Consider the following 135,187-nt stretch of genomic DNA (forward strand, 5'->3'; position numbering starts at 1 on the left):
ACACATTAGCATTTTCACAGTGTGGTCAGTAGACAGGCGGGTTGGATTTTCAATAAGCCAGGCCGAACAGAATTGCTTAACGCAGATATTTCTTGCTTGCAGATACAGGTTACCAGCTGACATATTGAGTTAGTCACATTGTTGTGACTGGCTCCCTGCTCTACAATACGCTAAGAGAGGTACACGTCTTTCTCCTGCTCAGCAGATTCACGCAATCTGTACACACGATTTGAGTCAAGTTAAAAGTCCTACTTCAGAGAGCTGCTTCAGCACAAAACAAACTGTGATTTTTACCGGAAATAGGTTACCAGCCAAAATACCACATCTTATGTACCGTTTTAAACTGGTTTCACGCTTATCTTTGCTCAGCAAAAAAGCGTTAGGGTCGACAGCCCATATGTGTTCAAATGCGCTTAATTGGCTCGCAAAGAATTATGGGTGAAAACAAGCAACACCAGCAACTAGCATGGCGGCGCTGATTTTGAAGCAATGTGCACAGCTATAAAACCCGGGGCCCTCTCAAACCCTCGCTTGGGCTCTGAATTCAGGCTCTATCTGACAATAGACCGATCCATTAAGCCCCGCTCCATTGCGTATCGACCAGTCGCAATGCAACGAAGGTCCGAAAAAAGGTCCGACCTGCGTGCACGTATGCTTGGCGCGTGCGGCAGATTGTGCAGAAAGGCATTTGAGAGGCTCACGTGTTCTTGCTCACACGTGCGTCGTGGGCAGAACCTAATGGATCGGTCTATTGAAACCACCGTGTACATGTAGGACATCCAGCCCATGCATAGTTACATATAAACAGCATGGCGTCCATCTTGCCAGCTTGCTGTGTTTCTTGAACTGTACTCGGTTTCCCAAGATGTATTGTGTATATTTAAGATGGCGCTTGAGCATATGGGCTATTGTATGAGGAGTGCGTTTTGGCCACCCCAACCAAAGCCCAACCGATACAACAAGTCGGTTACCTGTTGGTCTGAACCGCATTGTCACCGCGCTCAACCGAACATGCAAAATCGTGCAATCAACAATGTTCTTGGTTGGGGTCGCCAAAACGCACTCCAGGTGTCTTTGTCTTTGGTTTTACCCGACATACAAAAAACAGTTTGAAACAATTCAATGCAATGCCTGAAGGTTTCTCAATATTTGAAAGATAGCAACTTGACAACCTTTTTACTGACTAAGCTGGTAACATTGAAAAACCATACAGAGCGCCCTCTACAGACCATACTTTGAAAAGCTTATTGCTGGCATCTTTTCCCTTTAATAACAAAACAAATGGACTAGTCCAAGTCTAATTTACAGAAACTAGAAACACATGATTTTCAATCTTGTTTCTGATCTCAAGTTAAAACTCTCTGAAAATTCTACCAAAATACACAAATTACTTGTGAGAGATATTTGTTGGGGATAAACTGCCAGTCTGAACTGTTTTGGGTGTCTTTATTTGACTACACTAGAAATAATTCTCCACCTAAATTTGGACAAAGTTGGCACCTGAAAATTATTTTAAATGTGATTTTTTGTTCACATCGTAAGGTATAAGTAACATAAATCACATGACGGAAACAAACACTCACCACGCTAGGGCTAAAAATTACTCGCAAACAGATATTAACAAATTTCTGAAGAACTTCAACCAATGGTCAGCTATTTCTACAATTCTGTCCACAACGTAATATTTTTGTCTGTTTTGTTTTCTGATTTGTCACAAAAAGTCTTAAAGACATTTGAAAAAAACAAAAAACTACATTTTCAAGAAAGATTTTCTTAGCTTCTGAGAAAGAAGTTGTTTCTCAGTAAAATATTTGAATCTGAGAAAGACCTACATTTTTAGGAAGGATTTTCTTATCATACTAAAGCACTTTAAGTTTGTAAACCATTTTAGGCTGACAAAAGTTGTACTTCTGCATGTGAAGTTATAAATTTCTAAAGATATTATATATATATGTGAGGGAACAAAATGTAACAAAACGACAATAGTCATCTTTACGGGCAAAATGTGAGTCTACCATCAGTGCAAAACAATTACAAAAAACACATTAACTGATCGTTATTATTACAATTAAAAAAATCTCAACAATTCAAACAGTTGAAGATGAGTACACTTTACTTACACATTACGATTCATTAAATTATAAATTACATTTTTGAGTTGTATGGGATAGTATAAATATATTTTATAATCAATAATTTTGTTTTCCTTTGAGGATTATGTGTTGGTAAGTTAGTCATTTGTGGGCGTCAGGTTTTTGGTTAAAATCTATCTCAGGCACTGGGTATCAGTTATTGTCATTTTATTTATTTATTGGTTGGTTGGAGTGGATTGGAGACTTTAAAAGCACTGGACACCTTTGGTATTTACCAAATCGTCAGGCCATGAACTAATTTTGGCATTAATACCATCGGTCCTTTTGGTTGGTTGCTACAGCTAATTCTATTTTCTCAAAACATTTGTTAGTTTAAAAACTTACGTGATAACAAGCAACAGAGGGTAGGTTTTGAGAAAGAGGTAATTTCTCAGTAAAATATTGAATCTGAGGAAAGACTTTAGGCCTGAAGCTTTTCTCAGACATCTGAAAGCACACAAATTTGTGCAACGAGGGTGTTTTTCGTATATGTGTATATTATGTTGGGATACACCAAGTGAAAATACCGGTCTTTGACACCAAGGGTGTCCAGTGCCTATAAGTAGAAGCTTTGAGGCAGGCTTCAAACTACTCCAAGAAGTCTTGACTTTTAAAAAAAGTTTTCACAGGCTTTCCCTCTCGAAAGTTTTCTTTTCTATTAGTAACTGCTTGCTGAACAAAAGGAACACGTTGCCTTGGATCGGTCGAGTTGGTCTTTGAAAAGCGTCTGAAGCTGTTTGTTATGAAATGCAAATGGTTAGTTAAAATAGATAATTGAAATGTAGAATATAATGATCCACACAAACATGCCTCAAAATTGCACGGTTTTCCTTTTATGCCACAAAGTGAAGGCAACGTGCCCCTTTAAGCAAATATATGAAACGTGGCCCAGTTATGATGAACAGAATAAATTATCTAGAGACCTTTATACTCCTGAACTGTTACACTTGTTTCAGAAATTGATTTTGTATTAGTTTTAATGGATGAATTTTATGACTAATGCAAAGCTTTTAATTAGGAGTCTTTCAATTAACTGCAACTAAGATCTCGCAAAAGAGTCTTCAGAGTTTGGATTTGGAAAGAAACTAAAAGATTTGCCAGTGTAGTATGACTAAAAATAATACTGTTTTAGTCTCCAAAAGAGAGTCTCAAGATCACCTGACCAAAAATGAACGAGCTCTTAACCCTGAAGCTTTTACAAAATATTAGAACCAATTTAACATGAAATGTTCATCAATAGAACTTCTCGATCGCTTAATGTATTTAGTAGTTTTTGGTTACCATGACGACCAAATGAAGTGTGCTTGCGGGGTATGGATCATACTTAAAATGGACGTATCAAAAAGTTAGGAATTCTCTTTAAGTTATGTAAGAATTTTTCTAAAAGTGCAAGGCACGGTAGTGTGATCAGCTCTCTTATAAGTTCAACTTGCTGTGTTTATAATATCAGCTAAGCACAGATTGTTCAAAGGAATTTCTAATCAACGGTTACCAGGAGCCAATTTCGAAAATGCTGTTAAGCAAAAAAACGATGCTTAGCAAATTTTGTCTAGCAGGGGACCAGTCAGTGTACATTACATGCCAAATTGACTGGTAACATGTTTCTGCTAAGTAAGATTTCCCTTTGCTAAACAGCTTTTTGTACTTAACTGCCGTCATGAAATTAGGCCCAGCACACATACACGTTTACATCATCACTGTTATCTTTTTGTTTAACCCCGGACAAAACCGGTAAGATCTGGTTACATCCAGATATGACTAAAATAAAACAAAACTAAACCACAAACAAAATTAAAGAAACTGGTCCGAACCAGATACCAAAACTTAAAAGATCAAATTACCCACGATCATCTAAATTGTCGACATCAATATATAATCCACATCTATGTACACACTCCCCCACCCTTATCGTTCGTAAACTCATTTTGTACACTATACAGTGTCATAATCCTAGCCATAAAACCAGATATCCAATTAAAAATCAACCCAAAGTTGGCACAATCTACAATGTTATTATTATTATTATATATCATTATTTAACAAACAATTTGTACATCTTGTTATTATTAAAGGAAACACAATCAACATAGACTTGGATAAGTTTGAGTAGAATGATCAAGTAGAATCCACCTGAAAAAAAAACACCAAATGATAAAATAAATATTTACATGTTTTCGCAAAATACATCTCAACCAGATAACAACTTGGCGATAACCTTCTGATCAGAAGCTTGGTGCACACCGACACTTAAGCCGCGTCTGAATTGGTGGCTACGGCTGTGGCTACGACTGTTGCCGGGGGTGTTGCTAATGGCGTCCTATACTTCAATGCATGATGATTCAGCGATCCGGCCGTAGCCGTAGCCGCCAATTCGGATCCGGCCTTAGGCGATGGCTTGACGGGACAACAACATGAGGATTTTATTTTTTTGGGTTTGCTCTTAGCCTGTTTACAGTCTCCAGTGCGACAGCAGAAATCTAAAAAACAGAAATCCAGTCCTCATGCGTTCTAAAATGCGGCGCAATTAGATGCAGAACCCCTCCTACAACCCCCCCCCCCCAAAGACGACATTTTTAAAAAAAATCTTGAAAAAATAAAAAAAAAGTGTCATTTAAAACATTGAATGTAAATTTGCCACGAACTTGTGATTATGGACTATAAAACTCCCTACCGTTTGTGAGCAAACCAAAAATTTTTCGACCATACGAAATCTTCGTAGATGAATTGTTGTTTCTGTTTTGTGTCCCGTTCGTGATGATCCTTGCTTTTAAAATCATTCTAGGAGGAGTTTCTGCAAAAGACTGTTATTGGATTTACCATCACCGTCCATTCCATCCTGCTGTAGAAAAAGAGAAAGAAAAACAGCCCAAAACATTTTAGAAGATCTTACAACTCAATTGAGCATTTTCCCCCACATGTGCACATGGCTCACCCTTAACACTAGCCCGGCGTACATTTACTAGTAAACACTGCTGCCAGCTAGTTAAAACAACCTCTCAACTTGCCATGTGGGCTACTACTGTGCCATCCACTTTATCAGAGCCGTTCTAAACACTAGCCCAGCATACATTTACTAGTAAACACTGCTGCCAGCTAGTTAACACAACCTCTCAACTTGCCATGTGGGTTACTATAAACTGTGCCATCCACTTTATCAGAGCCGCTCTAAACACTAGCCCTGCATACATTTACTAGTAAACACTGCTGCCAGCTAGTTAAAACAACCTCTCAACTTGCCATGTGGGCTACTATAAACTGTGCCATCCACTTTATCAGAGCCGCTCTAAACACTAGCCCAGCATACATTTACTAGTAAACACTGCTGCCAGCTAGTTAAAACAACCTCTCAACTTGCCATGTGGGCTACTATAAACTGTGCCATCCACTTTATCAGAGCCGCTCTAAACACTAGCCCAGCATACATTTACTAGTAAACACTGCTGCCAGCTAGTTAACACAACCTCTCAACTTGCCATGTGGGCTACTAAAACCGGTGCAACCTACTTGTTTAAATGCTCGATATATCTTCTATTCAGATGTGAATTAATTTTGATTAATATATGTATGTGTCAATTTATTTGTGAGTGTTTAATTAAATATACAATTGTAGAACAAAGTAGACAAATTGACCGAAGATATACAATCTCATATATCAATTTGTCAGATTAGTGTAACCACAACAATAGATAGATAAGTAATGGCTATCAAATACAAGTATTTTAAAGACAGTGGACACTATTGGTAATTGTCAAAGACTAGTCTTCACAGTTGGTGTATCTCAACATATGCATCAAATAACAATCCTGTGAAGATTGGAGCTCAAACAGTCGCAGAAGTTGTGAGATATAAACGAAAGCAAATACACCCTTGTCACACAAAGTTGTGTGCTTTCAGATGCTTGATTGTGAGACCTCAAATTCAAAGCTTGAGGTCTTGAAATCAAATTCGTGGAATATTACTTTTTTCTCGAAAACTACATCACTTCAGAGGGAGCTGTTTCTCTCAATGTTTTATACGATCAACCTCTCCCCATTACTCGTTACAAAGAAAGTTTTTTATACTAATAATTATTTTGAGTAGTTACCAATAGTGTCCACTGCCTTTAACACACGTGTCAGATAAAACTGGTTATTAACCCGCTTTCAGGCATGAGCACTTGGAAAAAAAAAGTAGGAAAGCAAGAGTACAGTGGCTGCATGTATTTAATCAAAATTTTTCAAATTTTCCCCCAAGGTCAAAACAAAATCAGAAATCTGATTTCGAGACCTCAGAATTAGATTTTGAGGTCAAGCATCTCAAAGCACACAACTTTGTGTGACAAGTTTTTTTTTCTTCTTTCATTATGTATCTCGCAACACCGACGACCAATTGAGCTCAAATTGTCACAGGTTTGTTATTTTATGCGTTTGTTGAGATACACCAAGTGAGAAGACTGGTCTTTGACCATTACCAATAGTGTCCACTGTCTTTAACGGTGCTCTTTATAATAAGAGCAGACTGAACAAGAAAACTGTTAAGAACATTAAGGCTCACCTGCTCATCATTGCCAAACTGTTGCTGGTTGTGTTGTTGCTGCTGCGGTACCATCCCCCCATTACCGACTCCGCCCCCCTGCATCCCGGGTCCTCCCATACCAGGGGCGTTCCCCATACCTTGTGGCCCACCAACCCCTCGCCCGTTACCCTGTCCGGGTAGAGGCTGACCGGTCAGTTGGTTCCGAAAGAGATTAGTGACTCTGGTGCAGGCGTCTGGTGCTGTCTGGGCCCCCGATATCTTATAAAATTCCTGAGGAGGAATAAAAAGATATTACTCTACCTGAAACAAAATGATAATTTAATGTTGCATGGACGTCGGGCTCCAAGGTCGAGCGAAGACCACCGCAGGATCTACATTTAAATTTTCTGTTAGGTTTCCTCTTTCCTTTCGTCGATTCTGACATCGTAAAGGAGTTGTTGGGAACTGGTCTGCTTGCCTTTATAGTGTGTAACGCTATGTTGTTTTCAGAGAGCTTGGGAAAAAAAACTAACTGACACTATGGGTGCTGTAAAAAGAAAGGGGTTATTTGTGTGTACACACGGGACCTGCAGTGCACGGAGGGGTGCTTTGTTTTTGTCCAGCGGAGTGGCTTGCGCTTGCGCTTGCGCTTGCGCATTGTAAATGCTTTGTTTTTCTAGCTTATCTTATTTTGTAACTTATATAGTTTTTATATTGATTGTGTATACTTGTAATTTGGCCAGTGGATGTCAAGTTTCTATGTTTTTTAACGTGGACAATAAAATCATTCTATTCTATTCTATTCTAAATGCATTTGTAGGTATCGGAGGTGATGGATTTTCTGCAGTAGAATACTCTACCTGAATCAAAACGATAAATAATAACTAGTTCTTATATTACAGGTGTGGTAGTGAATCTTTATAACAAGAGCTGAAACACTACATGAAGTAAGAATGATTTAGTAACGTCAAGTGAGCGCCCGTCACGCATTTCTGCTGGTCAAATTTGGGCACCCAGTTAATCCAGTAACTAGGCTTATCTTACATTATTGTAGTTGTAAAATGTTGTTGCCGAGCTTATTCAAGGCATGGCAAGCTTATATAAGGGAATAAAAATAAGAAACAAAAATAAATTTTTGAGACAAAAAAATTGTCCTGATGAAAGACAAAATCTGCATTAAAGCAGAGATTTCACAGGCCTCTCTGTAGCAAATTTCACAATAACATCTCAATGTGCTTTACATCAGTGCCCTTGTCATTGGGCCAATAACATTCATGCATTCGAATCAGTTAAAAATAAAAAATAAAAAAATTCCGGGTAAAAACAGAGAAATCACATCCCCTGATCAACTCACGTCTGGTACCTGATATCGTAGTTTAGCCTCTTCATTGGATTGCATTTCAGCGTAGGGTTTGAGAGGATCGACACCAGGGCCGGGCCGGGATGGACCTGCGCTGGTACTGTCTGGTTGACTGGTGGGATTGGTGGTGGAGCTGGCGATTGGATTCTGACCATCGGACTTCGGAAACTCTGTTCAGAAGAAAAAAAAAGAATTAAAGCAGGAGAAATTATCTATCAGAAGAATATTTAACTCAATTCAATAAGCCACTTCGGAATGTCAGTGGCGCATGTCTGTTACTGCTGACAACGTATTTTGTCTATCTCCCGTAACCTTTTGACAATACTAAAAGGTTATTGGAGATAGACAAAATGCGTTGTCAGCAGTAACAGACGTGCGCAGCCGACATTCCGAAGTGGCTTATTCAATTCAATTCAATTCAACATTAATTTCCATATTGGTCGAAAAAGGAGAATAATAAACAAATTAAATGCAATTATTTAAGTCAAAGATAGTCAAGAACAGATCAAGAAAATACATAATGAAAATAAAATGAACAACTTTTTTTGTTTTTTTATATTTAACATTTAATTTCTTGGGCAAGATTTTAGGATGTTTAAAGGCAATGTGCTCCTCGGACCTCTAAAGTAGCCCATGAAAGTAGTCAAGAACAAGGTTGATTATAATAAGAAGAGAGACCCTTTATTCCTATAAATACCAAAGCGGCTACAAATGGCTAGTGCCAAAATGCCTAGAAGAGTAGCCGAGTTTGGGCATACTGTGAAATGAAGGTATAAATGTTCCCCATACCTGGTTCAAACATCTCCATGGACATACTGAGCATGTCCAAATTGGAGGGGCTGGTCCCAGGGACGGGGCACCTGTTCTTGCCGCTGTTATTGCTAGCGCTAGTACCGAGGTAGGAGTTACTCGGGTTTGGTACTTCCCCCGAGGGTTGCTGACCTAGATTCATGGAGTTCTGTCCAGTCAGATTGGGCGGGACGGCGATGGAGGGGTTGACAGCCCCCTGGAGGGAGTACTTCGGTGGGTTCTGAAATGAGTAAAATAGTTAAATATTTATCAGGGATAGGATCGAAGAGATCACCATGAGAGGAAAATAAGTTTCTTACTATGACTGGTGATGTTTACAATAAAACTAAAGTTTCATTTTAAATCAATAAAAATCTTTTCACAAAATCACACTTATGAAATGGTTCTCAAAGCTGCTGTAGGCTCCCAACCAAAAATTGTTTTGCCATTAATTTTAAAAGTGACTACCAAACGTTTAAACAAGGTTTTTCTAACTTTTCCCCAAGGGCTAAAAAAAAAAAAAAAAAAAGAAATAAAACAACCATCTGAAGTAAGAACATCCTTAAATACATTTATAAATTGAAAATGATATTTACCGTTGGTTTTGTTGCTTTTCTGACCTGCATCATGTTAGGATTAGCAGGAAGGCTATCCCCTCTCTTCAGCCTCCTGTTCATCATATTCTGTAACTCTTGGGTTCCGCCTCCCCCTCCTCCAGAGTTGGCCATTCCTCTTAGCATCTCGCTGGATTGCGGCCCTCCCCCGGGCCCTCCTCCAGGCCCTCCTCCTGGCCCAGGAAACATCTGTCCTTGGTGGGGTTGTTGTCCTCTGGTCATACCTCCATTGGGTCCGCTCCATCTCATCTGGGAAGTCGTTGCCGGTGAGGAGAACATGGGGGCCGTGGTGTTACTCATCTGACCGGGCTGCATTCCCATGGAGTTGCCTGGAAAGTGAGGCTGCATCCCCCCGGTCTGATTACCACGGAACCCGGCAGCAGGAAAGCCAGGCTGTTGTTGTTGTTGTTGTTGTTGATGCTGCGGCATGTGGTACTGGTTAACGCGGTTTGGAGGGTTGCCGCCAGGATTGTTACCAGAGATCATGTTTGTTGTAGGAAGGCTCATCGATCTGGTGAGAGTCGGCGCCTGCTGTCGAGGGTTGCCACCGGCGGCGAGATTCGGACGTTGGATGTTTGGGTTGATGCCAATGTTATGCTGTCCCGGCATACTTGGGTTTACCCCCATGCCCGGCTGGTGCTGCGAGGGTCCCATCATGCCTGAATTAGGCATCATGTGTTGGGGTTTACCCCCCGGCATGTTCCCTCCGGTCATCCCGCCGGGAACCCCGCCAGACATCCCGCCGGGAATCCCGCCAGGGTTGTTGAACTCCTGGAAGTTGAAGACGTTCGGGGCGCTGGTACTGTGCCCCATCCCGCCTTGATAACCGGGGCCACTGAGTTGAGTCCCTCGCCCCTGGGACATCATCTGGCTGTTGAACATGAAGTCTCCACCCGCGGTGCCCGCACCCCCACGATTGGCTCCAGCCTGCCCCGGGAATGGTTGATTCATTGCCATCTGTTGCCGACTGTCTCCGCCCATCATCTGATTCCCTGGCCCCATGGGACGGTTTCCCATCGAGGACATTTGCGGTCCGTAAGGACCGGGAGATTTCTGCAAAGAGAAAATAAAAAGAGTTTGGCCAATCCATTTGAAAAAATCCACGCTCTATAAGTGTTTTGGTTCCTTTTAGGTAAATCAAGTTTTCTGGCCAGGACATGAAAACATATTCACTGTGGATGAAGATGTATGTAATACCTGAAGTTTCAGCTTCATTAGTTGCCAACATTTTGAAGAAAAAAAGGTGAAATTTACAGAGCAATGTTTTCAGAAGAGTCGCGTTAATCTGTTTTACATGCTAAAATAATTGTTGTCTCACTGAGACAAAAACTATTTTCATGACATTTGTTTAACTCATTTTCCCCAAACTACAGCTTTCCACCATGATTATCTTTAAACACTGTTAATGTAAGTCTGTGGACGTTTGTGTTTGAAGAAAAAAAAACAGAACCCAAAACAAACAAAAAGGGTGAAGTGAAAAACATGGAGAACTGCTCATATTTCTGACTTACATTAGTGATAACATTCTTCCTGTATTGGTTAGTTTGTGTCTTCAAAAGAAGTTTAAAGAGAAGTTTTTAAAGCCACTGAACGCGTTTGGTATTTATCAATGACCAGTATTCTCACTTGGTGTATCCCAACATATATGCATAAAATAACAAATCTGTGAAAATTGTGACTCAATTGGTAATCAAAGTTGCAAGACAACAATGGGAAAAAAAAAAACTTGTTGCAAGAATTAGTGTGGTTTCAAATACCTGAGAAAGGCTTCAGACATGGAGTCTCTCAGATTCAAATGTATTAGTGAGAAATCACCTCTTTCTCAAAAACTATGTTATCTCAGAGGGAGCCGTTTCTCACAATGTTTTGTACTATCAACAGCTCTCCATTGCACATAATACCAAGTATGTTTTTATGCAATTATTTTGAGTAATTACCAATAGTGTCCAGTGCCTTTAGAGTCTCGTGTGCAGTCGAGTGGTTTACCAACCAATCATGCAAGAAATTTGATCAAACTATGGTGCCGCAAGTGCAGTTGTTCATTCATGTAAATGGTGTTGTGTCAAGGTGGGACCATCTTAAGGACCACCATCGTTGATGATAAACTGATAAACAATGGAAAAGTGCACGCGTGTTCGCGCGCTGCCCAAGACTCTCAACCAGCAACATGACATACGTAACAATCAAAATTTATAAGGCGCTATTCCATCAAGATCATAGCGCACTAGAAAGAAATTATTTTGGAAAAAGGTCGAGTCTAAAGGACTTTATGAAAAGCAGATAGAGTATTAGATTCCCTTATGACAGTTGGGAGATTGTTCCAAACCATGGGCCCAGCCACACTGAAAGCCTTTTGACCTAGAACTTCGTTTGCTCGGGGAGCATTCAAGCGAGTGATGTCAAAGTGTGGACTGAAGAAATCGTGGAGGAGTGTAAAGTGACAGCCAATAAAGCCCCCTCACCCATGCAATTTTCATCAACGGTAGCGACCAATGCAAGTGCTCTTTAGTGACTAAGTGTGTTTGCAGAGAATCTCTGGCTTCAGAGGAGGGTAGAGGACAGTGGCCAATGCAAGTGCTATTTAGTGACTAAGCGTGTTTGCAGAGAATCAGTGGCTTCAGAGGAGGTATAGAGGATAGTGGCCAATGCAAGTGCTCTTTAGTGACTAAGCGTGTTTGCAGAGAATCAGTGGCTTCAGAGGAGGTATAGAGGATAGTGGCCAATGCAAGTGCTCTTTAGTGACTAAGCGTGTTTGCAGAGAATCAGTGGCTTCAGAGGAGGTATAGAGGATAGTGGCCAATGCAAGTGCTCTTTAGTGACTAAGCGTGTTTGCAGAGAATCAGTGGCTTCAGAGGAGGTATAGAGGATAGTGGCCAATGCAAGTGCTCTTTAGGGGCTAAGCATGTATGCAGAGAATCAGTGGCTTTACAACCAGAAAATAAACGTAAGTCGATCGACTCGTTTGTGCATGCCTAGTTTGGCCTACGCATGCATTCCACATGACGTCTAGTGGGAGGATATGCGTCATGTAGTCTGTGGTTTCTTCCCTACCTGTATACTAACATTAGGGGCCAGTGCCCCGGCTGTAGGGTTCAAGACGTCACTCAGTTTCTCCTGGAAAGCTTGCGTATCCATCGGGGGGAATACACCACCCTCAACCTGAGTTGGAATAAATAGAAGAAATACAATAATAGTGTTAAGGTGAATTGATTGTTATTTGTCTTGTCATTGTCAATTCAAAATTCAAAATTTTGTATAACCATTTTTAAAGGGAAGGTACACAGTTGGTAATTATTTTAAACAAATACTAACTTAAAAACTGACTTGGTAACAACTAATGGGCAGAGGTTGGTAGTATAAAACAATGTTAGAAACGGCTCCCTCTAAGTGGAGTAGGTTTCGAGAAAGAAGTTATTTTCCACGAGTTTGTTGATTTCGAGACCTCAGATTTAGAATTTGAGGTCTCGAAATCAAGCATCTGAAAGCACACAACTTCGTGTGACGAGGGTGTTTTTTACCAACAGCGTCCAGTGTCTTTGATTAGATTGTTTGAAGCTTTGCATGGTGTCAAGAAATAGGAAGAAACTATAAATGAGTTGTTAATTTGTGGGCACAACCATGTGTAAATCTCTTTTGTTGCGAGTGTTGGCTCTGAGAAGAGCCGGTTCGGTCTCAATTTTGAACAGTACACTCCACTCTATTTAGTTAGGAGAGCAAACTGCTTTTTTCAGCACCGACACTCAGACAAAAGAGATTTACACATGGTTGTACCCGCAAGTTATGCTGTGCTTGGCTACTTTTTGTGCTTAAGCAGCTCTATAAAATTGGGCCAAGACTTTCTTGAATTCACCACTCACCTGCGGCCCAGTAAACGTCTGCTGTTGCTGCTGCTGCTGCAGCATCATCAAGTTCTTCTGCTGCTGCATCAGACGTTGATTCTGCTGCAAAGGGTTCATGGGGTTGTTGGCGACCTGCTGCGGCAAGATGGGCCCTGAACCCATCTGCTGCTGTTGCTGGTTGCCGCTCATCTGCTGTTGGTTTGCAGCGACGGCCGCAGCGTTAATCTGCTGCTGGCGCATCAGTTGCTGCTGCCGTTGCTGTTGGATTTGCCATTGTCTAAAAGGTTGCAAAATTGAAAACAAGTTTAAATTGTTTTTAATTTCAGTTTTTAATAATCTATGGACTTAATTACTTAAAATAATTGTTAGCAGAAAACTTACTTCATAACGAGCAATGGAGAGCTGTTGATAGATAGTATAAAACATTGTGGGAAACAGCTCCTTCTGAAGTGACATAGTTTTTGAGAAAGAGGTAATTTCTCACAAAAATATTTTGATCTAAGAAAGACTTCAGGCCTGCAGCCTATCTTAGTCATCTAAAAGCACATGCAATTTTGCAACAAGTACATGGATGTTCTTTTTTTTTACTATTTTCTTGCATCTTCAATGACCAATTGAGCCTAAGTTTCACACATTCATTATTTTATGCAGGATATACCAAGTGAGAATACTGGTCTTTGACAATTACTAATTGAATTGGTCTGGTGCCCTCACCTTGAAGTAGCCAGAAGGGCTTGAGATGTATGCAATATTTAAAACAAATCTAAAATCAAATAAAACTCTGCGTACCAATGGCAATAAAATCGCTAGTGCTTTAGGATGCCCTTCAGGAGTGATAAAATGTTATCTAAGAACTGCATACTATTATCAATAACTCTTCCATACCTATGCTGCTGTTGCTGTTGCTGCTGCTGTTGCTGCTGAGCCTGTTGCTGGAGTTGTTGCTGCTGCTGTTGCTGCTGCAGTTGCTGCTGCTGCTGCTGTTGTTGTTGTTGTTGTTGTTGCTCCTTCATTCGGGATCTCATCAGTATTGTGTGGCGCAGCTGTTTGGTGGAGTGCGGCCGGACAAAACTTCCCGGGGCGCTGCTCATAGGTGGTTGGGGCTGCTTCGCAACAGGCGACATCTGCTGCTGCGGCATGGAATGGGGAGGAGTCGGACCATGCTGCTGCTGTTGAAGCTGGTGCTGCAGTTGTTGCTGCATTGAGTTCATTTGATTGAACTGCTGTTTGGTTTTTGATAAGAAATATTAATATATTAAATATTAAAGACAGTGGACACTATTGGTAATTGTCACAGACCAGTCTTCTCACTTGGTGTATCTCAACATATGCATGAAATAACTAACCTGTGAAAGTTTGAGCTCAATTGGTAGCAGAAGTTGTGAGATAATAATGAAAGAAAAAACACCCTTGTAACACGAAGTTGTGTGCATTTAGATGGTTGATTTCGAGACCTCAAGTTCTAAACTTGAGGTCTTGAAATCAAGTTCATGGAAGATTACTTCTTTCTCGAAAACTACGCACTTCAGAGGAAGCCGTTTCTCACAATGTTTTATACTATTAACCTCTCCCCATTACTCGTTACCAAGTAAGGTTTTATGCTAATCATTATTTTGTGTAATTACCAACAGTGTCCACTGCCTTTAAATGTAAAAAAAAAAAAAAAAAAAAAAAATACCAGACAAACTGACCGGGTAAAGTTTATAAATAGGTTGAACAAAGGTTAACAAAAATGACTGGAGTGTGACTTTGTTCTTACCCAAAACTATAATAATATATAATTATATATTGAATACGAGGAGTACATGTACATGGTCAACAGGACAATTTTCAATGGTTTAACATCTTAGAGGTATTCTTTAGGTAAGTGAAGAGAAATGTTTGTGATGAATCTGAAAACTGATGTCACCACAGGGACAGCTCTGCAGTGGTTCCATTCATATCTACACTGTCGTAGCCAGATGATTGTTGTTAACAGTTCTGTTTTTCCAGAACCTTCCAACTTACTCATGGAGTGCCGCAAGGCTCAGTCATGGGCAGTTGTTTTGTCAATCTGGTTATAGCGCTTAGAAACTTACGTATTTAGCGCTCTATAAATGTTGTAATATTTTATTTTTTATTATATTAAAACTGGTTATATAATAACCATTCCTGTAACCAGAATTCGTAAATAAATAAAATAGGTAAGTACCATTGGTTGTGATGCAGTTTGCTGTGGTTGCTGCTGCTGTGATGGATGTCCCTGCTGCGGAAATCGTGGCTGACCCGTAGGTGCAGCCATTCCAGGTCCCATCATTGCTGACATATCAGGCATCGGACCTTGTCCCATCCGAGACCCGCCTGTAGGCCTACCCATACCCATCATAGGATGCTGTTGCTGCTGCTGTGGGGGCTTCGGCTGTGGTTGTGCCTGCTGCCGACCTCTCTGCTGCTGCGGTTGTGGTGCCTGCTGCTGCTGCTGCTGCTGCTGCTGCATCCCCATACCACCTCCTGATGAGGTTGGATAGTTATTGGCATGCTGTGCTTGCGTCGTCTGCGGCTGACTGTTCAGCATGCTCTGCAGCATGTTGCTGTCATGCTGCATGTCCATGCTGCTCACCGGGGGGCGGTCTGCGGCGAAGTTGTTTTCTAACTCTGGAAGGGGGAACGTTCCGCTGTTCAGGACCTGTTCTAGTTGCTGCAGTAAGGTGACATCCTCTTCGGATAAACCTTGCTCTTCACTGGTGTTACCAGGTAAGCTGACATCCTGCTGAGTGAAATCATAAAGTCAATAGTAAAGAAAAAATTGTCAAACAAAAAGTAACACAGACTGACAGCTTGCAGGCGATTACCTACTCCAAGCCCCCCCCCCCCCCTCCGGTCATTGCCTTGGTGCCCTTGATATGCTTTAGTAGAAAATTTACAATTTCCTCATTGCTGCCCCTTACCAAGAAATAAATGTTTCGGTGCCCTTGCCTTTTTTAAGACCCAGCTGGCCAACCGATCATAAACCTAGGTTTGTTAGTTGATGGATTATGGTGGGTTACGGAAAATGCTTACACTGCCAGCAATTGTTCAAAAAACCAATTCTGTAATGCTCCTTAAAAAAAAATAAAAAAAAAATAGATTACTGTACCTGCATCGGATCCAACTCGAATGGATTCTGCTGCTGGCCACCTCCAGATAGATGCAACTGGGACATTGACTTCTGCATGGGTGCTGTCTGGTTAGGTGGCATCACATTCTGCATACCATCCATACTGAAACTCTCCTGCTGCTGAGAACCAAACCGACCAAAGTTGTTGCTGTTCTGGTGCATCCCACCACTGCCACCGGTAAAAGAATCCCTGGAGTTGGTCCTGGAAACGGGAGGCCGGTGCTGCGAGTTCATACCAGAAGGCATCCCGTGGTGCATGGTACTACTGGAGTCATGCCCGACCCCTTGGCCTAGCAGGGAAGGATTGTTCATGTTGCCACTACTGTCGGGTCTCTGGTGGGGCCCAGGTCCTGGAAGAGATTCAGGACCCATGGGCACCTTGTACTGATTGTTCTGGGACGGGACCCCAACAGAGGAACTATTTGGTGGGTATCTGTTTTGAGCTGGGCCACTGCTCTCAGACGGGTTCAACAGGTGGTGCATGAGGGCAGAGTCTTGGGTTGGGTCGGGGACATTCTCAAGCTCCTTTAAGAAGTCCATGATCATGTTTGGCTGACTGGTGTCCACCTCATCGGGTAGACTACCATGCAGGAGATGCTGTACCACAGAATCGTCATCATTGCCGAAACTATCCACGCTATTGTCTTCAATGTTTGATGGTTGTCCGCCCGACATGCCTGGTTTGGTGGTTGTGACTGTTGGGGAGGTTGTGCTTTCCTGGCACGTAGTCTCATTCGGGACCTTGTCTAAAGGTGGTACGTCCTCCATCAGGAGTTTCTGCAAGAGTACATTCTTCCGTTTCTTAGGTCCATTGCTGCCACCTGCGGCACCAACACCTTCCATATTCTTATCACTCTTGCAGGAGGGATTCTTCTCCATTTCCTGCTCTGATTTTTGCAGCGCTGTAGTTGTCGACACAACGTTACTACAAACAAAACCTGGCTGCTCATTCGGCAGCTTCCCGCTACCAAACATCGACTGCGTGTCACCGTCCAGCAGTTTACTTAAGATTGTATTCTCCCGCTCGATTGATTTTCTGCGTACTCTACTTGTCCCATCTCCTTCCTTGGGCGATTCGGCGCTCGAATCCATCTCGTCTTCGCTCTTGTCGGCTTTCGCAGATTTGTCGCCGGTTCCTTCCGATTTTAAGAGTTTGCTGAATGCCTTCTCATCCATCTTGACCTCTTCCTCCAAGGTGTTCTTGTGCTCAGCGCACATTGGTGAGTTGCCTTTGCTGCTTTCGCCATCTTCTTCGGTCTTGTCTGAGGAGAGTAACATTGGGAAATCTTTAAAGGCGAAATATAGTTTTTGGAACCTTTCTATTGTATTATTGCTGTCGAAAAACAATGTATCTTGACACATACTTGTTTTGTGTGTTAATACAGGCCATTTTAACCCTTTAGTGACCACATCGGCCAGAAACGGCTTGTAATGACATGCCCAAAACTTACGCAATTGGCTGCAAAATCTGACCAACTTCCATTCAACAAAATAGATAAAAGTAAAGGTTTTGACCTGAATTGACACTTCCCAATGGTTCCCATGTTTAATACATACATCCACTACTATGTTTCTGACACAAAGCAACATTTCTCTTTTATAAATATTTTCTAGAGACAATTTTACAAGAAAACATCGTTGAAAAATATCATCAATAAAATCATGTATTTGTGCATGGTGATTGTCTCTAAAGTGTTAAGGGAGATAATTTCAAACTCGCATAAGCATTTTTCTACGGGGAATACAATGTGTGCTTTTTTGGCACTGACATAACAACTTGGCGTACATACCTTCTTCGCCGTCATCCTGAAGTAGCTTTTGAAGGAGTGTGTTCTTACTCAGTGTACTGTCCTTCTCCTCTTCGTTGGTATCGGGACTGAGATTGGGGCTAGTCCCGTCGGCCTGGCCACTCCCTGACCCCTCGCCACCTCCAGTAGGTCGACCCTTCTCCTGGTACCGCCCTTTTTTGTGATTGGAGTGTTCTGGGAGGAAGACGTCACCGTCATCGCCCTTGTCACCATGCATCCTATCGTTGCGTTCAGTCGAGGATGCTATGTTCGAGTCCGAGGGACTGCGATCCAATCGTTGGATCTTCTCGGGTACGGGGTGGCGATCCCCAGTGTTGCTGTAAGCGACGGGGTAAACGCTCGACGTCTCCATGGCGCCGTTACGGTTCCGGACATCAGTGACCTGCAGCATGTTCGACAGAGAGGATCTCTTTAGGGAGTCCAAAACATCCTGAGCGTTGTTTGGGTTGGTCGGGTTAGGGTTACCCATCCCGCTGGTGCTGGCTTTGTTGCTGTTCAATCCCATGCCTTGCTGCTGTTGTTGCTGCATGTGCTGCTGTTGCTGTTGCATGTGCTGCTGCTGCTGACGTTTCATCATTAAGGTTTTGAGAGTGTTAAGATTTAAGCCACCGAGGTTCCCAGACAGGGATTTGTTACCGCTGCTGTTGCTGATGCTGGACAGTGCTTCCAGGATGCGGTTGGTTTTTTCATTTGTACTGGTGGAGGCGATCGCTGACATGTTATTAGCAGACATACTGGCTGGCTTGATCTGACTGGGACCGAACTGAGCTTCATCCCTGTCAACAGATCAAGAGAATGATATTTAAATCAGGGATGAGATAGGCTGTTGGAAAAAAACCTGAACTACACTGTATGAGCGCACAAGGCTTTAAAGTTTGCGAGCGCGAAAGCTTGCAAGTACATAGCCTTCTTACATGTATTTGTTTCTGATTTTGAAAGCATTTCTCGACCATCTGAGTTGTTCCATATGGTTTTAACATAATTTTCAAAAGGGGGGGTTAAAAAAAAAAATTATTTCCGGTTAAAAATAGGAGAAATCACATCCCTGTTGAATGACCTTGACACATTTGGCAATAGTCAGAAGACCAGTACTCTCAACCAAAACAAGCGTTTACATAAGTTTTGTGATCAGATTTGGGAACAAATTCTTATTTTTTGCAAGGAACTGAAAGCGGAGGTCCATTTTAAGTATCAGGTTTTTTCTTCAATGAAATGTCAAATTTATTTTACTTTCATTTTGTTTATCACTTAGTATCACATTCACAACACTAATATTCTTTTCATGGTCACAAACCAAGTTAAACCTAAATAATGGATGAAACAAAATCAAGGCGAGACTTGCACAGTCTAGCACACAAGCAATATTAAAGCCATTATACACTTTCAGAACAGAAAAAAAATCCAAAAGAAATCACAGATTTACAAATAACTTACAGGGTTTACAGAAGGTAATAGTAAAAGACTTCTCTTGAAATAGTATTCCATGAAATGCTTTACTTTTTGAGAAAACATTACAACAATTATCAATTCTCGACATCAAGAATTACGGATTAATAGTAAACACATGTCATGACACGGCGAAACGCGCGGAAACAAGAGTGGGTTTTCCCGCTACTTTCTCCAGACTCTGATGACCAATTGAGCCTAAATTTCCACAGGTTTGTTATTTTATATATAAATTGTGATACACGAAGTGTGGGCCTTTGGACAATACTGTTTACCGAAAGTGTCCAATGGCTTTAAACAAAGCGTCAATCACTCCTCACTGCATCAATCCATTTCCTGCTGTACCTAGAAATCAACTCCCTAAAGTTGGGGCAATCATTATATGATTTTTATGTTCATGTTGTTCTTATATTTGTAACAATTTTTTTTTTTTTTTTTGGGAGGGGGGGTTTGTTTTGTTTTTGTTGTTGTTGGGGGAGGGGGATGGTTTAGTTACCTTATGACGGTATGTACAGCGACCAAACACTCTGGTTTGCCACTGTGATGGTTTCGATACACTCGACTGGTAGTCTGCACGCGCACCCAGGTATCCGTGTAAATCTGGAAGCGGTACATCGAACTTGAACTGGTTCCCTTCTCCAAAGCTGTATCAAGAAGAAATATTACATTATTATAATGATTTTTTTTGGTAAGACACTGCTCCAGAATCGCAATGGTCGTAGGTTCGAACCCCACCCAAGTAATAAGCCTATGATATTTGTTCACAGGTCTCGGGGAAAGTGTGAGACTTGCACTTTTTTGGGGGGGAAGGAAGGTACTCTGGGCTAAGACATGCCAAAATGAGAATGTCACAAATAATAATAATAATAGCGGCCATTTATAGTGCACCATGTCTGTCTAAAAAAACACTCCTGGCGCAAGAGAGATGCAGAAACAAGTACCTTCGTCAAAGTGTTTCTTCAGCTCCGCTCTGTCACTGCCGTGACAGAACTTATAGATGATCTGCCCAACAAGCTCCTCCTTGCTGTAGTGGGGTGGCTTCAGGTGGGTTAGATCAACGGTTGTGATGGTCGCCGTCAGGTCTAGGCTCGTGGTAAACTCCTCTCCGTTCCCTAACATCATGTTACTGCAGTCGTCCACCATGGCGCGACTTGCGATACAGACAAGATGGGCGGGTGTATCTATGCAGGGGAGGTTAACAAGAAAGAACAATCAGTTTTATACACAAGCTAAGTGGAATACAGAAAAATATAGCACTTCTGTGTCCCATACATCTACATTATACGTGGTTATGGGACGCAGACGTGCTATTTTTCCGTCATTCCACGAGCACGCGTGTGATAACAAATTTATCTTCAAGCAAACTTAAAGCAACACATGTGAGGATCAGCATATGACGCAAACACGCCACTTCTTCATTGGGAGACTTTGGGACGCTATGTGGCAGCAGACTTACCAGGTAACTTTCCATTGTTTGCGTAGTTCTGAGCAGTCGCGCATGACCGAGAACAATGAATTTTACCTGGTAAGTCTGCTGCCACCAAGCGTCCCAAAAGTCTCCAATTAACATGAACTGCTTACATACGATGTACGTTTTTCCACAAGCTTTTTTAGGCGTCTGAAAGCACCCAAAGTAATGCAACAATGGTGTTTTTTTTTTTCATTATTCTTGTGCAAATTCTATGACTAATCGAGTCAAAATTATCACAGATTTGTTATTTTATGCATACATTGTATGTTGGGATACACCAAGTGAGAATATTGGTCTTTGACAATTACCAGACGAGTCTATTTCCTTTAACTACTCACCACTTTCCGCCGAGTTGGAAGACTGACCGTCTTCTTTAGGTTTCAAGATGGCGGAACACCTCAAATTCTCGTAGTGCTGTTCTTGCGTATTGTCTTCTTCGTCAACTGACTTGGTAAGCATGCGGCAGGTGAAAGAGCGGTTACGACTGTTCTGTGAGCTGGAATCTTGAGACCAAATACCAGCTGCTGGTGGCAAAATATAAAATAATAATAACAATAATAATAACAATAATAAGTTTGTAATGCGCCAAATCAAGCTGAACAGATGTTCAAGGGGCTGGAGCCTAAGTCGGGGGCTGGAGCCTGAGTCGGGGGCTGGAGCCCAAGTCGGGGGCTGGAGCCCAAGTCGGGGGCTGGAGCCCAAGTCGGGGGTTGGAGCCTAAGTCGGGGGCTGGAGCCTAAGTCAGGGGCTGGAGCCCAAGTCGGGGGCTGGAGCCCAAGTCGGGGGCTGCAGCCCAAGTCGGGGGCTGGAGCCCAAGTCGGGGGCTGGAGCCCAAGTCGGGGGCTGGAGCCTAAGTCGGGGGCTGCAGCCCAAGTCAGGGGCTGGAGCCCAAGTCAGGGGCTGGAGCCCAAGTCGGGGGCTGGAGCCCAAGACGGGGGCTGGAGCCCAAGTCGGGGGCTGGAGCCCAAGCCATTTACCAAAGCCAGAGATGCCAACATTGAATTTTAAAAAAGAGTAGCATCTCCCAAATGTTAAGGGCGAGCGCAGCTTGGGCTCCCTAAACCGATCTTTCTATTACTCTCTACAATGCTAATTAGCTCATTTTCAGGCATTGTTGTGAAATAACAATTACCTGTATGCATCGACAGAACAGCTACAAATGTTTATAATGGCCAGTGAAAAAAAACTTGAAAAAAAACCTGATTTCCTTCATTTTCTGACTATGTTTCAAAAATAAATGTAACATAAAAAAGGGTGGCCTTACTTAAATGTAACATAAAAAAGGGTGGCCTTACTTAAATGTTTTTGTTTTAATGATCAGAAATGCAACAACAAGCTATTACATGTATTAGGAGAGAGAGAGAGAGAAAAAAAGAAGAAAAAAAAAAAAAATTGTGTTCGGATTTTGGGCAAAAAATACGTGTCCGTATTTTGGGCATTGTCTGGACATCGGCGCTACAATTACTGGTAGGAAAACATGGAAACTGTCTAGCTTAGACCTCACAGGCCACTCAGTTGAAGGTATTTTTGTTCAGAAGGTCTCCTTTTTTTGTCGCCATTATTTCGTACTTTTTTTGCCAAGCTTGGATGAAGTACATGTACAGCCAGCATGGGCACAATAATAGTGGATACATGAGGAATGAGGTTACTGTGACACGTTAGCTCACACACAACCTCATTCCCCACGCACGTGTGCACTATTCCCCATCGTGTAATAGAGATCAATGGGTACAATCTTGCAGAAATGCCCTACCGAAAAAAATGCACACTCAGCCGGCCAGACAGCGGGGGAGGGCACGCAACAATCATTACGTCGAGACACGTACATTGTTCGAGTGAATTCGCCGCTATTATTCAACACTGCGTTCTAAAATTAAAAGTGTTTTTTTCTTTTCTGTTACAATTGTTTTGATATTTTTCTTAATTTTTATTTCCACTTAATAGTTCATTCCTTGTTTGCATGTATTGTACGATTTAATAAAATTATATTGGGCGGGTTGTTTAGCGTGTTTTATTGAGTATTATCGTAGCGTCGTAGTCACGGCTCGAAATCGTATTTGCTACGCCCAAATCGTGTATGTTGGTATCTCTGCAAAGCCCAAGTCTGAGATAGAGCCCAGGCCTAGGTTTGAAAAGGTCCTCACTTTCCAAACTATAATCTTCTTACATGCAAAGATTGAAACGGTACTTACAAGTCGCTGTTGGATGGAGACAGCTGGTAAACTGACTATGATCCCCAACATGGATGAAACTATAGATGGTGGAGCCAATAAGATCTTCCTGTAAAGAACAAACAAATCATACAACACACAAGGGTGTTAAGCCTGGTTCATACTTCCTGCAAATGCGAAGCAAACTCTGGTGGCGCAATAATCGGTATGCACTGTTTTTCCTTTTGTGAGACAAGAAACAGGCTTCATGGCCGAGTGATTTGGAGGATCGAATTCAAGTTCTGGTGGTAAAGTCATCGGAGTGTGGGTTCGGATCCCGGTCATGACACTTGTGTCCTTGGGCAAGATGCTTTACTCTAATTGCTTCCCTTCACCCAGGGGCATAAATGGGTACCTGCGAGGGTAGAGGTTGGTATTATGTATGAAAAAGCAACTGCAGCGCCATGGCAGCTCAGGGCTGTAAATTCCCCAGGGAGCTGAGAAAGATTAAAAAGGGAATGTTATTGGCCCAATGACCAGGGCACTCAGTGTCCAGTGCCTTTAAGTATACTCTGATAGTGAAACTCAGACCAATAATATTAGGCCAAATAAAAAAAAATACCAGTTAATAGTCCAGATTTTTCAAGAACCTCCCCAGAGCCCCTAAAATAAAAATCAAACATTTTATTTTATGGTCGCGTTTTTGAGATTTCGCCCAAAATATAGAGCGATTATCTCCATGCAGGCAGAATAATTCGTAATTTGGGATACGATCTGTCTGAACAGCGTTTCATCAGTTCATGCAAATACGTTTCTCAGGTCCATATTTTTCAAATTCCTTTCTCTTTACATCCACAATTTTGAAGAAAGTCATCATAATATGCCTATACATTTTATGCATTATCAACAGCTGTAGATTTGTAGCGAATCTACATTTAAGTAGAAATAATCTACACTTTCATCAACAGAGTGACGTCACAGAAATATCTTAACTAAGGTATAACCTTCCTTTAAAGACACTGGACACTATTGGTAATTGTCAAAGACTAGTCTTCACAGTTTGTGTATCTCAACATATGCATGAAATAACAAACCTGTGAAAATTTGAGCTCAATCGGTCATCGAATTTGCGAGATAATAATGAAAGAGAAAAACAACCTTGTCACAAGAAGTTGTGTGCTTTCTGATGCTTGATTTCGAGACCTCAAATTCTAAACTTGAGGTCTCGAAATCAAATTCGTGGAAAAATACTTCTTTCTCGAAAACTACGTCACTTCAGAGGGAGCCGTTTTTCACAATGATTTATACCATCAACCTCTCCCCATTACTAGTAATCAAGAAAGGTTTTATGATGATAATTATTTTGAGTAATTACCAATAGTGTCCACTGCCTTTAAGGAAGTCGTTATATAAATCCTAAAAATTGGGGGGGGGGGATTATAAAAGTTTGAACAAATTAAATTACCTGCTTGAAGTTGAGGTACATCTTAACATTCTCTGTCACAAACTCAATTTCTCCCAAGCTGTTTACCACAAATAAAAATCCATCCATGGCCTTTAAGACAAAAAAAGGAACAAAAACATTAAATAATTTTCACAAAACAGAGAACTTAAAAAGGTGTTACACAGAATTATATAGGATAAAAAACATCATTGTCTTATTTTAGAAAACAGAATTAGCTGTTGCAAACAACTTACCAACCAAATGGACCGAGGGTATAAATGCAAAAATAGTTAATGGCCTGACGTTTTTCTCGAAGGCTAAAGAGAAAGACTCTGCTAGGGTCGAAACGAACGTCAGGCCATTAATAATTTGTTTTCTTATTTTAGGCCGAATGCTTACTGATTATGAATTTTCCCTCTGAAATGAAGTCATACAAGGTTATGTAAGAAAACTACGTTACACTAACGGATGTATCTGAAAACCTAAACAAAACAAAAAAACTGATTTCAGTTGTTACATAAAACCAAACTGAAGGACGATGTGTTTACATGCTGAAAATAGTGCCTGGTTTTCCACGATTTTTTCCTCACTCACACAACGGATGAAGCCCAAATTTTCACAGGCTAGCATGGTTAGTTATGTCCACCAATATAGAGACAGTCCATACTTCAATGTACAGTACATGTATACACTACTACATTACATCATATGTATGTGCACGTAATAATAAAGACTTGCAATGCACACATGTCCACCTTGCTGGGCGTTCAAGACGTAGTGAAAACCAAAAAAATAAAACAGACACAACAAAATTAGTCCTTGAAAACCTGTAACATACACGTAATATAAGTTATGAAAAGAGATTTGAATGTTGTGGTTCTAAGACAAGATTTAAGATTAAGTGGTAGAGAGTTCCAGATGCATGGCGCAAATAGAAAAAAGACCTGGTGCTGGTTTATGGTGCTGCCAACGCAGCAAGTGCGTAACGGCATTGTGTGGGACGCAGCAAGTGCGTAACGGCATTGTGTGGGGGGGGGGGGGGCTCTTAAACAGTCACCGCCCACCTCTTCCGAGATGACTTGTTGTTCTAGAGGCCACGTCCAAACTTAGCTTCTCTTTTTAACCAGTGCTCTTCCCATGACTGGCCCCAGCCAGTGGGCTCCTGGTTTCAAGATATCGCTGCTGTTTTTATCTTGTTTACCTCAATAACTTTTGCAAACTCTCTGATAAACTGGAAAGTAATACAATCTTGACGAGAGAGTCAGCTATGGGGTCCTTATTAGCGATGCAATGATTCCCGCTTCCACAAACATAGGATCAGGTGCCAACTTTACAAAGATCTAAGGTTGATCATAACTGCAAATCAATAGTAGTTGCTTAGTTAAGTGTGATGTCACAATACAAATCACTATGGTGATATTGAAAATTTGTCTTGCGTTGAATTTTATTTCTTTGTGAAACCGACCCCAGAGCAACAAACACCCACTCAAGAATGAAATGACGTTCTACAGGTAACTGGAACTCTCTACCCCTTAATCTTAGATCTTGTCCTTGTTCCACAAAATTCAAATCTCTTCTCAAAACTTATCTTATGTCACAGGTTTCAAGGACTAACTTTGTTGTGTCTGTTTTTGTTTTGGGGGGTTTTACTGCATCTTGAACATCCAGCAGGCTACAAGTCTTTATAATTATTTTTAAAGGCAGTGGACACTATTGGGAATTGTCAAAGACTAGCCTTCACAGTTGGTGTATCTCAACATATGCGTAAAATAACAAACCTGTGAAAATTTGAGCTCAATCGGTCATCGAACTTGCGAGATAATAATGAAAGAAAAAAACCACCCTTATCACACAAAGTTGTGTGCGTTTAGATGGTTGATTTCAAGACCTCAAGTTCTAAATCTGAGGTCTCAAAATCAAATTCGTGGAAAAATACTTCTTTCTCGAAAAACTATGGCACTTCAGAGGGTGTCGTTTCTCACAATGTTTTATACCATCAACCTCTCCCCATTACTCATCACCAAGAAAGGTTTTATGCTAATAATTATTTTGAGTAATTACCAATAGTTTCCACTGCTTTTAAGTCAAACTTGATATTGCCAATACCCCAGTGCCCTCCGACCATCCCTAACAATAATAATATTTGAGTTTATATAGTGCTTTTTCACTCCCGAATGGGTGTCTCAAAGCGCTTCAAATTATTACCCCTGGTCACTGAGATTGACTTTACCATAGGTGACACCATCAAGTGAATGGGAGACTTTCTGGGACGATAGAGGGCAGCAGACTTACCGGGTAAATCCATTGTTCTCAGAATTATGCGCATGTTCAGAACTATGTAAACAATGGGAATTTACCCGGTATGTCTGCTGCCGCCTAGCGTTGGAAAGTCTCCTATTGGATCAATAGCCTATACATCCTAAAGTGGCGTTTCTTGGTTGAGCTGATAAGAACACCAAACTTGAGCTGTGGTATTTTCAATCAGTAGACTGTGGGTTTGAGTCCCAGTCGAGGCACCCTTGTTCTTAAACTGGACACTATTGGTAATTGTAAAAGACCAGTCTTCTCACTTGGTGAACCTCAACATATGCATAAAATAATAAACCTGTGAAAATTTGAGCTCAATTGGTCGTCGAAGTTGCGAGATAATAATGAAAGAAAAAACACCCATGCCCATGGCCATGTTATCAGAATGCCAGCCGACAGTCTGCCCAACCTGGTCTACTACAATGACTTCAACACTTAGGGCCACTGATTTTCCGTTTCAGAAAAGTGCAAATTCCGTTTGACAAAAACATAATTCCGTTTCAGGCACAACAAATTCTGTTTCATGTTTTTTAATTGGATAAAAGGTTGTTTATACCCAGGGAGTCACTTACAAACTTAACTTTTGAATAAGTTGCACATGCAGACTTCTTAAATGTTAATTTTGAACTGAATTTCTGAAAAATACTGTTACATTACTTGTTGATTAATTTGTAAATGAAAACATACAACGGTTCCCCTTATCAGCAAAAAACAGTGATGATGATTAAAATCAACGGCTGATTCAGTTTCGGAGTAACGAGTTGGAAATTTTAATTCTGAAGTTTAATGCAGTGCTCACTGACTGATCAGAGATCGCTGCAACAGAAACATGTAACAGCCGTAGCACTGTGACTGCAGTATCAACACACATGACGTGATAAACTTGATTTCAAGTCTTACATCGCGGTTATTTCTCTGCAATAGCCACGCAGAATTCCCTCACATTATGTGCTATCACACGCTCTTACTCACAAGAGGGCGCTGTTTCAGCCAATACGCACAATCACAGACTTGGAACCAAAATAACCTGACCGTTCTCCCTCACAAACAAAATGTCACCCATTTTGTTTTCGCTTCGGCGACAAAAGTTGACAGTTTACGGTTTTATTTTAGACCTTTCCGAAATGAAAAATCATTGTGTGTGTTAATATAGAGCATAGGTAAGCTGGTTTGTGTATATTGTTGATAAGGGGTAGGAAAAAAAATGTGATTTGGGTGAAAAAAAAAATGTAAAAAACGTGCCGTAAAACAACGTGCTGTAAAACAACGTGTATTCAGAACGGGATGCCGCACTCGCACGGCACTCGCTGGATATCTCGCTACTACGTATACGGTGACGATCTAGTAGTACATTTTTTTTTACAACCTGATTTTTGATGCTTTTTTTTTTTTAACAAAAAGAAGATTAAATAAAGAATGCAATTACAATAGGTTTGGCCTGAAAAAAACTGGAAAAAAATTTAAATTTTCTTCGATTTTTATTTTATTTTTTCAAAAACTGAAAACCCCGTTTTCCGTTTCAAAAGGCTGATTCAGCGATTTCCGTCCGTCTTCCGCGATCGCGGAAAATCAGTGGCCCTAAACACTCCACGCCAACGAGGACGCCCACCATTATGCTTGAAGGTGCAAATTCAGGATGATGCAGAGCCTTTAGCTACAAATAGACCTGAATGGGGACTATTTTTCAAGGAGGCCAGGGGACACCCAGTGCTAAGCAGCTAAGTAAGTAGTAAGCATAAGAACAAACCTCCAATAAGTTGGTACTCAGTGAATCTCCAGACAGCATTCCTGGCTTGCTGGATGAAACATGGCTGTGTTGAACTTCACTACCTTGCTCCAGGTCTGTACGGTAGAGGTCAAAGATCAATTAGAGGTCAAAGATCAATTAAAGGTCTTTATCTTCAAGCAGGCTTGAATTCTTGATTCTGATTGGCCGATCGAAGTTTCCATTGGTGTGTCTGGGTCCCCACTCAATTTTTGCTTAGCAAAGAAATTTGTCAAGCAGTATTATTGGCTTAACCATTAAATTGGACCCTGATCAGCTGAAAGGTTGCATACCTGGGCCCGATTTCAAAAAGCTGGTTAAACACAACGAGTAGCTAAGCGACCAAGAATATGCTTGTAGACCGAATAAGGTTACCAGCCAAACTACCATGTAACATGGACAATTTGGGACTGGTACCCCACTCATTCCTGCTTAGAACACAATTGATAAAGGCAGTGGACACTATTGGTAATTACTCAAAATAATTATCAGCATAAAACCTCACTTGTTTACGAGTAATAATGGGGAGAGGTTGATAGTATATAAAACATTGTGAGAAACGGCTTCATCTGAAGTGACGTAGTTAACATTTTCACAGGTTTGTTATTTTATGCATATGTTGAGATACACCAAGCGGGAAGACTGGTGTTTGACAATAACCAATAGTGTCCAGTGTCTTTAACCAACATTTTCTGATGGAGCAGCTCTATCAAATTGAGCCCTGTGGCCTTTCACAAAGCAATAAAATCCATCGCAAGACAAATTGTCAGTATTACAAGAGTGATTTGTATTGTGACATCACACTAACCTACATCAGACATGTTCCACTGATTTGCAGTTAACTGTTTAAGATCAATCTGAGCTCTTTGTGAAATCGGCCCCTGTTCACTTTCTGAACAGACGTTCAAGTGTTTTGGGGCCAAGAATGATAGCCTTTAATACATACATAACACCAGGTTAAAATGGTGTTTCATTACAAAACATCACTTTAGAAACAAAGGCATTGAAATGATAATTTCAGGACATTTCCAGACGAATCAGGTTAATGATCGACTTGATCACTTCCTTATGATAAAACAGCCTGGAATTTCATCTTTGAGAGGGCCAGGTTGTTTTCGTTTTGCAAAGTGGCACTTCAATTGGGAAAAATTACAACTGTGCAGACCAATTAAAACTATGCAAGACGAATTACATATATCATTGAGAGTGCCCTCACGCGGTCAAAAATACGGCGTATTCTAGAGCCGTATTCTAGAGCAGTGTCTTATGTACCAACTAACATGACTTAAGCCCGGTTCATACTTCCTGCAAATGCGATGCGAACTTGACATGATTGTGACGTCACAATTTTCCTTTCGCACACGATATTCGCAAGTGAGTTGAGCAGAGTTGAACTGCTGCGAATTATTCGTTGCAAATTTGTGACGTCAACATTTGCTTCGCATTCTCAGGAAGTGTGAACCGGGCTTAAGGGTAAAACCCAAACTAATATTCTTTATCCCCGATGCAACTTTAAGGTCTCATGAAAAATCAGACAGAGAAGGATGCGTTTTGCTGGACACCAGTGGACGAACCAGTATCCAATATTGTTCTGTGTATCCCTAAGCATGGGAGGAGGCAACCTCGTAGACCTGTACTTAACGTACACTGACATTCTTAAAATGGACACGGGTCTGGAATCGGAAGATTTCAAGTCGGCAATGGGGGACAGAAAGGCACGGGGAACCATCGTGATTCGAGGACATCACTCGACTTAAAGCAAGCAATTACCTTGCTGTTGTTGCAGGCGTATCCGCTTGATCTTATTGACAGAGTCTAGAAGGAAGGCCCGTTTATCTGGAAGCATGTTCAGAGACTCCGGGTTGTTCAAGTTAGCCGTTATCAGCTCAGCGAGCTCCTCCAGGTACGATGTCTCCTGCTCACGACGTCGTTTCTCTCCGAGAAACTTGGAACTGCAGATGGATAAAAAGACAGTAGGGAAATATTAATGAATAGAATTTGATGGATCATGTTGCCTTGGATCGGTAGAGTTGGTCTTAGATACACATTTGAAACTGTTTGCGTTGTTGTTGCCAGGAATATATTAAGCTTAAAAAAATAATATAAAAAAAATTAAAAATTTGTTTTGTTTAGGCTGAGTAGTACGAGCCAACAGGTAAAAAGCTTGCAAAGGTGTTTTACGAAACACTACCATGAATGTGTCTAGACTTCATTGTATTAAACATGACTATTTTAGGATACCCTGGATAAACAAAAAAAGAGTATTTTATCGTTTGTTGCAAGATTCTTTCTTCTTGATTTTGTTTTGTTCTGTTGTATTTTGGGGGTTTAATTTGCGAGGTGATCGCGAAGTCGAAATGCTGTGATGAAGACGAAATGTTTTTTTCTCTTTCAAGGTTGTAGTGAAGATTTTTTTTATACTCATTTTTGTTTTATGATACGTACGGCAGTTACACGTGTAACCGACCGTTTCAGAAACGGTTACACGTTTACTAAAAGTTACCTTAAGCAGCCACAGGCTTAATGCAGTCTTACATCTTAAAGATACAGGAATGAGGACACTGAGATTCGGAAAGAAACTGAAGGACCTAAGGTCTGCTCTATGAGGACAAGAAGCAGTGGATATAAAAAGTGAAGAAGGACTGATGGTAACTGTAGGATGTTTCTTCTACAGTGCGGCCCAAAAACAGATTACTGTACTATACAAGATAATGAATGTCATTCCATACCTTTAAGGGGGGCCATGTGTACTTTATGTAATGGAACATCGCCTGAATTCAAGTGTACAATGCACTTTTGCGAACTCGCACAAAAACTGTACTTGAAAAAGGTACAGCACGGCTTTGATGCAACCTACTACCAGTCAGGAAATGCCCACAGCGCTGTTTGGCCTTTACCATTCCCCTGAGTACTCAGTTACAGAACCTCACTTCCTATGCCTCTGTACATAGGATCTCACCTGTGTGAAGCAAGCATCCCCCCCCCCCCTCGGATCAAAGCACACCGGATGATTTTCACTGTAGCGGGGAACCATGCTACACCAGTAACCAGTGTCGCCAGATCAATCCTGCATGGATAGCATGGCATGTCGAGGATGTGACACAAGGGGGGGGGGGGGTCAGTTGAAGTGAAGGAGGAGGGGGGGGGGGCAGAAGGCCAGGGACCGCTTTTAAGTTGTCCTCTTGCATGATTGGCTAGCCAGGGTAGATAGTGATAATACCCAGATACAGGATGACAGTTTATATGTGGTGAATCATGAATGGAACAGTTGCCGCCGGATTGCAGGATATACAGTGGAATATAAGTGCAGATACAACAGCCACATGGATGACATAATCAGATTACTGCAAAAATCCTGACCCCTCCCCCCCCCTCTCAAAGAAAAAACAAACAGGACTCAAACCCTCACTCTGCTGATCAAACACCAGAGCTTGAATCCGTGCTCTTTCCCGCTCGGCCATGCCCCTGCCCATAATGCAATGCTGAAGCCAACCACCTAACGCACAAATAATTGCAACTTTTTTATTTATTATTTTTTTTATGAGAGGATGTCACCATTAGATTCTTACTCCAAGTGAATCAACGGAAACCAGAGCTTATGGATAAGTCTCTGCACATGTTCCAGATTAATGGTCCTCCAGTCTCATGTACACCCATGACTTGCCTCTAAATCTCAGCCTTTTGCTGGGAGAGGATTTGGGTACCATCCGTTACTCACCTAAGTGGCTCATTGCAGGGGAGGAAATGGGAGTATGAGGGTGAGTCTCAGCTGTTAAATGGTTTCAGGATTCTTAAAGCCACTGGACATGTTTGGTATTCTCACTTGGTGTGTCCCAACTTATGCATCAAATAACGAACCTGTGACAATTTGGACTCAATTGGTCATCTAAGTTGGGGGGAAAAAAAATGACAAACAAAAAAACACCCTTGGTGCATAATTGTGTGTGCTTTCAGATGCCTAATAACAGGCTTTATTTGAGTGAGAAATTACCTCCTTCTCAAAAACTCTGTTACTTCAGAGGGAGCCATTTCTCACAATGTTTTATGTACAAGTACGCTAAACAGCTCTCTATTGCTCATTTTTACCAAGTCAGTCAATTATTTTGAGTAATTACCAATAGTGTCCACACGTTTGGTAACAACTCCAACTTTAGCATAAAAACTTACTTGGTTATGAGCAATGGAGAGCTGTTGATAGTGTAAAACATTGTGAGAAACGGCTTCTTCTGAAGAAAAAAAGTTCTGAAAGCATACCAGTTCATGCAATAAGAAAGTTTTTCCTTGCATCTTCTATGACCAGTGAGCCCAAATATTCACAGATTTGTTATTTTATGCGTATATTGGTACTGATATAAAGTCACGTGAAAATAGGTCAATGCAAAAAATAGTTGATGGTCTGACGTTTCGACCCTTGCAGAGTTCTTCTCCAAGGCTACAAGGTTGATAAAGAAACTGCTAGGGTCGAATCGCCTGGCCATTAACTACTTTTTTAACATCTAAACCATGGGGCTTTTTGGTTGGTAAGCAGTTTGCAACAGTTAATTCTATTTTCTGAAAAAGGTACTCTGTTAGACTTACCCAGGTCCCTTCTCAGGCCTTTTCCGTCGTCGAGGATTCTGGTTATTCATAGCGCCCCCTGCACTCATGCTTCACAGTGACGAAAAAGCGTAGCTCCTACATGTACATATGGAGGTGTAGACAACAACGTGTAGACAAAACCTGCACATCAGAAAAAACAATAAGGCAAGAAACGTTAATTGCTTGTTTATTAATGGTTTGTTCATTAGAATAAATAAAAAAATAAAAAAAAGGCTGACACCATTCAAACTTTTAAAGTTAAGAAACTAGAAGAACGCTTTTGAATCAATCGTTCTGATCATATGCACAATATACACGAACATTGTACTCGCAATCAATTTTACGCGCAAACTTAATCAGTCGTTTGCGATTTGCATGAGTTTCATTACAGCAAACGCCGAAAACAATTAATGAAATATACCAACAAAACGACAGACTAAACAACAACAATAACAGAACTATTAGGTGACAATTACCGCAGTCACTGTTGTTACGTAATTTACTGCGACAACAGAAAGTGCATCCTATGTAACCAAAAAAAATCTGGAAAAAATAGAAGAGGGATCGGATGTCTAGCAGCAGGAAAAAATAACTGCACGCATAGGCTGGCTACATTAGGTGAAAAGGCTGAACCAGCGTGTTATAAGCGGTGGTTTAGAGCGCAAGAAATAGCCGACAATAAACAAATAATTAAATGCAGCTCAATTCTGACAGTCACATCTAAGCCTTTGATACAATTAGTAGAATTGGCAATACAGGGATACGACTTTCACTTGATAACTGCAAAATATTTTTTCTATTGCACAGTCCCGATAAAAAACCTTGTTGAGGACAGATCAAAGAGCTACCAAATTATTTGTTACAATTTGTGACGTCAAAATTTGACGGGAGGGATTTACATTGTCATAGTATTGTGTCCACCATATCACAAAATGACCTACGGCAAAATCATAGGCCCTTTACGGAACCACGGCTGCGGCTTTGGATTCGGCTTCAAGCTCCATCCTTGCGTCTGCCTATGCAAAACACGCGCATTTTTGTCAAAACAACCGCGGGGGCCAGGCTAGCCTAAACCGAATCCAAAGCTGAAGCCGTGGTTTCGAAAAGTGACATAGTCTGCTAAGCATAATTGTTTTATGCTTTGCTACTTTTTTTGTAGCTCTATGAAATTGGGACCATTATACAGAGCAAGACAATTTTGGCTCACCAGCCAAAACCTAAATGAATACTTGATTTCAAACTGGTTATTTTGCGATAGAAACCAATTGTTTTGCAAGCAACATGGAAAAACCCCACAACCCAAACATAATTGTTAACACAGAATCATAGGCCTAGAATGTGTATGTAAATATGTCAAATATTGCTGCCATACATTGTATAGTACACAGTAATGATGCTGCCATACAGCAATGAATAAAATATTTGTTAACATAAACACATTCCACGGTAACGTCTGATTATTTTTCCACAGTGGTACCCTTTCACCTTTTTCCCTACTCCTGCACTATCCATCGTTATTAATTTCATCCTCAACCGGGGCGTCAATTTAAAGGGTTTCTCAGCTTAGAAGATTTGAATCACTTTCTCTTTAAAAGCCATACATGTAATACCCTTTCGGTACAGGGAAAAAAAAAAAAAGTTCACAGATTTACAAATGGTTTACAGGGTTTACAGAAGGTAATGGTGAAAGACTTCTCTTGAAATATTGTTCCAAGAAATGCTTTACTTTTTGAGAAAACATTAAAACAATATAAATTCTTGTTAGCGAGAATTACGGATTTATTTTAAACACATGTCAGGACATGGCAAAACGCGCGGAAACAAGAATGGGTTTTCCCGTTGTTTTCTCCTGACTCCGATGACCGATTGAACCTAAATTCTCACAGGTTTGTTATTTTATATTAGTTGTGATACACTAAGTGTGGGACTTGGACCATACTGTTTACCGAAAGTGTATAATGGCTTTAAAGTCACCTGGAAATAGAATTTTTTTTCTTTCAAACATAAGAGTATATGCTTACGAACAATAAAACAATTTCTTTAGTAATTGTTTGTCACGATTTATATGTTTAAAAAATATATAAAGTTGCTTGGGGGGCTGACTCCGCCTACCCCTTTTGTGACGTCAATCGAGGCAGACTTTGCCTGCAATGCGTATAGTCAACACACGTGCAAAGTACATGTACGTCCAAGTCGTGAGTTGGTACATTTCAAAAAGTGTTTTTCTGCGTTCAGCAGCAATACACCCGGGCGGCATTGCCGGAAAAAACAATTTTATTTTTTTTTAAACGTACAAACTCACGATTTGGTCCGTACATGTACTTTGCAATTATGTTTACTCTACGCATTACAGGCAAAGTTTGCCTCGATTGACGTCACGAACAGCGCCCTCTCGGGTCGGGTCTACTCTTAAATTTGTAAATAAAAAACCTTAGCTAACTGTTTATTCACATTCCACTCATCAAAACACATATTAGTGACAAAAGCTTTATTTTGAAAAAATACCACTTCCAGGTGACTTTAAACATCATTGAAGGGGTATCATTTAAACAAAATTTCAGCTGAAGCCTAAAATTCAATTCAAATATTTGAGTAAGACATTTCTTCTTTCGCAAAAACCTACGTTGCTTCAGAGGGAGCCGTTTCTCACAATTTTTGTAAACTTTCAAATCACAGGCATACTGCTCGGGTGGGATTCAAACCCCCGACCTTCTGCAACTCTAGAGCAGTGTCATTACCAACTAGACCACCGAGATTGCCTGGTGGCCGTAGCTAGAGGCAGTTCGAATCCTACGTTTTAGCAGGATGTACATGCAATGATCACCAGAGTAATATGCCTGTGATTTTTTTTCCACAGAACTCAGGAAAGTAAGGAGTATACATTACACACATTCGTGTAATATATGGGTAAAACCAAACTGAATATACTCTATTCTTCATCACTGATAATAACATTATAATAATTGTGGCTTCTTATATAGCGCACATGTCCGTCACTCAATGATGCTCCTGGCGGTGAAACAAAAAGTATATCCCACAAGATGTCCCAAGACAGCACCATGTAATGTTTTACAAGGTGCTGTGGCGCAATTTGCTGTCAATCAGACCAGGAACACCGGGGCGAACCCTACTCTTTTCGATAAGTGCACTGGGTTCTGTTACATGCGTTACACATTACATGGGACCAACGGCTTTACGTCCCATCAGAAGGACGAAGCAGTTGTTAAGTGTCTTGCTAAAGAACACAAGTGTCATGGCTGGGGGATTTGAACCCACACTCTGCTGATCAGAAACACCAGGCTTTGAATTTGGTGTTCTTAACTGCTCGGCCACGACACTTCCACAAATCTAACAACTATTATCGCATACATGTAGTTAGTACCTACCATAGAGTTATATTTATAAGAACTAGAGGGTGCACAGGTGATGCTTCTTGCACAAACGCGATGGGACCCCAAGGAGATTCTGAACGCACATTGAATAAGATCGAACACACATTGGAGTTTGTGTTTACTGAAAGCTAGACGATGCTGTTTTTTTAACTTACAAAACGGCCGCACAAACACACGCTAAGCAATGCCTGTTTGTTCAACTTACAAAATGGCCAATTGCGCGCATGCCGGGTCGCGTGTAACGGCCAGTGCGCCCTCTAGTTCTTATATATAACCATAGAGTAAGGACAGAGAATATAACTCTATGGTACCTACCTGAAACGCCCAGTAATGATGGCACATGATCATGATGGCCCCTGTGTGGGTGCTTCTATAACAACTACCCATTCTTGGAAACACACCCTGCACAAGTACGACTGTCAGTGTGTAACTGCCTTTTACAATACACAACAAAATACACTGAAGTTCAACATTCAAGGTCCATAATTGCCAGACTTTGCCACAGCTGCTAGTAACTACAACATAAATCACCACAATCCTTGGCTGTGTGCACTGAGGAATGCATAGTTTGTGTAACAGAACACATGTGTACACTCACTAAACCAATGGAGGTGGCCTAGCTATGACCTTAAACCAGTACACAGACAGTCTTTAGAAATGCAACTGCCATCTATGTACATGCAAAATGGGTGGGTACCAATTCCCTGCTTGGTGATAGTGCCAGCTCTTGTGTTGTGGGGAAAAACAACTCACTCAATAGTACATTGTAGTAGCTGGTGGCTGACTAGCCCATTTTCATAGAGCTGCTTAATAAAGCACCAAAAATGGCTAAGCACAACAAAATTATACCTGTGACGGAAATGCTATCCCACATTATGATATCCTGCTAATTTCTGCTTAGCAGACAAATGTTACGCATTCTGCTTAAAGGGTAATGTACTTTTTCCTAACAAAAAAACCCAATGTCCACAGATTTACATTAAACTTACACAGTTTGAAGATTATGATAGTAGAAAGCTTCCCTTGAAATTTTACTCACTGAGAAATGAGTAAAAGTAATAATTTTTCGTCTCAGTTTTAGCATGCAAAAACATATTAACCAGTTATGCTATGGTTTTGGTAAAATATCATAACTGGTTAAGGGGATTTTACATGCTAAAATAATTTTGGTCTCATGAGACCAAAACTATTTTGTGACTTGTTTTACTCATTTCTCAAAAAAACTACACAACCTTAGTTTAGTATTATTTGAAGGGAAGCTTTCCACTATCATTCTCAGCAAACCCTGTAAGTTTAATGTAAATCTGTGGACATTTTGAAAAAGTACCCAAATCCTTTAAGCAGCTCTATGGAATTGGACCCCGATCATACAATTTACACATGTGCAGGCCTTCATGGTTGTTGGAGAATTTCCCAGGAAATGGTTTCTCGCATTCCTACCAGCCGTTTTGGGTTATGTGACAAACAAATTACAACATTTCACTTTCCATGATTATGAAATGAACTTTTAGAAGGGGAAGTGCAGCAGTCTCCTGATGACAAACACAGCGCACTGTGCCAAACGCCAAGTAAATTCTTCCAAGAAAAACACAATCGCTAAAGAGATTCAAAACACAGTCACTACTAAGCCTGGGCAACTAGTGCGACAATGTCATAGTCCCAACTATTGACTGCTTAGTCCAGTTGCAACTACTATTTTTCAGCTACTCGGTTAATTGTGCTGCTACGACTACTACACAAAATAGTCGCGACCTGTTTGGCGAACCAATTGTGTCGCTCAGGACTATTTACAACAACATAATTTACTTGCAAAACACAATCAGATGCAGTGACACAATCAGATGCAGTGACACAATCCTTCAATTCTTTTAGTGTGAATTTTACTGCCGCAAACATTATGCCACAACAATGCATTTTGGTAATTAAAAACTAGTCAAGACTAGAGTCGAAGTCCTGACTATTTGAGGTGCGACTGTTCAAGTAGTAAATTTCACTAGTGGCCCTAAATTACAAAAATCTTCGCTGATGTTTACTAAAAACAAGAACAGCTTTTGACAAATTACAAAACACAAAATTTCTTTTTGGGCGTACCATTGAAAGGGATTTCAATTCTAGCCACATGCACACCATTAAGTCCTGCTTTTTGAAAAAAAGAGGAGGGCCCATATTGTTTTTTTATTGGCCAGCCGACACATTTTCGAAGATAACGGCTGGGCTATTTTTCCCAATAATTTTATTCTCTCTTGAGTTCAACAATAAGTGGATAAAGCCCCCCCCCCCCTTACCCAAACGATGTTAGCGTCCAGACAAAAGGACCTTTTTTTTTTACTATTAAAAATGCTGGTCCAAACAATTTCAAAGAAAATGCCTGGTTTTTTTTCTTCTTCAAATAAGTATTTTTCAAAGATTAGTTAAATGTACCTTTTTTTTAAATAGCCTTCAAGAAAGACTCTGCTAGGGTCGAAATGTTAGGCCATTAACTATTTTTTGCTTTTTAAAAATAAACAAAGAAAAGGGGGCCTCTAAAAAGGAAGCGGGAGGTGACGCTAAACATGTTTTTATTTTATTTGGCCAGGCCTAATAGAAGCTCTAGCTCCTTATTTACAATCTCTCTCTCTTTCAGTCGCTGACATTTCACTGTGACATTTAAAAAACCAATACTTTTTTCCCTTTCAAAAGTGCGAATTTACATAAATGGAGATGGCAGCGTACAAAGCCACGTTATTGCCAATCTGCCGCACAGTGAAGTATTGCGGTGAGATAATGCCATAATAGGATGGTCGGTCCTCCATCACCGAGCCTACATTACATACGTCCCTGGTCAAAAGTACATGCCTATATGATATGAAGTCAAAGTACATGTAGCGGGATTCAAGTTTGAGGACAAAATTTAAAGATCCAGGAATTCTTCTGGGAACTTAGGGTGTTTTTTTTTTTAAGGCAAAGTATTATCTTTGGTTTTTGGAACCGTTGGATTGTTTTTTAACAGATGGGAAGACAATGAATGCTCTAGAATTGCAAGGGTCTTGGGTTTGAATCCCACTCGAGTAGTGTAGCTTGTAATTTTTTTCACAGAGCTCGCGAAAGTACAGAGTACTACGCTTGGGCGATACCACGATATTATCGAATATCGCGATACTAATTTAGAAACAATTTTGATATCGGATCGATTTGATTTTAATGAAATATCGCTATATCGCGATGTGTAAGTTTTTGTGGTCAAGAGGAATTACCAAAGGTAATACCCTCCCTTTAAATCACCATTGATCAGCACTGACTTTAAAGGGGCAAACTGCCTAAAAAATCTCTCAAAATATTTGGAATTACTCCTTATACTTTTCAAGACTTGTTTACGCACAAAAAAAACCTGTAGTGCTTTCTAATTATACGAATTGATTAAACCAATTTACATATTGTGGAGTCGAAAGAACTTCTACCCAAATAGCAAACATGGTCTGTCATGAAATGAAACGATATAAAAACAGTAAGGGCTAAATGAATTATGAATAATTTTATTCTACATTTAAAATAACTTTACAACCATTATTAATGTCAAAACAAATGCTTCTTATAGAACAAAATGCAAAATCCAAAGGCAATTTATCCCTTTAAGAAACCTTAATCATGAACAGTCGGGATGTCATAGAAACGTGTTATGAACAAACAATTTTATTTGTGAAGTTTTGTTCGGAGGACAGCAAATAGCTCTCCTCGTTAATTTAAGGAGAGCAATTGATAAATTCTGTAATGAACAAACTTAGGGTTGGGTCCTTTATTTTTAAAGGTCGTTGGTTGGGTGGAGCCCGATGGGCATATGAACCATTTAAGGTTCGCAAACCCAATGGGGAATAAATGTCATTTTCTTGTGACATTGAATAACACTAAATCGGAAGAAAAAAATGTTGAACTTGGCAAGCATCATGAATAAGGAAACAGCCCATAACAAGCTATTTATGAGTTCAGGATCCTGATGCAAAATATACATGCATCGGCAAAACAATGTACAAGAAGCTTGTTATGGATCAATCTTAGAAACCTAGATAACTAGCATAACATTACAGGCATGTATGCTTCACTTTTGAAAGGGGCAAGCGCACCAATATTTCTCCTTGGTAAAGGGCACCCTAAGAGGAAGTTGTCCATTTCTACTGGAGCATTCTAAGGGCACCAAGGCAATGACCAGGGTAACTGAGGATACGGCCCCCCTAAACAGACCTGGACAAACCTTAAATACACACAAATTCACAAATACCTAGGACAGTTTCGCTATTCCTATTGGTGGAGAGCGCGTCACGTGGGTGTGTATAAACCTTTGTTTATGACCAGTAAAAAGTGTAAAAACATGGGCGTGACACGCGAGCTTGCACCTGTTGTTATAAGACAGTTTCTTCATTCCTATTGGTCAAGAGCAACGGCTGAAACAGTTGTACCACATCACGTGATACACACGACGCGCACAGCATTCCCTTATAAGGAGTTGTTCACCCGAGGTCTGCGGAGGGCTTTACCATTTCATAGCTGGAGGGGTGTTGTGTTGAAAGAAATCATTGAACAATTATAATTTTTGCATTTACATGTATCTTACTTTTTGACCGAAAAGTGTGGATGTTTTTGACCGAAAAGGTTATGAATGGAAATCAAAGTGTGTTGAATCGGTTTTCAACTAGTCGCTTAAACCCGCCGGGGCCTGGTTCTTGATAATTTACCTCAACTTCGTCTCGGTAAAATTATCAAGAACCAGGCCTCATTGGGATTAAACCACTAGTTGAAAACCTCTTCACCACACATTGATTCCCTTCTTATAACTTTCAGTTGTATAATATTATTTATGAATAAATAATTGGAACGTGAAACTCTGTCCAAGATTAACAATAATATTTTACACAATCCTGAATGTACAAGTGAGTGTGGTACCAATTGCAACAATGTAAACTGTATGGAATGTTGGCTGGCAACCTGTATTTGCTAAGTAAACTTTTCCTGTGCTTAGCAGGTTTCGGTGCATACAGGCTTTATGAAAGTGGGCCATGGCCAGTAACCATTGACAGGGAACCAGTGCTTTGCACAGCTAAGTCAGTCCTTTGTAATTTCACTGGTAATTCTTTTCAACTATAAGTGCATAAAACCATTCTGCACAGTAACTACATGTGAAACTATTAGTAATGGGGACCCTGGTTGTATCAGAGTTTGTTGACCTATAGACACCTCACAATGCAGTTGCAGGTAGGTCCTGATAGAGACACAATGGCTGTTTATACCAGGCCACTATAGGCAGGTCAGAGGTCAACAATGGCTATTTACCAGACCACTACACAGCAGATAGGCAGGGCAGAGGTCAAAAGCCCTGACCAGTCTTACAAAAACAACCACACAGTGAGTAGGATTTGAAACTTTGCACAGTGGAAATACATAGAAAGGTTAAATACCATTTAACGATCATCTCTCAATGAGTTGGGGTGGTTCTGAAAAAAAACCAGTGGTTTCAACTCGAAGTTTTGATCGGTATGCACTGGTCGTCTTCTTGAGAAAAGCACACAGTGAGTTATCTTTCAAGACTTGATTGTGGGAACAACATTCATTAAAACACATGTACAGGCCTGATGGTTCAATTTTTAAAAAGAGGCAGTAGCACCAAGGCGCTTGCTCCTAAGGCCAAATAAAAAAATAAAAATACAAAAATTGTTGTTTGTTTAATCTATCTTTTCAAATGGACTGGCCTAGGAGCTTTTCCTGAATCTAACGTGATGCTCTCGAACACGTGTAACCGTCTGTTTCATAACACAATATTAGTGAATGCCTACCAGCAAATCTTAGTGTAATCCGACCCTGTTAATGTGTTAACACAGGTCCTCATGCAACAAATAGGTATAAAATAAGTTTGCAATGGGTTCAAAATAAAGAATTGGTGGCCTGTTTGATTTAAAATACGAAGTTGCCATCTTGAAAAAAAATAATAAATAATAAATATAAAGGCCCTTAGCATCCTCCTCTTTTTTGAAAAATCTGGACGATCAACTGGTATTATTATTTTTTTGCCTAATAGGACATGTAAATTTCTATTGGAACATCTTAAAGCGAGACAGTGCCTTGGATCGGGTGACTGGGTGTAAGAGAAGCATTGGTGACCACTTGATATGAAATGCATGGTTAGAAAGATGTTAAAAGTAGAATTTGCACGAAGTTGCACGGTTTTCCTATATATCAACACTCCAATTTGAGAAAATGGCCGACCGTGTTAGTTTGCAAAGTAAAAGGAAAACCATGCTGCAACTTCTACCCATGTTAAAGCGAAACAGAAAAGTAGTAATAGTATTAACAATTTACTCGAAGGCTTGAAAAATAATCACAAAAACAGGACAACATTTAGGCATAGGGTGAAGCAAAAGATTTTGCTTCCGTTCCTACCGACAGACACTTCAATAAACTAACACATTAACGGACTAACAACACTGACTAAAATGTCCATGTACATCAGGAACTAAGACAAGACATCATCTAGAAATAAGTCTATAGATTAATTTTGGTTTTTACCCATGTGTGTTAATAGCACTGTATACTCAGTACTTTCCCCAAGTCCTGTGAAAAAATATCACAGGCATGTTACTCGGGTGGGATTCAAACCCGCGACCCTTGCAATTCTAGAGCAGTGTCTTACCAACTAGACTACCGAGGTTGCCCGGCAGCTAGAGGCAGTTCGAATCCTATGTTTTGGCAGTGGGTACCGCACTGATATATAATAGATGTTAAATTTGCATCGGGGATAAAGAATATTAATTCTGGTTTGTACCCATACACCGAGTACTCAGTACTAGAAATAAGTCACTACTTTACAACTGGTTCAAAAGGTAATTAATAACATGTGAAAAGGTAGAAAGTGAAGTTTTCCTGACCAAAAAAGGTTCTAAATTCCAGAGCAGGTCAGGAAATTAAGGGAGTTGATGACAAGCCAAAGTCCCTTTAAAGGCACTGGACACGTTTGATGTCAAAGACTTGTATTCTCATTTGGTGTAACAGCGTACATGTACATGTAAGCATTTTACATAACAATAAAATATTGACTCAATTGGTCATCAAAGTTGCAAGAAAGCAATGAATGGAAAAAAAAAACCATGTTGCACAAATGTGTATGCTTTCAGCCAGATGCATAATTAAAGGCTTCAGAACTTTTAATAGTTGAGTGAGAAATTAACTCTTTCTCAAAACAAAAAAACTACATTACTTCAGAGGGAGCCATTTTTCACAATGTTTTATAATACCAACCGCTCTCCATTGCTCCTCACTAAGTAAGTTTTTATGCTAACAATTATTTTGAGTAATTACCAATAGTGTGCAGTGCCTTTAAGCTCTCTACCAATGACCTGACAGTCACATGCCAGACATGCTTGCTTGGTAGTGTAATACCATAACTGTGTATAAATAATGCCCTTACTGTCTATTGCCTCTGGCTGGAAGAGAAGGGGACATTAAGGGGTCTGTCCATGTTTGTGATGACTCTGAAAAATAATGGCAATAAAACACTTTGCCCTGAAACTTCATGGAGGCAATGAAGGCAATTGCCTCCATGCCCCCTGGTCATTGCCTCGGTGCCCTTGAAATGCTACATGTAGGTACATTTACAACGTCCTCATAGGGTGCCGTTTACCATGCATTCATGCCCCTGCCCTTTCAAAAACGAAGCATACATGCCTGAAAACTTATGTGGTAAGAAGTACACCAGCTTTGGATAATGAATTTTGATTGAGAAACTTTTCACTTCCAAGTACAATACAGTTTTATATGGAAAAATATATCAGTTTTTATCGCCAAATATTTGAAATAAGAATTGTGTATTCTTATAGGGATTTCGGAGAGTTTTGGCGATATCTCACCTTTTGAAATGTAATTTCCACAGGTAAAATTTTGTTTGTATTAACTACATCCTAGGCCTAGGATTTTTTTTTTAAAGTCAACCGGTCCCTAAAACCAAAGGTATACATTGCCATCAAACTTGTCTGGTACCTTGACTTCCTGAAATAAATTCTCAGTTTTATCCCCAAAATTATGAATATGTGTGTATTGTATTTTCTTATAGGGATTATTATTCCTCCGTGGACATATTCAATCTCAAAAATTGATATCTAAAATACACGAACACCTTTTGAAAATAAATTTTTGCCGGTTAATTTATTTGCTAAATTTATAAGAAAAAAAAAGAAAAAATAATCAAACAGTTCCAAAAACCAAAGGTCTATTATGGCCATTAAACATGTCTGGTACCTTGACTTCCTGAAATAAATTATTATTTTTAAAGTCACTGCTGCGATTGGGCCCGACAAACATGATAAAAGCCAAAAGAATATTCTGCATCCGAGATACAAATTACAAAAAAAACTTGCCCTATTTTGCACTATTTCGCAATAGAGAGGAGTCAATGAAGGAACTTATAAGTTTAGATGTATACAAAACAGTAGAAGAAAAACTCCACAGATTTATTCCAGGGGAAACCCATGCAGTCAGGTAGGGGCTGAGCAGTCACACAGTGCCCCTGGTGGGACTCGAACTGGGGTCCTAGAGGTGACTGGAAGGTGAGGAAAGATACAGGCCTGATACTTCACGGAGGCAAGGAAGGTCAAAATTCCAGTTGAACCTAGTTAAACTGGGTTTAACTGGAACTAGTTGAAAACCAGTTGATAAACTAGTTAAACACAGTTAATACCAGTTGGTTTAATACGGAAAATGGACAGAAACCTAATGGTTTATAGTTTCAACCTAGTTGAACTCAGTTAAACCTAGTCCAAACCAGTTGGTTAATATGGAAAATGGACGAGTTTGGTCACTATCCAGTTGAACCAGTTGACACCAGTTAACTAGGTTCAACTGGAATTTTGACCTGGGCAAGGAAGGCGATAGCCTCCATGCCCCCTGGTCATTGCCTTGGTGCCCTTGAAATTAACAATTTCATAGGGTGCTCTTGCCCTTTCAAGAACGCAGGCATTAAAATATTATACTTTTTTACAAGGGCAATTCTACAAATAGACTGCCAAAACAACTATGTCGGTTCAACATCACACACCAACATGATGTACTGAACATGAGGTCAGTAGGTGAATTGTGCAGAGCATCAGAATACAGAGTTCCCAGAAACACAGTGACATTATCCCGAGCCTCAAGCAAAGTAAGCTGAATTGAGTCACAGGATCAATCAATATACCACAGGGGGGTTGAGTTTGTGGAAATCCCAGGCCATTTATGGATCCCTGACAGAATCGTTATCACTGATGAATTATACGCTGAAATGAGAAGAGATTGAACCAAAATACCAAGGGGAATGGGGTAGGGGGTACAACCCCATTCCCAGTGGTGTGGGAGCGTGCAGCGCCATTTATATCCCAGGCCATTTATAGATTCCCTGACAGAATCGTTATCACTAATGAACTATACGCTGAAATGAGAAGAGATTGAACAAATATACTAAGGGGAATGGGGTAGGGGGTACAACCCCACTCCCAGTGGTGTGTGAACTTGCAGCGCCATTTATAAATCCCAGGCCATTTATGGATTTCCTGACAGAATGTTATCACCGATGAACTATATGCTGAAATGAGAAGAGCTTGAACGAATCTGTGAAATTAGAGGAATAGGGTAGGGGGTACAACCCCATTCCCAGTTGTGTGTGAACTTGCAGCGCCATTTATAAATCGCAGGCCATGTACAAACATGTACACGGATTCCCTGATTTAACGCTGAAATGAGAAGAGAATGAACAAATACGGGGAATGATTTCGTCCAGCAACTGTGCTTGGCAAAATATATCGACTGGAAAGTATGTATGCTAATGTGAGTTAGCAAAATGATGATTTTTTATTAACTTCTGAAACAATTTGCGGAGCATTTTGCTCAGCTACAAATGTACAATTAAGGGAAATTGTTCACTGAAATATACTGTGAAATTGGAGAAATAGGGGTAGGTACAACCTCATTCTCAGTGATGTACATGTATGATCTGGGTGAGCCATTTATTTCTTTTCTCAGCATCCTTGAATGCAAACCCAAGACCCGAGCTGATGACAACGTTGAAAGAAAACCGTACAATATGGAACCGTACAATATGGTTTATAACTTTGTGTGACAAGGGTGTTTTTTTCTGTCATTGTTATCTCGCAACTTCGATGACCGATTAAGCTCAAATATTCACAGGTTTGTTATTTAATGCATTTAATGTTGAGATACAGCAAGTGGGAAGACTGGTCTTTGACAATTACCAATAGTGTCCAGTGTCTTTAAAGCAGTTTGCAACAGGCAATTCCATTTTCTCTCATTTTTACACACAGTGTACCAAACTGTGGTGTTCATCGTAACCCCCCCCCCCCCCCAAAAAAAAAAAAATGACCCTGGCCTCTGTTGCCCTGGTCTTGGTCCTAATTGCAAAGGTTTATACTTTTTATCCAACAGAAGTGCGATGCCCATGCATTGCAAAATATAAATGACCTTGCCCTCTCAAAGATAAAAATTCCAGTTCTTGTCAGTATAGGGAGTACAGATAAACAAACATGCCTGCACATTTGTACCTGTCACCCAACCATAATGCATAGGGCAAGGAGTGCTTTGCACATGTATGTACTCCACAATAGACAGGCATTGTACATCAAAACATAATTTGTACAGAAAGGCTGCTGCATATACTAACCCTTGAGTTTCATTCATATGTTTGTACAGCTTTAGTTATAAAAACTCAACTGCAAAGTACATTTTTATCAGTTAAACAGTTAAAATTCTACTACTACATTACTATGCATGATGTGTACATACTTTAGTGTACACATAAACGCATACAGGCCCCCCATACACTGAACCATAAAACATGTACGTTTCTCAACTGCAAAGTACATTTTTATCAGTTAAAAACAGTTAAAATTCCACTACTACATTACTATGCATGATGTGTACATACTTTAGTGTACACATAAACGCATACAGGCCCCCCCCCCCATACACTGAACCATAATACGTGTACTTTTCTGTATGATTCACAATTGCTATTTACCTGTTCACCACCCACTACCATCATGTAGGTACACCGATGACCCTGTCCCATGTATGAAATAAGACTCAAAAGTCGACCATTTAGTATAAATCTACAACAACAAAACACCAGCAATGTGCAAGGAAATAAAAGTGTACACATACTCACACTAACATGCCCAACAGCATCAACCCACAGCGCAATAATGGCACACAATCTATATCCAGAGTGCATGTAATTCCAGTACACAGAGTACAGCCCTGAGAGGCTAGACGAAGGCAGTGGATTCACTCCACCTTGCACAATACCCATTCCATATTGCTGTAAACACTATACAGATCCTGTATTAGGGTATAGAATACGTACTGGTACGTACACAGGGTTCTATACGCTGCTGCTGTATGGAGTGTGTATGGTTTCACCCCAGTATGCGTACAGTGTTTATCATACCTCAGCATAGCATCCATGCAGAACCATCCAAATGCATTATGAGATTTAGCAGAGTGCATGGGTTAGTACAGGGTATTCACTATGTCCTTTGCACTGTACAAACGTAGGCTACTCTGTGGTGGTGCAGTCATATGTACAGTACTCAGTACTTGTAGGTCTCTGCGTTCGTAAACATGTTCTAATTCAGAGAACACAACAAGTCTGCATACAGTACAGTGCATTTCAGTGCGTACAGTGTAGGCCGATGTAAACAAGAACAATACTGTTTCATTATACTAGTGTACAACAGTTCTATGGTACACTATGTTCAGTTGCAGCACAGTGGTATAGGCCTATTAGTGTACATAATCAACTATGCACACATTTTAAGAACGTGAGAATGATATTGTACGTATACTACCCATTCCTCCATGTACACAGCATTTACATGAGGAGGGAACATGCTATTTTCGAAAATACCACAAGAGTGACCTTGTACTTTTCAGGTACTTTTCAGGGAACTTCTGGAAAGCAAAATACTACATTATTATTGTCAGGCCCGGAGTGGACCCTTACAAAAAGAGCTTAAAAAAACTACATTATGTGAGAATGATCGTGAAACGTCAAGTGAGCGCGCGTCACGCATTTACATGTATGCTGTTCCAATTGGGACACCCCATAAATCCAGTAACTAGGTTTATCTCACATTATTGTTATTGTTAAAGTACATTATTGTTGCTATAAGCTTATATAAGGCATGCCAAGCTTCTATATAAGGAAATAACACACACACAAAAAGACAACAACAAAATTGGAAGAAAAAAAATGAAGAAAAAAAAAACAAAGGAAAAAAAGGGACAAGTAAGTTTTTACCTGATTACTAAAAAAGCAGATTTAAAGGGGAGATATCACAGGTCTGTATTGTACACTGGTACTATAGGGGTAAGGGCATGTTCACACAAGTAGCTAACTTGGCTGAAAAGGCATGGTGGTAGGTAGCTGTTCTTGGCACTGTGTCATCAGCCTAGTAAATGTAGTACTTGATTACGGAATTTTGGTTTGTAACCTTTCAGCAGCAAGCAGAGTCGGTCAACGAAGTTGCAAGATTTTTTGAGTTCGCAAAAGTAAAAGGTTAAGACCACGCAATTTTGAGGCATATTTGTGTGGATAAATATTCTACTTTTAAAAATCTTTCTAACCATGCATCTTATACTAAATCGTTTCAAACGTTTTTCATTGACCAACTCGCTCGTCGCAAGGCAACATGTCGCTTTAATGACAGGTCTTCACTAAAGCCCCTTTTACACGAGAGCAATTAAGCAAAGGTCCCTCGCTTAATTGTAGCATGGTTGTAAAAATGTACAAAATGTTTCTCAGGTGAAAGGGCGACAATTTTAGTACTGTCCAAGGTCCCGTGTATAAAATCTAGTCAAATATTGCTCCATTTCACAACCTTGCTAAAATTAAAAGCAAGGGACCCCTGTTGAATTGCTGTCGTGTGAATAGGGCTTTAAGTAGCAACCCATCTCCCTAGTATCTAGGTCTACTGGTATTAACATCTTACACAACCAAACAGTCCAGGAAGTACATGTCGAAGACAGATTCCATGGCCTACTTCTCCTCTATGGATGTGGGTCGTGCTCAGGTCATTCGATACTAGCACCTTAATCCAATCTATGTTTAGTAATGGCTTGGGTTTGAACCATCTGACAGGCCTGACCCCATTACACAGTACAGATGATCACATTCACAAAGCCTGCCGCCCGCCATCGCCCGCCGCTGCGCGACCGTGTTAGCGGGAGTACATCGTGTACCATATAGGTTAATTAGTATGATGTGAAAGTCTTCGCTCCAAATCAGGGCATGCGTAGGCACATGACTTCTTCAGAGAACTCCAGCGCCCAATTTCATAGAGCTGCTTATAATATAAGCACAACAAAGGCCTACCTGGTCATTATTGCCTTGGTGCTTTCGAAGTGCTCCAGTAGAAATTTACAACTTCCTCATAGGGTGCCCTTTACCAAGGAGAAAATGCCTTGGTGTCCTTGCCCTTACAAAAACAAAGCATACAGGCCTGATTGAGCTTACCAGAAAGGGTTACCAGCCAAAGCACGTGCACCATTTTTGAAGGGTATCCTGCTCATTTATGCTTAGCAGAGAGATGTTAAGCAATGAATTTTGCTTAAGCAGCTTTATCAAACTAGGCCCTGGTCCTTGGGCTATAGTTAATGCATTTGCCACTAGCGTGATTAGCTTTTGCCCATTATTTTTTATTTAATTACTCCTTTATTTCAATTAAACTCTTTTGCACTAATCTTATTTACATTGTCTGCATGTAAAATCACCACAAAACCAGAGGTTTGGACATTTATGGTCTTATAAATCCTGGTTCATAAAAATACGATACAATTTTGACGTCACAGCCCTGTTTTTGTTACGAATGTTTCGCAGAAGTTTAGCACATTTCAACTCTTCCGAATTATTCATTGCAAAATGAAGACGTCAACAAATCATGCATTGCCTTCCCATCGCAGGAAGTATGAAACAGGCTTTAGGTATTGTGTACAACTTTGAGCCCGCAATGGTAGGTTCACACCTTCAAAGACAACTTTAGCGAAAAGGAGATTTGTTAAAAAATCTTGTAATCAGAAAAAAAACACCTACCAAATCACAGTTGCACAGAGTCCCAATGTAAAGGCCTTGTCACACAGGGCAATGTTTACAGGCAAATTGGAGGCAATCAACCCTACTGCATGCAAAAGGATCACATCGGTAAAACGGTCAGATATTTTTCTTATACTACATGTACATACACTTCCCCCAAAGACAATTATGCAGAACTTAACATGAATTTTTGTTTTCTTCTTGAAACTAGCTGCCTGTAAAAACAAACAACAAATTATTTTTATTTTATTTTTGAAGGGGCACAGCAATTTTCCTCTGGGCACTTCTACATGTATTGGGAAAATGTGAATTTATATTAAAACTTTGCAAAGGGCACCACTGCAAAAGAACAGGGCACCTCAGCAAATGGCTAATGGTTATGTTGAAGCCTGCAAGTTGTCAGCTGAGCAAAGATAACCTTAGCGGCTGAGAGTTGTGGGGAGAATGAGCCAAAAGCCAGGGACCGGCTCGAAGTAGGAAGGAGGTATGGTTCAATTGCATTCCATCTACGGATATGAGGCCATTATAAGGCTTGTTTAAACCACCCGGAGCATGCATAAAAGTGTACAGCGGTACGGGACTATGAGGGCTTCTGGAAGACTTCCTGGGTCACTGCACTTTCCACTGAAATGACAAAGTGTTGTTCTCCCCTGAAGCAAGCTACATGTACATGTAGTCTTGAAATAACTCACTACATGTACGTATCTCCATGACAACTTTCCTTGCGGCTAATTTGCATGCAATGTATTCCAGGATGTGATACATGTTTTAACAATACAATTCAAACAAGAAGCGTATCTTGAGGGGAACCAGTTGCAATAGTGTTAACATTGTGGTACTACTACTAACATGTTATTTTGGCTGGTAGCCTTTTCCCTGATTTATTAGCATTTTTTCCAGTGCTATTAGCACAGTTTTGCATTACGTGTTACCAAGTAAGTTTTTATGCTAACAACTATTTTGAGTGATTAACAACAGTGTCCTTATAAACACACTGGACACTATTGGTAATTGTCAAAGACCAGTCTTCTCAATAGATGTATCTCAACATATGCATAAAATAACAAACCTGGTTGTCTAAGTTGCGAGAAAAACACCCTTGTCACACGAAGTTGTGTGCGGTCAGATGCTTGATTTTGAGACCTCAAAATTTAATTCTGAGGTCTCAAAATCAAATTCTGAGGTCTCAAAATCAAATTCGTGGAAAATTGCTTCTTTTCAAGAAAACTACGTTACTTCAGAGGGAGTTGGTTCTCACAATGTTTTATATTATAACACCCCTTAAAAACATTCTGCTTTTTCACTGGTTTAGAGCGCATCACATGATATGTCTCCAAGTAGTTTTACTAGAAACGGCGGCCGTGTGATAGTGCATCGTTTGTCGTGTGATAGTCCGGCGACTATCACACAACGTGCAGTACCCAGACGTCTTCTTACCGACCTTGAACCCAATCAGTTGTGCATCTGTGTATCTGAAACGCGCGTACAAACGTTACGCGTACGAGGATGATAAATAGTCTGTTGGGGTGTTATAAAACAAATATTGACTGCTATTACTTGTGCAATGGTTAAAACTACGACTCCCTCGGTGATCCCGGACCATTCCATTTTCCCTCTGCCTCCGGGGATCACCTCGGGAGTCGTAGTTTTAACCATAGCACTCGAAGCAGTCAATATTTGTATACTATCAACAGCTCTCCATTACTCGTTACCAAGTAAGGTTTTGTATGCTGATAATTATTTTGAGTAATAACCAATAGTGTCCACTGCCTTTAATACAATTCCCCAAAATACGTGTACAAATCATAACTAGGTGCTTATAAAACTACACGGAATATTTTTATCACTAAATTACGCCAGCTGGTTAGACAGGTCCCCAAATACGTTGCGCGATTCTGTTTGTTCCAGAGACATCTGTTAGCTGTAAAAAGCTATGAAGCGCCAAGGTTTGCTGTTCACCTTGTTTTCATTCAGGTTTCAAGGGCATATTAAAATTAACTAATAAATGGTGTGTGGTACATGTACACCACACACCAGTGGGAAGCTTCAACAGCGATATTGTGGTGGCCTTTTCAGTGCCCAAATGCGTGGCTCTTCTTACCATACAGGCCTGGCATCCCTATTTATGGACCAGTGACAAAAGCTGCAAGGGACCAGCGAAATGACTTGTAAGCCAACTGGTCCTCCTGCTGGCTAGTCACTGACAAAAAGTTTACCAGCAAACTCTGTGAGATGCTCCTCTCCTAAACACAATCGCATAATTTACCATTGAAGGTTTAAAGGTAGTGGACACTATTGGTTAAATGACTCGAAACAATTATTAGTATAAAACCTTACTTGGTAACAAGTGGATAGATTGATGGTATAAAACATTGTGAGAAACAGCTCCCTCTGAAGTGACGTAGTTTCCGAGAAAGAAGTAACTTTCCATGAACTTGATTTTGAGACCTCAGATTAAGAATTTGATGTCTCGCAATCAAGCATCTGAAAGCACACAACTTCGTGTGGCATGGGTGTTTTTTCTTCCTTTATAATCTCGCAACTTCGACGACCAATTGAGATCAAATTTTCACAGGTTTGTTATTTTATGCATTTGAGATATATACCAAGTGAAAAGACTGGTCTTTGACAATTACCAATAGTGTCCAGTGTCTTTAAGCTGGCAGGGCCTGTATGCTTCGTTTTTGTAGGGGCAAGGACACCAAGGCATGTTCTCCTTGGTAAAGGGCACCCTATGAGGAAAATGTGAATTGCTACTGGATCATTTTAAAGGGCACCAAGGCAATGGCCAGGGGGCATGGCGGCAATGAATGCGAAGTATCAGGGCTAAGCTGGGCCCAATTTCATGGCTCTGCTTACCGTAAGCACAGAATCGGCACTTACGGAAGCAGGAAATTCTGTGCTTACGGCAAGCGTATTTCACAGGTTAGCGGCAAATTTTGGCTTCTGCGCGTGTGTACTCAACGTTACTAGGCATTCTACGCTTACAAGGCTAGTGCAGAAATTCGGCGCTTGCACATAAGCGGGGAATTCGGCGGTAAGCAGAGCCATGAAATTGGGCCCTGGTCTGGGTTTTTTTTTTTTTTACCTGATTTTTATTGTGACAGTTTCTGTTTAAATTACTCTAGTAATTATTTTTACTTTTCATATTTGTTTATAATTATTGCTTTTAATTTTCTGTTTACATTTATCCTAACATATTTACACTTAGTTTATAACTTTGATATCGTTAGTTTTATAATGTGATTATGCATATATTTACTTTTTAATATGTTAATTTGTTTGTCCTTAACAATGTAATTATGCAGAGCCCAAATGGAAAACAGTTATTTTTTACTGATTTGGCTCGCCCTGGGTAAATAAAGGAAATAAATAAATAAATAAATTAACTAGGCTTGTGTCCCCAATCATCTGATTCTTTTCAACTTTAACCCAAATCTGACAATCTACATAATATGGCAACTGCTAACTTCAGACTCAATCAGTGAAGAAAGCACGTCCCGCACATGGTTAAAAAAATGCACACTTTATGTACAACCCAACAGCTTCAAGGTCTACCGATGTAAATTAGTCTGAGCCCCATGGGCATTAATTTTACCAGTACCTTGTTAACCTCTCGCAGTCAGGGACAAACACAATAGCATTCACAGGGGTCCTCAACCAAGCAATCCTGGATTCACACCTCCAGAGGAGATGGGCGGGGCTGGATTTGAAGGTTCTAGGACATGGGGGGGGAGGGAGGAGTACGTGCCTGCAGCTAGATCAAGCCAATCAGCAAGCACTTAGAGGCAATTGAGAACCATAACCACAGTGGAGGAGGGAGGCCTAGTACGCTGTGATTGTCACACTTTGGCATTGGACACGTTTGCGTAATTGTCAAAGAACAGTACTCTCACTAGGTGTATCCCAACATTAAATAAGATTTATAACAAATATATGTGAATTTTGTTTAAACTCAATTGGTCATCAGAGTTGCAAGAGAATGATGAAAGAAAAACACACCCTTGTTGTACAGATTTGTGTGCCTTCAGATGGAAAACAAAACGTTAAAAGACTTATTGAAGCCTTTTAATATTTTAGTGAGAAATTGTCAGTGTAAAACATTGTGAGAAACGGCTCCCTCTGTAGTAACGTAGTTTTTGAGACAGAAGCAATTTCCCACTAAAATATCGTGCAACAAGGGTGTTTTTTCGTCCATCCTTCTCTCGTTATTAGTAGAACGGTTATAAAAGGAATGCCTTGGATTGGACGAGTTGGTCTATAAAAAGCGTTTGTAACTGTTTGTTATAGAATGCATATGATTAGAAAGATGTTGTAATTAAGTTGAATACAATGATCCACACAACCATGCCTAGAAATTGCACAGGATTTTCCTTTACCTTGTCAACTAACACGGTCGGCCATTTATGTTTTTTTAAGTTTTTGACTCCCATTAATGGCCGACCATGTTAGTTCGCAAAGTAGAAGGAAAACCACGCAATTTCAAGGCAAATTTGTGTGGATCAGTGTACTCTACTTTTAAAACATCTTTCTAATCATATATACATTTTATAAAAAACAGTGACTAACGCTTTTTATCTAGACCAACTCGCCGATCCAAGGCACAGGTCCCTTTAACTATCATCAAAAGTTACAAAATACATCACATAAACTTTAAAACCGTTACTAACCTATTTTACAAAATTGTAGATGAGATTAAAAAAAAAAAAGCAAACCTAAATTTTCAAAAACGGCCAGTTGTGATAATTACAAGCTAAAATGGATCAAGCACATCATTGTACATTGTACCAGGCAGTATTTAGATCTATAATAAAAAACAGTTGATCGTCCCTTTTTCCCAAAGAGGAGGATGAGGGCTATTTTCCCCCTCTTTTTTTTTTATATGGCCGACAAGCATTTTAAATCAAATTGGCCCACAATTCTTCAATTTAAAGTTACCACTTAGGGGCAGTTCCATAGAAATGTAAACCTCAGTGCCAAAATTTCAAAATGGCACTACTGTGGCAAATGAGGCATCATTTTGTAGCTAATTGTATGAATTTTAATAAAATATAATTTGTTACTGAAAATATTCAGCGGCTCAAGTGCTATTTTCGACTGAAAAAATACTTTAAAAATAGTGAAATTGGCTTAAAAATAATGTTTTGCCAAATTAATCAAAATTTTTACTGTGGTTAAATAGTGTTTGTTTTGGTTTTGCACCTGTTTGAAGTTTGCTATGGTAACAACACAATGATGGAAAAAAAATTAAAAATTTCTTTCAAAATTTTATGATATTCAATATTTTAGGAAACTTACTTTTCCGATGTACGTCCGACACCAAAATAGTGAATATTTTAATCTCCCTATTTCAATCGTGGGCAGAAAATTTTCAAATTTACACTACAAAGCACAATTGATGCCCTCTATCTAACCATGGAATTATTTCTTTAAAAAAATCTTCTTAATCGTACAAAATCCTGGTGTCGGACGTGCATTTTGTTCGTACGTTCGACACCAGTACGTCCGACACCTCCAAAATAATTATGTGAAAGCCTTTTTGAATGCCTTTCAAATATCATACAAAGCTATAAATTGGTACCTAGGGTAACTCTCACCCAAATCACTCAAATCTTGCCTCAAAACAAGTGTATTTCATTCCCCTTTTTTTCTACTGGCTGCTAAAAACACAATAATTTTAATCCGCAGAAAATTTTAATTTCCATTTCCAAATCCCACTGGTACTTATAATTAATATAAGAAAAGCTTGGTTTTTGCAGTATATTTGTTAAATTCAGGTACATGTGGTAACCCCCAAGCATGGATAGAGCTCTCATTCATTTAGTAAACTGTTGACAATGCTCTAAAGTTGGTTCTTGGGAGAAAATATCAAAACATTTAACACCAAAATTCTTGGTGACCTTGACCTTGGCAACAGTTACCCACCAAGAACTTTAAACTTTAATTTTTTTAAACACAAGTCCAATCTACAATATATTTGGACCAAATGTTATTTTGCAGACTCATATCTTTCATTGTTAGGCAACATTTTGAAACTTGGGTGTTTTGCCAGTTTTGGTTGCCACAGCAATGCATAAGGATACGGATGTACATCATGTACAAGTTGCATTACACATGCACATTGTTTCTATTGATCTCAAAACGTGGTATAATTTGACAATTAAACCACTTTTTTCAACAAATAATGATTTAATCTGATATTACAACACCAAATTGGTAGATTAAATCATTATTTTATAACAAAAGTGAAAAGTTGAACTGATTGTTACCTATTTTTGAATGCAATTTCGGACAAGTACGTCCGACACTGTGAAATGTACGTCCGACACCAATATATTAAATGCCGTTCCTTAAAATTCAAATTTAGAAACCAAATGTCTTATGGTAAATTGTAATGACAGAGGTCTGATGAATCCATAAATAAGAAAAAATTGCATTAAAGTTCAAACACATCACATGGTTTGAACTACAAATATTGGTTTTCACAAAAAGGCGTTTCTCTGAGTACGTCCGACACCATGGTGTTTTGGGCGAATGGCGTCCATATCCAAAGACGTGGATGAATAATTTTTTGATAAAATAACTTAAGTGACTGCCTTATACCTCTATCCAGAATAAAAATTCCTTTTATTTATACCACTGTAATAATACACTCTGTTAAAGTGTCCGAAATGTACGTCCGACCCCGTGGAACTGCCCTTAGGCTACTTAAAGGCAGTGGACACTATTGGTAATTGTCAAAGACTAGCCTTCACAGTTGGGGTATCTCAACATATGCATAAAAAAACAAACCTGTGAAAATTTGAGCTCAATCGGTCTTCAAACTTGCGAGATAATAATGAAAGAAAAAAACACCCATGTCACACAAAGTTGTGTGCGTTTAGATGCTTGATTTCGAGACCTCAAGTTCTAAATCTGAGGTCTCGAAATCAAATTCAGGGAAAACTACTTCTTTCTCGAAAACTACGTCACTTCAGAGGGAGTCGTTTCTCACAATGTTTTATACCATCAACCTCTCCCCATTACTCGTTACCAAGTGTGGTTTTATGCTGATAATTATTTTGAGTAATTACCAATAGTGTCCACTGCCTTTAATGAAGATACAAGTTCTTAAAAGTTTCATGAGAAATACAAAGAAAAATTGTCTTTTTGAAAAAATAATGTAAAATAAAAAAATAGTACAAAAAAGGATGCCACAGGGGACGATCAACTGGTATTTTTTTTTCTGGCCAAATGTAACATGCATATGGCTTAAATTGACAATGAGTGGTTCATCCATCATCCATTAATGTATAGCCATGCACACACTAAAGGGTCAATGACCTACAACTTATTCAAACATAATTTCAAAAGACGTTCCTCCTTTGTTATTATTTTCCCATGGAGACTACATGAGCAGCCAAATGAACAGCCAAGCGACCCTGGTAAGTGGTTATAAGAAGACCAACAAAAAGACGATTCACTCACCACCAGTCCTCCCCTGGACCCTGCTCCCAGGCCCCTTCCAAAGCCTCAAAACCTCAAAATAAGAAACCCTCTTCTGTAGCTGCTATAATAAGGCCACATATACAAAAAAATTGTTGATCGTCCTTTTTTTTTTGCGGATGGGGGAGGGAGGTTTTTTGTGTTTTGGTGGTTTTTGTTGACGGTTTTGTTGACATGCCAAATATGAAATCAAGAATAAAGAAATCATCACAATCACTATAAAACAGAGGGTTTGTGTGTTTTTGATGTTTTCAATAGTTTTGTCAAACAAATTTAACTCCTAGATGACATTTTCTGTAAACCTTTTCAAACAACTAAGTACAGTGTATCCCAAGTACATGTAAATATTTGAAGAATTGTTCTTGCTTTGCCAACATGAATAAAAACCTTCTTTAAACATCTTTTCAAACCTGTACATTTTGAAAAAAATATCAGCTGAAAAGAATGTTTTTATGATTTATTTATAAAAAAACCCAAAAAAAACAAATGGGGTCGGGGGGGGGGGGGGTTTGAATGGTCAGGCAGGGACGATCAACAATTTTGTTTTTGTGGCCTAATGCTAATAATACATTGTAGTATTGTACATGTCCCTACCCCCAGCCCTTATCTTAACCCTGACAAAGAATCCAGCACAACCAAATTATCTGCGCCCACCCAAGCATAATACATGACCACTAAACATAAAGACAAGGAACCAACGCACCTATAGTCAAGTCATCAGTACACAGACCCTGGTTCAATGACCACTAGAAAACTCCATGTTATTGCAGTGTGCTTGGGATACACTTTTGATTGTGTGAAGCCATGTACAATAGTGTGGTCATAAAGAAAGGGCAATGCACAATGCAAAGGGGGCTTGATTGCTCATGTTGTGGCCAGCAGGGTCTTTGGTCAGCCTGCAAAGGGCCAACCAGTAGACAAAACAGATCAATGTATTGGGATCTCTTACTATAGTGTACTCAAGGAGGATCCATGTATGAAACAAACAACATCCTATCCAACAATTACGATCCTATAAGCTATAGTTAGTCCCAGCCTATTCCTTATACATGTACCATCCATCCGGGTAATTATTAAAAAGCAGGGCAGTTCTTTTCAGAACTGAGAAGTCTCCTGAACCCTCGAACATTTACTCCGCGGTAGTAGAATAAAGAAAGACAGTTCTCTAAGAACAAACTCTACCTTGCAAGTAGATACACACATGGTGTTACCGCAAACCAATTAACAACATCTTGCTCTGGAAGACATTCAATTTCAACATTGATGGTGCCAGGGCCCAATTTCATAGAGCTGAGCTGATAAACTGCCAATTTTGTGCTTACTGTACAATTTCAATTTCATAGCGCTGCTAACCATAAGCACACGAAAAGGCATGCTAACCTTCCGGTGCTTACTGCACAAAAAAAATTGATGTCACAATGCATTATGGTGATTTGCAATATGACCACCTAATTTTTCTGCTAACCTGTGAAACATTTGGACCTTACGCCATTTTCCCTTCACTGAAATCAAATAAGGAATCTCTTTATGCTTTGTTTTTGAAAGGGTAAGGACACCAAGAAGGCACCCTATGAGGAAATTATAAATTACTACTGTATTTCAAGGGCAAGAAGGCATTGACCATGTTATCCAGGGGGCATGTATCATGTAGGCACTCACCTCAGTTGCCCCTGGAATCTGGTGAAGTACATGGAGGCCTTGGTGCCCTTGAAATGCTTTTTAGAAATTTACAATTCCCTAATAGGGTGCCCTTTACCGAGAAGAAATGCCTTGGTGCCATTGCACTTTCAAAAATGAAGCAGAGGCCTGCAGCTGATTACACGAAACTTGCGCCATTAACGCTACGCAAGTGGACTTATGCAGTTGGGTAAAGCTTCGTGAAATTGGCTGCTGAAAATTTGGTACATGGATGGATCCGTACCGAAGCTCTGAGCTAATGTTATGGCTGATAGGATTCCATTATGACAGATTAAGGAGAAGGAGAGCGAAGAATCTGGCTGATAGGTGATTAGGGAGAAGATAATCCAACCTTTATCTGAGCCAAGTCACAAATGAGGTTATGCTGACCGCAGAGCTATGATCTTTGTTGGGTCTGTAAATGCCCAGGGGTGGATTTCACAAAGGTAGTCCTAACTTGTCCTAGGCAATGCTAAGAGATAGGACCAGTCCTAAGTTATGACCAGTAACTCATCCTAACTTAGGACTGGTCCTATCTCTTAGCATTGCCTAGGACTAATCCTAAGTTAGGACTACCTTTGTGAAATCCACCCCTGAGTAGCATATATCAAGATTACATTGAGAATATGGCAGGAAAGTCCAGGTCATATCCCACAGAACCCATGTCATCGAAGTCTAGGGGCCAAGGGTCATGTCCACAGAACCCATGTCATTCTATAAAGTGTGCTGAGATAATTGTATGTGGTGCACTTTAAAACAATAAATGATTAGATTAGATTATGGAAGTCCAGGGACCAAGGGTCATGTCTCACAGAACCCATGTCATTGAAGTCTAGGGGCCAACGGTCATGTCCCACAGAACCCATGTCATGGATGGCCAGGGGCGAGGGACCAAAGGCCAAGGGTTATGTCCACAGAACCAATGTCATGGAAGTCTAGGGGCCAAGGGTCATGTCCCACAGAACCCATGTCATGGATGTCCAGGGGCGAGGGACCAAAGGCCAAGAGTTATGTCCACAGAACCAATGTCATTGAAGTCCAGGGGCAAAGGGTCATGTCCCACAGAACCCATGTCATGGATGTCCAGGGGCCAGGGACCAAAGGCCAAGAGTTATGTCCACAGAACCAATGTCATGGAAGTCCAGGGACCAAGGGTCATGTCCCACAGAACCCATGTCATTGAAGTCCAAGGGCCAAGGGTCATGTCCCACAGAACCCATGTCATGGATGTCCAGAGGCCAGGGACCAAAGGCCAAGGTTTATAAGTCCACAGAACCAATGTCATGGAAGTCCAGGGGCCAAGGGTAACACCCATAGAACCAATGTCATTGAAGTCCAAGGGCCAAGGGTCATGTCCCACAGAACCCATGCCATGGATGTCCAGGGACCAAAGGCCAAGGGTCATGTCCACATGTCATGGAAGTCCAGGGGCCAAGGGTCATGTCCCATAGAACACATGCCATTGAAGTCCAGTCTTGCCTAATGAACACAGCGCAGTCTATTGTAGTTCTTTAGATCTTACGTGGTCTAACGATAAAAGTACGCAACCTTTGCAGGCAATTGGAGTGTTGGCTTTGAGCTTCGGTCAAGTGTTTTCCTTTTACTACAAAGCCAAGAGACCACTCATGCAAGGAATTTGATAGAACTCTCGCGTGCAGCTTGCGGTATTTACAGGGTTTTTTTACGCGTCGGCATTCAAAAAAGTTAATATCTTTGCCCAAAAAGATGAGTCCACTTTTAACTTTGTGAAGTCAATTAGGAACTGGGAATGATTCATTATCTTACGTAGGTCACAGGTTTTCAAGGACTAAATTTGTTGCGTCTTTTTTCTTTCGTTTTTTACTGCGCCTTGAACACCCAGCAGGGTGAATATGTTTATAATAATCATTCACATTTTTAATGTGTACACATGTACATAAAAAGCACCATATCTTTTTATGAACGATTTCCCTCACGTGGCTTAGGAAAATTCTAAAAAAATATTTCTCAGTTGGTGCTCACAAATCATTTGCTTTTCAATACAACATTACGTAAGACACTGCTCTAGAATTGCAAATATAGTTGTTTTGAATCCCAGCTGGGTAATGCATGTGATTTTTCTTGACAGAACTAGGGTAAGTACTAAGTATACAGCACTAACATTCATTCATGTAAGGGTAAACAAAAATTTATATTCTTAATCTCGCAGATACAAATTTTACATATTATCGCAGACCTAGAAGTGCAAGATATAAAAGTGTCGTGGCCGAGCGGTTAAGAGCACCAAATTCATATTCTGGTGTTTCTGATCAGTAGAGTGTGGGTTCATGACACTTCTGTCCTTAAGCAAGACACTTAACCATTGCTTCGTCCTTCTGATGGGACGTAAAGCTGTTGGTCCCATGTGTTGTGTAATGCATGTAAAAGAACCCAGTGCACTTATCGAAAAGAGAAGGGGTTCGCCCCGGTGTTCCTGGCTGTGGCTGCTGTATGCACCCTATAGCACCTTGTAAATCTTTACAAGATGCTACATAATTGGGTCTCAGAATTCATCACTTCAATAACCTACATGTATCTACTGAGCGCTTTGAGTACCTTGTTTGGTAGATACGGTATATGAGACTCCGATATTATTAGTATATTAATAAGAGAACACTGTAGATGCTACTTACGGGTATGACGCCCAAGTCCCAAGTGTGAAGGGTTTGAAGTCAAGCAACGGACCCACTGCCACTGGTGTCTAGTCGGAACGGTGTCCGGACTGAGCTGTTGAAGTGCCCCGGAAGATAATTGACATACCAAAAGGGGTACGACCAACTAAAACAAACAAATCTATAGGGAAAAAAGAGAACAACTTTAAGTATTCTCTCGAGAAAAAGTCTTGAAAGTACAGTAGTAACATAATTTGCAGACTTGAACAATTTACTATACAGCAACTTACTTAAATAAAACAAACAAATTTATGAGAATAGGGATTAGGAACGAAAAACTTTGTACGCCATTTTGTGGAGTCAAGAAATCGACTCCATAAATGGCCGACCGTGTTAGTTTGCAAAGTGTAAGGAAACCACGCAATTTCAAGGCATGTTTGTGTGGATCATTAAATTCTACTTTTAAAACATCTTTCTAACCATATTGATTTCATTAAAAAAAAAACGGTTTCAAATGCTTTTCTTGGACCAACTCGCTCGATCCAAGGCAACGTGGTCCTTTAATATTACAAGGTCTGTCAGATGGCCCAAAAATCATCACCATGCTCTCACTTCACTCGGCAGTCAGAGACGCCCGCCCCTTAAACGAAACAGGTTGATGGAATGGTATTTTCATATCAAATCATACCTCAAATTTTCTTTGAAAAGATACAACAATTATCAATGAAGTCATTTCATAGGAAGAAACTATAAATAAATGGTAAACTTCGTCTTCTTAAGAAGTATTTTCCCTTTAAAAAGCGTAAGGGCTAATAAGCGAAGGTCAATAATGACCGGTAAAAGTTGAAAGAGCTTGTAAACTCAAAAAAATAAGACGAAAAAAAAGGGAAGGAAAGTCAAGTGCGAATACATACGATTATGTGATCATGACGCGGTGACCATTTTACCTTCAAACCCACTCCCAAAGCGAAGCTAAAATTCCCCAACCATGTTGCATTCATACATTTACATGTAAGACAAACAGTACAAAGCCGAACATGCTTTGAAAACCAGAACCCTACATGTAGAACTCAATCCACGGGACTCCCTGGGCCTCCAAAGCAAACATGCCATTACAGAAAAACACACAAGACTTTTAAAGTGTAAAAAAATAGTGCGACTACAAAGGGAAGTACGTGTGTGTGTGTATCTTCTACTATACACGTAGCACAACCCTGGTGAAAAGACCCCCAAAAATGTCTTTTGAGCTTCAAACAATACCAGCGGGTCATGGGTCACTTGGGAGACTTAATAGTCCGTGTTCCTCCACCAAGCGCAGGTGGCGTTTCACCGACAGCAGGCCTCAAACTCATTTGTTATGGCTCCCCAAAAATTTGCAAATCCATTTCTTGTCTTGGGTTATTCAACACCCTATCCTGTGAAGGTATGCGTGTTGACGGCCAAAATCTTTTCAAACCGGCGGCGCGGACAAAGATGTGGAGAGAATGGGCGTACAGTGGGGTGGACAATGGGTACGTATCAGCATTACCCGTGTAGGTAGGACATGACAAAGTGAAGGCGAGCTTTGTGTATCGGGCAGTAAGGACAACAACTCAGCACTGATGGTCGAAGGGAACCCCGAATTTGTAGGAACACAAAGAAAGCCCATACGGGTCAAAACCTCAGAAAAATCAATGCTTAAAAATTCATACACTTTTCTTGAAATTGTGGCTGGGTGGGTGGTTCCAAAAGAAGAAGTTGACATCCAAAATTAAATTTGGCTTGTGGTAACACCATGTGTGTATCTACATGTACTTGGCAGCTGTAGAGAACTTTCTTGCTTTAAAAATTCTACTACCGTAAAGTAGATTTTCAGAACTTTTGAGCCTGGATCATACAAGTTACTGCGAATGCAAAGCAAATTTTGGCGTCACATTTTTTTTTATTTTCTTTTATTTTTTTCGCAGCGAATATTTTTCCGGAATTGAGCACAACTCAACTGTTGCAAATTGTTTGTTGCAAATATCTTTGACATCAAAATACGTATCATATTTCGCATTTGCAGAAAGCATGAACCGGGCTTTACACTCCGCCCATTATAACTAGAAATATTTGGTACAGTTACTTTAATTTTAAAGCGCTTTTAGTAAAAGACACCGGGCCATTTTACAGCAAAATATCAGCAGGTTACGCAGAAGCGTAGACTTCAAGCATTAAGTTGTTTGTGTCTCCCCAAATTTGTGTGCTTACTGTAGCAGAAAAAGCCTTAGCGTAATTCACAGGTTAGCAGAAAAATTGGGCGGCCATGCTGCGTGTTTACTAGGATTTGCATTGTGCCGTCATTTATTGTGGTAAGCACCGGAAGGTTAGCATGCCTTTGCGTGCGCTTACGGTTAGCAAGCGCTATGAAATAGCAATTGCACAGTAAGCACAAAATCAGCCGCTAAGCAGCGCTATGAAATTGGGACCTGCGCTTCATTGCCCGTCACCAAATCAATTTGTATGCTAAAATATATACTTTGAGTAAATACCAAGGGTGCCTTTAAGTTGGTTTGAACTGAATTAACCTCTTAAAATTATAAAGTCTTCTTAAAAAAAAAACTAATAGTGCAAAGTTACATAGCATGAATAACCTTACAAAGGTTCACATGTGAATCAAGTAAGAATGGCCCAACCATTTGATTTGTTTCTCTTTCATTCCAGGCCACAGCAGAAGTCTCCCCAGTGCAGTTCAACAATGTCAACCCCATACCACTTGAGTGCATTTCTCAGACAACTCCACCAAGCTTTTTTCATGTTTTATTACAAAGGTAGACCCAGAGGTCAATGACCAGGGTGACACTTGACCCTTTAATCTGGGGATCAGTTATATACTGAGGTTAGGGGTGACAGACAGAAGATAAATTACCCCTAGACTGCCATACTAGTCCTCCTGCCTTAAGAGGTTACTGAATAGAGTCTACACAATACCTAGAGGGCCTTCTTCTTCAAGAAACTTAAACAAAATCTTGATAAACTAGGGGGATCTTGGGTACTCCTTATGATGTAGTGGCAACAACTTAATCCAAACATAGGAAAATAACATTCCAAAGCTACATGTAACTTTTTATTATGGCATTGTACAGGATTGGTAGAGCTGAAAAAACACAGTGTTCGTGTTAAAGACAGTGGACACTATTGGTAATTGTCAAAGACTAGTCTTCACAGTTAGTGTATCTCAACATATGCATAAAATAACAAACCAGTGAAAATTGGAGCTCAATTGTCACCCGAAGGTGTGTGCGTTTAGATGGTTGATTTCGAGACCTTAAGTTCTAAATCCGAGGTCTCGAAATCAAATTCGTGGCAAATTACTTCTTTCTCGAAAACTATGTCACTTCAGAGGGAGCTGTTTCTCACAATGTTTTATACTATCAACCTATCCCCACTACTCGTAATCAAGAAAGGTTTGATGATAATTATTTTGAGTAATTACCAATAGTGTCCATTGCCTTTAAGTGTAATCCTGGTGTAATCCTGGTGTGATCAACCATTATGAGATAACAACCATGTAAAAAATTAGGCTAAATTCGTTATGTGAGTCAGGAGCGTATCGTGAAAAGCATTGCAACAAAAAGTTCCCTGATAATGATTTAAAAGCATTATGATGTTGAAGGCACTGGACACCTTTGGTAATTGTCAGCGACCAGTATATCTCACTTGGTGTATCCCAACATAAAGTGTATTTTTTATATGCATAAAATAAAATAAAACAATTTGTCATTGAAGTTGCAAGAAAATAATGAAAGAAAAAACACCCTTGTTGCTTTGGGTGTTTTCAGATTTCAGATGCCTAATAAAAGGCTTCAGGTCTGAAGTCTTTTAGTGTATGGGTGACAAATTACCCCCTTCTCAAAAACTATGTTACTACAGAGAGAGCGGATTCTCACCATGTCTTACACTATCAACAGCTCGCCATTGCTTGTTACCTTGAAGGCCTAAGATTTTATGCCAACAATTATTTTCAGTTACATGTATGACCAAACCTGTCCGGTGCCTTTTAACTTCCCGGGGGCAAGTAATGTGTACAGCTTATAAGCTTGGTCCGCGACTTTACAGTGGATGACTAACTTTCCAGTATCTCGAGAAAAAATAAAATAAAAAATACTTTCTTCAACTCAGTTGTATCCCACACCCCTCCAATCATCCCAGTGTGATCACAGGAACAGATTAAAGTCTGTGTTCGTGAATAGGGAAGACTAGGGGTGGGTCTCAAGTAGTTAACTAAAGAGGAACCACGCTGTCATCAAGGGCAGTTTTTAGCACTGGCCAGAGGCTCCGACATGTCTAGGCAAGGTTTCATTTTGCAAGGGCATGGGCACCAAGGCATTTTCTCCATGATAAATTGTAAATTTATACTGGAGCTTTTCAAGGCCACCAAGAATGACCAGGGGGCAAGGAGGCAAGCACCTTAGTTGCCTCTGTGAAGTATCACTGAGGGATGAATAATAATAAAGTATTTATATTGACCCAATTCACCTGACGTCATCATCAGGTTTCGAATCTACGACCCTTGCAATTCTAGAGCAGTGTCTTATCGTTGCGGATTCAAACTGCCTCTAGCTGCCGGGCAATCTCGGTAGTCTAGTAGGTAAGAAACTGCTCTAGAATTGCAAGGGCCGTGGGTTCGAATCCCACCCGAGTAACATGCCTGTGATATTTTTTTCACAGGACTCGGGAAAGTACTGAGTATACAGTGCTTTATACACACATCGGTGTTTGGGTGACATCAAACTTTGATCGCATGTGCATTTTGTAGGAAGTACATTTTGGTATGAACCAGGCTTAACCCTAATAACCCTAGTGTAAACAAAAAGGTTTTTTTTTTCGGTACATAGGGTTCTCGGATCAGGTTGAGCAGTTACTGTTTTATCCTCAACGCATGCACAGTACTTTTTTTAAATTTCCTACTGGAACGTTTCAGCTTTTTAATTTCAAACCTTCTAATCTCTGCAAATATATAAAAAAAAACAGAGATATTTAGTTCTACTACAAATTGGAATTTACCAGTCCAGTGTAGGGTCAAAGCCACAGAGACCTGTCGCAGAGACCAGTAAACTCCCACATAATTCCTTTCCCCTTGATAAATAAATAGCATTCCCCCTTGTGGGAGTGTACTAAGGCGATCCCTAAGTAAGATACTATGACGCTATGTCTGCCAGGCACTACCCATAGGTCATGAGGCAATCACTTGTAAGGCCAAATCAGAATAAAAACATGTTCTTAAAAAAAACTGGGCGTTTTTTGTTTTGTTTTTGACACCCAACACATTTTTTAAGTTATTCAGCAAGCTATTTTTTGAAGATTTTTTTTTTGTATAATAATAATATAAAGCATTGATAAAGCGCCAAAATCCCCCTTTAAAAAAACAGCTCATTGCGCTTTACATATAAAAACAAGTATAACATTAAAGGCAGTGGACACTATTGGTAATTACTCAAAATAATTATTAGCGTAAAACCTTTCTTGGTAACGAGTAATGGGAAGAGGTTGATGGTATAAAACATTGAGAGAAATGGCTCCCTCTGAAGTGACATAGTTTTCGAGAAAGAAGTAATTTTCCACGAATTTGATTTCGAGACCTCAAGTTTAGAATTTGAGGTCTCGAAATCAAGCATCTGATAGTACACAACTCCGTGTGACAAGGGTATTTTTTCTTTCATTATTATCTCGCAAGTTCGATGACCGATTGAGCTGAAATTTTCACAGGTTTGTTATTTTAATGTTGAGATACACCAACTGTAAAGACTAGTCTTTGACAATTACTAACAGTGTCCACTGCCTTTAACAAGTAGCCAATAAAAATGGGGAAATATATAAAACAACAGTAAGCATTTAACAGTACAAATATTTTGGATCGCTAAAATAATATCCCTTTTTCGTTTAAGCAAAAAAAAGGCGACCTCTCAAAATGGACAGGGAAGAGACGCTAAACATGTTTTCTTTTTTATTTGGCCTTAGGTCTTCCTTGATGTGTATTGCTAGAGCACATAACTAGAGGCTTATAGAGTGCTTCTGTGTGTAAAATGGCACACAGCACTGATGGGGGTGGGTAAGTGCAGCTATGCACAAAATATAAAAGGAAATATAGATCATGAAATCAAAAAGCAGTGCAGACGGGTAGGCTTATGCTTTACTCAGGAGAGAAAAAGAGTTCATGTTCTACACTGGCTGAATACCGTTGCTATAGAAATCGTTCATGAATTAACAAAATGTTAATATTTTTTGAGGAAATAACTAGAAAAATATGCATCTTTTGATATCAGTACCTTATAATTGTAAAATGCCACAAGAATTCTTGGAAACTAATTTTGTTTAACATTTATTTATTTATTTATTTATATATTTATTTATTCATTTATTTATTTATTTATTTATTTACTTTTTGCAGTGGACACTATTGGTAATTACTCAAACTAATTATTATCATAAACCTTTCTTGATTACAAGTAATGGGAAGAGGTTGATAGTATAGAAAATTGTGAGAAATGGCTCCCTCTGAAGTGACATAGTTTTTGAAAAAGAAGTAATTTTCCACGAATTTGATTCCGAGACCTCAGATTTAGAATTTGAGGTCTCGAAATCAAGCATCTGATAGCACACAATTCCGTGTGACCACGGTGCGACAAGCCTGTTTCTCGCAACTTGGACCACCGATTGAGCTCAAACTTTCACAGGTTTGTTATTTTATGCATATATGTTGAGATACACCAAGAGAGAAGACTGGTCTTAGACAATTACCAATAGTGTCCACTGTCTTTAAAGGACGTCGAGTTTCATATGGGAAACAAAAAATAATAATTTAAAAACCTATGACTGGCTTCCTTCTCAGACTTGAAATGAGAATAACAATCATCTACATGTATAAAATTATTATACCTTACTCTTAACCCCTCAAGGTTATAACAACATTTATTAATTATACTATTTTGTTTTTCAAACAGCAAATTTCAATAAAATAATAATTAAAAGATCTACATCTAGAAAGGCTTCCCTCTCAGACTAATGAGAATGAAATCATCATCAAGCCTGACTGACAGAAGTAAACTGTAACCCTACAAAGTTTGTTCAATATTCCTTTATTTAGTTTTCTGAGAAAACAAATAGCAAACTTCAGGAAAACAATTAATATTTAAAAGATCAATGAATGCTTCCCTCTTCGACTAAATAAGGAGACAACTACGTTTGTCAGAGAGCAATGGACTTACATGAGAATTTAACCTTTTTGTAACATTTAAAGGGCACTGGACACTATTGGTAATTGTCAAAGACCAGTCTTCTCACTTGGTGTATCTCATCATATACATAAATGAACAAACCTGTGAAAATTTGAGCTCAATTGGTCATTGAAGTTGCGAGATAATAATGAAAGAAAAACACCCTTGTCACACGAAGTTGTGTGCTTTCAGATGCTTGATTTCGCGACCTCAAAATCTAATTCTGATTCTTGGAATCAAATTCATCGAAAATGACTTCTTTTTTGGAAACTACGTCACTTCAGAGGGAGCCGTTTCTCACAATGTTTTATACTATCAAACTCTTCCCAATACTCGTTGCCAAGTAAGGTTTTATGCTAATAATTATTTTGAGTGTTACCAATAGTGTCCACTGCCTTTACAGTAGGAAAAATATAATGCTTGCATTAAACTGTCTAACAGCTCAGTCCCATATGATCACCTCTAGCCGCTATCCACCAGTGAGTTTCCAGCAGGTAAAATATCTTCATCGGGGCACCGACCCCCCCTTCACCCGTATCCGCCCCATCACCAATCATCCATCTGCTTCAAACTTAATTAGCCTTTAACTTAAAGGGTAAAGATACCTTTTGTAGATCAAGTTTTTGGCCATGACATGAATCCCTACACACTGTGAATGAAGATTATGTAATATGAAGTTTCAGCTTCATTAGTTGTCAGGTTTTTGAGGGGGGAAAAAAAAGTGAAAATCACAGAGCATATTTTCAGGGAGAGTCACGTAATAGTACTGGTAAATACGTATACAAGCTAAAATAATTTTCGAATCATAAAACAAAAAATTATTCTTGTTACTAATTCCTCGAAAACTACAGCACCTCAGCAAGATATACTTTAAGGAAAGCTTTCTACCATCATTATCTTCAAACCGTGTAAGTTTAATGTAAATCTGTGGACAGTGTGTTTTGTGTCCTACAAAAAGTACACAAACCCTTTAAAATAAAAAAGCATTGGATTTTATGAGGGTTTAACTGCCGATTCCTTCACGGTCTGTGGCTGGTGAAGTCACCATAGGGGATAGGAAGAATGCTACGCTCTGATTAGTAAAACGGTCTGGCCAATGACATGCTTGTCAAGACACCAACAACAAGCTCCAGATTGATCTGGAGCTTCTGTCCTGACTAGCGGGCCTGTCCCACCATGGCGTATCGACTGAACGTATGAAAAATATCGAAAAACACTTTGGTGTATGCTGATGTAAGTTATAGGTAAAGTTGGGGATTTGTCGCTTCTGTTAAGAGCACGCTGTGATACGCTGTTAATATTTGAAACACGTCGAGCCTGCGAAAAAAAATATTGAGCATGTTCAAAATTTCTCGCCCTACTAAGGCCAAATAAAAAAAATACCAGTTGATCGTCCGGATTTTTCAAAAAAGAGGAGGATGAGGGCCTTTTTATTTATCATTTATTATTTCTTTTCAAGATGGCCGCTAAGAATTTCAAATCAAACAGGCCACCAATTCTTCAGTTTGAACCCATTGCAAACTTATTTTATACCTATTTGTTGCATGAGGACCTGTGTTAACACTACTATTATTAACAGGGTCGGATTACACTAAAAAGATTCACTAATATTGTTTTATTAAACAGACGGTAACACGTGCTTGAGAGGATCCCGTTAGATTCGGGAAAAGCTTATAGGCCAGTCCTTTTAAAAAGATTGATTTATATTATTTTAAAAAAAAGAAGTTTTTTTACAAAAATTGAAAAATAACAAATAGTAAAAAAAAAAAAGGATGCGGCCGGGGACGATCAACTGTTTTTTTTTTTTATTTGGCCTAAAAGTGTGCTTCACACGTTCTGTGATAAGTTGCCCCTAAGTTCGTGGTACATTAGACATACGTTGACACAGCATATTGCTCCTTTTTTGAAAGGGCAAGGGCACCAAGGCATTTCTCATTGGTAAAGGCCACCCTATGAGGAATTGTACATTTTTACTGGAGCATTTCAAGGGCACCAAGGCAATGACCAGGGGCAACGAGGCAATCGCCTTTGTTGCCTCTGTGAAGTATCAGTCCTGTGACAGTGAGTAACATACGCATTCCGATTGCAGCACTTTAAGCGATACTAAACTGGGTCCACTAATATACGTGCCGCTGTGATGGTCTTCATATTTAACAATGTGCAATAATGGGACCCAGTTATTAATATTTCTTATTAAAGAAATGCTGTTAAATTGCAATTATTCTGCTGGTACGCACTATAAGCAACTTTATTGATGCAATAGATGGAAATTTGCATCAGGGATAAAGATTTTTTTGTTTTTTTACCCAAGGCATTTCTCATTGGTAAAGGCCACCCTATGAGGAATTGTACATTTTTACTGGAGCATTTCAAGGGCACCAAGGCAATGACCAGGGGCAACGAGGCAATCGCCTTTGTTGCCTCTGTGAAGTATCAGTCCTGTGACAGTGAGTAACATACGCATTCATACGATTGCAGCACTTTAAGCGATACTAAACTGGGTCCACTAATATACGTGCCGCTGTGATGGTCTTCATATTTAACAATGTGCAATAATGGGACCCAGTTATTAATAATGCTTATTAAAGAAATGCTGTTAAATTGCATTTATTCTGCTGGTACGCACTATAAGCAACTTTATTGATGCAATAGATGGAAATTTGCATCAGGGATAAAGATTTTTTAGTTTTTTTACCCATTTCCATAGTACACCGATGTGTGATTAGCACTGCATACTCAGTACTTTTCAAAGCTCTGTGAAAAAAATCACAGGCATAAAGTATTAAAGGAACACATTGCCTTGGATAGGTCGAGTTGGTCTTTGAAAAGCGTTTGTGTTCTTATAAAATGCATATGAATAGAAAGATATTTGAAAAGTAGATAATGATCCACACAAGTATCACTCGAAATTGCGTGGTTTTCCTTTTACCTCGTCGACAAACATGGTTGCCCATTTATGGGAGTCAAATTTTTTTGTAAACATCTTTCTAACCATATGCATTTTAAAACAAACAGTTACAAACGCTTTTCAAAGACCAACTCGACCGATCCAAGGCAACGTGTTCCTTTAATTATACTTGGGCGGGATTTGATTAATTGATACAGTTCGTCACATTTTATCCTCTGAATAAACCAACTCAGACATTCATTGATTTTTGTTTTGTTTTACTTGTCCCAAGCTTTCAATTTTTTCCAATCTTAAATTTAACATATTATTTTGATTAAAGTTGAAAGTGTACAAAATAACAAACTACCAACAGTATTTTAAATCTAAACTATTTTGTATAAAACAAATTCAAAAAGAAAAGTAGATTTCATATAAAAAAATGCCATAGAAAGTCTTTGATATTACTTGCTGAGGTGCTTTCTTTTTGAGAAATGAGTGAAACAATTTCACAAAAATAATTGTCATCTCAGTGAAAAGAAAATTGATTAAGCTTGTACAACGGGTTTATGCGAACTCCTGAAAACATTGCTCTGTAATTTTTTGTTTTTTAAACTTGACAACTAATGAAGCTGAAACTTCCACCAAATTACAAACAAAAGGTATCAAAACCCTTTAATGTAGTGATTTGACCACATAGCTAAAAAAAAAAATTGATGTAAATTTGTTTTTAAACTTGACAACTACAGTAATGAAGCTGAAACTTATTCTACATCGTATATCATCTACACACAACTTCATGCACGATGAGTAAATTCATGTCATGTCCAAAAACTTGACCTACAACAGGTGTCAAAACCCTTAAGTGATTTGACCACAATGCTCAAAACAAATTACAGATGTAATTTTGTTTTTTTAAACTTGACAACTAATGAAGCTGAAACTTATTCTACATCGTATATCATCTACATACAACTTCATGCACGATGAGTAAATTCATGTCATGTCCAAAAACTTGACCTACAACAGGTGTCAAAACCCTTTAGTGATTTGACCACAATGCTCAAAACAAATTACAGATGTAATATTGTTTTTTATAACTAGACAACTAATGAAGCTGAACCTTGTACAACATCGTATTGCATGTAGACTTGCATCTTCATTCACGATGAGGGTGGATTCATGTCATTGGCCTAAAACTTGAGGTATGAAATACATCAAAACCCTTTTAAGTAGTGATATGACCACATAGGCCTAAAGGATATTGGTTATAATCCAAGTTGTGCCTGCTATTGACCATTAAGGCATCTGTGGGTGGTTGTTGGTTTCGTTTGGCAGAGGGGGAAATTGAAAATGAAATGTGGGCCAGGACATGATGGTTGAGGGCCAGGACATCCTGTTAAAGGTCGTGGCGACACATATCCAATCTTGATCATGTGATCACTCCCAGAAGAAAATCCTAAATGTTTTTCGCAGGCCCACATTAAAGGGTAAAGATACCTTTTGTCGATCAAGTTTTTGGCCATGACATGAATCCCTACTCACTGTGAATGAAGATGTAGGCCTATGTCATATAATTTTCCTGTATAAGTTTCAGCTTTAATAGGCCTAGGCCGTCAAGTTTTGGAGAAAAAGTATTCGCTTTTTTATAAGTATCAGTACTGGTAAATTATTTCTGTGTTTGCTAAAAAAAATTTTGTCTCGTTAGATGAAATTTATTTTTGTGGCATTGTTTTACTCATTTCTCACAAAATACGGCACCTCAGAAAGAACTATTTTAAGGTAAGCTTTCTGCTATCATTATCCTCAAACCATATAATTAACTGTAAAATGTGTGGACATTGTACTACAAGTATGGAAAGATATCACTTTTTATCCCCCAAAATTTGAATAAAAGAAGCGTTACCGCGGTAATGCTTCTAAGATTGGGTATTCCTTTAGGCAGTGGACACTATTGGTATTTACTCAAAATAATTATTAGCATAAAACCTTACTTGGTATCGAGTAATGGGGAGAGGTTAATAGTATAAAACATTGTGAGAAACGGCTCCCTCTGCAGTAACGTAGATTTTGAGAATTTGAATTTGATTTTGAGGTCTCAAAATCAAGCATCTGAAAGCACACAACTTTGTGTGACCATGGTGAGACAAGAGTGTTTTTTTCTTTCATTAATATCTCGCAACTTTGACGACCGATTGAGAAGACTAGTGTTTGGCGATTACCAATAGTGTCCAGTGTCTTTAAAGTGCAGTGTCACAGTGTGTTTATTTTGCAAAAGAGAGAAATTACAGAAGAGTGAAAAAATAAATAGACAAAACGACAGTTCTTCGACTTGTAGGTCGAACGTCTAAATATTCTCAACTTGTAAATTATAATTGCTTAATTTGTTATGCCTTCAATGAAGACTCTGCTAGGGTCAGCTTGCCATGCCACTAACTATTTTTTTTCTTCTTTTCCAAACCACATTGTTTGAGTCCGAGATCTGACGTTCAAAAGGAAAAATAAAACAGCTGTTGATATTCAGACTGCAATGGCGAGAACCCTTGTGCATATTTAGTTGGTAGCTCTGGTGGAATAAATTGATAACCAATCATTTGTATTGGTCCAATTTTAATATTATAAGTTTGTATGTGGCAAATTAGGTAAGCTGGTTCATATTCTTCATGCGAGTGCGAATGCTAAGCAAATTTTTTTATCACAGGGCTGTTTTCACAGCAGACTCACTGTTGTGAATGATTTTGTTGCAAACTGGTGACGTCAAAATTAGTATCGCATTGCAATCGCAGGGCTTAACTGTGGTGTACAAACTGTGAGAATGTATTCACAAACTCTGTACAGTACATTACATGCAGGCTACACTACATGTTCTACATTTGTACATGTAAATTATGCAAAATTTGCACTCAATTAAAATGTACACTGCATATAGTGCAAACCTGTACCTTCCTCCATGACGTACATGTACATGTAGGTAATGAACATGAAGTGCCTCACCATATCAGATTGTGTACATGGTACATGTGTCATGGTTGGACCACTGAGGAAGAAAATACCTCCATGGTTGGAATGCATACAATTCTCAGCCCCACTGTCACACACAAACAAAAATGACAAGTTGTTTAACTGGACTTCATAATAGAAACCAGATTGACCTCAGCTTGCCTTGCATGAGGTCACCAGTGTGCCTTACACACCATGACCACTGGTAAACAATCACCCAAAGTCTGGCCACTGACATTAAAGGGGCACACACTGAACCTACTGCAAATGTATAGGCCCCTACATGTAGTCTGGTTACTGATGGCAAGGGACACACTGACTATACTGCAAATGAAATACCAGTGTGAAAACTAACATTAAAGGGGCAAATTTACTCTACTGCCAATGAAGGATTCAAGTGATTTGTTACCCTTAAACATACTGACATTAAAGGGGCACACTTACCCTACTGCCAAAGAACAATATATTTATACCAGGCTGGCCATTACTGATATTAAAGGGGCACACTTACCCTACTGTCAAAGAAATATATATTACAGGCTGACCATTACTGATATTAAAGGGGCACACTTACCCTACTGCCAAAGAAATATATATTACAGGCTGACCATTACTGATATTAAAGGGGCACACTTACCCTACTGCCAAAGAAATATATATTACAGGCTGACCATTACTGATATTAAACGGGCATACTGACCCTACTGCCAATATATAAATGTGGCCACTGACATTAAAGGTGCGCATGATATATTGTGGGGGCTGGTTATCTTTATTCACTGAACAAGATAATCCTGCAGCTACAAACAAAAATGTTCTTTGAAAAAAATTACAAACATGAACATTTCAATAACAGATGTTATTTTGCACAATTTATTTCTTGTGAAAAATAAGTAGGACAACTAATTGAGCCCAATGGCTGACCTACATTGGGGTTGTTATAGACTTCAATAGACTATAACTTTGCAAATTGTTTTGAGTGCCAACGATCAGAAATCAGACTTAGGTAGGAAGCACATCATGCCATCAATTAATAGTCACTATAGACCCCTTGTATGTGACGTCACACGCTCAAAAAGCACTCACACTGGGGTCAAAAAGCACCCTCACTGGGTCAAAGAAGCCAAATGATTGGATAGCTGTTCTTTGTGCCTGAAAACGAGTGTAGCGTTTCGCGTTAAAATATATATGCAAGGGGTCTATTGGTTATTACTCAAAACAATTGTTGACAATGGAGAGCTGTTGATAGTACTGTATTGTGAGAAACGGCTCCATCTGAAGTAAAACAGTTTTTGAGAAAGAAGTACCTTCTGACTCAAATATTAAAATACTTCAGGTCTCAACCTTTTATATTAGGCATCTAAAGGCACAATATATTGTTTGTCTTTCATTACTCTCTTTGATGACCTCTTCAGTACAAATTTTCACAGATTTTTTATTTCATGCATGATTGAATAGACCAAGTGAGAATACTTGTCTTTTAAAATTACCAAAGGTGTCCAGTGCCTTAAAAACTAGCAACATACAACAACACTACCTGTTACGCACTACATGTTTTTGTTTTAACAAGTTCGGAAAAGAACTGAGTATACAGTGCTAACCCAAAATTAATATTCTTTATCCCGAAGCAAATTGAATCTATTAAATACATGTAACTCATTGAAACCAACACATCCAGTGATCAATATTTGTCACAATTATTTCCTCTATAATCTCCACCTTCTAATTATTTATAAACTCAACTTGTACTAGTGGTGTGAGAATCAACATAACTACATAAGAGATGTTAAATTTGCATGGGTGTATGGGTTAAAAAAAAAAAAAATTAATATAACTACACAGCAGGCCTGTTTACACAGACTTCGTTTTTGAAAGGGCAGGGGCACCCAAGGCATTTTCTCCTTGGTAAAGGGCACCCCTATGAGGAAATTGTACATTTCTACTGGAGCATTTCAAGGGCACCAAGGCAATGACCAGGGGGCAAGGAGGCAATCGCTTTTGTTGCCTCCGCCAAGTATAAGGCCTGTGGTTGATTCATGCCATTTGATTTTGTTTAGTTGCACAAGGAAGGAGTGAATACTTTGAAACAGAACAAAGTTTGGAGGCACTGCATGATGAGGTATCAATGTGTTACATTAAAGACACTTAACACTATTGTTAATTGTCAAAGGCCAGTCTTCTCACTTGGTTGTCGAAGTTGCTAAATAATAATGAAAGAAAAAACACCCTCGTCAAACGAAGTTGAGTGCTTTCAGATGCTTGATTTCGAGACCTCAAAATCTAACTGAGGTCTCGGAATTAACTACGTTATTTCAGAGGGAGCCGTTTCTCACAATGTTTTATACTATCAACAGCTCCCCATTACATGTTACCAAGTAAGGTTTTATGATAATAATTATTTTGAGTTATTACCAATTGTGTCCACTGCCTTTAAGTTTGCAGTAACACCATGTAACATTTTGATGTGTAGTTTGTGTTCTCTGTCAACTGAAACTGGATTGTACTTGTCCTAACCAGCCAAGGGTTTCACATGTTTTATACACAACTGCACTTCCTTGTTATCTATACACATGTTGCCCTGCACTTTGTGCTCACAAGGGTCGTTTTTCATGGCTCTGCTTACCGTAGTAAGCAAATAATCGGTGCTTACCGAGGCAGGGAAATCTGTCTAATGTCTTTTGCTTGTGTGGGTGCGTACTCCACGTTAAAATTTGAATAAACATTGAGCATAAAAAGCAGGTAAAGCCCAAACAGGTAAAGCCCAACTCTAACTAATCAAAATTAATATTTATCCTTACATTTTATATTATTTTTGGAGGTCGTATTTCAAAAGCCCTCATTTTACAAGTTTTTTTTCAGCTGAGAGTATTTGTTGATATATCCGTCTTTAGAGGCACTAGACACGTATGGTAATAATTGTCAAAGACCAGTATTCTCACTTTGTTTATCTCAATATTTATGCATAAAATAACAAACCTGTGAACATTTGGGCTAAATTGGTCATCGAAATTGCAACCCTTGTTGCATTGCTTTGTGTGGTTTCTGATGCATAAACAAAAGGCTTCAGCTGAACTCTTTTATTATTTTAGTGAGAAATTACCTCTTTCTCAAAAACTACATTAATACTTCAGAGGGAGCCGTTCTTGCAATATTTTTTACTATCAACAGCTCTCCATTGCTTGTTAACATGTAAGTTTTTATGCAAACAAAATGTTTATTACCAAATGTAATTACCAATAGTGTCCAGGGCCTTTAAAACCAGGGTAGGTCTGCATAATGTTAATTGATTAGCTTTCTATCTCTTTTCATACACTGTACATGCCAGCCAGCATTTCGGGCCAGTAAAAATAAAAAAAATATATAAAAATTGTTTCCTTTTTCGACTGAGAGAATTATTATAATAATTTGTTTATTGACTGCTTCGGCTTCCAACTTGACTGCTTCTGTTATACAGGTAGGCCTATACATAAACATTGTTATGTGTGTTGTGTTGTCATTTCAAGGTAGTGGACACTATTGGTATTTACTCAAAATAATTATTCGCATAAAACCTTTCTTGGCAACGAGTAATGGGGAGCTGTTGAATAAAACATTGTGAGAAACGGCTCCCTCTGAAGTGTCGTAGTTTTCGAGAAAGAAGTAATTTTCCATGAATTTGATTTCGAGACCTCAGATTTAGAACTTGAGGTCTCGAAATCAACCATCTAAAAAGCACACAACTCCGTGTGACAAGGGTGTTTTTTCTTTCATTGCTATCTCGCAACTTCATTGACCGATTGAGTTTAAATTTTCACAGGTTTGTTATTTTATGCATGTTGAGATACACCAAGTGAGAAGACTGGTCTTTGACAATTACCAATAGTGTCTACTGTCTTTATGCCTTTGGGAAAGACTCTGATAGGGTCTAAACGTCAGACCATTAACTATGCTTTGCATTGACTACCCTGGCAGGGTTTCACACAGAAACTTTGAATAACTTGCTGTGAAATTAATATCATCAAACGTTCGCACTAACAATTCAGCTGTAAATTTCACCAAACTCTTCCTAACTTGGATTTAGGACGACTTCAGTTCCGTATCCAAAGACGTAGAACGCATCAAACCCATCCTAAGTTAGGACGGGTTACTCGTCCTAACTCGAGATAGGATAAATCCTAGCATTTCGTGAAATCGGCTGCAGTACTAGGCATACAACAAAGTCACCTTGGTCCAGTGGTTAAACTGCAGGACTTGCAATCACAAGGTTTGGGGTTTGATTCCAACATGTACCAAACTAACGGCTGATTTAAAAATGAGAAGAAAAAGTATTGTCGTCTAGTCCTACCGATTCATAATTGTTTGATTTGTGCAAATCATAATCATAGATCACGTTACCAGTTATGGTATAAGTACCATGTATATAAGCTAAAACAATTTTCTTTTCACCGAGACGAAAATCATTTTTTGTGAGTGTGAATTCAGCACCTCAGCAAGTAATATTTTAAGGGAAGCTTTCTACCATCATTTTTTTTCAAACTGTGTAAGTTAAATGTAAATCTGTGGACATTGTGTTTTGTGTCCTACAAAAAAGTATCCAAACCCTTTTAGAAAGTCCCTGGGTGAGTGACCCTAGTGGTCTCCTCTCAGGTTGACCCAAGGTTTATTGAGAGCACTCAAGGACCTTAAGATCAGTGGGTGACCAAGGGGTTAATTCTGCTCCCTTGGAATATCAAGGAATGGCTTGCTACTCAGGGGGCAATTTATTTTGGGAGGGTTTAAATTATAGCACCATTTGGCAAAAGAAGTCATTCACATTGGTGTTTCTTCTCCTGTACTGGTCCATTGAATAAGCTGCTAACAGGTGGGTTTTTTTTTGGGGGGGGGGGGGGGGTAAAAGAGTGAAAGAAATTCCGAAAAAAACACAGAGAAATGAAATTCTTCCATGGTTGGATTGCATTCATTTGAAATTTGGACCGAACCTGTTTCAGATCACGACCTCTAGTAATCTTTACTCATAACATCTTTGGTAATGGTAAAGTAGAGAATAAATAGTGATTACATTACATGTCCTTTGGGCTGGATACAGAGTGAAACGAAAATAACATGGCAGCAACCATAGGTTTGAGTACTTTAACATGCCTGTGAATTGTTTTCACAGGAATTGGGACAAAACTGAGTACTGTTGCTTATAAACATGACTAGGTGTATGGGTAAACAAAACGAAGTGCAGTCTCAAAACCTACTTCTACCCATATGAAGGTAGAAATGTTCTACCAGACACTACCAAGTCTCACGCATTAGGCGTGAGGTGAGACTCGCGCAGTAAAGGTCTGTCTCATGCTCGCACATGCCGCAACCATTTATTACTCACGCATTGGGGCCAGACTGGGAAAAAAATAACAAATAGTGTATGATAAATAAACAATCAACAATTTTCACCGTAGACGAAATGCCAGACTTTTGCCCAACTTATGTTTTAAAACAAAACTGGTAAACATGTAAGAACCAGAACACATAAATAAAATATATAAATTACTGATATCTCCGTGGTTTGAGACTCATGATTTTGTGATCCACCGCATGCGTAACCAACAGCAGGTAGATATTGACAATGCATTGCCATATCGCACACGTGTGTACAAAAAACGCAATCTGCAAAATTTGCACAATCTTCAGATTGCACACAGTTTTTCAGAATCACCAACTTGAGCTGCCACAAACAGAGTGCATATTTGCAGATTGTGCACGGTTTTGCTCTCTCAGCAGATTCAGCTGACAATACGGCAATTCGGCAGAGCACAAAACGTGGATTGCGCACAGGTTTGTCCCAATTCGTTCAATGCACTCCGCGAGCGAAGACTCAAAACAATAGGCAGAAACAGTGAGCGGGAGGATTTTGGACATCATTTTAGCAGGAAATTTATCTTTTTCGGGGAAATAATCTGACACAATCGTACCTGCACATTGCAGCAACTTCTCATGTGTACCATGTGTGTTTGAAGCATACTGAAGGTTTATGATGCATTTCATGAAACACATTTTTTGTCCAAAAAAAGAAGAAGACTTTTTTTCTTTTTCTTTTTTCGGGCGGCGGTTCCGTTTTTATCAGAGAAAAAAATGAATATATATATGTTTTTAGGGGGTGGGAGGGGCTTTGAAAAATCTCATGCATAGCTGGCCTCTGATTCTGAACTTGGCATCTCTGCATCTACATGTACTAAGCACAGTTTGTTCTGCAGTAGTAGGTTCAAAGCAGCTTAGCTGAAATCTAGAAGCCAGGTGAATTTGACTAATTAAATACTAACACTAGGCTTGCACAGGATGCAGTCTAATTTAAATATTACTGTACACCTAGCAAGGTTAGTAATAGTAGTCTGGTAGTTAGCAGGTTCAAAGCAGCTTAGCGGAAATCTAGAAGCCAGATATAATGACTGTCACTAAATAGGAAGATACTCGCACAGGGTACAGTCTAATTTAAATATTACTGTACACTCTAACTTAGTTAGCAGGTTCAAAATCAGCTTAGCTGAAATCTAAGATCCAGGTGAATTAACTTTCCCTGAATAGGAAGGTATTATTATCCCACCTCCCTAAAGCAGGACTTGGTCCTGAGCTATTGTAGAAGACATTCCTCAGGATTACCAGACCAGACTAAATAGGACTCCAAGACACCGCAGGATTTGCATACATGGAGACTGGATAATAGGGGAGGCAGAGATACCTGGATGATGCAAGGTCTTTCGTGGAGATAGAGGTAACTGACCTCTTCAAAAGTGATGTTGTTGATCATTAGCTTGCCTTTAGTGGCCAGCGTGTTGTGGAAGAGCGAGCGGATGAAGAGCACCTCACTCAAACTCTGGTGTATATAACAGCCCAATGCTCTCGCTCCTCTCTTGTACATAGTTATTTATTTATTATTTCCTTTAAGATTATATATTATATTGTTTCTGTACAATTTAATGGCTGTAGATTTTGTTACATTTCTGTGCACTGTTTAATTCTCACAATTCTTTTTTTTTTTTCAACAAGAGTATAGAATAAACGTAATATTGAATTGAATTGAGTTGAATTAAAATTGAACTGAATTGAAATAGTGCACAACGTTTTACTTTTCTTTTATTTCACACCTTCATCTGTTGTCACCAACACACCAGGGCCCAATTTCATGGCTCTGTAAGCACAGAATCGGCGCTTACGGAAGCAGGGAATTCTGTGCTTACGGCAAGCGTATTTCACGGGCAAGCGGCGAATTTGGGCTTCTGCGCGTGCGTACTCCACGTTACTAGGCATTCTATGCTTACAAGGCTAGCGCAGAAATTCGGCGCGTGCACATAAGCGGGAATCGCGATCGTAAGCGCAGAATTCGGCGGTAAGCAGAGCCATGAAATTGGGCCCAGTCCATCCCAGTTAAGCTTCCTACATGAGCTGTATTTGAAAGGGATTGTTTTACACAAGTTTTAAAACGGGTGTTTCTGTTCAGCAGAGTGTGGGTTCGATTTCAAGTCGTGACACTTGTCACCTTTAGCAAGATACTTAAAACCATTATTGCTGCATCCTTCGGATGGGACATAATGGAACCCAGTGCACTTATTGTAAAGAGAAGGGGGCTCCCTTTAAAAACCATTAATGGTTAAATACAGTTTTGCTAAAATAATTTTCCTCTCACCGAGACGGAAAATATTGTTGTGACATTGTTTACTCATATCTCAAAAACTACAGCACATCAGCAAGTAATATTTTCAGGGAAGCTTTCTATATACATGTACCACCATTATCTTTAAACCACGTTTAATGTAAATCTGTGGACATTGTGTTTTGAGTCCTACAAAAACTACCCCAGCTTTTGATCTCAACTCTTTGTGAAATTGATTCCATGGAAAAGCCCTTAGCAAAACAAAAATGGCCTTGCCCTCTCAAAGATGAAATTCCAGGCCTGAAAACAAGTCCAGCATATAAATCACAGTGTTGCAGTTGGACTAGCTCACTGCACAAATTCCTCAAACGACAGCAGTTAAACAGGGGTCCTTTGCATCATTGTAAAATGTAGCAATATTTGACAAGATTTCACAAGAACAAAACTTGTTGTCCTTTCACACAAGGTACATGTAAAATTTTACAACCACGCTACAATTAAGCAGGGGACACTTGCCTAATTGCTCTCGTGTGAAAGGGGCTATAGTTTACCCATGTTTGTATGAGAGCTGTGTCAGTGTGGCATGTGTGACTTTCTATACCTCGCTGAGATTTTAAATCCCTGACCGACAACGCCACCATCAGTATACATGTAATAGGAGGGAGGACTCACCGTTTCCCCCATGTCAGCTCTAGGTGTATTGTGGTCGGGCAGGGTTTGTTGTCTGTCCTTCACTTATTCTTCTTCGCGACACGAGGGATTTGCTGACATTTTTTTTATAAACAGGATTAACAATGGCATAGCATTAATACCCATTATGGTTTACTCAGCAAAGGTACAAAAAAATGGTATTGCATTTGTGAGCTTTGAATTCGGTTTTATGGATGCATCTTATCGTGGCCAAGCCCTGCGAACGTGACTGGCACTCTTTGGCAAACCCAACAACAGTCAGGGTCAGTCGTGCTATATTTGTTGTAAACAAGGAGACATTTGTACACCTGTATACATTGACTAGTGTTAAGGCAGTGGACACTATTGGAAATTACTCAAAATAAATATTAGCATAAAAACCTTATTTGGTAACAAGAAATGGGGAGCTGTTGATAGTATAATACATTGTGAGAAACGGCTCCCTCTGTGACGTAAGAAATTCTGCTTTGCACGAAGTATTCACAGGATGTATGAACTGGGCTTTTCTTAACAGAACTTCTTTTTATTTTTTTGTCAAAAACACAGACCAGGGCACTCCATCATTTCAGCCCTGAGACAGGTAGCTGACAATCACCTCCCTGCATCAAGCCTGGCCTTGGGCCATACCAGTTCCTATGGTCTTCCTCTTGGGAAGTGCAGTTAAAACTTCACACCATCTTAAAGAGACATGTTGCCTTGGATGGGGAGAGTTTGCCCATGAAAAGCGTTTGAAACCGTTAATTATGAAATGCAACGGTTAGAAAGATGTTTTAAAAGTAGAATATAACGATCCACACAAATACGCTTCCAAATTGCATGGTTTTCCTTTTACTGTACGTCGGAACTAACACGATACGCCAATTTGTGGAATCAAATTTTTGACTTCACAAAATGGTCGACCGTTTAAGTTTGCAGAGTAAACGGAAAAACATGCAATTTCGAGGCATATTTGTTTGAATTGTTATTTTCTACTTTTAAAATATCTTTCTAACCATGAATTTCACAACAAACACTTCTTATAGACCACTCGCCCGATCCAAGGCAACATGTCCCTTTAAGATTGCCCGCCTGCAGGCACCTGCTCGTGAACACTTTGCTAATTTGCCATGTCCATATTTTAATGGGTTGTTTTTTTGTGCGGCAATCTTAGGATAATTACACCATTTAACAGTTAAATCCCTTGAGGTTCGGTCTTGTTATCAGTGTCTTAGCCAGGAATTTGGAAAGTGGGAGTGCAAACTGAAAAAGTGTGAGTGCAACCTAAAATCACTACAAAAAATAGAAACATTGTGTGCGTAGCACACAACACGAGCGCGCAGCGCCAAGTCTCTCTCCCCCCCCCCCCCACACCCTTAAGTGCCCTGGAAGCTCTGGCTACTGTAGGTGCTCTCTGGTGGTTTCTGATGCATTTGTGGTACCTTTTTCTGTTACAAGTAAACTATATTGATTTTATTTTTGTTTTGTTTTCAACTTGAAAGTTGTAAACTGATCAACGTCCACTATACATTATTAAACTGTATAAAATGTTTCTGGGTCAATATTAGGCAAGTTCAAAGCAGTTACTTGGACCATGGAGCTTGGACCCATTTAGCCTGAAATGATTCAAAAGCGATACAAATAATGCAGTACAAGTTTGCTGTCAACAAAATATTTTTGGGCATGTGTTACTCTTGATACAAATTTTGCTTAAAGACTAAAAAAAATGAAGAGGTATTGAAGAAATTAAGAGTTATCATTTACTAATGTAAGTTTTCTATCCATTCTTGTCCATTCGATTTAAGAACTATAGGCCTAAGGTCAAGAAGCTGATAATAGTTTTTGTATTTATTTTAAAACAAATCAATTAGTTAATGTAAAACAATGATTCACACAAGTATTTGCAACCAATCAAAATGCCAAGAGTGATTTACATGTACCATAATTGTTTGCTTAATTTAAACTGACTGATCATGGTAATTAATATTTTCCTTAGTATTTTTTTCATAACGTTTAAGTCTTATATGTTGTTTAATTGTTGAAACTGGGTCAAAGGCAATTTGTAAACAGTCTGCGGAGAATAAAGAACAAACAGTTACGAAAGACAGTGCCATTTAAGTAGTTCCACTGGGCAAAAAAACGTACCATGCATTGAAAAATAAATTTGGGAGGTCTACAGCAAAACCGACTTGATATTTGTAAAGAAACATGAACCAGTTTTTAAACCTTTTGAGCGGAAAATAAACATCGTTTTGTCAACTGCATTAACACCCAAGAGATGCAAACATTGAAATCCAAAAAAGTCTCGATGTTTCAAACAAACTCTACAACGAACAAACGATGTGCCCTTGAATTTCTAGAAGGAAAAAAGATTGTCATGTTTGCCGCCGTCGAGTTGGGAAAAACTGCGGAACCAATCTACAAAGCAACTGCAGAATGTATGCGGTAAAAGGTTCACTGCGCCGCGTGTCACTCAGTTACCGATACTGACGTCATAGTAGAAAAATCCAGTGCGTGATGGTTTGTACGATCGTGGAGATGAGATTGGTACCTAAAATAATCTGAACGAAAACGCGTGTGAATTTGCCTCTATCATACCACGCGTGCATGGAGTTCATGCTGCCTGCTGATGACAGTCGATGATGACGACTGACTGTTTGTGCGTTGTGTTTTGTGTGGTCGCAATGTGGTCAGCGTTTTCGAGGCAACTTCGAGCGATTGTTTTATGGTTGCGTCGTTGAAATTTTGATTCAAAAAGAAGAAGGAAATCTGGTAAAACCAAATCTAATTTTACTCACTGCTGTTTTTAAACTGTTCAACAACAAAAAAATAATAAAAGAAGTTCAGTAATTTTCACTGAAATTATAAGACAGCACGGCTTCACCCAAGCCGTGCATCAAATTTTTGCCCGTGTTTTCAGCCCAACTGGCCGTGCTAACACGGCGTGCACAGCTCGCGAGCTAACACGTTGCTTGTTATCGATACTCATTCCTCTCATTCTTCGTTTTTTTTTTTTTTTCTTTTTTCGAAATGGCGGTAACTTGAACGGGAAATTTTCACCTTTATTCGAACCCTTGTTGCAGAGATCAGGGAGACTGGGATTAAGTTATAAAATTGTTATAGGTGATGTTTTGTTTATTTGTCTATTGTATAGCTATTGTTTTGTTTCATATGCATGAAATAATATACCTCAAATTTGGGCTTAATTGGTCATCAAAGTTACAAGAAAACAATGAAAGAAGAAACACCATTGTTGTATAGAATTGTGTGCTTTTACAGATGGCCCAGGAAAGGTTCAAGCATGAATCCTCTCTCAACTAGAATAAATGAATCTGAACACTGCCTGTACATGTAATTCCCTTCTTGGAAAGAGAAACAATGTCCTTTTCAAGTCTCTTTTTTGCCGGTTACAGTTCTCAGGAAAATGTATTCACTAAGAAGCCGTGTGAACTGATTGTTCCTACCGATTGCACACAATTCCTTTTAGAATTGTCGCAAGAATTTGACACATAGTTCTCTTCGGACTCCTTTCATTTCTCTAAACTCTCTTCAAGTCCTACTTTATAGTCTTTATAAGAAGCACTAGTCTTTATACAAAGCAAATAAAGGGGAAACAAATTATTTGATTTATTTTCCCACAATCACTCAGATCTGTAAAAGATAAGAAGAAAAAAAAGGAGGGGAAAAAAAATGAAAAAAAAATGGAAAAAAAGGGGGAAAAAACGAAAAGAAAGGGGAACTGCAGCACTGCTTCTCAACATTTCCTACCCTCTGAAATAAAAGATGAACAAGGAAGGACTTACCAGGCGGGTATAAGATCTCAGAGTTGACGTCAATAGCATCTCATTTGCATAATTACAACACTACTAGTCCGTTCTCCTGAGCCGAAATGCAAGGACGCAATCAGCAAGATCTGCATATATAAAAGAGAGTATTGACAAAAAAAGGTTAAATTTTTACTTTTTGATTTCTGTCATTTGCGTGACACTAGCACTTTGTTAGGCCAAATAAAAAATGTTGATCGTCCCCGCCTGCATCCTCTTTTGGGCCCGCTTCCTATTTTTTACCATTATTTTTCGATTTTTGTATAAAGAAAAATTAACAAAAAAGATTATTATTATTATTTTTGTTTAAATTGATCTTTTCAAAAGGACTGGCCTAAAAGCTTTTCCCGAATCTAATGTGATGCTCACGAACATGTGTAACCGTCTGTTTCTACCACAAATGTTTTTGGTGTAATCCGACCCTGTTTATGTGTTAACACAGGTCCTCATGCAACAAATAGGTATAACATAAGTTTGCTATGGGTTCAAACTAAAGAATTGGTGGCCTGTTTGATTTGAAATACTAAGCGGCCATCTTCAAAAAAATTATAAAAAATAATAAATAAAAAGGCCCTCATCCTCCTCTTTTTCCAAAGAAACGGACGATCAACTGGTCGAGTTGGTCCTTGCAACACATACTGTAATAAAAGTTTGTTATAAAATCGGTATGGTTAGAAAGATGTTGTTAAAGTAGAATACATTGATCTACACAAATATGCCTCGAAATTGCATGGTTTTCTTTATACCTCGTCGACTAACAAGGTCGGTCATTTACGGAAGTCAAATTGTTGACTCCCGTTTAATGGCTGAACTTGTTTGTTCGCAGAGTAACATGAAAACCACACAATTTTGAGGCAAATTTGTGTGGATCATTGCACTCTACTTTTAAAACATCTTTCTAACCATATGCATTTCATAACAAACGGTTTTAAAACGCTTTTTATAGACGAAATTGTACGATCCAAGGCAACGTGTTCCTTTAATGTTGAAGTACTAAGTATTGTGTAGGGTGAGGCAGAGTACACTCAGCAATCAGCATAAAGAACTTCGAACTTTTTAACATTAAAGAGTATGTATTTTTTGATAAAGAATGGTCTTTTTAAAGGATCATTACAGAATTGGTTTTTGCTAACAAAACAGTTGCTGGCAGTGTAAGCGCTTTATGTAATCCATCATATACATAAACTGACAAACATGTAGAAGTTTAAGATTGATCGTCCATCTGGGTCACGAGAGAATAGTGAAAAACCGAATACAAATTTTGCATTGCATCGATGCCAAAACAAAAATGAATAAAACGCTCACTGAGCGATAAACTCCAAACGCGAAATTAGATTGTTTATTTCTCATCAAATATGACATTTTAGACAGGAATATTTCAAGGGATGTTTTCTACTGTCATCCTCATTAGACCGTGTAAGTTTTATGTAAAAATGTGATCTTCACGATTTTTGTTTCTTACCAATTCTGTAGCATTCCTTTTATGGCACTTGACAGTGGTAATTGTCAAAGACCAGTATTCTCACTTTGTGTATCTTAACATGCATAAAATAACAAAAACATGTAGGTGAAAATTGCAAGAGAATAACACAAGAAAAAACCCTTGTTGCACAAATTTGTGTGCCTTCAGATGCACAATAAAAAGTACATCAGCTGAAGTATTTTATAATTTTTTGCGTCAGAAACTACCTCTTTCTCAAAAACTATGTTGCACTTCAGACTCAGACGAGAGCCGTCTCGCACAATGTGTTATACCATCAACAGCTCTCCATTGCTAAGTATCAAGTAAGTTTTAATGATAGAAACAGCTATTTTGAGTAATAATTTACAAGTTGTGTCCAGTTCCTTTAATATGTCTCTTTACTCATAATGGAAACTTCACAGTTTTGTTTTTGTTTTTTTTTACGACCAAAAAAAAAAAAAAAAATAGAATCACAAGAATCATTTTAGTAGGAGGAGGGGGGGGGGGGGTGGCTACACAGCTGAGTAGTTTTCACATCCGCAAGTCAGCTTTTTATTTTCATGTTGTCTGTTTTCAGTCTAGCACATCCAGTGACAATTAATAATGACTGAGGCAGGTCAGTGGGATAGAAGACAATTTCCTTTCTCATATTGTTGACGTACATCCATTTCCATGCTAGGCTCCCTTATGGAAATACAAATTAAAGGCCCCTTCACATGGTACAAGAATCAATTTCTGCTCTGGCAATCAGCGATAACAAACTGTGTATATATGAACTGATTTATGATGCGAAAGCGAAGTTGCATTGAAATAGAGCTCTGCTTCCAGTGCTATTTTGCAAACTTCTACCAAAAAATCTGGAGTGGTTATGTCCATGCAGGAAGAATAATCCCAAATAGAAATATAACATTTAGCATCTCAGATTCAAATTTTATTATTTGTATAAATTCACATAAATCACTTTATTTAGACGTGAAATGTTTTTAAAAACTTTGTATGATATTGAAAGCTGCTCCATGCTTCTAACCAAATAATTGAATTGGATGGGAATTGCGGACCATCAACAGGGCACTGACCAATTGGAGTTTAAAGACCTTTCTCATTCATGCAGAGCACCTACAGTCCTAGCCTAGACACATGTAGGCAGGCCTGTGTATAGCGATTGATTTGCAGTTAAAATCAATCTTAGCTCTTTGTGAAAGATACATCTTCAGGGAGGCATGTGAAGGCGATTGCCTCTATGCCCCCTGGTTGTTGCCTTGGTGCCATTGAAATGCTCTGATAGTAGAAATTTAGAAATTTCCTCATAGGGTGCCCTTTACAAAGGAGAATTTATGTCCTGTGCCCTTGCCAATAAAAAAACAAAAACAAAGCAGACAGACCTTTGTAGGCAAACATTGTTGGTACATTGTGTGTACAAAAGTAACCATAAATACATTTAACAATCCTCAATAAAAGCAAAAACAAACAAGCAAACAACCAATTGCTCACCCCAAGCAAACAAACAAACAAACAAACAAACAAACACCCCCCCCCAAAAAAAACAAAAAAAACAAAACACACAAAAAAACAAAGGGAAGTGAATTTTGTATTGTACCAAGCAAACAAAATGCACACAAACTTGCTGGTTGTTCTTGTTGGCACACATGTTCGCACGATAGAAGCTTTTTACTTTTTTTAGGAAAAATGTTTGCCCAGGGCCAGTTTTTCGAATGGTTGTTTGTTATATTCAGGTTTCAAATCAGCTGTGCTTTATTGTATTCATAAATTGTACTGTATTTACAATCCAACTAAATTCATAAATGCTTTCTATAATTGCAGTTAGAAAAAGATAAATTAATAAACAAAATAATGAACAAATACAAATGGGAAAAAAAAATTGCTCTTTTAAAAAAGAAAATTAAAGGCAGTGGATACTATTATAATTGGTAATAATAACTAATAACTCAAAATAATTATTATCATAACACCTTTCTTGATTACGAGTAATGGGGAGACGTTGATAGTATAAAACATTGTGAGAAACAGCTCCCTCTGAAGTGACGTAGTTTTCGAGAAAGAAGTAGTTTTCCACGAATTTGATTTCGAGGCATCAGATTTAGAATTTGAGGTCTTGAAATCAAGCATCTGAAAGCACACAACTCTTCTGTGTGTGACAAGGGTGTTTTTTTCTTTCATTATTATTATCTCCCAACTTCGGCGACCGATTGAGCTCAAATATATAACTTAATACGTAGTGTCGGTTAAACTACACTTTTCAAACTATTCAAGCACAGTTTGTCTGTTTTTTTCCCCAAGGCAAAAAGAAAAATCTGAAATCAGACTTGAGCAGAAAAAATATCATGCTTGTACGCAAATTAAAATGAGGAGAAATATCAATGTGAAAGTTGATAAATATTTAGATTTTTTCTGACACTTAAAAAGGAGCCACGGTCACTCTTAAAAAAGTTGTCCTTTCCTCCGGACCCATTAGCCAAAAAGAAAAAAGGAAGTAAAAAATAAAGAATGGATAAAAGCATCCTGGAGAAGCAGTCCCGTTACAAATTAAATACAGCAATTATTAGAGCTTCGTTGTCAATGTCATTTGCACTAAATGTGACAGCGTGTGAAACATACACAAGGCCTCTCATGGCCACTGCCTCACAACATTGCCCCGTATAAATTTAAAGGGAGGTTTTTTTTTGACGAGGGATGCTTCTGCGACAGTAAGTCATTTTCAGCACTTGTAGCGCACATCCAAAGTACAGTCGTAGACACTGAGGGACGACCGTCCTCAAAGCCAACGCACACGCAGATGACGCAAATGTCATCAATACCGTCGCAGAACCATCAGTCGTCGAAAGACTAAATCTCTCTAATGTCACAGCGCGACAGATGCAGAGTATTTTGTTTAAATCTTGCATTCCGAGCGAGTTTGTGTACGTTAGTTACTCACAAGGCACATCCTGGCTACCTATCCAGTCATTGTAAGTCATCGGACGGGGTGGAAATATTACCGATCTTCTTCCTGTTGATGTAGAGCTATGTGTTGAAATAATGAAAGCTATACTATCTATCCAGGCTTGCTCTTAAGGTTGGTAAGTAGCCAAGCGGGCTAATAAACTTTGGGTCAACTTTCCACCAAGAAGTTTAAGTAGCCCTGAGTTTTAAGGGAAGGTACACCTTTGGTAATTGTCAAAGACCAGTATTCTCACTTGGTGTATCCCAACATTAGCATAAAATAACAAGCCTGTGAACATTTGAACTCAATTGGTCATCGGAGTTGCGGGAATGAACACCCTTGTTGGACGAACTTGTGTGCTCTCAGATAGGAATAAAAGACTTCTAGCTAGTCTTTTAATATTTTAGTGAGAAGTTAACTCTCTCTCAAAATATATGCTACTTCAGAGGGAGCCGTTTCTCAGAAAGTGTTGTAAACTATCAACAGCTCTCCAATGCTCATTACCAAGTCAGTTTTTAAGTTAATATTTATTTTGTTTTGAGTAATTACCAAACATGTACCTTCCCTTTAAACATGTCATAAATGTGTCTTTCTGATGCATTAATGGTAGCAATCACAACCCGTATATTAAATAGAAAGTTACACTCATTGACTGTAACTTTCTGTCACTCAAACACTCAAAAATAAACTAACGTTAATTGTTTTTTTATTCACATCTGAATAGAAGAAATATGAGCATTTTAAAAAAGTAGGTTACGCAGTTTCTAGTTGCCCAAAGGGCATGTTGAGAGGTGGTGTTTACTAGCCCATAGCAGTTTTTACAAGACAATGTATGCTGGGGTAGTGTTAAAGGCAGTAGACACTATTGGTAATTACTCAAAATAGTTATTAGCATACAAACGTACTTGGTAACGAGAAATGGGGAGAGGTTGATGGTATAAAACATTGTGAGTAACGGCTTCCTCTGAAGTGATGTAGTTTTCAAGAAAGAAGTAATTTTCCACGATTTTGATTTCAAGACCTCAAGTTTAGAATTTGAGGTCTCGAAATCAAGATTCTGAAAGCACACAACTTCGTGTGACAAGTGTTTTTTTTTCTTTCATTATTATCTCGCAAATTCGACGACCGATTGAGCTCAAATTTTCACAGGTTTGTTATCTTATGCATATGTTGAGATACACTAAGTGAGAAGACTGGTCTCTAATAATTACCAATAGTGTCCAGTGTCTTTAAGGGCAAAACCAGCTATCCATGACAACGCACCCCCCTCCCCAACATGTAGTAGTGTCAGCCCATTGTATGTCTCAGAGCATAACCTGAACATTATGCATCTTTGCTTACCAAACCACAACCAAACCTAGCCACAGCTGTGTCAAATTTGCAGTATTTTTGCAGGCCCTCCCATTACCTGTTCATCCTCTGTCAAGAACAGTTAAATGGACTCACTGTGTAATCCAAACCCACCATAGGATATTACACGGAAATCCTCCATTCAATGCAATCAATGTGTAAGAATGTTCAATGCACAAACCCCATAGCAACAGAAGCCCCAGGGGTCTGTTTTGGGTCAGGGAGCCTGACCTTTAACAGGGACCATCTTTAATTGAGGGAGTTCTTGACTTGGGGGAAAATATAGTGAAGTCTGATTATCCTGCTTACTGTTTTGGGTGTCAAATATAGATACAAGTATTAGTATGAACTTAGGCTTTACATAATAAATGTTTGTTAAAGAGGAAATTTATGTATCTCTACTTACCTGTGGAAATGTCCTTAAATAATGTGGTCATTAAAGAAACAAGTTGCCTTGGATCGGTCGAGTTGGCCATTGAAAAGCATTTTTAAGCGTTTGTTATGAAATACATAAATGATTACAGGCCTCAACCTTTAGCTTCAGAGGGGCAAGGCCACTTGGCCTCAAAAGCTCTAAAAAAGAAAGGGGCACCAAGGCCAACTGAAAGGGCACCAAGGCCATTTTCAAACCTTTATTTGTTGATGATTATGTTAATAAACTTTCCAACCCATATTTATTTCATTGTCGCTGTTTACATGCTATGCAACTGAAATTAAATAAAAGTTTAAAAATATTTGTTTCTGAATTATTTACAGTTTTTTTGCAGCACTCGAATTGCAAACGATTACCCCAGTAATTAACTTGCCCCATTTTACCCCTTACCCCCTCCCCTTATTCATCGACTTAATTAAACTCCCATCGCTCATCTGAAAACAAATCATTGCTCCAGAACAAAGAATTGTTGAAAAAATTATACAGAAAAAAATATTAAGAAAATTAGTTCCCTGCATGCCAATCTGAAGAAAAAAAGAACAATTGATCAATTGGTCTCTGGCTCACCACTACCGCACAACTCTGCACGACAAACGAGCCCCACCAAGCCTACGCCAAAAACCCACCAACAACCGGTGGCTCAGCTAAATCCGATGATTTTGAATTTTTTTTTCTATTTCTATTATACAAATATGATTATGAAAATTAAAAACGAACCCCTTAGCACAAAATAATTGGCCTAGCATTTAGCTAAACTATGAAGTGGTATTTTGCCTGCCACGCTAGACTGCGCTAAATAAATACTATAACAATGTAAACAAACGCACCTAATTAAAGAATGCTTCTAAAGTTGGCACTTTGCTGCCACCACTCCAGCCCTTTCGCCTTCCTGCTATTTTTTGCATCTTTTGTGGGATGGCATGCTGATCAATAATGAACTTGATGGAGTATGATGACTTCCAAAATTAGGGCTCTGCCTTTACCTCCATTTAGTCCGATTTTGACGTTTTACAACTCCACGCTTGTTGTGTGTACACAAACATGTGTTTGGCAATGAAAAACAAAGTCGCAAGGCAGGCAGATCACTGGTAGTGGTGGGTCACAGTACTTAATCCAGTACAAGCCTTGAACACCAGCGAAATAGCCAGGGGAAAAACATAAACTGTATCCAGTCCCCGGCCGCGCGCCTCCCCCGCCCCATCCGCTACAATACAGATCTTGATAGACAAATCAGTGCGAAAATGCGTAATTTAGTGTAGGGACTTGTGGCGAGTTTATACATTGGAGTAGTCTGGTGCTTCGGCTACAGCTACGTCTAGATCAGCGCGTCTACCAGTGTTGAAGAATAGGCAGACGCGCGCGATCTAGCCGTAGCTGTAGCCGAAGTCGCCGTTTCGGACACGGCCTAAGTTTGATATGGTTACCATGCCACGTTCTCGACACATTTTTTAGTGCACAGAATCAGCATTGTGAAAACTAGTGTGCGGGATCGTACGTTCCGAATTTTACCTCCATATAAATTAAATGGGTCACAATGTTAACATTAAATAACATTTTCGAATAAATAATGTTATGGAATCAATGAAAAAGGGCACGACGGCCAAGTGGCCGTAAGGTACGTGATTTTTAAAAGGGCTTCACGGCAATTCGCTGGGGCATCACGGCAATGGCCGCTGGTGGCCGCTGCAGAGGTCGAGGCCTGTGATTAGAAAGATATTTTAAAAGTAGAATATAATGGTCCACACACGAATCACTCGAAATAGCATTCAGTATACTGTTCGAAACGTCGAGACCCAACCGGCTCTTTTCAGAGATGGTTGTACCCGCAAGTTTACTATTTATTTTTAGTTTCTTCTTAAATGCATGTTTTTTGTTTTACCTCGGCGACAACACTGTCGGCCATTTATGGTTAACCCCCATAAATGGCCGACCGTGTTAGTTCGCACAGTAAAAGGAAAACCACGAAATTTTGAGGCAAATGTGTGTGGATCATTGTATTCTACTTTCAAAACATCTTTCTTTTTGTAACCTAGTCCACTGGGCTAGTAAACTGTGCATCTTACTCCCCCAAAGGAAGAAGTTTTGGTTCCCTAGATTTTAAATGTATCAAACAACTTCTAAGGGTTTTGATACCTTTTGTACATGTAGATCAAGTTTTTGGTAATGACATGAATCCCTACTCACTGTGAATGCGTTAAATTCAGCTTCACTAGTCGGCACCCTTCCTGAGAAAGGGTTTGTTTGGTCTTTTAATGCCCGAATTTTGCAAATAAAATGAGATGAAACCACCTTGTAAAACCTAAGGTATTAATGTTTAAAGTTCGGCATGCCTGTGATAATAAAAAATGAGCAATTTTCATCACAGTGTGTGAGCGCCCGTCTGTAATTTTATCTATTTTACACAAAATATAAGTCCCAGCTAGGGTATCAGGCATGAATTGTGGCCAATAAACAAATTTGTCATGTGGTTCCAAATACAATACAATCCTGAGCCCTGGATTCCGAAAAACTGATCAGGTTTAAAGGCACTGGACACCTTCGGTAATTGTCATAGACCAGTCACTTCCCGCTTGGTGTATCTCAACTTATTTATGCACAAAATAACAAACTTGTGAAAATTTGAACTCAATTGGTCGTCGAAGTTGCGAGATAATATAATGGAAGAAAAAACACCCTTGCTAGAACAATTAATTTGAGCAACTACCATGAGTGCCCAGTGCCTTTGAACATGTTGAATGGGCATTGTCGGCAAGGCCATAATCATTTTGCAAAAGGGCCTTCAATTGGAAAATCTTGAAGTCAATAAGAAACTTTTGAAGGACACCAAGGCCAAGACCAATAGCAATGGAGGCCATGGCCTGCGTGACCTGTATGTAATTCCAGGCCTGCATAAATAAAGTAGGAGGAGGCATCAACAAGATACGTGTTAGTGGAGGTTAAGATGGGGACCATGGACTGATTGGTAAATTATTGCACCAAAAACCGTTAGAAAGCCCTGCTAAAAAGTGTGATCAGATGGAGGAGAGTTGAATTGATGAAATTCAACCCACATTGCCTCGATTGGGGTCCAGAAAATAAATATAATTCTCAAAGCCTGGCTTTAGTATGAGTTACAAGAGCCTGATGTCTATATTTCCCTCCCCCTCTCTCTCTTGCTACATGTATGTGAGTAGAGAGCTCTCACTAGATTAATTGTCTGGGAGAATAGGAAAGTGCAATATACAGTATGCAGTGTACATGCGTACATTTTTACATGGCAGCTGTCATTATGAGCGTGGGCTTACACGAACCATGAACTAAACTAGACTTAGTGTACATGTACATCAAGTATGCTGCTAGTGCTATGGCAATTTGTAATCTTGCAGAGTAACATATGGTAGGCCTTTAGGAAACATGTTCCATCATAGAGCTCAAAATAACATTTTCTCCAGAAGACGATCAGAGCATACTGAATGAAACGTCGAGCTGAAACCAACGGTTCTTTTCAGAACCACCCCAACTCATTAGAGATAGTCAATACATGGTGTTTCCGCAAACCTTTTCATACAATTTTCTCTACAACCGTTTGCATTTTGGTGTGCATTTTTGCCTTCAAGGTTTCTGGAACCGCTAGATTGTTTTTTAATCCGAAGTGTAATAAAACTAACCTGTGGAAATTTAATTAACAATACGAGTGTCCATTTTTCAAGGTTAAAGAAATCCCCAAATAACAGCAGATTTGCACTCACACAGACCCCCACCACATACCTATTTGTTTTCGCTGTCCCATGACATCATGTTTGAAATCATGTTTAAAATTTTGCTCCGAAAAAGTGTATGGTTTAACATAATAAAATGTATCAGAGAAGGTAGGCCCTGTTGTTACAAGTACAATTTAAATATTTATGTAAACCAGTTTCTCTTCAGGCAATGGCCTTCATCAGCAAGCACAGGATACCAGGGTAGGTAATAGAGCTGGACTTACTCATCTAATGAAAACAAATACCACTCTATTTGTTTTCCTGGGTAGACAAAAACTAGGACAGTCTGGGTCTTCAGTAAAACTTAAACAATACTCTATTGTCAGATTGTAGGTTAAAGTTTAGCATTGCATTCAATCTCAAATTTATCAACTAGACTATTTTGTTTTATGTGTTGTATCGATGATAAAACCACTCTTCATAAAATCTAGTCCTGGAATTATACAAGGAGGACATAGCTTTTGTTACCCTGTTTTTGGTTTGTCCACGTTTCAGAAAGTGTGTGCCTGGAGTGATTTTTGGGGTGAACCCCCATTACTGTGGTCATCAGAAACGAACTACTGTACAAGATGAACCTCTACATTAGCTAAAATCCAAAGATTATAAATATTAACCTGATAAATAAATTACGGTTTTAACTGACTGATATTATAATTGTTTTTTCTTTTAGAAGTTTAAACTACAGAGTACTAACAATTACCATTGAGACCCCTGCACTCAATTTTGGACCAATCCGCGCAAAAAGTAATCCGCGTTAAAAAAGTTAAAACATTATTGCGCAAAATCGTTAAATTGGTACATTTTAGTGTTGCAAGTTGTTAACTTGTGCAAGCATTTCTGTAATTTTAGTGCATTTTTACTTGGAGTTTAACTTTGGATGAGGGCACTATGCAAAGATTCTGAAGTTTTTAGCATTTTTTAATTTCCTGTCCTTATTTGGACGCCAGACATTCGCTGATGTTTGTGAGGTGAAAAAAAAGTACATTTGATGTCAATCTTTTTTTTTTAAAGTGAAACAATTTGTTTTTATGTAAACAGGATCTACACACTGATACTTCAATGCACTTAAGACAACATTTCAAATTTAAAGATTTTTTTTTTAAATAGTCGCACTTTTTACAGGAATCATCAGCGAAAAAATGTCGTCGAAAAAAAATAATATTAATAATTCCACACCTCATTCTCAGCTGACCAGATTGGTGAGGGATTCTCGGCTATCAATTCATTGCATAAAAGTTGTCTAAAGATGACATATTCAGAACAAAAAGTAGTGATTTTTCTGGTACCACGGCACTAGGAGTCCTGCGGTAATATGAAGCTTGACTTTAATCTCTAAACTAAACCATGAAGCAATGAAGATTACAATGTTGAGCTACTACTATTACTAACCTCATATAGAATCCTCTAATCTGATTGGTTAAAAATGTAGTCATTGAAATAGCTGGGACCCCATTTCTTTATCAATAAGACGTCATAGTTAACTATGCACGGGGCATAGCAATCGACTGTGCTCGCCCTGAAAATAACGGTCGCAAATAGGTCGCTCGTGTGTACTGTATGTACGTCTAGCGTTCCGTGTCACGACGCGAACTGTGACCTTTCTTCGCAGAGGACCTTTCACCATAGTCAGGGTTGTTGATAAGCAGAATCTTTGTTCTGCATATAAAAATTAATAACTATTGACTGCTATGAGGGGCACAGTTAAAATTATAGGCCCTCGGTGATGTCAAAACCATGATTAGGCCCGAACTGAAGAGGGCAAAGGACATCACCTTGGGCCTAATTGTGCCGCAGTCAATCTTTCTATACTTGCTAAAACTTTACAATACCTGTGGTATTGTGTATTTTCCTCATGTTTGATTGAGCCCTCAGACTGCACAATGTGGATACTTCCTTGCTTGAAAAAGTTGAAGGCTTGAATCCTGCCACCATTTTTTCACTCATTTTTACAAAAGTGAATAACTGGTTTTAAAGTTAATTAGTTTAGATACTAATGTATTTCATCGTTCGAATGAAAAGTGGTGGCAGGATACAGAAACTTTTCCCTTGAATTGAATAAACTTAGTTAGGGGAATGCAAGAGTCAATAATATTATAACAACAGAGCAGAGCCTCCCAGGGCCAGAGAGGTTCCAATTTTTAACTTAAAAAATGCAATGGGAATGGCTCAGTTTTTCCGTTGATTTTGAAGTTAAAACTTCAAATTTTAATTTATCATTCAGACCACAAGAAAGCAAACGACTACACTAGCATTTCAAATTCATTTAATGTAGACACGCACAGCACACAACAGTCAATAAAACTTGAATAGCTGCGCTCGAAATGTCAAATTAATGGTCAATCAATATCAAATAGCTACAGCGAGTTCACAGACGTCACGCATACCACCTCGATCATCCCTCCATGCACGCTCGCCACACAAATTCTTCGGTACATATTTTGACTCAAATTTGCTTATTTATACCCAACTAATAATCATAATACATAACCAGAAGCTCACTCAACAACTCACACACTAGCAACACATTGGAATTGCTTAGTTCGTCCTAGAAAATGGAGACTCACTCACCTCAATTCTTGAAGAAAGAGGAACATTTCGTCAGTGATTCCTAACCAGCCGAAACTGCTCGGAGACCAGTCACAGCCGCCATCTTGGAAAGTGTTGTTTGTGTGTGCGGCGGCGAGAGAGTTGAGAGTATGTAAATCCTCTAAATTCAACGGCTGTTTCACGTAGCAACGCACATTCAACACAGATTTCAAATGTTTTTCCAAGAAAAAAATACCCCAAATATGCCTCATGCTACTTCCTACGATCTGAATTAAAACCAACTTAATTTTAAATCTATGGAAATGTTTGTGTGGGTGTTTTTTCCAACTTTTAACTTGATGTTTATTGCAAAGGCATCGACACTTATCGTGCTTTTATGCATAGAGGAAGGACAGCCCTCTATGTTTTATGTAAACAGGTGACCTTGATGAAAAAGAAAATAATTATGACAAAAACATTGCGGATGATCTGGCATGAAAATGCAATTAAAGGAAATTAATGCGAACTGTAATGCAAAATTAATGCACACTGTAGGCCTAACCATAGAGTAAGGACAACAATCAGACTTTGTCATTCATCGTGACTTCAGTGCAATTGGCCGGAGTGGAGGTGGGTGGAGGGGGGGGGGGGGGGGGAGACTGACTGGACCCCCGCCATCTCTACGACTAGACACACTTTAATTGCTCAAAATAACTGTTAATAGCATCGACGAGCATGCAGTTTGTGAGAAACGTATAGCACGGCTCGATCCCGCTGAAGGAAGGACTCTCACTGACCTTTAATTGTTTTTGGAAGTAATTTTTTCACCAGACCTGAAGCCAAAGTTTTTGGGCAACGTTTCAATTCGCGTGCAACTTCAATAACAAAATAATTCAGTTCCAAATGTTCACAGATTCGTTATTAATTATGTAGGGGTCCACCAAGAGTTACCCAACGTGTAATTTAAACAAGTGGATGATTCATTTTCTTTTACATTTTGCTCTCAAGCCATCCACTCATCTCTATAATTATATGCTCCACCATCCAAATTAATATAAAGGAAATTATCCCCTTTGTCCAATACGTTTACTTTTATTTTGTTCTCAAAAAAAATAAATAATTTGAAACTATTAATTAGGTTAAGATTGTTAAAAACATCTCTCTAATGCTCCATCGTCCAGGAAAGTACAATTTTTCGTCAGTGCTTACTTAAATTACTTAGTTTGAGTTCTCAAAAATAATTTGAAAAGTTTTTCAAGGTTCCTGAAAACATTTCCCTAGTTTCATTATACAAGAGCTACAACGTCTGTGGGCGTTTGTTAGCAACACCAAAAATACTTCAACTTCGCCGCAGAATCGACCCATACACCTTTCCCGGCCCAACCCTTTCATGTCTTCTGTTTATACCGACACCCAAATAATTCACACTGCGGGCAGAACATGGAGGAATGAAGGCTTAGGGCGGAATGACACTACCACCACTGTACCACAGTTTTCTGTGAAGGGCAAGCAGTGAGAAATACAAGATCAAGAGAGGGCGCTATGCACCTTTCCTTCACCACAAGCACAGACAGAAGTTCTTCAATGTCTGTGGGGGCCTCACGCATAGCCTGAACATCGAACGTCACACTTCGAGGCTCGTGAATAACGTCAGAGACTGGCCTCCAGCCGTCGATATCAATTCATTTCACATAGAGATACGTAGTCAAATACATTACATGCAAGTACATTACGTTAGCCTTAAGAAATCCCGCGGTCCGGGATATGTTTCTATGGATGGAGGTACACATCCTACTGTTTGGTTTGTCCATGAAAGGTAGAATTCCATGGTTTATGTCAGAGCAGCACCCAAATCACCCCGACCAATCAAAGCATGGAAAACTCATTTCACTGCACGATTGTCCAATGATATAATTGCAATGGAAAGACTGGATCTGAGTAGCAAGTAGCCTACCTGTATTTATCATTGCATATGCGATAAATTACAGGGGTAATTTTAAACGCTACGGCTCTTAGGTGATTGACACAGTAGATTCACTCATTGTTTCACTCAAGAAGGTTTGTAATAATATTTGGTTTTAAAGTTAGTTGTTGAACAATGAGGCAATGACTTGTCCAAGTCCCGCTGCCGGTGTGTGGCAGGAGATTCCGCCCCCCGGCAATTCGGTCCCCCATGCGACAACTGTGTACATTTTTGTCGTATAGCGCCCTCTTTTGAATCATCCTCCTCAAGCCCACGTTAATGGGGACCGAATCTCCGGCGGACAAAATTCCCTGTGGGACACCGGTCATAAGTTGCCCTCTTTGTATTGGAACGTTTAACCGGCTTCGTCACTCATAATTCGGTGATTCAAATAAATATCACTCAAAGAGTGACAAAGTACACGGTATTGTGTGGTGTTGTCCTCCTTGCGACAAGGGCTCTCAGTAATCTTGTAAGTGCGTACGTGTTAGTCTTGGTCCCAAGACGTTCGCAACATGGATTATTTCCAAGCCGATCGCTACAATGCAATGGGCAGCGCCATATCGCCTGCTAGCATTGCGTTTTAAAGTCTACCTCGCTAGGGCAGTGCGCCGTATATCGCCTGTTTTACGCAAGTCAATTCTTTGATCTATTTACACGAAACGGCGACTTCGGCTATCTTACGGATAGATCGCATTATGCGTCTGCTTTTCCCCAACACTGGAGGACGCGCTGATCTAGCCGTAGCTGTAGCAGAAGTCACCGTTTCGGACACGGTCTAAAGTAAAACGAAATGAAATCTGTCGGTTTATCACGTTACGTTACGTTACGTTTAGTTATGACTATGAGAAAGTGACGTCTTGGGCCAAGACTATACGTACTTCACGTTAAAGGTATACTTCGAAGCTTACATAGACTTGTTGACAAGTTGTTACCGCTGTGAAATAGTCCAGTAGTGGCTTTGCTCTCGCGAGATCATTGCTCTGTAGTCGTGAGAGCAGTAGTCTCCCAACAGTCTTGCGAGAATACCGTGGGAATCGTGGGGAGACTCGGAATGGAGTCGGAATGCTATATCCGCGTCAGACATTTAACGACTTGTCCACAAGTCTAAAGCTTACAAGGCTAGCACAGAAATTCGGTTTTGCCCTGCAATATTTGGCCCGAACAGCACAGACCTTGACACTCTGAAAAGGCCGAATCATGCATAATAAAGCAAACAGTGCGTTCACTGTGTGTGTATCGTTCACCTCGTAGCCTTCCTTCCATTGTTAGTCGCCATTGTCAACACCAACCTTGATAAATGACCAACCTTGATAAATGACACACCATTATTAAACCAGCCCGACCATAACACAAACTTGTGTTAACTGCAAACTAAACAAATCTCGTCAGACGTTTAATTCTTGTTCTTAAACTCTTTCCACACCAAGCACGCTGACTAATTCCTTCTTTGCATGCTTTGACTTTATTGCAACGTGATGTGATTTCCCTCAAGTTCCAGTCTAACATCATCATTCCGAAACTCTTCGGTTTTACGTGACGCTGTGGAAATTGGCACAGGGAAACTTTAAGGTGAGAAAATATGATGGATCATTGAGTTATTAAAATTTGTATACAATTAATGCTTAATGCTTCCACCTTATGTTCCAACAACCCTGTGTTTAGACACCCCAATGTATTTCCTGAGCCTATCGATTTTGAACTGCTGCTATCTACCGGCAATCTCGGTGGTATTTTGGTAAGACACTGCTCTAAAATTGCGAGGGTCGTGGGTTCGGATCTTACCCGAGTAAAACGCCTGAGTTTTTTTCAAAGGACCACACTCTAAAAACTAAAGACTACTCTGCACTTGCATGAGTTCGGTGAGTGAATACACTTTGAAATTGGACCCAGCGTTTTGTTTGTAAAATCTAGCATTTAAAATTTTTGATCGAACGCAAAAAGGGTTAATTCAACAATTTAAGTGTTATTTCAACATTTCTCAACAATATACCATGTAATTTGTTGGATCAGCTGTTTACGTTAAACTGGCGCTTAAATGGTTGACTAAATACTTTAAAATGCTGGATTTAACATGTAAAATGCTGGATTCGACACTTTCAAAGTGTAGTCACTCACCGAACTCATGTGTTGGATTCAACTTTTTAGTTTTTAGAGTGTAAGGAACGCAGTGCTTATCATCGCATCGATATAGGGGTAAGACCACAATTAGTAATCACAACCTTGTTCCTAACCATGTCCCGACACCCAATATATTTTCCTAATCCTACGTGTCGGAACACAGACCAGTCATCGATATTGTTTGTTTGTTTGTTTGTTTGCTTGTTTGTTTGTTTAAATTGTATGATCTTCCCGTCAAGTGAACTCGGCAAACTCCAAATGGGGCCTACGGATAATTTCTCACTAAAAATATCTGCTCAGGCATCTGGAAGCACACAAACTAATGCAACAAAAAGGTGTTTTTTCCTTTCATATTCTTTTGCAACTTTGATGAACAATTAAGTCAAATTGTTCACAGATTTGTTACTTTATGCATGTTGGGAAGCACCAATTAAGTGGAGAACACTGGCTTAATTAGCTAGTGACAGTTACCAAAGGTGTCCTGCACAAAGAGTTAGGACAAGTCCTAACTTAGGACCAGTCCTATAGGGATGTTAAGTTAGGGCGGGACAAGACCAACCATTGTGGCTTTAACAATTCTTCAATCGGGCTATGTTCCTTTTCATTCATTCATTCATTCATTTTTATTAAAAAACCAACTGGCAGCAGGAAGCTGAATAATGCGGCATTACAAGATAACAATTATTGATAAAAATAGCATAGATAAAACACACAAAAATTGCACCACCGCGGGGTCCAAAGGAACATTATATAAGAAGACGACAATAAGTAAAAATAAATATTAGATAAACCACTAAAAGACACTGAAAAAATGCACAGGGTGTTGGGGGAACCCTCTTATACATTGAAACCCCACTATGGAAGAAACCAGCTAAAAAAGAGAAACCCTAGCAGTTAAAAACTGAACATATGACAAAAACAATGATAGCAAAAAAGGGAAAACAAATTAATTTGATCAAACAGAAAAGATTAACAAACAATTACAGGATGTGGGAGACCCTCATTTATGAGGGCAAACTAAAGCATTGAAAATAAAATTTACAGGCCACACGCACACCAATAAAACAAAAGCAAATATGGAAGCTCCAGTCTAAGAGGATTGGTTTAAAAGTTTAGCAAGGAATGGAATTGCACTGATGCCATAACGCTTAGTCCTATGTTAAGGCTCCGTTCCTTGACCCTATCTCAGTTGCCTCTCGATCTAAAGGTCAACTCAACATTGTTGTTCATGCAGTCCTACATTTTGTCCGTCCTCCTTCGAAGGTCCCTCCCTCCGTTACGGAAGTGCCTCTTCCTCTACTCTACAGGGCCCAATTTCATAGAGCTGCTAAGCACAAACATTTGCTTAGCATGAAGTTTCTTCCTTGATAAATTACCAACCAACGTGATTTTCAGGATGAGCAAACAACAGCTAAATACCAGTAACGAGGAATAAACAATAAATTGAAATTTGGTTGGTAATTCTGTTTTTACTAAGGAAATTTCATGCTTAGTAAATTTGTGTGCTTAGCAGCTCTATGAAATTTTGCCCTGGTAGAGAACCCTTTGACCCATGTTGTCAATGCCGCCTTCACACTTGTTGTAGGGTGCAACCCACAATATTTTAAACACTAGATTAAAGAATAAAAATAGTTGAAACTTTTATGATTATCATAAAATTTGTATAAGTTTATTGCACTAACCTTTTTGTATTTTCTCTAAAGTTAGATTTATGCTTCTAGAACTTCGCTCTGAAATCTGTTAACAATTTTCTATGTTTTTGGTGTTTGTTTGTATTCATGACGCATAAACGGTAAAATCGAATCAGGTTCAATCAGCTGAGGATTGCAAACTGCTTAGCAGTCAAAAGGACATAGCAAACATAATAGCAAAACATATAGTTTCAAAATAAATTTGTAGTGGCATGCGTTCGATCCCAGCAGAGTTTCTCTCTTTAGCTTATGAGAAAGACTCTGTTGTGTACAAATTGCCAGGCCACTAACTAATATTGAATTGGATAAAACATGATCGATATTAGTAAACTTAATGCACATGTTCATGTTTAGCAGTTTTCTAAGCATCTGTGTAAACAATCTTTCTGGTCCCATTGACCTTTTACTCTCCTGTTATGTGTTGAATGCACCTGCACACTCTGATAACAATTGTTTTCTTACTTGGTTAAAGGAACACGTTGAGTTGGATCGGTCGAGTTGGTCTTTGAAAAGAGTTCTGTAACCGTTTGTTATAAAATACATATGGGTAGAAAGAAGTTGTACGAGTATAATACAATGATATACACAAATATGCCTCGAAAATGCGTGGTTTTCGTTTTACCTCGTCGATTAACACGGTCGGCCATTTATGGGAGTCAAATTTTTGACTCCCATAAATGGCCGACCGTGTTAGTTCGCGACGTAAAAGGAAAACCGTGCAATTTTGAGTGATACTTGTGTGGATGATTATATTCTACTTTTAAAACATCTTCCGTACCATATGCATTTCATAACAAATGGTTCCAAACGCTTTTTTTTGACCAACTCGTCCGATCCAAGGCAACGTGTTCCTTTAATCTCAACTATACAACACAATATTACCAAACCAGGGAATTGATGCATCCCAATCCCAACAATGCATACAATAACAAATCTGTGAAGATCTTGACTCAATTGATTATCGAAGTTGCAGGAGATTTAGTGAAAGAAAAAAAACACACTTGTTGCACAGTTTGTGTGCTTTCAGATGCTCTAAAAATGGCTTCGGGCCTGAAGTCCTTTATTATTTGTGTGAGAAATTTCCTCATAAAAAAAATAAAAATAAAAACGTTACTTCCGCGGGAGACGTTTAAAAAAAGTGTTACCAACAGCTCTGGACGTAACAACAGTTGTTAGTTGTTATGTGCTATTTACCAAGTGTCCGTGCCTTTAAACTCAAGTGTTATTTACATTGCATTGCCAGTTCAATTTCAGATCGCCGCTATCACAGAGTCTTCTTTTGCTTTGTGAAACAGTTGACATCTACAGCCGGGCAACCAAGCTCCAATCAACATGTACACAGTCCCATTGCAACTCACGGTCTTCGGGATTCTGCTGAGTCTCAGATATGGAGAAACGCAACCCATTTGTGAGTAACATAACAAAACAGATTAAAGCCCGGTTCATACTTCCTGCGAATCGAATGCGATGCGCATGTTGACGTCACAGGGGTGGATTTCACAAAGAGTTAGGACTAGTCCTAACTTAGGACTAGTCCTAGGAGATATACAAATTGCATGGATAGTCCTAAGTTAGGACGAGTAACTGGTCCTAACTCGAGATAAGACGAGTCCTAACTCTTTGTGAAATCACGGCTGGGCTGTTTTCGCTGGTCAGAACAATCTTGGATGCGCCATTTTGGTGGTCAATGTCACTGTGCGTTATTCATTGAAGTGCGCATTTTAGGCGTCGCGTTTACACGTAATCCTCTTGGCCACCAATTAATTGTGAGCACGGCGCACAGTCGCCGCGTTAAGGCCGGTTTTAATCGGTCGCGCGATAGTCGCGCGACGGAATTCTTACGCGCAATCCTAAGACTGAGGCCTAAAAACCGTGTCTTTTTATGATCGCGCGTCAAGATTTCCGACGCCCGACCATCGCGCGACCGACTATAAACCGGCCTTTAGACGTGCGTGCAAGGGTCAATAGGAGACTTTCCAACGCTAGGCGGCAGCAGACATACCGGGTAAATTTCCATTGTTTACGTAGTTCTGAACATGCGCATAATTCTGAGAACAATGGATTTACCCGGTAAGTCTGCTGCCCTCTATCGTCCCAGAAAGTCTCCCATTAGTGTAATTATGAAAGTAGGCCTACGGATATGAAAATTTTAACAACCTTTTGTTTTGGAATTCGAGACAGCCTTTGAAACAGTTGACGTTACGCCCTCTAGACTGGCCTTAACATCTGACGTCACACTTCGAGGCTCGTGAATAACGCCAGAGACCGGCCTCCAGCCGACGTATACATGCACCTTTGACCTACATTCATTTTACATAGAGATACGCACACATTCTACACCAACATTACATGCAAGGACATGCAGATTGCATGCACTGTATACAATAAACGCAAACACGTGGACAAAGCATGCAAGCTTTCCATATTCTGTGTTTTGATTGGTCGTCCGAGGTGACCTCAGACCAATCAAAACAAACTATAAAACGGTAGCTTTTAGTCACTGCATTGATCCAATGATATCATTGTATCCAATGGAATCAGTGGATCTGACCAGCAGGTAGGCCCTACCTGTCAATACCGGGGCCAAGTCTAAATCAAGACTAGCTCGAGGTCTGCCAGTCATCTTATCTGGAAAAAGATTGCCATTATGTTGTAATTTTACTGTGGATGTAGACATACCTAGTCTATAGGTGCTTAAAGCCAGTGGACACTATTGGTAATTACTCAAAACATTTATTAGCATAAAACCTTTCTTGGTGACGAGTAATGGGGAGAGGTTGATGATATAAAACATTGTGAGAAACGGCTCTCTCTGAAGTGCCTTAGTTTTCGAGAAAGAAGTAATTTTCCACGAATTTGATTTCGAGACCTCAGATTTACAACTTGAGGTCTCGAAATCAACCATCTAAACGCACACAACTTCTTGTGACAAGGGTGTTTTTTTCTTTCATTATTATCTCGCAAGTTCGATGACCGATTGAGCTCAAATTTTCACAGGTTTGTTATTGTATGCACATGTTGAGATATACCAACTGTGAAGGCTAGTCTTTGACAATTACCAAAGGTGTCCAGCGCTTTGAAAGACTAGGACAAGATAAAGATATATATAGTCATTATAATAAAAACAAAATTGAATAAAATAATCAAATTTAATTGTCATTTATTTCAGCGGCTGGAGGAAACATTGATTTCCTGGACTTCCAACTTGTTAATGGAAGCGCCCCCAACGAGGGACGAGTCCTTGTTCGTTGGTCGCGCGATTCGCCATGGACTGCTCTATGTTACGACCAGTATTTGGACGAAACTGTCAACTTTCAGATCTGCAGGGGACTTGGTTTCCCGTTTGCTTGCAGTCACAGTCGATCAGGACCACTGCGCACTGATGACGCGTCCCTAGGGAACATAGAAAGTTCGGCGTTTTTGGTTAGTTGTTATGCCAATGATATGGACTTCCGTGTAGGGGGGTGTGGACTGGAACCATTGCCCTTGTCTCCACCGCTAGTCGGACCGCTTTGCACGCACGAAGATGACATGTGGCTTACATGTGGATATGCAGGTAGGCATTGAGGAATTCAATACAGACATAAATGTCTTTAATAGTTCACAATAGTTTCAGTGCAAGCACCTTTTTATATTGTATAATAATAATTTTTATCGTTGGCAGGGGTCTGGTTTTACACATCTTTTGATGACAGTTTTATACTTTTGTTTTAACCTTGACAGCCCCTGTACAACTTGTAACTATTGTGTATGTCTAAAAATTTAAAATAAAATAAAATTAAAATAAATAAAATTTTTAAAACAAATTTCGGTGATGGTGTTCATAAACCCGACAGAGGGCACACTCTATGTTCTTGAATTAATCGGCGCGGTTCACGACTGCAGTAATTCTGTCCCTCCGGAGATTCGGTCCCCCCATGGCAAACTGTGTTCAAACTTCTTTTGATAGCGCCCTCTTTTGATTCATCCTCCTACAGCCCATGATAATTTCCCATAGGGACAGAATCTCCGGTGGACAGAATCCCTTGGATGTTGTAACCGAATTGGCTTCAGTTGTTGCTGAGGGTGTAATGATATGGACGTCCTATTATAATGTTGGAAAAATGTTCACTTCGCAGGCCGGTGTGCTTCATTTTTGAATGAGCAAGGGCAACTAGGCATTTCTTCTTGGTACTGAGCAAACTTATGAAGACAATTTCTACTGAAGCATTTCAAGGGCATCACATGCAATAACCAGGGGGCAATCGCCTCCATTGCCTCCATTGCTTAAAAAATGTCTGCTTAGTAGAGGATACCGATCTTAAACTGTACATGTGACATAACAGTTTGGCTGGTAACTTTATTTTGGTATTAAGCACAATTTTGTTGTGCTTAGCTACTTTTTACGTTAGCGGCTCTATGAAATAAGGCCATGCGACTTTGTCTTTTTGTTTACTGCAGGAATGCCAGACTTCGAACTTCGTCTCGTCGACAGCTCATCAGGTACCGCCGATGATAACAAGCTACTTCAGGGTCGATGTGGCGCAAAACACGAATGGGGAGCCATTTGTAACAACTTTTTCCTCAGCCTAAAAGAAGGAGCCGTGGCCTGCAGGGAGCTTGGATTCTCTGACTTTGCCATAGGACAAGGGAGTGTTGGCTTGAGGGAGGTGAACAGTCAATACAGTACAAACTACACGCTGTTTGAAGACATGGGTTGCCGAGGGAATGAGACGAGCCTTACGGAATGCGAACATTACTCGCTCCAAGGGTGCCGTGGTTACATCACTCTGTCTTGTTTTAATGGTAAGAATAACATTAGAGAGAATTAGCTGCACGTTCCGCATGAACGTGAACGTGAACGTCAGAAAATTGTGTCGTTATAATCTCACGTTTTTAGCATACGTGAAGTAACCATTTTTCACATCAGGTACGTACGTGCACGCAGACGTTAGCATGCAATACGCCCAAATGGACCCTTCCCATGAAATATGCTTACTACATTCACGCATGCGAACAGACCCTGTTGGTTTGCAAACACCGTAGAGTTGTGCACTAAGCAGACGCGCAATCGCGTGAGCGTCACGCACCCATTAGCCGTGTACAAACAGCGCGATTTTCCCTCATTTTTGCCAACCATAGAGTTATATAACCAAAACGTTAGTGCGCACGCGCTATGTGCAATTTACATATTTCATGGGAAGAGTCTATTGGCGACATCACCCAAACACAACGCAGTTGTTGACGCTGACGTTCACGTGTTTTGCTCGCGTAACGTGCAGCTAAACTTCGCTAATAATAATATTAAACCAATGGTTTTAACCGTATATACTGTACACCGATGGGGGTTAGCACTGTATATGCAGTACTTTCCCCAGCTCTGCTGACTCTCCTAGTGTACAAGCTGGCACAAGCTGTGTACAAAGATGATCTTGGTGAAAAAACTTCACTTGAACTGCTGTCTTTTGCCTGAAATGCTGTAGTCTTTGATGAATAAAATAACAAATAATTATCTCGCGAGACTAAAACCAGTGGGAAAATATATCATGGGGGTTGTCATAAGCGTAAATGTTCACAGGTTTGTCATTTTAAATGTACACGCCGGTCGTTCCTTTTTACTGTGGTCCTTCACATAACGTGTGGAAAGTAACTGGCGATACGATCAAGACCAGGTACACGTGCTTTTAGAACGTGTGTCACCGAAGTTTGATCTGAGTAAGAGTTCAAAACAAATTGCACGTAACCATTGGAACAATAATTCTAAACTCACCTTTGATTAATTTTAATTGTCTTTGTGTTGTTCCTTAGAAACAAAGGAGTACGATGATGTTGCGTATCTGTGTGGTTCTAAGCAGTTATGCAACGAGCAGTGTGGCGGTAGATGCAACCATTTGGGCACTGCTGTTTTCCACTATTGCCAGTGTGATGATCTCTGTGTACTGTTTGACGACTGCTGCTATGACCACTCCCAGAGCTGTGACCCGGGGGTGCCACTCCTAGCACAAGCAGAGTTCACAGCGGACAATTTCAAATGCGTTTGGCTACCAGGGAGTGAGTTTACAAACATAGGGTACGTAATTGTCAGCCAATGTCCGGCTGGTTGGACTGACGAGGGCACCCGCGACTTGTGTGAGGGACCAGTGGATAGTGCTGACGTCATCAGGTCGCTACCAGTATACGACGAGCAGAACGTGGATTTCAAGAATATATATTGTGCATTGTGCAATGGGAGATCTTTTGATAGGTTGCAGAGGTGGGATGTGTCCGCAACTGACAGTGTGAACTTCTCATCCGGAGGGCAGTATTACCCAGGCCTCAATCAGTCCCTACCGACAAAGGGATGGCTAGTTACGCCGCCTAGTGGCCACTTGGTTGTAAGAGAGTGTTCAGCACACCTCGTGGATACTTGCCTTTCTGAATTCCGCGGAAGCGAGATCGAGAAAGCCTGTTCAGCTTATTATGCACCTATAAGAGTTGACAACACTGAAACTAGATACCGGAATCCGCACTGTGCAATGTGTCACGGACAAACTGTCGAGCCACAGAACTCTTGCTTGGAACAAGTTTGCCCAGTAACCTGCGAACCAAGTCCTTTTGGACCATGTAGCAGTGTTTGCAGTCCGTACGACGATTTCTTGACGATTGAGACTTTGTTCTCACTGACAGCCAACTCATTGGATGGTTCCCAATGCTCCGACGGTCAGATCTTTGACCCCTTCTTGTTGAAGTGTCGCGTTCTTACTTGTGCCACTGGGTATCACATTCGTGGTGACACGTGTGTAGCAGTGCCTTCAGTTTCACCGTTTCCTGAAAACACAAATACATCTGTGGCGATGTGCCTGTCGGATCTTTGGTCAGAAAACAACGACACTGGAAAGGATGTGTTCGCGACTGCTCAAATTTATTCACAGATTGACCCAAACACGTCTGTATCATATATGTTTGTTTTGGTGAAGTCAGCTCAAGAAGCTCTCCAATTCGAAAAGGCTTTCGAAATTGTTGTGAAAGCTCCACAGAACAACACAGCAACCCTCGGTTCACAATTACTTTGTAACATTCACCAGCTTTTCATCGTATTGCCGTTTACTTTCAACGAATCAAGTGTCTGCAATAACAACACACTTGAGATACTACCAGACTACGGAAATGAAAGCCTACTAATTGTAACACAATTTCTGAATGCATCCACTGAGGCAAAGTATACGAAAACAAAGGTATCATCAACTTGTCTTCAAATCGGAGAGCTGAATTGTTCATCTCTTCTAGTCCTGCCGGATGCTGAATACCAAGTAACAAAAGATGCAGGTATACATGTAGTCGCAACTGATCAAAGTATCTCCACATCCGAATATGTTCTCCTTGAAGATGGTAAAGCTGTTGTTTGTTCATACATAGCACCAGCTGAGGAAGGATTGGAACCACGGATTAGACGAGCCATTTCTTTTGTTGGAAGCTGCCTGTCTCTCTTTGCTTTGTTCGCTACGTTTGTGACATACTGCGTTTTTTCGGAACTCCGGAATATGGCGGGAAAGTGTACAATGAATCTTGCTGCTGCGTTATTCACCGCCATTCTGTTGTTTCTGCTCGCCGGTGTCCTTAACCAGGATCACGGTGCCTGCGTATTTGGAGCAGTCGTAGCGCACTTCGCCTGGCTAGCAGCTTTCTGTTGGATGACGGTGCTCTCGTTCAACGTAGCTCGCACGATAAGCTCAATGGTACCGCGACGTGGTAAGAACATCGGACTAGACTGGGCGTTTATCCTTTACATGAGCCTCGCTTGGGGTTTACCTTTCATCATCATCATCATTTGCCTGATCCTGCACTTCTGCAACTGTGCAAGTGCGGACTTGATCTACGCCCACGATGATATTTGCTGGATCACTGATACCACGGCTCGCGTCGTCGCCTTTGTGGTACCGGTTTCGGCGAGTCTGTTCATATCCACATGTCTGTTCATCTTCACTATAGTATATCTTCGCAGAACAAGGCAATCAACTCGAGCAGCTCGAAGGCAAGGAACTGTCGACGCAGCCCGTGAGGAACTTTCCATCTATGCAAAGGTATTAGTCCAAGTTTTATTAATTAATTAATTAATTAATTAATTGATTTATTTATTTATTTTCGTCATTAACCCAGGGTGAGCCACTTCAGCTATTAAAAGAACTGGTTTCCATTTGGGCCCTGCCTATTCGAGTTTAGAACAAACCATACGTCACCATAATATTGAAATACTAAAAGAATTGACTCGTTCTTTGGCTCGGGTCTTTATCCCACGGCCACGACCCTGCCAGTTTTAAACGGCAGTTTAAGAATAACAATAATAAACTACAGCATTTATAAGGCGCACTTTACTGAAAAAGAGGAACATTCAAAGGCGCCGGTCAAGTTTTATCAAGATGTTGGAAAGCAAGAAAGAACTCGTCCCTGACCTCTTATTCCCTTTTTTATTCTATGGCTTTTTTGAAATGTTAGACGTTTGGTGACTTTCAGATGAATGAACCAGTGCCTTTATTTTCCTCATTCCACAGCTTTGCTGCATCGTTGGCCTCACATGGCTCTTTGGTTTCTTGAGTCAATCTTTAACGGGTATCATCCCCTTCTCCTACATCTACCTCATCCTCAACTATCTCCAAGGAGTCTTCATCTTCTTTGCCTTCTGTTTCAACCAGAAAGTCCGGGGTCTCTGGGCAGAGAAACTCAGTGTGCAACGATTTGCTGAAAGCAAAGCAGTGCCGTCCCGACTGAGAAAAAGCTTAATGAAGAAATCAACGGAGAACACTGCGCTTGCATCAAGTACTGTTGTTAGTTCTAATACTGTTGATAGTATGCTTTGAATTAGTCTGGTCCCCTGCTTTTCCTCCGCGAAAGGATAGGCCGTATATGAATTGTCTTCTTACAGCTACAGCTACGGCTGTTGCTAAGGGTGTTGCCAAGGGTGTCCTATACCTCAACGCATGATGGAGCGTTGTAGCCATTTAGCTGTAGCCGCTTTTTTGGATACGACCATAAATACATAAACTGGTGTATAAAACACCAACCAGCGGGTACGGTAAGATTCATTTGATGGGAATATGGAGGTAGGAGTTCATTTGATGAAAATAACAAATACACGTGGACTACCAGACCATCGAGGTTATCACAATGTAAAGATATATACTTTTCTGACTTTTATTACAAAATAATCCTCCGGAGAGGCTTTTAAAAATTGCATAAGCCGACGATATTTCACGTCGTCATTGCGGGGTATTGGGATAAGTTTTCAACTAGCAATAATCGCACCTCGGTTGAACCTCATTGGTTACGATATCACCTCTGCGCAAGGATGACCTGAGGAGAGTCTTCGATGAGACTATATCGAGGCTTACCACGTTGAGTCCATGGTGCCCAAGTATCATGAATGTTAACATCAACGTATAGTAAACGTCTCAATATTGTGTGAACATTCTTATTTTGAGTCTGAGAAATAAAATTTGGAAAGTTTAATTCAGCCTTTGGCTGAAAAGTTTGAATGTTTTTAAAAAACCTATACTAATAATAATACTTAAAAAAAGGAAAACATTGGGACGTTTTAAAACCCGATGTGATTTTTAAGTTTCAAGTGATGTTACTTTTTATCATAATTAGATTGTAAGTTTTGTTTATTTGTTTTTAATTTATTTGTTTCCTCAGAACCTACAAAGTTTTATGTAAAGCAGTGATCTTAAACGAGTTTTTCTTATTAATTCTGTAATGCACTTTTGTATGTTTAGTTGTTTTAATTAGTGACCTCTTCAGTGTGTGCTTTTACTCTATGGTATTGAAAGGAAAATTACAGAATTGTTGTCTTTTTCTCGCTAAAAACAGTTGCTGGCAGTGTAAGCACATTACGTAATCCACCATATACATAAACTGACATTTACAAACCTGTAGAAGTTTGAGATCGATCGGCCATCTTGGTTACGAGACAGTAGTGAACAACCGAGTAGGCTACACAATTTGCATGACATCGTTAACAAAAATGAACAAAACGCACACTGAGCGAAAAAATCCAAACGAGAATTTCTTTTATATTTCTTTTCATCAAATTACGACATTTCAGACAGAAATGGTTTACGGAATGTTTTCTACCATCATCATAATTAAACAGTAAGTTTTATGTAAATCTGTGATATAATAGACGAGTTTTATCTTACCAATTATGCAATGTTCCTTTAATTAAAGGCACTGTACACGTTTGGTAATTGTCAAAGACCAGTCTTCTCACTTGGTGTATCCCATAAGCGTAATATAACAAACCTGTGAAAATTTGGGCTCAATTGGTCATCAAAGTTGCGAGAAAATGATGAAAGAAAAACACCCTTGTTGGACGAATTTGTTAGGAATAAAAGACTTCTAGCTAGAAGTCTTTTATTATTTTAGTGAGAAATTACCTCCTTCTCAAAAACTACGTTACTTCAGAGGGAGTCTTTTCCCACAATGTTTTATACTATCAACAACTCTCCAATGCTCATTACCAAGTCAGTTGTTCAGTTAATATTTGTTTTGAGTTATTACCAAACGTGTACCTTCCCTATATTTGTTTACTGACTAAATGGTTTACACATGTGATTTCCCGTTGTAGCGTTTCGAGATGTTGTATATAAAACGACATTTTAAAATAATATAAATTCTTGTTATTAGTATTGGTACTGTATTAACGAGGTGGGCGGTAGAGTTTTGTTAGAAAATAAAGACTTGACTGAAAACAATCCTTAAAACTCAAAGATTCTTTTGATCACGCCGTTGTCGTTATCGTAATAAAGTGCATCTTGACAAAACTGACAAAACTATTTCTGGATAGCCGCAAGCGATGATATTATTATGTTGGTTTGACAGAACTTTTATTGGAATAGCCTATATTTAAATTTCTCTAATTTCTCTTTCCGAAAATGGTATTACTTATATTTTTCAAGCATACAAATGATTATATCAAGTATTAAACAACAGATCGCCAACATATGGCTGGGATGCTCAGTTGGTAGAGCGCCGGTATGTTAATCTGGAGGTCGTTGGTTTAAATCCCGCATCAGTAGTTGTTGTCTCTGACACAAATGATTATAATCAATTTGGCGCATGAATGTTTGACTATTTAGTCATAGGTGGTCCAAATAAATTGCGCTGCCTGGAGGTTGTTTTTAATTTAATTGTATGTATTTTTAGTGATGTGCTGGTTAATAAATTTATCAATTAAATAATGTGTTTATTTATTGAAAATAATAATAAAAATTACAGATTATTTTAGAGAGTGCTAAATACGGAAGAATCTGTAAGCGCCTCTAACCAGATTGACTAAACAGATGAGATTTATAAGTGCCCAATGAGGGAGCTGCTTGAATGTGGGTGGGTGGTTTTAGTGTTCCAAAGTGGTGGAGCTATGACTGAAAAGGCGCGATCGCCATAGCGTGTCATGGTGCGGGGTCCTGGGGAAAGCTGGAAATGAGCGATTGAAGAAGATTGAAGGCATTTGGTAACTGATGAAAGTGAAGAAGAACAAAGGGCTATGAGGTCTTGGAGATTCACAGGAGCAAAATTATGAACAGCTTTATACAGAAGAAGAATAGTATTGAAGTGGATGCGTTGGTATATTGGAAGCCAATGAAGAGCGCGAATGATGGGTGTTATGGGTGTAAAAGGTTTATGGACAATAGCCATCACAGCATAAAAACTGAATTGCAACTATGATACAATAATTTAAAAGAGATCTAAGGATTAAGAGAACAACAATCTAATATACAATAATAATATAAAATTTGCAAGAAAAAAGGGAAACAACAGCAACCACACACCTTTGGCAAGGTGTGTGGCTGCTGTTTTTGTTTTTTGTTTTGTTTTTGACTAATCTGGCAGCGGAATTTTGTTTTCGTTGAAAACCAAACCAAACCGTATTGCAGGGTAGTGTGAATTGAGAAAATGCCCTAAAACGGGCGCTACACCGCTGCTGTATTCAATGTACCCCCATTGGAGATTTTATTGTACAATGCAGTTCCTCCTTGCTGGGAAAACGTACCCATTTAAGGCAATGGTATAGAAAAAACAACCTTTGTTGAGCTGGGCTTTTGCTTCGTGCTTGACAACGAAATACGTCATGTTTGTTGTGCTCTAGTGTGGGGTGGAAAGCTGTAAAGAACAAAAAAAAATCAACGTTTTCACTGAGCCAAACATTTCTGTTATTGTGCCGCTAAAGTGCAACCATCAAGGCCATTTTGTCAGTGCGAGGGTTGTCCACAATTATAGTTACTTGGTTTCAGTCTGCATTAAAATGGATCCCGCATGTGTAAAAATGACCATTTTGGTCTTCACAGCCGTGTTTGCTAGTAGTGCAAGATCCCAAACTCAGCATAGCATTGGGCCATATCCAACAAGCGGTACTGAACGATGTGTGTGCCAGCCGCACATCACAGTCAATCCGCCCGTTTGCGGACGCTCCCTTCCAGTGAACTCCGTTGCAGGCTGCAACTGTACAACCGTCCAGGAAATACTTCGTACAGTATCGACCAACCAAGAAACTGTTGCGTCGGAGCTAGAGGATACCAGACGTATGGTTGGTGAGGTGCAGGTAACGGTATCGACCAACCAAGAAACTGTTACGTCGGAGTTACAAGATACAAAACGTGAAGTGGAAGATGTGCAAGTAACAGTGTCTACAAATCATGAAAATGTGACCAGTGAGATACAGGGTCTCAAACGACAGCTGGAAGAACTGCACCTTTTGGTTTCAACCTTAGTGGAATTCCCTCGAGGTAGGTTTATTTTTTTATTTTTTAATGTTCATAAAGTTCGGCTCCAACAAGATTAATTTTTCCATCGGAGGGGGAATTTTATTCAAACTTCTTTAATGTACAAAACTACACAAACTATTTTTAAAACCAACTAATTTTAGAACTTCATGTAAAGGAAAAACAGCAAATTAATGGCAAAAACAGGGAATTTTATAATGGCATTTAGTTTGTACTTGACAATAAAAAAGGCTCGCATTTGGTATTAAATTTATCTAGTAAGGTGTTATTCTTAACAAAGATAATTTGTCCCAACACTAAAGAACAATCAATTTCTTTTTAAATATTAATAAACGTTTTGCTGTCATTTATCTTCTTGCGATATATAAACACGGCAACGAAATGAGTATAATGTTAAGAGCAGATGATCATTTTCTATAAATCTAAAACTTGGTCAAAGATCTCATTTAAAATAATTACCGAAGATTGTTCTCTTGATAATAGTTTACTAAAAAGAACCTTTGTTTGTTTCAATTTGGACAAGTAATCATCATACATAGGGAGCGTTTTGGCGGGGTCGTAATCAATAAATGATTAACCGACGGCCGATTCAACCGAAACATTTATTGGTTATGACATCCAACAACAAATTTAAACGTGCATTTCTGAAGTTAAAGTAATTCATGTGCAACGTTAAATTTCCTTGCAAAATAATTTGACGAAGAACTGACTAATATACATTTTAGATACGGGAATAAAAATATTTTGTTACTTCGCACTTGTACAGTGGCCCGGCCTCCGATGGATTGTTCCGAGATTCTTGCGAGTGGTGTATCGATCAGTGGCGTGTACACGGTTCAACCTCTAGGATCAGGTGGGGATTTCCGAGTGTACTGTGATATGGAAACAGACGGTGGTGGATGGACGGTAAGTTAACACGCTTATGGATGAATGAGAATTTCCTTCTTTAAAAGTGTCTATTGCATTTTGTGTAGAAGGGATTTGAACAAAGTCAAAAGGGCTAAATGTATTAATAACAAAAAACTTGTTATGATAGGTTTTCCAGCGGCGGAGGGACGGCAGTGTTGATTTCTATTTGGACTTTGTCAACTACAGCCGGGGCTTTGGGAATCTAGAGGGAGAGTTTTGGCTGGGTAACGACAACTTGCACAGTCTGACTGCTCAGGGCGAGTATGAACTCCGTGTAGATTTATCAGACTTCGAGAACGAATCCAGATATGCATTCTATGACTCATTTAACATCGCTGATGTTGCTGACAACTATAGGCTGACACTGGGAAGTTACTCCGGAACCGCAGGTAATAAATAAATCAGTAACATTCCAGCTAAATTATTGAGACAAGGAATCTATTTCTAATAGTTCTGTGCATTACAATAACAAATAATCTTCCTGCGTCGTCATAATCAACTCCTGGATTTTCGGTGATATCTGATTAATGAAACCACCTTTTAAAATGAAAATTTAAAATGTTAGTTTAACTGTGTATACACCGGGTGGGTCATAAAAAACGCAATCATTGGATGGGAGCTATTATTTGAAAGACAATGGACACTATTGGTAATTGTCAAAGTCCAGTCTTCTCACTTGCTGTATCTCAATATATGAATCTAATAACAAACCTGTCAAAATTTGAGCCCGATTGGTCATCGGAGTTGCGAGATAACTATGAAAGAAAAAACACCCTTGTCACACGAAGTTGTGTACTTAATTTCGAGACCTCAAATTGTAAACTTGGTCTCGAAATCAAATTCGTGGAAAATTACTTCTTTCTCGAAAACTACGTCACTTCAGAGGGAGCCGTTTCTCACAATGTTTTATACTGTCAACCTCTCCCCATTACTCGTTACCAAGAATGGTTTTATAATGATAATTATTTTGAGTAATTACCAATAGTGTCCACTGCCTTTAAGAACAAGATAAATCTTGAGAAATAATTTCCATATAATTCGCCTCTATTAATCACCCCCATCCTTTCACCATTGTTAAGATAAATCCTTGACCTACTTAGAAATGGACATTATTTGTTTAAGATTTTTCTGAACAACTCCCATCCAATGATTGCGTTTTCTTTTTGCTCACCCGGTATATATAATTTAAACAATGAAACGTGTAAACCAAAGGTGTACGTTTGCTTTCAAGGTTCAAGGTTCAAGGTTCATTTTATTTCCACAGTATCAAAAGAAAGAACGACTCATTAAATCCAGAAAGGTTTCAAAAATATTGCTTTTGTTATTGAAATTAAAATTTGAGACAAATCGAAACAAAGTACAATCAACAATAAAATAAGTGCGTTAAAAACATCATAAAACCCCGTCCCTTTTTCGCGTGTCCTAAAATTATAGCATCGTCTTTGTTTCAGGTGACTCGCTGAGTGTCCACAATAACCAGCAGTTCTCGACTAAAGATCGAGACAACGATGTAGCCGGCAGCAACTGTGCCCAGACATACCACGGTGCCTGGTGGTACGCAGAGTGCCACTCTTCTAATCTTAACGGGGAGTATCTCGTTGGGACCACGACTGTTTATGCTCGGGGAGTTGTTTGGAATGACTGGAAGGGGTATTTTTACTCACTCAAAACCTCCGAGATGAAAATACGACGCACTCCATAATAAGAACACCATACCACTCATTTACGTTGCCGCCCACTTGTTAAAGTCTTATCAGTACTGGAAGGGTCGATACAGACAAACAAGTAGCATGTGACGAATAAGTAACCGGCCTTAATGTACAAGGAATCATTTAATGGTCAACATTCAATTCTGCGAAGAATGAACAGAAACAGTTTAGAGTGGATGTTCTGTAGACACCATAACGACATTTAAAGGAAAGGTAATTACTCAAAACAAATATTAATTAAAAACTGAATTGGTAATGAGCATTGGAGAGCTGTTGATAGTATAAAACATTGTGAGAAACGGCTCCCTCTGAAGTAGCATAGATTTTGAGAAAGAGGTAATTTCTCACTAAAATAATAAAAGACTATTAGCTAGAAGTCTTTTATTCTTATCTGAAAGGACACAAATTCGTCCAACAAGGGTGCTTTTTTCTTCTTCATAACTTCCTCGCAACCTCGATGACCAATTGAGCCCAAATTTTCACAGGCTTGTTATTTAATGGTTATGATGGGATACACCAAGTGAGAAGACTTGTCTTTGACAATTACTAAACGTGTACCCTTCCTTTAACCAGTTATTAATAATTTAGACAATAAACAATACAACTTGTAAACACACACACATTTAGACTCAGTCAGACAACCTGGTATTCAATTCCAAAGGGTGTAAAGACTAAACTATGATTAAAAACCATAGGCCTTCAATTATTAACTTACCAGGTAGGCTACAACAGGTACACTACCTTCTCAATACTTTCACTAACAGAAATAAGGTACCAGTAATTTTTGTTCAATGTAGTGGAACTATTTACAGTTTCTTCCACCAATTAATACCTTCTTTAATATTACTTTAATAAAAAACAAAACAGCGATGGAACCCAAATGTACTGGCCAATTGATAAATAGTTGCCGTTGTATGTACGTGTTGTTAAAACAATTTATGAAAAGTCACCATTGTGATTGAAATAACAGACCATTTACCTTATGTCTGCTGCATGTTACGTCTTTTGGGTTGCTGGGAAAATTTGTTTTAATATATTTGTTTTCGCAGTCGAAGCAAAAGGTGTTAACATGAACAACTTGCTTATTTTGTTGTTTTACTAATTAAAGCTGTTTAAACAATTTATTAAAAGACACTAAAGGAATAGAAATATCAGATCATACGTATAAACCTTAAATGTATGCATAGAGGTTATTTGAGTTGGTGGGCAGTTAGTTAAAGAAAAAAAAGAGTTTCTTATCTATGTTTTGCAGTCGAAGCAAAACGTGTTGTCACTAAATCAACCAAACGAAGGTAATATATCCATTGCTCTATCGTATAAGTGAAGGTGATTTTCAGAAAAGTCTGCCTGTTTTCGAAACAGAAAAGTGAGCATTCAAAATTGGATTCTTCTAGAAAATTGTTAATCTATTGTTCAGGTAAACAAAAAGCAGACAGGTTGAACATTCACCAGAAAACAACGATCAATCTTTATGAAACTAAAACTTGAAAATGTTGAATAGTGATACAATAATTGGTTTGACAAGTCAACCTTTTGTCTAATGCAGACTTCGACACAAAAGCATTTAGAGTTATCAACACTGCTATTAGTTTACAATAGCAGTCACGTGTCCAATAGTTAGACGTAGAACAAAGAAACAGATTACCCATGGTGTTTGGCTATTGTTACGTACTGTTAAAACTGTTATAACAAAATAAAGCATGTATTTCAAAATAATGTATGCAGTTTGTAACTAAAAGTCTTGTCTCTTGTACAATTTTTTAAAAAGTATCTTTTGCATTAAAGGCAGTGGACACTATTGGTAATTACTCAAAATATTTATTAGCATAAAACCTTACTTGGTAAACGAGTAATGGGAAGAGGTTGGTAGTATAAAACTTTGTGAGAAACGGCCCCATCTGAAGTGCCGAAGTTCTCGAGAAAGAAGTAATTTTCAAAGAATTTGATTTCGAGACCTCAGATTTAGAACTTGAGGTCTCGAAATCAAGCATCCGAAAGCACACAGCTTCGTGTGACAAGGGTATTTTTTCGTTCATTATTATTTTGCAACTTCGATGACCGACTGAGCTGAAATTTTCACAGGTTTGTTATTTTATGCATATGTTGAGGTACAGCAAGTGAGAAGACTAGTCTTTGACAATTACCAATAGTGTCCACTGGCTTTAAAGACAGGGTATACTTTTGGTAACTGTCAAAGAACAGTATACCCACTTGGTGTATGTCACACATGCATAAAATAACCAACCTGGGAAAAATTGTTGTATAGAATAATATGTGTAAGTCTCCTAATGATGTGTGCAGTTTGCATCTAATAGTCTAGTTTCTTGTAGCAAGTAATTGTATAACTTAAAACAAAAAATCGTTCAATGTATGTGCATTTAAGTCAGGATCTACTTTTGGTAACTGTCAAACTGTAACAACAATAACAATAGCGCCTAACACCTCCAAGAAAGTCTTTAAAGAACAGTATCCTCACTTGGTGTATCTCATCAGATGCATTAAAAGAAATTAAAATAAAATAAAACAACTTAAAACATTTTCTTGCTCCAATTTGGCTAAACTTTAATTGTCATTGATGTTTACCATTTCGCTTTAGTTCATACTTTTCATTAATTACTGATTGTAAGTATCCTTATTTGGAAATAAATTCATATTAATTGCTATTAGTTGTTCTTTGCCATTTTGTCTTTTGCTGATTTTCCGCTTTTTCTCATTGAGTTTTTGTGAACACCATATTTTGGTAAATATCGGAAAGATTTGGTTGAGTCCGTAACTTCACGCTTAAAGAAAGACTCTGAGGGGAAATAACGTCAGGCCATTTACGTGCTTTGAATGTTTTCAAAGATCATTCATTGGTTGGGTAAGCTGTTTGCAGCAGCCCTGTGTTCAGAATAGGCTCATTTAGTTTTACCCGTATTAGTAACTGAGTTCTGTGGACATTGTAACAAGCAAATCACTCGGGTATAGGATTCAAACCCAAACCCATTTTCATTGCACAGAGCAGATGTCTAACCATCAGACCAACGAGCTACGATGGCTAGAGGCAGTTAAAATCAATCAGCAACCAGTTATTGTATATTAATTTAAGATTAAACAAAAATATACCATTTGGTTTCATTTTATGGATTATATATTTTCATCTCTGCTTCTTTAATATTTGCTTTTTTGTATCTAACAATTGTAAATAATCAAAAATACTAGATGGGGTTAACATGAATCAGGTAAAGTCATGTGACAATTGGTTTCGGTTCGTGTTAGAGATCCGGGTTCAAAACTTCGTAAAGTTAAAGGAACACGTTGCCTTGGATCGGTCGAGTTGGTTTAAAAAAAAAAAGCGTTTGAAACCGTTTGTTATAAAATGCATTAATTGGAAAGATGTTGTAAAAGTAAAATACAATGATCCACACAAGTTTGCCTCGAAATTTCGTGGTTTCCCTTTTACTGTGCGAACTAACACGGTCGGCCGTTTATGGGAGTCAAAAATTTGACTCCCATAAATGGCCGACCGTGTTTGTCGACGAGGTAAAAGGAAAACCGTGCATTTTCGAGGCATGTTTGTGTGGATCATTGTATTCTACGTTTACAACATCTTTCTACCCATATGCATTTTATAACAAACGGTTACTGACGCTTTTCAAAGACCAACTCGACCGATCCAAGGCAACGTGTTCTTTTAAGGGTTAACATTCAATTCTGCGAAGATTGAACAGAAACAGTTTAGAGTGGATGTTCTGTAGACACCATAAAGATGTTTAACCAGTTGTTAATAATTTAGACAATAAACAATACAACTTGTTAAAAACACACACATTTAGACTCAGTCAGACAACCTGGTATTAAATTCCAAAGGGTGTAAAGACTAAACTATACTATGGTAGACGCAGTTTACGTACTTAAAGCCATTATACACTTTCGGAACAGAAACAAAAAAAAGTTCACAGACAGGGTTTACAGAAGGTAATGGTGAAAGACTTCTCTTGAAATATTATTCCATGAAATGCTTGACTTTTTGAGAAAACAATAAAACAATATCAATTCTCAATATCGAGAATTACGGATTTATTTTAAACACATGTCATGACACGGCAAAACGTGCGAAAACAAGGGCGGGTTTTCCCGTTATTTTCTCCCGACTCCGATGACCGATTGAGCCTAAGTTTTCACAGGTTTGTTATTTTATAGAAGTTGTGATACACGAAGTGTGGGCCTTGGACAATACTGTTTACCGAAGGTGTCCAATGGCTTTAAGGTCAGAATTTTTCTGCCTGAAAGAAGGACTAGCAATGCAATTAAGCGGAGACAAATCTTTGTGCAGACTTAAACTCTTTCAATTAATAAGCAAAATAATCGCTGGCCTCACAACTAAGAAGGTGAGAATCAAAAGACCTTGCCTTGGAAGTGCTGTTCAAAATCTGACTAAAGATGTGTACTTTCGGTTTTGGTATTAATTATGCCTGGTGGTTGTTGTGTATTTGTGGATTTTTTCTGTTTCTGTTGCCTCCATTGATGTATCTTCTGTCCCCAAAGCCCGCGTATTCTTTCATTGAAGCAGAAGGCAAAGAAGATGAAGACTCCTTGGAGATAGTTGAGGATGAGGTAGATGTAGGAGAAGGCGAGGATACCTGTAAAGGATTCACTTAAGAAGCCAAAGATCCATGTAACACCCATGAGGAAACACAGCTGTTGGTGAAGATTATATAAATATATTGTTTATCCTTTTGTAGAACTCTCAAGTGGGAGCTGATAACACCAAAGCCATGGAACATGTTATTTTGTTTTGTTAAAGTCCCTGAGTTAAAGTCCCTGATGGCACAGACTGGATCGTTCTTCACTAAATCTCATCGGGCCATTCCGTGTCAATTCATTGACTGTTGGACCTGACCGTCACAGATTGAAATGAAATTTGGTATGCTGATATTGACACCAAGATGAACCCCAAAATCACAAGTTTAATGTAACTCAGTTCAATGTTATGGGATTTGTTTTTCCATTCAAGCATCAGCAAACAGAGACTGGAACGAATCTGGGTCATATTCTTAAAGAAATATTTGGCCATCTGTTAATCACGCTAAATTTGTCTCTAAATCAATCTTTAGCACCAGTTTACAAAACAGCACACGGTACAGATAAAAACCTTAAATAAGTTGTATTGGTTTAAAGGGAAGATACACGTTTGGTAATTAACATATATTTACAAATAATTATTAAAAAACAAATATTAACTTAAAAACTGACTTAGTTACGAGCATTGGAGAGCTGTTGATAATATAAAACATTGTGAAAAACAGTTCCCTCTGATAGATTTTGAGAAAGAGGTAATTTCTCACTAAAATATTAAAAGACTTCTAACCAGAAGTCTTTTATTCGTATCTGAAAGCACACAAGTTCGTCCAACAAGTGTATTTTTTCTCTCATCATTTTCTCGCAACTTCGATGACCAATATTTAGCTCAAATTTTCACAGGTTTGTTATTTTATGCTTATGTTGGGATACACCAAGTGAGAAGACTGGTCTCTGACAATTACCAAACGTGTACCTTCCCTTTAACGGTAAATTTGTGCTGCTTAATTTATGAACATAAATAATGTTCAGTTCTTCCCACAAGAGGGCAGAAAAAGACAGGTGCACTCTTCTACTTACCTTTGTGTATATAGTAAGCTCTTCCATAACAGCGTCTCGTGTCGTTCGCTTCCTGACCTTCCTGCTAGCCTTTTGAGATCTTCTGAGCCTGACTAACGTAAAAACGTACAGGCAAATATTCAGCAGCAAACTGGCTGCTACTGGTACCACGAAGGCAGCCAGACGAGCTGTAACATCAGTGATCCAACAAATATCACCCTCAGCATAAATCAAGGGCAGGCTGGTGCAGTTGCAGAACTGCAAGGCCAGACAGACACTGATGATAATCAAAGGAATCCCCCATGCAATGATCATACACACGAGAAACGTTTTATCGCTTACGTGTCTTCGCACTAAGGAGCTGAACGTACGAGCGACGTTGCCAGAAATGACAGTCATCCAGCTGAAAGCTGACAGCCAAAAGTAATGGGCTATAACCGCAGCAACCAAACACAGGGTGTGGTTCCGTTGTAGGTATCCAGATAACAGGATCAAGACCAGAGCAGCAAAGAGAGCAGCAGCGAGGCTCATTGTACATTTACCTACAAGGTTTCTCAGCTCTTTAAAGACACAGTATGTAAAAAACGAAGCCATGAGTGCAAGCAATGACACGCAGTTCCCGACGAAAGCAACTATTCGCCGTATCAGTGGTTCCAAGCCGGCTTCAGATAGGAAGGAACAAATTAGAGCCCGGCCATCAGAAAGGATGACGTATTGATCAGGAGAAAAGGTCATTCCCGTTTCTGGTAATTCTATCAGTTCATCTGAGACGTTACGAAATTCTACTTGGTCAATGATAAGGAGAGACTTGCAGCTGAGCTCTGTGACCCTGAGACAAGAAGCTGGTGAAGCTGTCTTGGAGAAAAGACCGTCAAAAGTTGGCTCGTACGTGGCGACATTTAGCAAGGTTCCATTGCTGATACCGGGAAATACTTCTTTTCCTTCTATGGTGTAGTTTGGGCAGACACCGGAATCGGCAAGAGGAAACGGCAGATAGAGGTTAAGCATCTCGATTTGACAAGATGTAAATGGATTTTGGATGGTACGATTGTCTCGGGTTGATTCGAAGAAGATTTCGATTGCCATTTCAAGATTAAGCGCCTGTTCCGACGTTCTCATGAGAACAAAGACATGTGAAGTGGACGAGTTGGTTTCGGTCTTAAAGCAGAGCTGAGTGATATCTCTAGAGGAGATATTCATTTTAAGTCGATCATACAGACATTGCAAAGCAGTTGTGGTGTTACTCTCAGTCCATGATGGGAGTTCAGTTGGCATGGGTACGCACTCATCTCCACTGATTTGGTATCCCTTGGAACACGTCAATACCCGGCACCTTTCAAAGAAAGGGTCATAGATTTGACCTCCAGAACAAGCGTCACGGAGGGAGGTAGATGATAAATCAAACAGAACCTCGATTGTTACGAAGCCGTCGATTGGATTACAATGAACAGCACAGGGTCCCCAATGAAACGGAGTACATGAAAACACGCAGTGTATTTCTAGGCATGAGTCTTGGGGCACCACTTGCTCCCCGTTGCACAACGCACAGTGAGGGTTCCGGTACCTGATTCTGTTCTCACTGGCTGTGATCGGTGCGTAGTACTCCTTGCATGCTCTCTCAATGTTACTACCGTGGAATTCAACGGTGCATGTATCTACAAGGTGAGCAGAGCACTCCCGTATAGCCACATGACCCGGCGGTACCGTAATCGCCCAATCTTCCGACGGAAGGGACTGATTAAGACCAGGGTGAACCCGCCATGGTGTGTCCGAATCGGCAGTGGCAGCCATTTTCCATCCCTGCAGCCCACTCAAAGACATCCCATTGCATAAAGCACAGTATACATTCTTATAATCTACACCTCCGTCATCAAACACCGGAAGTGATCCAATAACGTCAGTATAATTCGATGGTTTCTCACATAGTTTGCGTGTACCGGAGTCAGTCCAATCGCTAGGGCAACGACTGACCACCACAAAGCCCTTGTATGTGAACTGACTCCCTGGTAGCCATGCACAGTCGTACAGCTCAGCTATCAAGTTTAGTTGCTGCGTAAGACTCGATCCTCGTTTACTGCACTTCTCCGCGTAGTCGTAACAACAGTCGTCGAATAAAACACAGGCGTCATCACACTGGCAGTACTGGAACTCGGTTTTCTCACTTCTTGTTGGATGTATTTGTTGGCAGTCGTCACCACACAGTTGCTTGGTCCCACACAAGTACGCAGTCTCGTCATAACCACTCACACCTTCATACAATAATAATACATTCAACTATTATTTCAATAGGAGACTTTGGAACGCTAGGTGGCAGCAGACTTACCAGGTAATTGTCCATTGCTTACGTAGTTCTGATCACGCGCACATTACAGAGAACAATGGATTTTATACAATGGATTTTATCTGGTAAGTCTGCTGCCACCAAGCGTCCCGAAAGTACCCCATTGGGACCAAGTTTTTAACGTTTAACATTACATAAACACAGGTGTGACTGTAGTAAGAGGGTACGGATACAGTTTACAACGTTACGGTACAGACAACGTAAACATTGGTCACACTTCGGATCTTTCGATAAGTGACCCGGATCCAGGTCCCGTTTGACCAGAAATTGTATTACAATGACGCCGAAATTAGATAAAATGACGAAATTAAAATGAAAGAAAAAACACCCTCGTCTTACGAAGTTGTGTGCTTTCAGATGCTTGATTTCGAAACCTCAAAATCTAATTTTGAGGTCTCGAAATCAAATTCGTGTAAAATAACTTCTTTCTCGAAAACTACTTAACTTCAGAGGGAGCCGTTTCTCACAATGTTTTATACTATCAACCTCTCCCATTACTTGTTATCAAGTAAGGTTATGCTTATAATTATTTTTGAGTAATTACTAATAGTGTCAACTGCCTTTAATATAGATGTTGCACTTACTAGTAAAACATTCAACAGTAGCGTAGTTTGTACATTCTCGGAGTGTGAGATGTTGACATGTAGAGATGCTGCTTTCATTTCCAACACAACCTATGTCGACAGAGAGTGTGTAATTCGGTCTGTGGTTCACGTCCACTTCATCAAAGGCAGCGATTCCTGTTTCAGCGGCATGGTCTGCAAAACCCAACTCATGGCAGGCAACTCGCCCGGTTTTCAAAGATGGAAAGTCAGCAGGTGTGTTGCTGCAAATTGCTCCCCATTCGTACATATCACTGCACCGTCCCTGTATTATATTCATCCTTTTAGGTCCTTGGTGGAAACCCTCTACTAATCTCAGCTCAAAATCAGGCATTCCTAAACATATAAAAGTGGATACTGTCATATCAACTTGAAGTAGTTACAATGTTCATAACCAATAAATAGTAATTCATTGTTTTCCATGACAATTGGTGGCAGAAAACTAAAACAATAATAATCACAACATCAACAACAACCGACTATTGGAAATGCCTCTACTCGTGCAAACCCAACAAATATGTCTAGGTGCGCCATTGAAATTAAGTTGAAGTACTCTCTATTTTACCCAACAGTAATCCTTAAAAATGAAATGCGAAAAGTACCGCAGAATTAACAAGATCTATACACTATAAAAAGTCCAGGGTCAGATTGGTCCCCGGATTCCGGCTGTGGGTCAGTATGATCCGGAATATGTGTCAAACTGACTAGAAACTGTGTCAAACTGACCCGGAACTGTGTCAAACTGACCCGGAAATGTGGCAAACTGACTAGGAACTGTGTCAAACGGACCTGGAACTGTGTCAAACAGACTCAGTCAAAATCTCTATTGTATCCTGTCTCCAAGGTCAGCCTGACCCAGGTGAGTCTCAGGCACACTGGAACACACAGAATCCGGGTCAATTTTGACCCGTGAGTGTTTAAGAGTGTAAAACATACCAGCATATCCGCATGAAAGCCACGTGTCATGTTCGTGTACACATTGATGTAGTCTGTCAATAGACGAGAGCTCAGGTAGTAACATACACCTCCCAGCAAACTTGTCACCACCTTGGACATCCCTACACGAAGCTGAAACTAAGACGTTGGGTAAGTTCTCGAGAGACTCCGCGTCAGTCCGGTTCATCCCAGCTACTCCCTGCCAGCACCCGAAGGGGTACCCTAGACCTCGGCACATCGAATAGCTAATCCTCTCATCAAAATCGTTGTAGCATACTGCCGTCCATGGTGAATCGGGTAACCAGCGAATCAAAACCCTGCCTTCGTTGGTGGCGCTGCAGTTGACGAGTTTGATGTCGTAGACGCCGATACCAACATCCGCCGCTGTCATAGAAACACATCTTTCATGAAACTTAATTTTTTAATTTTTTAAATACTTCTTTATCTTTTTTTCTCTTGCGTTTTTCTTCTTGTGGGCCAATTGAGCCCAAAGTTAGTTGTTTCAAGCATTTTGGTTGGGATATACCAATATGAGAATGATGATCTTTTGAGGACCTTTAAATACACTGGACACTATTGGTAATTGTCAAATACAGTCTTCTCACTTGGTGTATCTCAACATTATGCAAAAAGCAACAAACCTGTGACAATTTGAGCTCAATTTGGTCGCCGAAATTGCGAGATAATAATGAAAGAAAAAACACCCTGGTCACACGAAGTGCGTTTAGATGGTTGATTTAGAGACCTCAAATTCTAAACCTGAGGTCTCGAAATCAAATTCGTGGAAAATTACTTCTTTACTCAGAAACTATGTCACTTCAGATGGAGCCGTTTTTCACAATGTTTTATACCATCAACCTCTCCCAATAACTCGTCACCAAGTAAGGTTTTATGCTATATTTTGAGTAATTACCAGTAGTTTCCACTGCCTTTACGTGTTTTTTCCTTGCATGTTTTTTTGTTATATGTTTATTTTTTTTAAATGATATATTTTTTTGTTTTTGTCTTTCCTTTTTGTCACAGAACTTGGTGTACATTATGGGGTACGTTCGATTAGCTTCACTGGGTCAACCCTGGTCTGCCCCTTGTACGTTTGAATAGCTTTGACGTCATTCAGGGGCTCACCTGCTTGTGGAGTGGGTCACTTTGGGGCTGGCCCCAAGTGCATGACGTCACCTCTGGTCGACACAGGAAGCTAATCGAACGCACCCTATATCACAACCAATGAGTTTGTCGAAAACAATTAGATTCACAATAAATTACTCACTGTGTATCAAAAAAAAAGTTATTGTGGTTGTGCACAAATATCCTTCTCTGTAATATATATATATATATATGACAATTGATTAGTTAAGTGGTGGTTTTAATGGTTTATCTTCTCCCATGGTCCAACTATTCTTAACTGACTAAAAAAAAAATTGTTTCAAAGTTGAGCGTCTTAAGCAATTCACAAGATTACAAGTCAGTGACCTCCAGGTTACATTTTGGGCAAAATGTTGCACACTGAATCCATTGTCTTGGGTCTCATTTGGAGGGCCTCCGAAATATTTTTGAGGCCGACGCTCGCCCCCTTTATAAAGGGTACGTGTACCCTCCATATTTAAACAACCTTTTATTTGATGTGTTTGCACAACCGTTAAAAGATAGCCATGATTGAAAGCCACCATTGACATACGTGTTTGTTTGAAATGCTTTATTAAAATATTAAAAAATGAGAACGACAACTTTGGTATTAAAAATTGGTAATTGTCAAAGACCTGTCTTCAGACTTGGTGTATTTCAACATAAGCATAAAATAACATTTGAGCTCAATTGGTCATCGAAAAATGGTGACAGAAAAAACACCATTGTTGGACTCGTTTGTGTGCTTTCAGGTGCAGGAATGAAAGACTTCTGGCTAGAAGTCTTTTATCATTTTGGTGAGAAATTACCTATTTCTCAAAATCTACGTTACTTCAGAGGAAGTCGTTTCTCACAATGTTTTATACTATCAACCTCTCCCCATTACTCATTACCAAGTAAGGTTTTATGCTTATAATTATGATAATAATCAACAGCTCTCTAATGCTCGTACCAAGTCAGTTCTTTGGTTAATAATTATTTGGTTGGACTAATAACCAAACGACGTGTACCTTCCCTTTAAACTAAGCAAATGAGTCTTCATCTAATACACATAAATCCATGCTGTTTGGTCATTGCATTCATAATTCTCATAAAAGCATTGGATCCCTTCGCAGACCTTTCATATCAAATGCACCTTTGACCCAAATAAACAAAGTATGTGAGTACTTACGGTATGGATCCTGCGCCTTTCCACTTACAGCTAGAACAATGATGTTTGCAATTACAAGGAACGTTTTATCCATTTTATGCACCGCCTTCCGTTTACACAATCTAAATGGAAATTGTCTGGAAGATAGATGTCCGAAAGTTAACATCGGCTTTTAATACTCTCTTCAACAGGGTGTGATGCGTCATATTATAGAGAACAAAACTCCCACTTTTAAACTGGTGATGAACTGACGAACCTGATGCTTTACTCCGTGAACAATTATCGTTAGAATGCTTTGCAAACGAGTTTCGGGGCTGACCAATTGCGTAGGCTGGGTTTGCACGGCGTACGAGTTGACCAACTGGTGTAATGACGGGTTGGCAGTCGTACGAGTTTACGTGCGTACGAGGTGACGTTTACCTAATAGTCACAGCACATCATCCAGTATTTTCGAATCGCAGTCGATTATTATTATAATTACGGTGTATTCAAGTGACAATCGTGTGACTTAAATCTTGAATAGTGTCAGTGTGTCGAAGTGGAATAACTCAACAATTCCGCAACAATAAAAATATGAGATAAATATTATTTAGTCGAGAATAGTATACATTTTACAGATTCAATCACACTACATTTATGGCGTCAAAACGGCATTTGATTGTGTTTTTATCTGGTTGTGTTTATAAACATTGAAAATGAAAAGCCAGACTGAGCATTTATAAAGCCCAGGTATTGATCACCGTTTCACTCCACTGGTTTATGAAAGTAACTAATCCTCAAACGTAGGCTTGAACTGTGTCCACGTTTGGTAATTACTCAAAACAAATATTAACTTAAAAGCTAACTTGGTAACGACCATTGGAGAGCTGTTGATAGTATAAAACATTGTGGGAAGCGACTCCCTCTGAAATAACATAGTTTTTGAGAAAGGGGTAATTTCTCACTAAAATAATAAAATACAACTTCTAGCTAGAAGTCTTGTTTTCCTTTCTGAAAGCACACAAGTTCGTCCAACGAGGGTGTTTTTTCTTTCATCATTTTTTGCAACTTCGATGACCAATAGTTGAGCCCAAATTTTCACAGGCTTGTTATTTTATGCTTATGATGGGATACACAAAGAGAGTAGACTGGTCTTTGACAAATGCCAAACGTGTACCTTCCCTTTAATAAAGATAATTTGATTGGATGATGCATAATGAAAGATCCAAAGAGGCCACTATCACATTCAATTTCAATTAGCCTTGGTTTTTGGATGAGAGCCCTACTCGTAAACCATAAGTCTAGATGATTCCCAGCAGCAAAATTATGATTGATGATTTATGTCTTGCCTGATACCGATTGTTAGCATGTTAAGTAGGTTGCCCGTTTCGTGATGACAAGTTTGTTTGTTTGTTTGTTCGTTTGTCTGTTTGTTGGGTAGTTTATTATTTTTTTTTGTATGTTTGTCTGTCTGTGTTTCTGCTGGGGTGTTTTGTGTTGGGGGTGTTTGTTTGTTGGTGTGTTTGTTTGTTGTTGTCGTTGTTGTTGTTGTTGTTGTTGTTGTTGTTGTTGTTGTTGTTGTTGTTGTTGTTGTTGTTGTTGTTGTTGTTGTTGTTGTTGTTGTTGTTGTTGTTGTTGTTGTTGTTGTTGTTGTTGTTGTTGTTGTTTTGGGTTTTTTGGGGGGGGGGGTGGTTGTTTGTTGGTTTGATTGTTGACAACCTCTTTGTTTTCAATATAAGACCGCGTCCAAATTAGCGTCTACGGCTAAGGCTGTTTCTGTTGCTAAGGACGTCCTGTACCGCAACACACGATGACGCGTAAGTCTAGCCGTACCCCTAGCCGTAGACGCCCATTCGGACACGGATTAACCCTGAGAAAATATGGTGATATTTGAATTTTAATTGAATTGAGCATGTACGTGTATTTCAGACAGCCAGCACCACTTCGAAACCAATTACTTGAAATTGTCATTGACCATCAAGGCAATAACGGTATTCAATCATAATAATGTCAGCCTTAATGCACT

At 39.4% G+C, this 135,187-nt stretch overlaps 3 protein-coding genes and 1 non-coding gene across 15 annotated transcripts; 2 read left to right on the forward strand and 2 right to left on the reverse strand.

Annotated features, from left to right (window-relative positions):
- Positions 1–4,683: 4,683 nt before the first annotated feature.
- LOC117300661 (nuclear receptor coactivator 2-like) lies at positions 4,684–100,414 on the reverse strand. 12 transcript variants are annotated; one of them, XM_033784358.1, is made up of 23 exons: positions 100,328–100,414; positions 92,231–92,302; positions 87,813–87,922; positions 62,634–62,793; positions 33,334–33,474; positions 30,526–30,707; positions 28,738–28,832; positions 24,705–24,794; positions 23,282–23,369; positions 21,428–21,613; positions 20,560–20,799; positions 20,115–20,262; positions 18,155–18,948; positions 16,344–17,626; positions 15,420–15,977; positions 14,114–14,451; positions 13,247–13,505; positions 12,441–12,548; positions 9,372–10,442; positions 8,776–9,016; positions 7,981–8,156; positions 6,666–6,917; positions 4,684–4,971 (listed from the first exon to the last, which is right to left on the reverse strand). In XM_033784358.1, the coding sequence occupies exons 5-23, from the start codon at positions 33,399–33,401 to the stop codon at positions 4,906–4,908; spliced, it is 6,243 nt and encodes a 2,080-aa protein (XP_033640249.1). In that variant the 5' UTR covers positions 33,402–33,474; positions 62,634–62,793; positions 87,813–87,922; positions 92,231–92,302; positions 100,328–100,414; the 3' UTR covers positions 4,684–4,905. The 12 variants fall into 12 exon arrangements, with proteins under 12 accessions (XP_033640249.1, XP_033640260.1, XP_033640255.1 ...); XM_033784369.1 differs by lacking the exon at positions 92,231–92,302 and having other exon boundaries at positions 7,990–8,156; positions 21,428–21,610; XM_033784364.1 differs by lacking the exon at positions 92,231–92,302 and having other exon boundaries at positions 21,428–21,610.
- A 6,958-nt stretch (positions 100,415–107,372) lies between these two features.
- Positions 107,373–115,186, forward strand: LOC117300831. Its single transcript, XM_033784677.1, has 5 exons — positions 107,373–107,468; positions 109,230–109,616; positions 110,501–110,845; positions 111,848–114,099; positions 114,568–115,186. Exons 1-5 carry the CDS (start codon positions 107,393–107,395, stop codon positions 114,871–114,873), a joined length of 3,366 nt encoding a protein of 1,121 aa, XP_033640568.1. The 5' UTR covers positions 107,373–107,392; the 3' UTR covers positions 114,874–115,186.
- A 36-nt stretch (positions 115,187–115,222) lies between these two features.
- On the reverse strand, positions 115,223–115,363 carry LOC117301204. The gene has a single exon (XR_004520271.1). It is a non-coding gene; the product is annotated as a U4 spliceosomal RNA (small nuclear RNA).
- A 2,741-nt stretch (positions 115,364–118,104) lies between these two features.
- On the forward strand, positions 118,105–121,685 carry LOC117300832 (ficolin-2-like). Its single transcript, XM_033784678.1, has 4 exons — positions 118,105–118,797; positions 119,561–119,700; positions 119,831–120,092; positions 121,155–121,685. The coding sequence occupies exons 1-4, from the start codon at positions 118,317–118,319 to the stop codon at positions 121,403–121,405; spliced, it is 1,134 nt and encodes a 377-aa protein (XP_033640569.1). The 5' UTR covers positions 118,105–118,316; the 3' UTR covers positions 121,406–121,685.
- Positions 121,686–135,187: the final 13,502 nt, after the last annotated feature.

This window comes from Asterias rubens, chromosome 16 (assembly GCF_902459465.1).
Source record: "Asterias rubens chromosome 16, eAstRub1.3, whole genome shotgun sequence".
NCBI classification, from domain to species: domain Eukaryota; kingdom Metazoa; phylum Echinodermata; class Asteroidea; order Forcipulatida; family Asteriidae; genus Asterias; species Asterias rubens.

Coding starts and splice junctions, on each gene's coding strand:
- LOC117300661 (XM_033784357.1), bottom strand. CDS start 33,401: ATGAGTGCAGGGGGCGCTATGAATAACCAGAATCCTCGACGACGGAAA. Junction 15,978..16,343: donor TCGAGTTGGATCCGATGCAG/GTACAGTAATCT, acceptor GATTTCACTCAG/CAGGATGTCAGCTTACCTGG. Junction 6,918..7,980: donor TACGATATCAGGTACCAGAC/GTGAGTTGATCA, acceptor ATTCCTCCTCAG/GAATTTTATAAGATATCGGG.
- LOC117300831 (XM_033784677.1), top strand. CDS start 107,393: ATGTACACAGTCCCATTGCAACTCACGGTCTTCGGGATTCTGCTGAGT. Junction 107,469..109,229: donor TGGAGAAACGCAACCCATTT/GTGAGTAACATA, acceptor CATTTATTTCAG/CGGCTGGAGGAAACATTGAT. Junction 109,617..110,500: donor GCTTACATGTGGATATGCAG/GTAGGCATTGAG, acceptor TGTTTACTGCAG/GAATGCCAGACTTCGAACTT.
- LOC117300832 (XM_033784678.1), top strand. CDS start 118,317: ATGGATCCCGCATGTGTAAAAATGACCATTTTGGTCTTCACAGCCGTG. Junction 118,798..119,560: donor CTTAGTGGAATTCCCTCGAG/GTAGGTTTATTT, acceptor GCACTTGTACAG/TGGCCCGGCCTCCGATGGAT. Junction 119,701..119,830: donor CAGACGGTGGTGGATGGACG/GTAAGTTAACAC, acceptor TTGTTATGATAG/GTTTTCCAGCGGCGGAGGGA.